At 47.5% G+C, this 144,179-nt stretch overlaps 1 protein-coding gene across 1 annotated transcript; it reads left to right on the top strand.

The window, feature by feature from the left end:
* Positions 1-26,822: 26,822 nt before the first annotated feature.
* Positions 26,823-64,657, top strand: RAB11FIP2 (RAB11 family interacting protein 2). The gene is made up of 5 exons (XM_075258323.1): positions 26,823-27,433; positions 39,371-39,792; positions 50,255-50,693; positions 57,819-57,912; positions 62,721-64,657. Exons 1-5 carry the CDS (start codon positions 27,099-27,101, stop codon positions 62,946-62,948), a joined length of 1,518 nt encoding a protein of 505 aa, XP_075114424.1. The 5' UTR covers positions 26,823-27,098; the 3' UTR covers positions 62,949-64,657.
* Positions 64,658-144,179: the final 79,522 nt, after the last annotated feature.

The raw sequence follows: 144,179 nt of genomic DNA on the forward strand, positions 1-144,179 counted from the left end.
ACCCACTTTTCACTTACAGCTTCTTCAGCTTTGATTTACTAATCAAAACCACAACTTCTACCAAAATGGATGTGGAGGCGGCCCCTATAAATAAGCGGTGACGTCACGGCCATAGAATGTCCCCAAATCACCAGCGGGGGGCGCAACAGTGTACGGAGAAATAACAGCAGCACGCCCCCTAGTGGTGACCGCAGGAGCTGCTGAACTACCCCCATCTAATCCACTCGCCCTCCTTACTCCTGACTGTTTCCCCCGGTGTGGCCGCTCTTACAGGGACCAGACGAGGTCCCCATCTTATTACCAGGAACTGGAGGAGGAAAAACTAAATAAACCAGCAACAAAAGGTATCAGGAAGGTCGAGAAGAAGGAAACAGTCAGAAGAGACCCCCAAGACTGGTATAAGACATAGGGAAAGAGAACTCAAACTAGACAGTCAAGAGGGAGCATAAAGAGCGAGAGATAGGAGAGAGAGAGAGAGAGAGAGATAGGAGAGAGAGAGAGATAAGAGAGAGAGAGAGAGAGATAGGAGAGAGAGAGATAGGAGAGAGAGAGGAGAGAGAGAGAGATAGGAGAGAGAGAGAGATAGGAGAGAGAGAGATAGGAGAGAGAGAGAGATAGGAGAGAGAGAGATAGGAGAGAGAGAGATAGGAGAGAGATAGGAGAGAGAGAGAGAGATAGGAGAGAGAGATAGGAGAGAGAGATAGGAGAGAGAGAGATAGGAGAGAGAGAGATAGGAGAGAGAGAGAGAGATAGGAGAGAGAGAGAGAGATAGGAGAGAGAGAGTTAGAGAGAGAGTTAGAGAGAGAGATAGGAGAGAGAGATAGGAGAGAGAGAGATAGGAGAGAGAGATAGGAGAGAGAGAGAGAGATAGAGAGAGATAGGAGAGAGAGAGATAGGAGAGAGAGAGATAGGAGATATCTATCTATATATATAGAGAGAGAGAGGAGAGAGAGAGAAAGAGAGCGAGAGGAGAGAGAGAAAGATAGGAGAGAGAGAGATAGGAGATATATATATATAGAGAGAGAGAGAGAAGAGAAGAGAAGAGAAGAGAAGAGAAGAGAAGAGAAGAGAGAGAGAGAGAGAGAGAGAGAGAGAGAGAGAGAAGATCTACCAGGACTAGACAGTCCAGAGTGGGGCCTATACGGCTATGTTCGCGCTGTATGGACCTGGAAACTTCCCTGTAATGAAGCTCTTGCGGTTTTCCCTCTCGCTGACACTCCGGTCTTCACCTGTAGCCTGGTTTTAACACTTTTGTCCCCTCTCGGCCCCTCTCTGTGACCTCAGTGCCGGCTCCTTGCCTTAACCCTTTCCTCCCTATATATGCGCCTATTGCACTCGCCTAGGAGGCTCTGGGGCCGTGTCAGCATTTGGATCCTGACTAGGTTTTGTTTCTGTAATGGGCCCCTCAGCAATGTCTTTGACTATGCACATTAAACTTGTAACACAAGCCACAGCAGCGTCCATGATGCCTCTAGTACCACAAGCCTCCTGGGGCTCTTTGGCGCAGGTTTTAGGATATTGCAGCCTCCCTGATACTGTGTCATTGTGAATTGTTTTGGGACCCCCCTCCCTCTGGGGCCCATGTAATGATGACTTCACCCCCCAGCATTGATGCAGCACACGAGGAGTTAATGACGCTGCCGCCGTCATCTTAGGTGATGTACACGGCAATTACTGACAGATTTAACACCTCAATAGACTGTAAAAGCTCCTTAGCAGCTGAGGACGTGCGGCCTGCATTACAGGAGGGGTCTCTGGGGGGCGCCATCCTGTGAATAACTGATTTCTCATCAATCTGTTCTTGTGACGAGTCTCTGTGGTACGCGAGTCTCAACTTGTCCCGGACACAGCGGTTACTATTCCCCCGGCGCCACCCCCGCACTCCGGACCGCCAAGGTGTAATCTACGCTCACAGGGGGCTGAATAGAAAGCAGCGGCACATCTGCTGCGACGCCTCATGTGTTAGCGAAGCCGCTGCTGCAGACAACTGCCACCTGCGGGAAATACGACGATGCTGTAACCCCTTCACCGCCAGAGAGACCTGAACATCACTAATGGCCATCGTGACCCAGGAAAAAACAAGGACCAGCAGGGGGCGATCACGAGGCCGGAGACATGAAGGCTCCTCATAGCAGTGATGACATCAGCAGACACTGTGCCAATAGCCAGGAGCTGAGTCCTGAGCTTTACAAGGATTAGCAGACAGGTGGCGCTGTGCAGACATTACAGAGGGACCTCCAGGTGACGTATAAGAAATACGCAGTCAGTCCATTATACACAGATCAGAGACGTACCTTACTGGACTGTGCAGTGCGCCGCACAAACGCATCTCTGCTGCTCCAGAAGTGACAACTCATCAGAGACCTCAGATAGTCTGTTCAGGAACGTCACCTGCAAAGAAAGCAGCGGACCCCTCAATGTCCAGTATACATGTATATATCATAACCCTATATACCTTCAGACATATAGCTTGTGTATATGGGGTAGTCACTGACCGGTCACAGCGTCCATGTTGACCCCTGACTATGATATAAGGGTCAGTATATACAGGACAGCACAGCTTGTGTATATGGAGTAGTCACTGACCGGTCACAGCGTCCATGCTGACCCCTGACTATGATATAAGGGTCAGTATATACAGGACATCACAGCTTGTGTATACGGAGTAGTCACTGACCGGTCACAGCGTCCATGCTGACCCCTGACTATGATATAAGGGTCAGTATATACAGGACAGCACAGCTTGTGTATATGGAGTAGTCACTGACCGGTCACAGCGCCCATGCTGACCCCTGACTATGATATAAGGGTCAGTATATACAGGACAGCACAGCTTGTGTATACGGAGTAGTCACTGACCGGTCACAGCCTCCATGCTGTCCCCTGACTATGATATAAGGGTCAGTATATACAGGACAGCACAGCTTGTGTATACGGGGTAGTCACTGACCGGTCACAGCGTCCATGCTGACCCCTGACTATGATATAAGGGTCAGTATATACAGGACAGCACAGCTTGTGTATATGGAGTAGTCACTGACCGGTCACAGCGTCCATGCTGACCCCTGACTATGATATAAGGGTCAGTATATACAGGACATCACAGCTTGTGTATATGGAGTAGTCACTGACCGGTCACAGCGCCCATGCTGACCCCTGACTATGATATAAGGGTCAGTATATACAGGACAGCACAGCTTGTGTATACGGAGTAGTCACTGACCGGTCACAGCCTCCATGCTGTCCCCTGACTATGATATAAGGGTCAGTATATACAGGACATCACAGCTTGTGTATACGGGGTAGTCACTGACCGGTCACAGCGCCCATGCTGACCCCTGACTATGATATAAGGGTCAGTATATACAGGACAGCACAGCTTGTGTATATGGAGTAGTCACTGACCGGTCACAGCGCCCATGCTGACCCCTGACTATGATATAAGGGTCAGGATATACAGGACAGTGCAGCTTGTGTATATGGGGTAGTCACTGACCGGTCACAGCGTCCATGCTGACCCCTGACTATGATATAAGGGTCAGTACATACAGGACAGCACAGATTGTGTATATGGAGTAGTCACTGACCGGTCACAGCGCCCATGCTGACCCCTGACTATGATATAAGGGTCAGTATATACAGGACATCACAGCTTGTGTATATGGGGTAGTCACTGACCGGTCACAGCGTCCATGCTGACCCCTGACTATGATATAAGGGTCAGTACATACAGGACAGCACAGCTTGTGTATATGGAGTAGTCACTGACCGGTCACAGCGTCCATGCTGACCCCTGACTATGATATAAGGGTCAGTATATACAGGACAGCACAGCTTGTGTATATGGGGTAGTCACTGACCGGTCACAGCGCCCATGCTGACCCCTGACTATGATATAAGGCTCAGTATATACAGGACAGCACAGCTTGTGTATATGGAGTAGTCACTGACCGGTCACAGCGTCCATGCTGACCCCTGACTATGATATAAGGGTCAGTATATACAGGACAGCACAGCTTGTGTATATGGAGTAGTCACTGACCAGTCACAGCGTCCATGCTGACCCCTGACTATGATATAAGGGTCAGTATATACAGGACATCACAGCTTGTGTATATGGAGTAGTCACTGACCGGTCACAGCGCCCATGCTGACCCCTGACTATGATATAAGGGTCAGTATATACAGGACAGCACAGCTTGTGTATATGGAGTAGTCACTGACCGGTCACAGCGTCCATGCTGACCCCTGACTATGATATAAGAGTCAGTATATACAGGACAGCACAGCTTGTGTATATGGAGTAGTCACTGACCGGTCACAGCGCCCATGCTGACCCCTGACTATGATATAAGGGTCAGTATATACAGGACATCACAGCTTGTGTATATGGAGTAGTCACTGACCGGTCACAGCGCCCATGCTGACCCCTGACTATGATATAAGGGTCAGTATATACAGGACATCACAGCTTGTGTATATGGGGTAGTCACTGACCGGTCACGGCGTCCATGCTGACCCCTGACTATGATATAAGGGTCAGTATATACAGGACAGCACAGCTTGTGTATATGGAGTAGTCACTGACCGGTCACAGCGCCCATGCTGACCCCTGACTATGATATAAGGGTCAGTATATACAGGACAGCACAGCTTGTGTATATGGGGTAGTCACTGACCGGTCACAGCGTCCATGCTGACCCCTGACTATGATATAAGGGTCAGTATATACAGGACATCACAGCTTGTGTATATGGAGTAGTCACTGACCGGTCACAGCGCCCATGCTGACCCCTGACTATGATATAAGGGTCAGTATATACAGGACAGCACAGCTTGTGTATATGGGGTAGTCACTGACCGGTCACAGCGTCCATGCTGACCCCTGACTATGATATAAGGGTCAGTATATACAGGACATCACAGCTTGTGTATATGGAGTAGTCACTGACCGGTCACAGCGTCCATGCTGACCCCTGACTATGATATAAGGGTCAGTATATACAGGACAGCACAGCTTGTGTATATGGGGTAGTCACTGACCGGTCACAGCGTCCATGCTGACCCCTGACTATGATATAAGGGTCAGTATATACAGGACAGCACAGCTTGTGTATATGGGGTAGTCACTGACCGGTCACAGCGCCCATGCTGACCCCTGACTATGATATAAGGGTCAGTATATACAGGACAGCACAGCTTGTGTATATGGGGTAGTCACTGACCGGTCACAGCGCCCATGCTGACCCCTGACTATGATATAAGGGTCAGTATATACAGGACATCACAGCTTGTGTATATGGAGTAGTCACTGACCGGTCACAGCGCCCATGCTGACCCCTGACTATGATATAAGGGTCAGTATATACAGGACAGCACAGCTTGTGTATATGGGGTAGTCACTGACCGGTCACAGCGCCCATGCTGACCCCTGACTATGATATAAGGGTCAGTATATACAGGACAGCACAGCTTGTGTATACGGAGTAGTCACTGACCGGTCACAGCCTCCATGCTGACCCCTGACTATGATATAAGGGTCAGTATATACAGGACAGCACAGCTTGTGTATACGGAGTAGTCACTGACCGGTCACAGCGTCCATGCTGACCCCTGACTATGATATAAGGGTCAGTATATACAGGACAGCACAGCTTGTGTATATGGGGTAGTCACTGACCGGTCACAGCGCCCATGCTGACCCCTGACTATGATATAAGGGTCAGTATATACAGGACATCACAGCTTGTGTATATGGAGTAGTCACTGACCGGTCACAGCACCCATGCTGACCCCTGACTATGATATAAGGGTCAGTATATACAGGACAGCACAGCTTGTGTATATGGGGTAGTCACTGACCGGTCACAGCGTCCATGCTGACCCCTGACTATGATATAAGGGTCAGTATATACAGGACAGCACAGCTTGTGTATATGGGGTAGTCAATGACCGGTCACAGCGTCCATGCTGACCCCTGACTATGATATAAGGATCAGTATATACAGGACATCACAGCTTGTGTATATGGGGTAGTCACTGACCGGTCACAGCGTCCATGTTGCCCCCTGACTATGATAGAAGGGTCAGTATATACAGGACATCACAGCTTGTGTATATGGAGTAGTCACTGACCGGTCACAGCGTCCATGCTGACCCCTGACTATGATATAAGGGTCAGTATATACAGGACAGCACAGCTTGTGTATATGGAGTAGTCACTGACCGGTCACAGCGTCCATGCTGACCCCTGACTATGATATAAGGGTCAGTATATACAGGACATCACAGCTTGTGTATATGGAGTAGTCACTGACCGGTCACAGCGCCCATGCTGACCCCTGACTATGATATAAGGGTCAGTATATACAGGACATCACAGCTTGTGTATATGGAGTAGTCACTGACCGGTCACAGCGCCCATGCTGACCCCTGACTATGATATAAGGGTCAGTATATACAGGACATCACAGCTTGTGTATATGGAGTAGTCACTGACCGGTCACAGCGCCCATGCTGACCCCTGACTATGATATAAGGGTCAGTATATACAGGACATCACAGCTTGTGTATATGGGGTAGTCACTGACCGGTCACGGCGTCCATGCTGACCCCTGACTATGATATAAGGGTCAGTATATACAGGACAGCACAGCTTGTGTATATGGGGTAGTCACTGACCGGTCACGGCGTCCATGCTGACCCCTGACTATGATATAAGGGTCAGTATATACAGGACAGCACAGCTTGTGTATATGGAGTAGTCACTGACCGGTCACAGCGTCCATGCTGACCCCTGACTATGATATAAGGGTCAGTATATACAGGACAGCACAGCTTGTGTATACGGAGTAGTCACTGACCGGTCACAGCCTCCATGCTGACCCCTGACTATGATATAAGGGTCAGTATATACAGGACATCACAGCTTGTGTATACGGGGTAGTCACTGACCGGTCACAGCGCCCATGCTGACCCCTGACTATGATATAAGGGTCAGTATATACAGGACAGCGCAGCTTGTGTATACGGGGTAGTCACTGACCGGTCACAGCGCCCATGCTGACCCCTGACTATGATATAAGGATCAGTATATACAGGACAGCACAGCTTGTGTATACGGGGTAGTCACTGACCGGTCACAGCGTCCATGCTGACCCCTGACTATGATATAAGGGTCAGTATATACAGGACATCACAGCTTGTGTATATGGGGTAGTCACTGACCGGTCACAGCGTCCATGCTGACCCCTGACTATGATATAAGGGTCAGTATATACAGGACAGCACAGCTTGTGTATATGGGGTAGTCACTGACCGGTCACAGCGTCCATGCTGACCCCTGACTATGATATAAGGGTCAGTATATACAGGACAGCACAGCTTGTTGTATATGGAGTAGTCACTGACCGGTCACAGCGTCCATGCTGACCCCTGACTATGATATAAGGGTCAGTATATACAGGACAGCACAGCTTGTGTATATGGAGTAGTCACTGACCGGTCACAGCGCCCATGCTGACTCCTGACTATGATATAAGGGTCAGTATATACAGGACAGCACAGCTTGTGTATATGGGGTAGTCACTGACCGGTCACAGCGCCCATGCTGACCCCTGACTATGATATAAGGATCAGTATATACAGGACAGCACAGCTTGTGTATACGGGGTAGTCACTGACCGGTCACAGCGTCCATGCTGACCCCTGACTATGATATAAGGGTCAGTATATACAGGACATCACAGCTTGTGTATACGGGGTAGTCACTGACCGGTCACAGCGCCCATGCTGTCCCCTGACTATGATATAAGGGTCAGTATATACAGGACAGCACAGCTTGTGTATATGGAGTAGTCACTGACCGGTCACAGCACCCATGCTGACCCCTGACTATGATATAAGGGTCAGTATATACAGGACAGCACAGCTTGTGTATATGGGGTAGTCACTGACCGGTCACAGCGTCCATGCTGACCCCTGACTATGATATAAGGGTCAGTATATACAGGACATCACAGCTTGTGTATATGGGGTAGTCACTGACCGGTCACGGCGTCCATGCTGACCCCTGACTATGATATAAGGGTCAGTATATACAGGACAGCACAGCTTGTGTATATGGGGTAGTCACTGACCGGTCACGGCGTCCATGCTGACCCCTGACTATGATATAAGGGTCAGTATATACAGGACAGCACAGCTTGTGTATATGGAGTAGTCACTGACCGGTCACAGCGTCCATGCTGACCCCTGACTATGATATAAGGGTCAGTATATACAGGACAGCACAGCTTGTGTATACGGAGTAGTCACTGACCGGTCACAGCCTCCATGCTGACCCCTGACTATGATATAAGGGTCAGTATATACAGGACAGCACAGCTTGTGTATATGGGGTAGTCACTGACCGGTCACAGCGTCCATGCTGACCCCTGACTATGATATAAGGGTCAGTATATACAGGACATCACAGCTTGTGTATACGGGGTAGTCACTGACCGGTCACAGCGCCCATGCTGACCCCTGACTATGATATAAGGGTCAGTATATACAGGACAGCGCAGCTTGTGTATATGGGGTAGTCACTGACCGGTCACAGCGCCCATGCTGACCCCTGACTATGATATAAGGGTCAGTATATACAGGACAGCACAGCTTGTGTATATGGAGTAGTCACTGACCGGTCACAGCGCCCATGCTGACCCCTGACTATGATATAAGGATCAGTATATACAGGACAGCACAGCTTGTGTATACGGGGTAGTCACTGACCGGTCACAGCGTCCATGCTGACCCCTGACTATGATATAAGGGTCAGTATATACAGGACATCACAGCTTGTGTATATGGGGTAGTCACTGACCGGTCACAGCGTCCATGCTGACCCCTGACTATGATATAAGGGTCAGTATATACAGGACAGCACAGCTTGTGTATATGGAGTAGTCACTGACCGGTCACAGCGTCCATGCTGACCCCTGACTATGATATAAGGGTCAGTATATACAGGACATCACAGCTTGTGTATATGGAGTAGTCACTGACCGGTCACAGCGCCCATGCTGACCCCTGACTATGATATAAGGGTCAGTATATACAGGACAGCACAGCTTGTGTATATGGAGTAGTCACTGACCGGTCACAGCGCCCATGCTGACCCCTGACTATGATATAAGGGTCAGTATATACAGGACATCACAGCTTGTGTATATGGGGTAGTCACTGACCGGTCACAGCGTCCATGCTGACCCCTGACTATGATATAAGGGTCAGTATATACAGGACAGCACAGCTTGTGTATATGGGGTAGTCACAGACCGGACAGAGCGTCCATGCTGACCCCTGACTATGATATAAGGGTCAGTATATACAGGACAGCACAGCTTGTGTATATGGAGTAGTCACTGACCGGTCACAGCGTCCATGCTGACCCCTGACTATGATATAAGGGTCAGTATATACAGGACAGCACAGCTTGTGTATATGGGGTAGTCACAGACCGGACAGAGCGTCCATGCTGACCCCTGACTATGATATAAGGGTCAGTATATACAGGACATCACAGCTTGTGTATATGGAGTAGTCACTGACCGGTCACAGCCTCCATGCTGACCCCTGACTATGATATAAGGGTCAGTATATACAGGACAGCACAGCTTGTGTATACGGGGTAGTCACTGACCGGTCACAGCGCCCATGCTGACCCCTGACTATGATATAAGGGTCAGTATATACAGGACAGCACAGCTTGTGTATACGGAGTAGTCACTGACCGGTCACAGCGTCCATGCTGACCCCTGACTATGATATAAGGGTCAGTATATACAGGACAGCACAGCTTGTGTATACGGAGTAGTCACTGACCGGTCACAGCGTCCATGCTGACCCCTGACTATGATATAAGGGTCAGTATATACAGGACAGCACAGCTTGTGTATACGGAGTAGTCACTGACCGGTCACAGCCTCCATGCTGACCCCTGACTATGATATAAGGGTCAGTATATACAGGACAGCACAGCTTGTGTATACGGGGTAGTCACTGACCGGTCACAGCGTCCATGCTGACCCCTGACTATGATATAAGGGTCAGTATATACAGGACATCACAGCTTGTGTATATGGAGTAGTCACTGACCGGTCACAGCGCCCATGCTGACCCCTGACTATGATATAAGGGTCAGTATATACAGGACAGCACAGCTTGTGTATATGGAGTAGTCACTGACCGGTCACAGCGTCCATGCTGACCCCTGACTATGATATAAGGGTCAGTATATACAGGACAGCACAGCTTGTGTATATGGGGTAGTCACTGACCGGTCACAGCGCCCATGCTGACCCCTGACTATGATATAAGGGTCAGTATATACAGGACAGCACAGCTTGTGTATATGGGGTAGTCACTGACCGGTCACAGCGTCCATGCTGACCCCTGACTATGATATAAGGGTCAGTATATACAGGACAGCACAGCTTGTGTATATGGGGTAGTCACTGACCGGTCACAGCGCCCATGCTGACCCCTGACTATGATATAAGGGTCAGTATATACAGGACAGCACAGCTTGTGTATATGGGGTAGTCACTGACCGGTCACAGCGCCCATGCTGACCCCTGACTATGATATAAGGGTCAGTATATACAGGACATCACAGCTTGTGTATACGGAGTAGTCACTGACCGGTCACAGCGCCCATGCTGACCCCTGACTATGATATAAGGGTCAGTATATACAGGACATCACAGCTTGTGTATACGGGGTAGTCACTGACCGGTCACAGCGCCCATGCTGACCCCTGACTATGATATAAGGGTCAGTATATACAGGACAGCACAGCTTGTGTATATGGGGTAGTCACTGACCGGTCACAGCGCCCATGCTGACCCCTGACTATGATATAAGGGTCAGTATATACAGGACAGCACAGCTTGTGTATATGGGGTAGTCACTGACCGGTCACAGCGTTAGGGGAGGGGTTAGTATCCTTGGCATGGGTTAGGGGAGGGGTTTGTATTCTTGGCATGGGTTAGGGGAGGGGTTAGTATTCTTGGCATGGGTTAGGGGAGGGGTTTGTATTCTTGGCATGGGTTAGGGGAGGGGTTAGTATTCTTGGCATGGGTTAGGGGAGGGGTTAGTATCCTTGGCATGGGTTAGGGGAGGGGTTTGTATCCTTGGCATGGGTTAGGGGAGGGGTTAGTATCCTTGGCATGGGTTAGGGGAGGGGTTTGTATCCTTGGCATAGATTAGGGGAGGGGTTAGAGCACTATAAGGTGACATCACAAGGTTCCTGATTTAGTCTTCACCATCCATGAGCTTCTTGTGGACCTGCAGCAGTTGCTCGACTCCGATGGACACCATGAGGATGGTGAGAGTTATAGTATTATAATGTGACTGACCGAGGAGACATTAGGGCCCGCCCCCACCGCGCCCCTCCCCCCTGGCAACACGGGGAAAACTAGAAGAAAAAAAAAAAAGTCATATGCAGAAATTAAAGTGTAATTAAAGTGCTGGTCCCTCACACGACACTCCCTGGCAGAGCACAGGAGGAGGCCATGTCCCTCACACGACACTGCCTGGCAGAGCACAGGAGGAGGCCATGTCCCTCACACGACACTCCCTGGCAGAGCGCAGGAGGAGGCCATGTCCCTCACACGACACTGCCTGGCAGAGCGCAGGAGGAGGCCATGTCCCTCACACGACACTGCCTGGCAGAGCACAGGAGGAGGCCATGTCCCTCACACGACACTGCCTGGCAGAGCACAGGAGGAGGCCATGTCCCTCACACGACACTGCCTGGCAGAGCGCAGGAGGAGGCCATGTCCCTCACACGACACTGCCTGGCAGAGCACAGGAGGAGGCCATGTCCCTCACACGACACTCCCTGGCAGAGCGCAGGAGGAGGCCATGTCCCTCACACGACACTGCCTGGCAGAGCGCAGGAGGAGGCCGTGTCCTAGCTTTGTGACATACATGTGATTGTACACACCTGTCTGGAGGGCCTGATAGTCCTGACTGGGCAGTCATCTCCTGCAGCTTCTTGCTGGAGGTTTCAGGCCTTCCTGCAGGGCACGGACTTCTCTCCTGTGGCTTTGTCTCGGTTTCCAGCCGTTTCGCCTGCAGGCAGAGTTCCCCTTCTAACCTGGTAACAAGAAGCAGAATGGTAGATGAGCGGCACGTCAACAATCAGGCCTCACAAGGCTCTGTGCCAAACCTAGTGGCTCCGGTCACCCCCAGATGAGGAGAGGGAGGGCTCCATGGTGACAGGTGAGGGCCCTTAGGGCCACAGACTCTGAAATCCTCTTTATGTGATTAACAAAGATCTTACGAGATGAAAACCATCACAATTCCCCCCTGTAGAACCTCAAGCTCAGGGTGAACACAGAGGTAACGGACATGCCAAGAGCCCTTCCAGGAGGAACTACCAGACTCTACACAGAGGAAAGGTAGACGTACACAGTCCTATAAGAGTCCCTGAGAGCCAGTCACCCAGCTTTATGCAGATGCTGCACGACATGCTGCTCTCCTGCTGGCACTCACTCCTGGCACTATCTCCGGTTCTCCTGGACCTCCTGTTGCACAGAGGCGATGACGTTGGGTAATGTCCGGTTTTTCTCCTAGATTTCACACATCTTCTCTTCCAGATCCTGCAGCTCCTGGTCTCTCACCGACAACCTAAAAAGATGGAGACCAATAAAAATACTGCATATTTGTAGTAAGAATATATATAATATACCTGACAACAGTCCGCAGCCAGCCCACCACCTATCATATAATGTATAGTCACCAACCTTTACTGTGCTGTAGAACCTGTGTAACCTCTGCACACAGCTGACTGTCCTGCTGTACTGGACACAGATCAGACTGCACAATGCAGGCTGTACAGCGAGTGAGAAGAGCCTCAGCAGATGGAGACGTCTGCAGGAGATCCCACCCAACGGGTGTTACTAAGAGGGAGACGTCCACAGGAGATCAAACCCAACGTGTATTACTAAGAGGGAGACGTCCACAGGAGATCCCACCCAACACTTATTACTAGAAGGGAGACGTCCACAGGAGATCCCACCCAACACTTATTACTAGAAGGGAGACGTCCACAGGAGATCCCACCCAACGTGTATTACTAGAAGGGAGACGTCCGCAGGAGATCAAACCCAACGTGTATTACTAAGAGGGAGACGTCCACAGGAGATCCCACCCAACGCGTATTACTAGGAGGGAGACGTCCACAGGAGATCCCACCCAACGTGTATTACTAGAAGGGAGGTGTCCACAGGAGATCCCACCCAACATATATTACTAAGAGGGAGACATCCACAGGAGATCCCACCCAACGTGTATTACTAAGAGGGAGACGTCCACAGGAGATCCCACCCAACACTTATTACTAGAAGGGAGACGTCCACAGGAGATCCCACCCAACGTGTATTACTAGAAGGGAGACGTCCGCAGGAGATCCCACCCAACACGTATTACTAAGAGGGAGACGTCCACAGGAGATCCCACCCAACGCGTATTACTAAGAGGGAGACGTCCACAGGAGATCCCACCCAACGCGTATTACGAAGAGGGAGACGTCCACAGGAGATCCCACCCAACGCGTATTACTAAGAGGGAGACGTCCACAGGAGATCCCACCCAACGCGTATTACTAAGAGGGAGACGTCCACAGGAGATCCCACCCAACGCGTATTACTAAGAGGGAGACGTCCACAGGAGATCCCACCCAACACTTATTACTAGAAGGGAGACGTCCACAGGAGATCCCACCCAACGTGTATTACTAGAAGGGAGACGTCCGCAGGAGATCCCACCCAACGCGTATTACTAAGACGGAGACGTCCACAGGAGATCCCACCAAACGTGTATTACGAAGAGGGAGACGTCCACAGGAGATCCCACCCAACGCGTATTACTAAGAGGGAGACGTCCACAGGAGATCAAACCCAACGTGTATTACTAAGAGGGAGACGTCCACAGGAGATCCCACCCAACGTGTATTACTAAGAGGGAGACGTCCACAGGAGATCCCACCCAACGTGTATTACTAAGAGGGAGACGTCCACAGGAGATCCCACCCAATGTGTATTACTAGAAGGGAGACGTCCACAGGAGATCAAACCCAACGTGTATTACTAGAAGGGAGACGTCCACAGGAGATCCCACCCAATGTGTATTACTAAGAGGGAGACGTCCACAGGAGATCAAACCCAACGTGTATTACTAAGAGGGAGACGTCCACAGGAGATCCCACCCAACGTGTATTACTAAGAGGGAGACGTCCACAGGAGATCAAACCCAACATGTATTACTAGAAGGGAGACGTCCACAGGAGATCAAACCCAACGTGTATTACTAGAAGGGAGACGTCCACAGGAGATCCCACCCAACGCGTATTACTAAGAGGGAGACGTCCACAGGAGATCCCACCCAACGCGTATTACTAAGAGGGAGACGTCCACAGGAGATCCCACCCAACGTGTATTACTAGAAGGGAGACGTCCACAGGAGATCAAACCCAACGTGTATTACTAGAAGGGAGACGTCCACAGGAGATCCCACCCAACGCGTATTACTAAGAGGGAGACGTCCACAGGAGATCCCACCCAACGTGTATTACTAAGAGGGAGACGTCCACAGGAGATCCCACCCAACGTGTATTACTAGGAGGGAGACGTCCACAGGAGATCCCACCCAACGCTTATTACTAGAAGGGAGACGTCCACAGGAGATCCCACCCAACGTGTATTACTAGAAGGGAGATGTCCACAGGAGATCCCACCCAACGCGTATTACTAAGAGGGAGACGTCCACAGGAGATCCCACCCAACGTGTATTACTAAGAGGGAGACGTCCACAGGAGATCCCACCCAACGCGTATTACTAGAAGGGAGACGTCCACAGGAGATCCCACCCAACGCGTATTACTAAGAGGGAGACGTCCACAGGAGATCCCACCCAACGTGTATTACTAAGAGGGAGACGTCCACAGGAGATCAAACCCAACGTGTATTACTAGAAGGGAGACGTCCACAGGAGATCAAACCCAACGTGTATTACTAAGAGGGAGACGTCCACAGGAGATCCCACCCAACGTGTATTACTAAGAGGGAGACGTCCACAGGAGATCAAACCCAACATGTATTACTAGAAGGGAGACGTCCACAGGAGATCAAACCCAACGCGTATTACTAGAAGGGAGACGTCCACAGGAGATCCCACCCAACGCGTATTACTAAGAGGGAGACGTCCACAGGAGATCCCACCCAACGTGTATTACTAAGAGGGAGACGTCCACAGGAGATCCCACCCAACGTGTATTACTAAGAGGGAGACGTCCACAGGAGATCAAACCCAACGTGTATTACTAGAAGGGAGACGTCCACAGGAGATCCCACCCAACGCGTATTACTAAGAGGGAGACGTCCACAGGAGATCCCACCCAATGTGTATTACTAGAAGGGAGACGTCCACAGGAGATCCCACCCAACGCGTATTACTAAGAGGGAGACGTCCACAGGAGATCCCACCCAACGTGTATTACTAAGAGGGAGACGTCCACAGGAGATCAAACCCAACGTGTATTACTAAGAGGGAGACGTCCACAGGAGATCAAACCCAACATGTATTACTAGAAGGGAGACGTCCACAGGAGATCAAACCCAACGTGTATTACTAGAAGGGAGACGTCCACAGGAGATCCCACCCAACGCGTATTACTAAGAGGGAGACGTCCACAGGAGATCCCACCCAACGTGTATTACTAAGAGGGAGACGTCCACAGGAGATCCCACCCAACGTGTATTACTAAGAGGGAGACGTCCACAGGAGATCCCACCCAATGTGTATTACTAAGAGGGAGACGTCCACAGGAGATCCCACCCAACGTGTATTACTAAGAGGGAGACGTCCACAGGAGATCCCACCCAACGTGTATTACTAAGAGGGAGACGTCCACAGGAGATCCCACCCAACGTGTATTACTAAGAGGGAGACGTCCACAGGAGATCAAACCCAACATGTATTACTAGAAGGGAGACGTCCACAGGAGATCAAACCCAACGTGTATTACTAGAAGGGAGACGTCCACAGGAGATCCCACCCAACGCGTATTACTAAGAGGGAGACGTCCACAGGAGATCCCACCCAACGTGTATTACTAGAAGGGAGACGTCCACAGGAGATCCCACCCAACGCGTATTACTAAGAGGGAGACGTCCACAGGAGATCCCACCCAACGTGTATTACTAAGAGGGAGACGTCCACAGGAGATCAAACCCAACGTGTATTACTAGAAGGGAGACGTCCACAGGAGATCCCACCCAACGTGTATTACTAAGAGGGAGACGTCCACAGGAGATCCCACCCAACATATATTACTAAGAGGGAGACGTCCACAGGAGATCAAACCCAACGTGTATTACTAGAAGGGAGACGTCCACAGGAGATCAAACCCAACGTGTATTACTAGAAGGGAGATGTCCACAGGAGATCCCACCCAACACGTATTACTAAGAGGGAGACGTCCACAGGAGATCCCACCCAACGTGTATTACTAAGAGGGAGACGTCCACAGGAGATCCCACCCAACGCGTATTACTAGAAGGGAGACGTCCACAGGAGATCCCACCCAACGCGTATTACTAAGAGGGAGACGTCCACAGGAGATCCCACCCAACGTGTATTACTAAGAGGGAGACGTCCACAGGAGATCAAACCCAACGTGTATTACTAGAAGGGAGACGTCCACAGGAGATCAAACCCAACGTGTATTACTAAGAGGGAGACGTCCACAGGAGATCCCACCCAACGTGTATTACTAAGAGGGAGACGTCCACAGGAGATCAAACCCAACATGTATTACTAGAAGGGAGACGTCCACAGGAGATCAAACCCAACGCGTATTACTAGAAGGGAGACGTCCACAGGAGATCCCACCCAACGCGTATTACTAAGAGGGAGACGTCCACAGGAGATCCCACCCAACGTGTATTACTAAGAGGGAGACGTCCACAGGAGATCCCACCCAACGTGTATTACTAAGAGGGAGACGTCCACAGGAGATCAAACCCAACGTGTATTACTAGAAGGGAGACGTCCACAGGAGATCCCACCCAACGCGTATTACTAAGAGGGAGACGTCCACAGGAGATCCCACCCAATGTGTATTACTAGAAGGGAGACGTCCACAGGAGATCCCACCCAACGCGTATTACTAAGAGGGAGACGTCCACAGGAGATCAAACCCAACGTGTATTACTAGAAGGGAGACGTCCACAGGAGATCCCACCCAACGCGTATTACTAAGAGGGAGACGTCCACAGGAGATCCCACCCAATGTGTATTACTAGAAGGGAGACGTCCACAGGAGATCCCACCCAACGTGTATTACTAGAAGGGAGACGTCCACAGGAGATCAAACCCAACGTGTATTACTAGAAGGGAGACGTCCACAGGAGATCCCACCCAACGCGTATTACTAAGAGGGAGACGTCCACAGGAGATCCCACCCAACGTGTATTACTAAGAGGGAGACGTCCACAGGAGATCCCACCCAACGTGTATTACTAAGAGGGAGACGTCCACAGGAGATCCCACCCAATGTGTATTACTAAGAGGGAGACGTCCACAGGAGATCCCACCCAACGTGTATTACTAAGAGGGAGACGTCCACAGGAGATCCCACCCAACGTGTATTACTAAGAGGGAGACGTCCACAGGAGATCCCACCCAACGTGTATTACTAAGAGGGAGACGTCCACAGGAGATCAAACCCAACATGTATTACTAGAAGGGAGACGTCCACAGGAGATCAAACCCAACGTGTATTACTAGAAGGGAGACGTCCACAGGAGATCCCACCCAACGCGTATTACTAAGAGGGAGACGTCCACAGGAGATCCCACCCAACGTGTATTACTAGAAGGGAGACGTCCACAGGAGATCCCACCCAACGCGTATTACTAAGAGGGAGACGTCCACAGGAGATCCCACCCAACGTGTATTACTAAGAGGGAGACGTCCACAGGAGATCAAACCCAACGTGTATTACTAGAAGGGAGACGTCCACAGGAGATCCCACCCAACGTGTATTACTAAGAGGGAGACGTCCACAGGAGATCAAACCCAACGTGTATTACTAGAAGGGAGATGTCCACAGGAGATCCCACCCAACGCGTATTACTAAGAGGGAGACGTCCACAGGAGATCCCACCCAACGTGTATTACTAGAAGGGAGACGTCCACAGGAGATCCCACCCAACGCGTATTACTAGGAGGGAGACGTCCACAGGAGATCCCACCCAACGTGTATTACTAGAAGGGAGATGTCCACAGGAGATCCTACCCAAAGTGTATTACTAGAAGGGAGATGTCCACAGGAGATCCCACCCAACGCGTATTACTAAGAGGGAGACGTCCACAGGAGATCCCACCCAACGTGTATTACTAGAAGGGAGATGTCCACAGGAGATCCTACCCAAAGTGTATTACTAGAAGGGAGATGTCCACAGGAGATCCCACCCAACGCGTATTACTAAGAGGGAGACGTCCACAGGAGATCCCACCCAACGCGTATTACTAAGAGGGAGACGTCCACAGGAGATCCCACCCAACGCTTATTACTAGAAGGGAGACGTCCACAGGAGATCCCACCCAACGTGTATTACTAAGAGGGAGACGTCCACTGGAGATCCCACCCAACATATATTACTAAGAGGGAGACGTCCACAGGAGATCCCACCCAACGCGTATTACTAAGAGGGAGACGTCCACAGGAGATCCCACCCAACGCGTATTACTAAGAGGGAGACGTCCACAGGAGATCCCACCCAACGCGTATTACTAAGAGGGAGACGTCCACAGGAGATCCCACCCAACGCGTATTACTAAGAGGGAGACGTCCACAGGAGATCCCACCCAACGCGTATTACTAAGAGGGAGACGTCCACAGGAGATCCCATCAGGCGCTTGTTTAGATATAATTTTACGCCCCCTACTGGTTGACTTACTCACACTAATTCGGATATAGCGTTGCGTTGTCGCTGACTACTTCAGAGTGTAAACAATAGCCCGCATGTGGCAGTAACCCGCCAGCTGGGATCTCCTGAGCAGGTCTGGTACCTGCACTCCAGGGTCACGTCCATGGGTGAAGCCGCCCCCTCCCGCACTGGAGGTCCTTTCCTGAACTTCAGTGCAAGTTAAGTAAACATGTGGAAACAGATTTATGGGAGAGAAGAGGGCGAGATGTCAGGAGCAGTTTATGATATGTTCCATAATAAATTACTTATAAATGGAGGCAGGTGACTGAGGAATTCACCGCCTTTAATGTTCTAATACCGCGCTGCAGAAAAGCCTATTATTAGGGTCCTAAAAGGGTAATGCCGGAATCGCAGATACAAATTGTCAAAATGTTGCAAGTGTTTGAGGCCAGCGAAGCCCATGCCTCACCCCATGGAGCGCAGCACATCCCCTTAGAGCATCGACGGCAGGAGGAGCCACGCGCAAAGAACTGCAACTGTATGAGCTGTCTGAAGAACAGGCGGGGAAGAGGGTGGCAGAGCTGAGCGGGCACTAACCAGAGGGCGGCAGAGCCGAGCGGGCACTAACCAGAGGGCGGCAGAGCCAAGTGGGCACTAACTAGAGAGCGGTGGAGCCGGCCGGGCGCTAACCAGAGGGCAGCGGAGCCAGTCAGGCGCTAACCAGAGGGCAGCGGAGCCGGCCAGGCGCTAACCAGAGAGTGGCAGAGCCGAGCAGGCACTAAGTAGAGGGCGGCGGAGCCAGCCGGGTACTAACCAGAGGACAGCGGAGCCGGGCACTAACCAGAAGACAGCGGAGCCAGCCGGGCACTAACCAGAGGGCAGCGGAGTCAGCCGTGCACTAACCAGAGGGCTGTGGAGCCTGCCGGGCGCTAACCAGAGGGTGGCAAAGCCGAACGGGCACTAGCTAGAGAGCGGTGGAACCGGCCAGGTACTAACCAGAGGACAGCGGAGCCGGCCGGGCACTAACCAGAGGGCGGCGGAGTCAGCCGCACACTAACCAGAGGGCAGCGGAGCCGGCCAGGCGCTAACCAGAGGGTGGCAGAGCCGAGTGGGCACTAACTAGAGAGCGGTGGAGCCAGCCGGGTACTAACCAGAGGACAGCGGAGTCAGCAGCGCACTAACCAGAGTGCAGCGGAACAGGCAGGGCACTAACCAGAGGGCGGCGGAACCGACTGGGCGCTAACCAGAGGGCGGCGGAGCCGAGCGGGCACTAACCAGAGGGCGACGGAGTCAGCCGCACACTAACCAGAGGGCAGCGGAGCCGGCCAGGCGCTAACCAGAGGGTGGCAGAGCCGAGTGGGCACTAACTAGAGAGCGGTGGAGCCAGCCGGGTACTAACCAGAGGACAGCGGAGTCAGCAGCGCACTAACCAGAGTGCAGCGGAACAGGCAGGGCACTAACCAGAGGGCGGCGGAACCGACTGGGCGCTAACCAGAGGGCGGCGGAGCCGAGCGGGCACTAACCAGTTTGAGTCCACTGAATGCCTGCCTCCCCAGTAGCCTGAAGGCAGGGGTTTCTCAGGGGATTCTGAAAGCAGGGAAGGGGTTAATGTGGAGGCGGCCCCTTTCCCATTACATTTGCAGGATTAGCGGAGGCATCAAAGTTCATCAAGTGAGTGGTCGGCGGCGCAGTCTGAATGGGTCAGCAGGACGCTAAGTACACCCGGCCCTCCGCCAGGTCTGCACCATCTGATAATAGATGAAAAGATCGGGGCGTCGTCCTCCTCCATATTACTGCACTCCAGTGTGTGAGGCCCCAGCGCTGGTAGCAGGACATGACTGTATAGATTCCATACGGCCCAGTCCACTGTCAGTGGTGTCCTGCACCTCCACATATATACTGGGATATCTATATCTGTACGTATAGAAGTCTCTCCTCCTGTACCATGTTATGACCAGATATATAACACATAATATATATGGGGAGGCGTATTATATATATTGTCACGGGATGGTTAGAGTCTATACTATAGGCAATGTGTAATATATATTTCATGTGGAATGTATTCTCTAACCTGTTGTATACATCAATGTGTAGTTGGCTGATTCGGGTCTAGTGTGTTAGCACATTGTATGCAAATACCTCTAACTAGTGAGGACCAGTGAGGACAATGGGTGGAGATAATCTGATCCGTGTCTCCAAGAAGATGTTGGATGGTGCATTGTCCATAGTAGACAGGGAGTCTGCTCTCCTTGGTATAGGTGAGGGGGGAAGGATCTGTGACTCAGCCCTTCCCACCCCCAGGTATAGGTGTAACAGTCTTAGTATATAGTATATAGCTAGCAGTTAGTATGTGTTAGCCGGCCTGTGCACAGCTCTGCAGAGAGCCAGGACTTAGTTACAGGACCAAGGAACCAAAGCTATCATTGGATTGTGACTTCTGTGGACTTATTGTTATTACGGTTGATGTGACCGCCGCCGGCTACTAACTTTGTGGATTACAATAAATTGCTGTTGTCTCCCGACCTCTTGCGTCCGTGTTGATTCAAGATATCCTCCGGAGGAAGACGTATACCTTCACTCCGTGACATACATATATATATATATATATATATATATATATATATATATATATATATATATATATATATATATAGTCTCTCCTCCTTCTGTGCCAAGTTATCACCAGACAGGGAACTCTAGTGGTTGTCGGCGTCACAGATGGAATAAGATGGGTGCACATTAGACCCTAATAGGTGGGGGAGGGGGGTACAGATCACGTGTGCACTCCGCTCAGTGCTCTCTGAGAGGGGGCGGGTCACTCACTTGCTGGTAACCCTATAGAGTGGGCGGGTCACTCACCTGCTGGTAACCCTATAGAGGGGGCGGGTCACTCACCTGCTGGTAACCCTATAGAGTGGGCGGGTCACTCACCTGCTGGTAACCCTATAGAGGGGGCGGGTCACTCACTTGCTGGTAACCCTATAGAGTGGGCGGGTCACTCACCTGCTGGTAACCCTATAGAGTGGGCGGGTCACTCACCTGCTGGTAACCCTATAGAGGGGGCGGGTCACTCACCTGCTGGTAACCCTATAGAGGGGGCGGGTCACTCACCTGCTGGTAACCCTATAGAGTGGGCGGGTCACTCACCTGCTGGTAACCCTATAGAGGGGGCGGGTCACTCACCTGCTGGTAACCCTATAGAGGGGGCGGGTCACTCACCTGCTGGTAACCCTATAGAGGGGGCGGGTCACTCACCTGCTGGTAACCCTATAGAGGGGGCGGGTCACTCACCTGCTGGTAACCCTATAGAGTGGGCGGGTCACTCACCTGCTGGTAACCCTATAGAGGGGGCGGGTCACTCACCTGCTGGTAACCCTATAGAGTGGGCGGGTCACTCACCTGCTGGTAACCCTATAGAGGGGGCGGGTCACTCACCTGCTGGTAACCCTATAGAGTGGGCGGGTCACTCACCTGCTGGTAACCCTATAGAGGGGGCGGGTCACTCACCTGCTGGTAACCCTATAGAGGGGGCGGGTCACTCACCTGCTGGTAACCCTATAGAGTGGGCGGGTCACTCACCTGCTGGTAACCCTTTGAAGTTCAGCTCTGGTCACTTCTTCATTCCTGGGACAGTTCAGACAATGGCAGATAATGAGAAATGTGGAAAGTGACAGAAAATCAGAGAAATATGTCAGTGATAGAGACGCACCGCAGAGTGTGCAGGCTGAAGTACAGAACAAGAGCGCCCCCTGGGAACAGGAAGCCAGGAATGGGGTGACCGTACACTGCACCTGGGGGCGAGAAGAACAAAGCTGCACCTATACAATCCGCACCATAGCTATGATGTATCCGCAGATTATCTATACCGTCTCTATGATGTATACCCCCCCTGTATATAGTGTAATATACCCCCCCGTATATAGTGTAATATACCTCCCCCTGTATATAGTGTAATATACCTCCCCTGTATATAGTGTAATATACCTCCCCTGCATATAGTGTAATATACCTCCCCCTGTATATAGTGTAATACCCCCTGTATATAGTGTAATATACCTCCCCTGTATATAGTGTAATATACCTCCCCTGCATATAGTGTAATATACCTCCCCCTGTATATAGTGTAATATACCCCCCCGTATATAGTGTAATATACCTCCCCCTGTATATAGTGTAATATACCTCCCCTGCATATAGTGTAATATACCTCCCCCTGTATATAGTGTAATACCCCCTGTATATAGTGTAATATACCTCCCCTGTATATAGTGTAATATACCTCCCCTGTATATAGTGTAATTTACCTCCCCCTGTATATAGTGTAATATACCTCCCCTGTATATAGTGTAATATACCTCCCCCTGTATATAGTGTAATATACCTCCCCCTGTATATAGTGTAATATACCTCCCCTGTATATAGTGTAATATACCTCCCCTGTATATAGTGTAATATACCTCCCCCTGTATATAGTGTAATATACCTCCCCCTGTATATAGTGTAATATACCCCCCTGTATATAGTGTAATATACCTCCCCTGTATATAGTGTAATATACCTCCCCCTGTATATAGTGTAATATACCTCCCCCTGTATATAGTGTAATATACCTCCCCCTGTATATAGTGTAATACCCCCTGTATATAGTGTAATATACCTCCCCTGTATATAGTGTAATATACCTCCCCCTGTATATAGTGTAATATACCTCCCCCTGTATATAGTGTAATATACCTCCCCTGTATATAGTGTAATATACCCCCCCTGTATATAGTGTAATATACCCCCCCTGAATATAGTGTAATATACCCCCCTGTATAGTATAATATACCTCCCTGTATATAGTGTAATATACCTCCCCCTGTATATAGTGTAATATACCTCCCCCTGTATAGTATAATATACCTCCCTGTATATAGTGTAATATACCTCCCCTGTATATAGTGTAATATACCCCCCTGTATATAGTGTAATATACCTCCCCCTGTATAGTATAATATACCTCCCTGTATATAGTGTAATATACCTCCCCTGTATATAGTGTAATATACCTCCCCCTGTATATAGTGTAATATACCCCCCTGTACATAGTGTAATATACCTCCCCTGTATATAGTGTAATATACCTCCCCTGTATATAGTGTAATATACCCCCCCGTATATAGTGTAATATACCTCCCCTGTATATAGTGTAATATACCCCCCCTGTATATAGTGTAATATACCTCCCCTGTATATAGTGTAATATACCCCCCTGTATATAGTGTAATACCCCCTGTATATAGTGTAATATACCCCCCTGTATATAGTGTAATATACCCCCCTGTATATAGTGTAATATACCTTCCCCTGTGTATAGTGTAATATACCCCCCCTGTATATAGTGTAATACCCCCTGTATATAGTGTAATATACCCCCCCTTCCATACAGGTAGTATATAGTGTAATATACCCCCCCCCCCCATACAGGTAGTATATAGTGTAATATACCCCCCCATACAGGTAGTATATAGTGTAATATACCCCCCATACAGGTAGTATATGTCCTGATCTGTCCTTATACACAGGGGGATCTGTCCTTATACACGGGGGATCTGTCCTCACTCCTTATATACAGGGATCTGTCCTTATACACAGGGATCTGTCCTCAATCCTTATACACAGGGATCTGTCCTTACTCCTTATACACAGGGGATCTGTCCTTATTCCTTATACACGGGGGATCTGTCCTCACTCCCTATACACAGGGATCTGTCCTTATACACAGGGATCTGTCCTCACTCCTTATACACAGGGATCTGTCCTTATATACAGGGATCTGTCCTTACTCCTTATACACAGGGGATCTGTCCTTATTCCTTATACACGGGGGATCTGTCCTCACTCCCTAAACACAGGGATCTGTCCTTATACACAGGGATCTGTCCTCACTCCTTATACACAGGGGATCTGTCCTTATACACAGGGATCTGTCCTTACTCCTTATACACAGGGGATCTGTCCTTATACACAGGGATCTGTCCTTATACACAGGGATCTGTCCTTACTCCTTATACACAGGGGATCTGTCCTTATACACAGGGATCTGTCCTTACTCCTTATACACAGGGGATCTGTCCTTATACACAGGGATCTGTCCTTACTCCTTATACACAGGGGATCTGTCCTTACTCCTTATACACAGGGGATCTGTCCTTATACACAGGGATCTGTCCTTACTCCTTATACACAGGGGATCTGTCCTTACTCCTTATACACAGGGGATCTGTCCTTATACACAGGGATCTGTCCTTACTCCTTATACACAGGGGATCTGTCCTTATTCCTTATACACGGGGGATCTGTCCTCACTCCCTATACACAGGGATCTGTCCTGACTCCTTATACACGGTGATCTGTCCTCACTCCTTATACACAGGGGATCTGTCCTTACTCCTTATACACAGGGGATCTGTCCTTATACACAGGGATCTGTCCTTACTCCTTATACACAGGGGATCTGTCCTTATTCCTTATACACGGGGGATCTGTCCTCACTCCCTATACACAGGGATCTGTCCTCACTCCTTATACACGGGGGATCTGTCCTCACTCCTTATACACAGGGGATCTGTCCTTATACACGGTGATCTGTCCTCACTCCTTATACACAGGGGATCTGTCCTTATACACGGTGATCTGTCCTTACTCCTTATACACGGTGATCTGTCCTTATACACAGGGATCTGTCCTCACTCCCTATACACGGGGGATCTGTCCTCACTCCCTATACACAGGGATCTGTCCTCACTCCCTATACACGGGGGATCTGTCCTCACTCCCTATACACAGGGATCTGTCCTTACTCCTTATACACAGGGGATCTGTCCTTATTCCTTATACACAGGGGATCTGTCCTTATACACGGTGATCTGTCCTCACTCCTTATACACGGGGGATCTGTCCTCACTCCTTATACACAGGGGATCTGTCCTTATACACAGGGATCTGTCCTTGTACACGGTGATCTGTCCTTATACACGGGGGATCTGTCCTCACTCCTTATACACAGGGGATCTGTCCTTATACACGGTGATCTGTCCTTATACACGGGGGATCTGTCCTCACTCCTTATACACGGGGGATCTGTCCTCACTCCTTATACACGGTGATCTGTCCTTATACACGGTGATCTGTCCTTATACACAGGGGATCTGTCCTCACTCCTTATACACGGTGATCTGTCCTTATACACAGGGGATCTGTCCTTATACACAGGGGATCTGTCCTCACTCCTTATACACGGTGATCTGTCCTTATACACAGGGGATCTGTCCTTATACACGGTGATCTGTCCTTATACACAGGGGATCTGTCCTCACTCCCTATACACGGTGATCTGTCCTTATACACAGGGGATCTGTCCTCACTCCTTATACACGGTGATCTGTCCTTATACACAGGGATCTGTCCTCACTCCCTATACACGGTGATCTGTCCTTATACACAGGGGATCTGTCCTCACTCCTTATACACGGGGGATCTGTCCTCACTCCTTATACACGGGGGATCTGTCCTCACTCCTTATACACGGGGGATCTGTCCTCACTCCCTATACACGGTGATCTGTCCTTATACACGGTGATCTGTCCTTATACACAGGGGATCTGTCCTTATACACGGTGATCTGTCCTTATACACAGGGGATCTGTCCTCACTTCCTACACACAGGTGATTCTCTGCTCTCCAATCACAGCGCTTGCTGCTGCCTGACAGCGGAGGTGACAGCCGGCTTGCTTGGTGGGCGGCCAATGACAGCGCGCTGCTCAGGACGGGGAGATGCCAATGATTCGGGGCCTCTGATGTAGTGACTGGAGGAGCAGGAAGTGGATGCAGATCAGGAGTGACCTCAGCGTCATGGCGGCGGCGGCTGCTGGTGAATGACGGAGGGCGATGGATCAGGCGGAGACGCTGCTGTCACTATTGTGTGTCCAGGCTGCATGCTGACAATACTGCCTGATCAGTGACAGCCCTGACGGGGGGAGGGGGAGGATGACGAGACCCCCCCAGGGTATCACAGAGGTCAGCTAGAGATTGGGGGCAGCTGGGGGCACACTCACAATACACGCAGCCATGTTGGAAGAGGCGGCACAGAAGTGGCATCCCACCCATGTCCAGGTCACCGTGTTACAGGCCCGAGACCTCCACCCCAAAGGCAAGCATGGCACCAACGACACCTACACCATCATCCAGCTGGGCAAGGAGAAGTACTCCACCTCGGTGGTGGAGAAAAGCCTCAGCCCCGTCTGGAAGGAAGAGGCCTCCTTCGAGCTGCCGGACACCCCCGAGCAGCACCAGCTCCTCCTGACCGCCATGCACCGCTCCCTGGTGGGCCTCGATAAGTTCCTGGGTCAGGTCTCCATCAACCTCAACCGAATCTTCCAGAATAAGGAGCGGCAGAAGACAGAGTAAGTCACCGCATGGAGGGGGGGGCTGAGCTAGAGTCACACCTTAGGATTATCCTTTGCCCCGACCATTGGCAGGCCCCAGGGTGTGTGCAGATCACCAATATGTATGCCACCGATGCCGCTTATCTCCAGAGTCTGTACTGTACACAACTCTCTTCCCCACCAATCAGATGTATGCCACCGGTGCCGCTTATCTCCAGAGTCTGTACTGTACACAACTCTCTCCCTCACCAATATGTATGCCTCCGATGCCGCTTATCTCCAGAGTCTGTACTGTACTCAACTCTCTCCCTCACCAATATGTATGCCACCGATGCCACTTATCTCCAGAGTCTGTACTGTACACAACTCTCTCCCTCACCAATCAGATGTATGCCACCGATGCCGCTTATCTCCAGAGTCTGTACTGTACACAACTCTCTCCCTCACCAATCAGATGTATGCCACCGATGCCGCTTATCTCCAGAGTCTGTACTGTACACAACTCTCTCCCTCACCAATCAGATGTATGCCACCGATGCCGCTTATCTCCAGAGTCTGTACTGTACACAACTCTCTCCCTCACCAATCAGATGTATGCCTCCGATGCCGCTTATCTCCAGAGTCTGTACTGTACACAACTCTCTCCCTCATCAATCAGATGTATGCCACCGATGCCGCTTATCTCCAGAGTCTGTACTGTACACAACTCTCTCCCTCACCAATCAGATGTATGCCACCGATGCCGCTTATCTCCAGAGTCTGTACTGTACACAACTCTCTCCCTCATCAATCAGATGTATGCCACCGATGCCGCTTATCTCCAGAGTCTGTACTGTACACAACTCTCTCCCTCACCAATATGTATGCCTCCGATGCCGCTTATCTCCAGAGTCTGTACTGTACACAACTCTCTCCCTCACCAATCAGATGTATGCCTCCGATGCCGCTTATCTCCAGAGTCTGTACTGTACACAACTCTCTCCCTCACCAATCAGATGTATGCCACCGATGCCGCTTATCTCCAGAGTCTGTACTGTACACAACTCTCTCCCTCACCAATATGTATGCCTCCGATGCCGCTTATCTCCAGAGTCTGTACTGTACACAACTCTCTCCCTCATCAATCAGATGTATGCCACCGGCGCCGCTTATCTCCAGAGTCTGTACTGTACACAACTCTCTCCCTCACCAATATGTATGCCTCCGATGCCGCTTATCTCCAGAGTCTGTACTGTACACAACTCTCTCCCTCATCAATCAGATGTATGCCACCGATGCCGCTTATCTCCAGAGTCTGTACTGTACACAACTCTCTTCCCCACCAATCAGATGCATGCCTCCGATGCCGCTTATCTCCAGAGTCTGTACTGTACACAACTCTCTCCCTCATCAATCAGATGTATGCCACCGATGCCGCTTATCTCCAGAGTCTGTACTGTACACAACTCTCTTCCCCACCAATCAGATGCATGCCTCCGATGCCGCTTATCTCCAGAGTCTGTACTGTACACAACTCTCTCCCTCATCAATCAGATGTATGCCACCGATGCCGCTTATCTCCAGAGTCTGTACTGTACACAACTCTCTCCCTCACCAATATGTATGCCTCCGATGCCGCTTATCTCCAGAGTCTGTACTGTACACAACTCTCTCCCTCACCAATCAGATGTATGCCTCCGATGCCGCTTATCTCCAGAGTCTGTACTGTACACAACTCTCTCCCTCAATCAGATGTATGCCTCCGATGCCGCTTATCTCCAGAGTCTGTACTGTACACAACTCTCTCCCTCACCAATATGTATGCCACCGATGCCGCTTATCTCCAGAGTCTGTACTGTACACAACTCTCTCCCTCACCAATATGTATGCCTCCGATGCCGCTTATCTCCAGAGTCTGTACTGTACACAACTCTCTCCCTCACCAATCAGATGTATGCCACCGATGCCGCTTATCTCCAGAGTCTGTACTGTACACAACTCTCTCCCTCACCAATCAGATGTATACCACCGATGCCGCTTATCTCCAGAGTCTGTACTGTACACAACTCTCTCCCTCACCAATCAGATGTATGCCTCCGATGCCGCTTATCTCCAGAGTCTGTACTGTACACAACTCTCTCCCTCACCAATCAGATGTATGCCTCCGATGCCGCTTATCTCCAGAGTCTACTGTACACAACTCTCTCCCTCACCAATAAGTATGCCACCGGTGCCGCTTATCTCCAGAGTCTGTACTGTACACAACTCTCTCCCTCACCAATATATATGTCTCCGATGCCGCTTATCTCCAGAGTCTGTACTGTACTCAACTCTCTCCCTCATCAATCAGATGTATGCCACCGATGCCGCTTATCTCCAGAGTCTGTACTGTACACAACTCTCTTCCCCACCAATATGTATGCCACCGGCGCCGCTTATTTCCAGAGTCTGTACTGTACACAACTCTCTCCCTCACCAATATATATGCCTCCGATGCCGCTTATCTCCAGAGTCTGTACTGTACACAACTCTCTCCCTCATCAATCAGATGTATGCCACCGATGCCGCTTATCTCCAGAGTCTGTACTGTACACAACTCTCTCCCTCACCAATATATATGTCTCCGATGCCGCTTATCTCCAGAGTCTGTACTGTACTCAACTCTCTCCCTCATCAATCAGATGTATGCCACCGATGCCGCTTATCTCCAGAGTCTGTACTGTACACAACTCTCTTCCCCACCAATATGTATGCCACCGGCGCCGCTTATTTCCAGAGTCTGTACTGTACACAACTCTCTCCCTCACCAATATATATGCCTCCGATGCCGCTTATCTCCAGAGTCTGTACTGTACACAACTCTCTCCCTCACCAATCAGATGTATGCCTCCGATGCCGCTTATCTCCAGAGTCTGTACTGTACACAACTCTCTCCCTCACCAATCAGATGTATACCACCGATGCCGCTTATCTCCAGAGTCTGTACTGTACACAACTCTCTCCCTCATCAATCAGATGTATGCCTCCGATGCCGCTTATCTCCAGAGTCTGTACTGTACACAGCTCTCTCCCTCACCAATATATATGTCTCCGATGCCGCTTATCTCCAGAGTCTGTACTGTACACAACTCTCTCCCTCATCAATCAGATGTATGCCTCTGATGCCGCTTATCTCCAGAGTCTGTACTGTACACAACTCTCTTCCCCACCAATCAGATGTATGCCTCCGGTGCCGCTTATCTCCAGAGTCTACTGTACACAACTCTCTTCCCCACCAATCAGATGTATGCCTCCGATGCCGCTTATCTTCAGAGTCTGTACTGTACACAACTCTCTCCCTCACCAATATGTATGCCTCCGATGCCGCTTATCTCCAGAGTCTGTACTGTACACAACTCTCTCCCTCACCAATCAGATGTATGCCACCGATGCCGCTTATCTCCAGAGTCTGTACTGTACACAACTCTCTCCCTCACCAATCAGATGTATACCACCGATGCCGCTTATCTCCAGAGTCTGTACTGTACACAACTCTCTCCCTCACCAATCAGATGTATGCCTCTGATGCCGCTTATCTCCAGAGTCTGTACTGTACACAACTCTCTCCCTCACCAATCAGATGTATGCCTCCGATGCCGCTTATCTCCAGAGTCTGTACTGTACACAACTCTCTCCCTCACCAATCAGATGTATGCCTCCGATGCCGCTTATCTCCAGAGTCTGTACTGTACACAACTCTCTCCCTCATCAATCAGATGTATGCCACCGATGCCGCTTATCTCCAGAGTCTGTACTGTACACAACTCTCTCCCTCACCAATCAGATGTATGCCTCCGGTGCCGCTTATCTCCAGGGTTTGTGGCTCATGGTATGGTGAACAGAATGATGAGCATGGCTGTGCTATAATAGTGTATAGTGGTATATAATTAGTGTATATTAGTGTATAGTGGTATATAATAGTGTATATTAGTGTATAGTGGTATATAATAGTGTATATTAGTGTATAGTGGTATATAATAGTGTACATTGGTGTATAGTGGTATATAATAGTGTATATTAGTGTATAGTGGTATATAATAGTGTATATTAGTGTATAGTGGTATATAATAGTGCATATTAGTGTATAGTGGTATATAATAGTGCACATTAGTGTATAGTGGTATATAATAGTGTATATTAGTGTATAAAGGTATATAATAGTGTATATTGGTGTATAGTGGTATATAATAGTGTATAATAGTGTATAGTGGTATATAATAGTGTATAATAGTGTATAGTGGTATATAATAGTGTATAATAGTGTATAGTGGTATATAATTGTATATTGGTGTATAGTGGTATATAATAGTGTATAGTGGTATATAATAGTGTATATTGGTGTATAGTGGTATATAATAGTGTATAGTGGTATATAATAGTGTATAGTGGTATATACTAGTGTATAGTGGTGTATACCACTATACACTATTATATACCACTATACACCAATATACACTATTATATACCACTATACACCAATATACAATTATATACCACTATACACTATTATATACCACTATACACTAATATACACTATTATATACCAATAATAATAGTGTATATTAGTGTATAGTGGTATATAATAGTGTATAGTGGTATATAATAGTGTATATTGGTGTATAGTGGTATATAATAGTGTATAGTGGTATATAATAGTGTATATTAGTGTATAGTGGTATATGATAGTGTATAGTGGTATATAATAGTGTATAATAGTGTATAGTGGTATATAATTGTATATTGGTGTATAGTGGTATATAATAGTGTATATTGGTGTATAGTGGTATATAATAGTGTATAGTGGTATATAATTGTATATTGGTGTATAGTGGTATATAATAGTGTATATTGGTGTATAGTGGTATATAATAGTGTATAGTGGTATATAATAGTGTATATTGGTGTATAGTGGTATATAATAGTGTATATTAGTGTATAGTGGTATATAATAGTGTATATTAGTGTATAGTGGTATAATAGTGTATAATAGTGTATAGTGGTATATAATTGTATATTGGTGTATAGTGGTATATAATAGTGTATATTGGTGTATAGTGGTATATAATATACACTATTATATACCACTATACACTAATATACACTATTATTATTGGTATATAATAGTGTATATTAGTGTATAGTGGTATATAATAGTGTATAATAGTGTATAGTGGTATATAATAGTGTATAGTGGTATATAATAGTGTATATTGGTGTATAGTGGTATATAATAGTGTATAGTGGTATATAATTGTATATTGGTGTATAGTGGTATATAATAGTGTATAGTGGTGTATAGTGGTATATAATAGTGTATAATAGTGTATAGTGGTATATAATAGTGTATATTAGTGTATAGTGGTATATAATAGTGTATAATAGTGTATAGTGGTATATAATTGTATATTGGTGTATAGTGGTATATAATAGTGTATATTGGTGTATAGTGGTATATAATAGTGTATAGTGGTATATAATTGTATATTGGTGTATAGTGGTATATAATAGTGTATAGTGGTATATAATAGTGTATATTGGTGTATAGTGGTATATAATAGTGTATATTAGTGTATAGTGGTATATAATAGTGTATATTGGTGTATAGTGGTATATAATAGTGTATAGTGGTATATACTAGTGTATAGTGGTATATAATAGTGTATATTAGTGTATAGTGGTATATAATAGTGTATATTAGTGTATAGTGGTATATAATAGTGTATATTGGTGTATAGTGGTATATAATAGTGTATATTGGTGTATAGTGGTATATAATAGTGTATATTAGTGTATAGTGGTATATAATAGTGTATATTAGTGTATAGTGGTATATAATAGTGTATAGTGGTATATAATAGTGTATATTAGTGTATAGTGGTATATAATAGTGTATATTGGTGTATAGTGGTATATAATAGTGTATAGTGGTATATAATAGTGTATATTAGTGTATAGTGGTATATAATAGTGTATATTAGTGCATAGTGGTATATAATAGTGTATATTAGTGCATAGTGGTATATAATAGTGTATATTAGTGTATAGTGGTATATAATAGTGTATATTAGTGTATAGTGGTATATAATAGTGTTTATTAGTGTATAGTGGTATATAATAGTGTATATTAGTGTATAGTGGTATATAATAGTGTATAGTGGTATATAATAGTGTATATTAGTGTATAGTGGTATATAATAGTGTATATTAGTGTATAGTGGTATATAATAGTGTATAGTGGTATATAATAGTGTATATTAGTGTATAGTGGTATATAATAGTGTATATTAGTGTATAGTGGTATATAATAGTGTATATTAGTGTATAGTGGTATATAATAGTGTATATTAGTGTATAAAGGTATATAATAGTGTATATTGGTGTATAGTGGTATATAATAGTGTATAGTGGTATATAATAGTGTATAATAGTGTATAGTGGTATATAATTGTATATTGGTGTATAGTGGTATATAATAGTGTATAGTGGTGTATAGTGGTATATAATAGTGTATATTAGTGTATAAAGGTATATAATAGTGTATATTGGTGTATAGTGGTATATAATAGTGTATAGTGGTATATAATAGTGTATAATAGTGTATAGTGGTATATAATTGTATATTGGTGTATAGTGGTATATAATAGTGTATAGTGGTGTATAGTGGTATATAATAGTGTATAGTGGTATATAATAGTGTATATTGGTGTATAGTGGTATATAATAGTGTATATTGGTGTATAGTGGTATATAATAGTGTATAGTGGTATATAATAGTGTATATTGGTGTATAGTGGTATATAATAGTGTATATTGGTGTATAGTGGTATATAATAGTGTATATTGGTGTATAGTGGTATATAATAGTGTATATTGGTGTATAGTGGTATATAATAGTGTATATTAGTGTATAGTGGTATATAATAGTGTATAATAGTGTATAGTGGTATATAATAGTGTATAATAGTGTATAGTGGTGTATAATAGTGTATATTAGTGTATACTGGTATATAATAGTGTATAATAGTGTATAGTGGTATATAATAGTGTATAATAGTGTATAAAGGTATATAATAGTGTATATTGGTGTATAGTGGTATATAATAGTGTATATTAGTGTATAGTGGTGTATAATAGTGTATATTAGTGTATAGTGGTATATAATAGTGTCTAATAGTGTATAGTGGTATATATTAGTGTATAGTGGTATATACTAGTGTATATTAGTGTATAGTGGTATATAATAGTGTATATTAGTGTATAGTGGTATATAATAGTGTATATTAGTGTATAGTGGTATATAATAGTGTATATTGGTGTATAGTGGTATATAATAGTGTATATTAGTGTATAGTGGTATATAATAGTGTATATTAGTGTATAGTGGTATATAATAGTGTATATTAGTGTATAGTGGTATATAATAGTGTATATTGGTGTATAGTGGTATATAATAGTGTATATTAGTGTATAGTGGTATATAATAGTGTATATTAGTGTATAGTGGTATATAATAGTGTATATTGGTGTATAGTGGTATATAATAGTGTATATTAGTGTATAGTGGTATATAATAGTGTATATTGGTGTATAGTGGTATATTAGTGTATAGTGGTATATAATAGTGTATATTAGTGTATAGTGGTATATAATAGTGTATAATAGTGTATAGTGGTGTATAATAGTGTATATTAGTGTATAGTGGTATATAATAGTGTATATTGGTGTATAGTGGTATATAATAGTGTATATTAGTGTATAGTGGTATATAATAGTGTATATTGGTGTATAGTGGTATATAATAGTGTATATTAGTGTATAGTGGTATATAATAGTGTATAATAGTGTATAGTGGTATATAATAGTGTATATTGGTGTATAGTGGTATATTAGTGTATAGTGGTATATAATAGTGTATATTGGTGTATAGTGGTATATTAGTGTATAGTGGTATATAATAGTGTATATTAGTGTATAGTGGTATATAATAGTGTATAATAGTGTATAGTGGTGTATAGTGTTGCACAACAAGGACCAGACCAACCACTAGTGCAAAAGTACAAGCAGATCTGGCAGTGTCTACATCAGACACAGAGGGCGCCATTATTACACTGTTGTGGTTGCAGCTCTCGTTGTGACTGGAGTATACCTATGTAGATGTGGCGGTGCTTTATGCCGGTCTCTTTGGTCTTGCTCCCCTTCCCGTCCCGCACATAATACTATAATACTTGTTTTTACGCCTTTCTGAAGCTCGAGTGGTTCTCAGGCTGAGGTTTTGGGGAGGGGGTCGGGGGCTCTCCAGCTATTTTGATGAAGTGTTTTTATGGGTAATGATTCCTGACTTCAATATATTTAATCGCTTCTTCTCGGCAGCGCCGCCGTATTCTCCGCACTACAAAGAGCGGCCCAGGAGTCACTTGTGTTCCTGACAGGAGAGTTCTGTCCGCCGTCGCCGCCTCTTACCCGCTCTTTATTCTCCATTATAATAGGCTGGAATTTAACCCTCAATTTGTTCTTCAGAGAAATAATGGGGAGCAGCGGCCGGCATTGTGTGACCCGCACTGTGATGTGGACACACACCAGGCCGCATTGTACTACACTAACTGGCGGCAGAATCCTGAGAGGTCACAACCGGACAATAGAGACTGTCTGGAGACATATCCAGACCAGGAGGACACTACATGTATGAGAAGATAACCTGACCACAATAAGGACATCATGGCTGGTTATCAGGAGGACACTACATGTATGAGAAGATAACCTGACCACAATAAGGACATCATGGCTGGTTATCAGGAGGACACTACATGTATGAGAAGATAACCCGACCACAATAAGGACATCATGGCTGGTTATCAGGAGGACACTACATGTATGAGAAGATAACCTGACCACAATAAGGACATCATGGCTGGTTATCAGGAGGACACTACATGTATGAGAAGATAACCTGACCACAATAAGGACATCATGGCTGGTTATCAGGACACTACATGTATGAGAAGATAACCTGACCACAATAAGGACATCATGGCTGGTTATCAGGAGGACACTACATGTATGAGAAGATGACCCGACCACAATAAGGACATCATGGCTGGTTATCAGGAGGACACTACATGTATGAGAAGATAACCCGACCACAATAAGGACATCATGGCTGGTTATCAGGAGGACACTACATGTATGAGAAGATGACCCGACCACAATAAGGACATCATGGCTGGTTATCAGGAGGACACTACATGTATGAGAAGATAACCCGACCACAATAAGGACATCATGGCTGGTTATCAGGAGGACACTACATGTATGAGAAGATAACCTGACCACAATAAGGACATCATGGCTGGTTATCAGGAGGGGACACTACATGTATGAGAAGATAACCTGACCACAATAAGGACATCATGGCTGGTTATCAGGAGGACACTACATGTGTGAGAAGATAACCTGACCACAATAAGGACATCATGGCTGGTTATCAGGAGGACACTACATGTGTGAGAAGATAACCTGACCACAATAAGGACATCATGGCTGGTTATCAGGAGGACACTACATGTATGAGAAGATAACCTGACCACAATAAGGACATCATGGCTGGTTATCAGGAGGACACTACATGTATGAGAAGATAACCTGACCACAATAAGGACATCATGGCTGGTTATCAGGAGGACACTACATGTGTGAGAAGATAACCTGACCACAATAAGGACATCATGGCTGGTTATCAGGAGGGGACACTACATGTATGAGAAGATAACCTGACCACAATAAGGACATCATGGCTGGTTATCAGGAGGACACTACATGTATGAGAAGATAACCTGACCACAATAAGGACATCATGGCTGGTTATCAGGAGGGGACACTACATGTATGAGAAGATGACCCGACCACAATAAGGACATCATGGCTGGTTATCAGGAGGGGACACTACATGTATGAGAAGATGACCCGACCACAATAAGGACATCATGGCTGGTTATCAGGAGGACACTACATGTATGAGAAGATAACCTGACCACAATAAGGACATCATGGCTGGTTATCAGGAGGACACTACATGTATGAGAAGATAACCTGACCACAATAAGGACATCATGGCTGGTTATCAGGAGGGGACACTACATGTATGAGAAGATGACCCGACCACAATAAGGACATCATGGCTGGTTATCAGGAGGGGACACTACATGTATGAGAAGATAACCCGACCACAATAAGGACATCATGGCTGGTTATCAGGAGGACACTACATGTATGAGAAGATAACCTGACCACAATAAGGACATCATGGCTGGTTATCAGGAGGACACTACATGTATGAGAAGATAACCCGACCACAATAAGGACATCATGGCTGGTTATCAGGAGGACACTACATGTATGAGAAGATAACCCGACCACAATAAGGACATCATGGCTGGTTATCAGGAGGACACTACATGTATGAGAAGATAACCCGACCACAATAAGGACATCATGGCTGGTTATCAGGAGGACATTACATGTATGAGAAGATAACCCGACCACAATAAGGACATCATGGCTGGTTATCAGGAGGGGACACTACATGTATGAGAAGATGACCTGACCACAATAAGGACATCATGGCTGGTTATCAGGAGGGGACACTACATGTATGAGAAGATAACCCGACCACAATAAGGACATCATGGCTGGTTATCAGGAGAGGACACTACATGTATGAGAAGATAACCCGACCACAATAAGGACATCATGGCTGGTTATCAGGAGGGGACACTACATGTATGAGAAGATAACCTGACCACAATAAGGACATCATGGCTGGTTATCAGGAGGACACTACATGTATGAGAAGATAACCTGACCACAATAAGGACATCATGGCTGGTTATCAGGAGGACACTACATGTATGAGAAGATAACCTTATTGTGCTCAGGTTATCATGGTTGACTTTCTGGCAAGTTCCAACATACAGCTGATAAAGGATCTCACAGTCAGATTAGTGAATTTTTAGTTTTTTATTCATCACACGGTAGACAAGCAGTGATATTGGTGACGGTTCGGCCTACATAACCGGCCTTCACCAGACTGTTGGTCAGATTTGCCTTCTGTCCTGAGGAGAAGGTGTCGGGGTATATGGGTATATATTGTACCTTGGTGTGTGTGTGGGGAGGGGTTCTGACTTCTGTTATTCCACCCAATAAGTATAGAAACCCTCCCGAATATAGTAAAGGACTGCGGGCAGCGCATTTGGTGGGTCGGCAGAGTCTACCATATGAAGGGTTAACATATCGGACCCCTCTCACCGTATAAACCTGCCCCACCCATCTGACATGGCTTCCTGACAACCAGCTCCTAGGCAGACGTTGTGCTGTAATGGTGGGCTGCGGTGAGTGTGGTGTAGCGCGCGCGCTCTGCTGATCAGCAGGAGTGATAGGAGTTATCCCGCCGCCCCCCAGGAGTCCTGCGCCCTCAGTCAGCCGAGTGCAAATTGTGCTAACGGTGGCGGGCGGGCTGTAGAGCGGCAGCCGCGGGGGCCACATACACAACAAACACTTCACTCCTATCATGAGAACTTGTAAAGAGCAGCGCCGCACGTGTTTCATCTCCTCCGCTCGCCGCCATGCCGGCTCGCTTTCATCCAATTTTAGCTGTGGATTAACCCTTCCACGGACCCGCTGCCGATGGCGCCCATACAGAATGACCATTTGTTGGCCGTTCATGTGAGTGGCGCCTTGGGACGTGTTCTCACAGGGCTGATTTGCCTATTGAACATCCCCCAAGGCCTTCACACCCATCCTATGTTACTGGGGCCTGCAGGTCACATGTTCCTGGTGTACTGATACCATTATGGGGTGGTCGGGGCTCTGCTGGGACCGTTAGTACCCGGGGGTCAGAGGTTATAATTGGTCTGGTAACACGTCGTCATGTATATACTGCAGGTGGTACAAGCTGGAGTCCAAGCAAGGGAAGAAGAACAAGGACAGAGGAGAGCTGAAGGTCAACGTCCAGTTCATGAGGAACAACATGACGGCCAGTATGTTCGACCTCTCCATGAAGGACAAGACTCGCTCTCCATTTGCACGTCTGAAGGACAAGATGAAAGGAAGGAAGCCGGATGGAACGGACACGTCGTCGGCCATCGTCCCCAGCAGCACCAGTGAACGGCACAACATCTGTAACCCTGAAACCTCAGAAAGCCACAATAAGAGTAAGCCCAAGAAGCCCTTCCTTCTGGGACCCCAGCGCCTGTCATCGGCTCATTCTATGTCAGACTTATATGGTCCTCCGACCTCTCGCCTCAGCTCTGGAGGACTCTCAGCTAAACAGACTCTGGACTCCATCAGCTCTGCGGAGGAGAACGGTGAGTAAGACTCAACATAGCGCCTCCCTGCAGCCATCCAAGGTATGACCTGACCATCTTCTATATGTCACCACATTCTGGACGCTTCTAGATCCATGGCTACTACCCTTAGATGTTCTAGTTCTCAGTGCTCACATATGTTCTCCATACCCCGACCCTTACTGTATCTAGATATCACCAGACGCCATGTTCTCTGCTCCTCAGTATATATGTTCTCCATACCCCGACCCTTACTGTATCTAGATATCACCAGACACCATGTTCTGTACTCCTCAGTATATATGTTCTCCATACCCCCGACCCTTACTGTATCTAGATATCACCAGACACCATGTTCTCTGCTCCTCAGTATATATGTTCTCCATACCCCGACCCTTACTGTATCTAGATATCACCAGACGCCATGTTCTGTACTCCTCAGTATATATGTTCTCCATACCCCGACCCTTACTGTATCTAGATATCACCAGACGCCATGTTCTGTACTCCTCATTATACATGTTCTCCATACCCCCGACCCTTACTGTATCTAGATATCACCAGACGCCATGTTCTGTACTCCTCAGTATATATGTTCTCCATACCCCGACCCTTACTGTATCTAGATATCACCAGACGCCATGTTCTCTGCTCCTCAGTATATATGTTCTCCATACCCCGACCCTTACTGTATCTAGATATCACCAGATGCCATGTTCTCTGCTCCTCAGTATATATGTTCTCCATAACCCGACCCTTACTGTATCTAGATATCACCAGACGCCATGTTCTCTGCTCCTCAGTATATATGTTCTCCATACCCCCGACCATTACTGTATCTAGATATCACCAGACGCCATGTTCTGTACTCCTCAGTATATATGTTCTCCATACCCCGACCCTTACTGTATCTAGATATCACCAGACGCCATGTTCTGTACTCCTCAGTATATATGTTCTCCATAACCCGACCCTTACTGTATCTAGATATCACCAGACGCCATGTTCTGTACTCCTCATTATATATGTTCTCCATACCCCCGACCCTTACTGTATCTAGATATCACCAGACGCCATGTTCTGTACTCCTCAGTATATATGTTCTCCATACCCCCGACCCTTACTGTATCTAGATATCACCAGACGCCATGTTCTGTACTCCTCAGTATATATGTTCTCCATACCCCGACCCTTACTGTATCTAGATATCACCAGACGCCATGTTCTGTACTCCTCAGTATATATGTTCTCCATACCCCCGACCCTTACTGTATCTAGATATCACCAGACGCCATGTTCTGTACTCCTCAGTATATATGTTCTCCATACCCCCGACCCTTACTGTATCTAGATATCACCAGACGCCATGTTCTGTACTCCTCAGTATATATGTTCTCCATACCCCCGACCCTTACTGTATCTAGATATCACCAGACGCCATGTTCTGTACTCCTCATTATATATGTTCTCCATACCCCCGACCCTTACTGTATCTAGATATCACCAGACGCCATGTTCTGTACTCCTCAGTATATATGTTCTCCATACCCCCGACCCTTACTGTATCTAGATATCACCAGACGCCATGTTCTGTACTCCTCATTATATATGTTCTCCATACCCCCGACCCTTACTGTATCTAGATATCACCAGACGCCATGTTCTGTACTCCTCAGTATATATGTTCTCCATAACCCGACCCTTAATGTATCTAGATATCACCAGACGCCATGTTCTGTACTCCTCAGTATATATGTTCTCCATACCCCGACCCTTACTGTATCTAGATATCACCAGACGCCATGTTCTGTACTCCTCATTATACATGTTCTCCATACCCCCGACCCTTACTGTATCTAGATATCACCAGACGCCATGTTCTGTACTCCTCAGTATATATGTTCTCCATACCCCGACCCTTACTGTATCTAGATATCACCAGACGCCATGTTCTCTGCTCCTCAGTATATATGTTCTCCATACCCCGACCCTTACTGTATCTAGATATCACCAGATGCCATGTTCTCTGCTCCTCAGTATATATGTTCTCCATAACCCGACCCTTACTGTATCTAGATATCACCAGACGCCATGTTCTGTACTCCTCAGTATATATGTTCTCCATACCCCCGACCCTTACTGTATCTAGATATCACCAGACGCCATGTTCTGTACTCCTCAGTATATATGTTCTCCATACCCCCGACCCTTACTGTATCTAGATATCACCAGACGCCATGTTCTGTACTCCTCAGTATATATGTTCTCCATACCCCCGACCCTTACTGTATCTAGATATCACCAGACGCCATGTTCTCTGCTCCTCAGTATATATGTTCTCCATACCCCCGACCCTTACTGTATCTAGATATCACCAGACGCCATGTTCTGTACTCCTCAGTATATATGTTCTCCATACCCCCGACCCTTACTGTATCTAGATATCACCAGACGCCATGTTCTGTACTCCTCAGTATATATGTTCTCCATACCCCCGACCCTTACTGTATCTAGATATCACCAGACGCCATGTTCTCTGCTCCTCAGTATATATGTTCTCCATACCCCGACCCTTACTGTATCTAGATATCACCAGACGCCATGTTCTCTGCTCCTCAGTATATATGTTCTCCATACCCCCGACCCTTACTGTATCTAGATATCACCAGACGCCATGTTCTCTGCTCCTCAGTATATATGTTCTCCATACCCCCGACCCTTACTGTATCTAGATATCACCAGACGCCATGTTCTGTACTCCTCAGTATATATGTTCTCCATACCCCGACCCTTACTGTATCTAGATATCACCAGACGCCATGTTCTCTGCTCCTCAGTATATATGTTCTCCATACCCCGACCCTTACTGTATCTAGATATCACCAGACGCCATGTTCTCTGCTCCTCAGTATATATGTTCTCCATACCCCCGACCCTTACTGTATCTAGATATCACCAGACGCCATGTTCTGTACTACTCAGTATATATGTTCTCCATACCCCCGACCCTTACTGTATCTAGATATCACCAGACGCCATGTTCTGTACTCCTCAGTATATATGTTCTCCATACCCCCGACCCTTACTGTATCTAGATATCACCAGATGCCATGTTCTCTGCTCCTCAGTATATATGTTCTCCATACCCCCGACCCTTACTGTATCTAGATATCACCAGACGCCATGTTCTGTACTCCTCAGTATATATGTTCTCCATACCCCGACCCTTACTGTATCTAGATATCACCAGACGCCATGTTCTGTACTCCTCAGTATATATGTTCTCCATACCCCCGACCCTTACTGTATCTAGATATCACCAGACGCCATGTTCTCTGCTCCTCAGTATATATGTTCTCCATAACCCGACCCTTACTGTATCTAGATATCACCAGACGCCATGTTCTGTACTCCTCAGTATATATGTTCTCCATACCCCCGACCCTTACTGTATCTAGATATCACCAGACGCCATGTTCTGTACTCCTCATTATATATGTTCTCCATACCCCCGACCCTTACTGTATCTAGATATCACCAGACGCCATGTTCTGTACTCCTCAGTATATATGTTCTCCATAACCCGACCTTTACTGTATCTAGATATCACCAGACGCCATGTTCTGTACTCCTCAGTATATATGTTCTCCATACCCCAACCCTTACTGTATCTAGATATCACCAGACGCCATGTTCTCTGCTCCTCAGTATATATGTTCTCCATACCCCGACCCTTACTGTATCTAGATATCACCAGATGCCATGTTCTCTGCTCCTCAGTATATATGTTCTCCATAACCCGACCCTTACTGTATCTAGATATCACCAGACGCCATGTTCTGTACTCCTCAGTATATATGTTCTCCATACCCCCGACCCTTACTGTATCTAGATATCACCAGACGCCATGTTCTCTGCTCCTCAGTATATATGTTCTCCATACCCCCGACCCTTACTGTATCTAGATATCACCAGACGCCATGTTCTCTGCTCCTCAGTATATATGTTTTCCATACCCCCGACCCTTACTGTATCTAGATATCACCAGACGCCATGTTCTGTACTCCTCAGTATATATGTTCTCCATACCCCGACCCTTACTGTATCTAGATATCACCAGACGCCATGTTCTGTACTCCTCATTATATATGTTCTCCATACCCCCGACCCTTACTGTATCTAGATATCAGACGCCATGTTCTGTACTCCTCAGTATATATGTTCTCCATACCCCCGACCCTTACTGTATCTAGATATCACCAGACGCCATGTTCTGTACTCCTCAGTATATATGTTCTCCATACCCCGACCCTTACTGTATCTAGATATCACCAGACGCCATGTTCTCTGCTCCTCAGTATATATGTTCTCCATAACCCGACCCTTACTGTATCTAGATATCACCAGACGCCATGTTCTGTACTCCTCAGTATATATGTTCTCCATACCCCCGACCCTTACTGTATCTAGATATCACCAGACGCCATGTTCTGTACTCCTCAGTATATATGTTCTCCATACCCCCGACCCTTACTGTATCTAGATATCACCAGACGCCATGTTCTGTACTCCTCAGTATATATGTTCTCCATACCCCCGACCCTTACTGTATCTAGATATCAGACGCCATGTTCTCTGCTCCTCAGTATATATGTTCTCCATACCCCGACCCTTACTGTATCTAGATATCACCAGACACCATGTTCTCTGCTCCTCAGTATATATGTTCTCCATACCCCCGACCCTTACTGTATCTAGATATCACCAGACGCCATGTTCTGTACTCCTCAGTATATATGTTCTCCATACCCCCGACCCTTACTGTATCTAGATATCACCAGACGCCATGTTCTGTACTCCTCAGTATATATGTTCTCCATACCCCCGACCCTTACTGTATCTAGATATCACCAGACGCCATGTTCTGTACTCCTCAGTATATATGTTCTCCATAACCCGACCCTTACTGTATCTAGATATCACCAGACGCCATGTTCTGTACTCCTCATTATACATGTTCTCCATACCCCCGACCCTTACTGTATCTAGATATCACCAGACGCCATGTTCTCTGCTCCTCAGTATATATGTTCTCCATACCCCGACCCTTACTGTATCTAGATATCACCAGACGCCATGTTCTGTACTCCTCAGTATATATGTTCTCCATAACCCGACCCTTACTGTATCTAGATATCACCAGACGCCATGTTCTCTGCTCCTCAGTATATATGTTCTCCATAACCCGACCCTTACTGTATCTAGATATCACCAGACGCCATGTTCTGTACTCCTCAGTATATATGTTCTCCATAACCCGACCCTTACTGTATCTAGATATCACCAGACGCCATGTTCTCTGCTCCTCAGTATATATGTTCTCCATACCCCGACCCTTACTGTATCTAGATATCACCAGACGCCATGTTCTGTACTCCTCAGTATATATGTTCTCCATACCCCGACCCTTACTGTATCTAGATATCACCAGACGCCATGTTCTGTACTCCTCAGTATATATGTTCTCCATACCCCCGACCCTTACTGTATCTAGATATCACCAGACGCCATGTTCTCTGCTCCTCAGTATATATGTTCTCCATACCCCGACCCTTACTGTATCTAGATATCACCAGACGCCATGTTCTGTACTCCTCAGTATATATGTTCTCCATACCCCCGACCCTTACTGTATCTAGATATCACCAGACGCCATGTTCTCTGCTCCTCAGTATATATGTTCTCCATACCCCCGACCCTTACTGTATCTAGATATCACCAGACGCCATGTTCTGTACTCCTCAGTATATATGTTCTCCATACCCCCGACCCTTACTGTATCTAGATATCACCAGACGCCATGTTCTGTACTCCTCAGTATATATGTTCTCCATACCCCCGACCCTTACTGTATCTAGATATCACCAGACGCCATGTTCTGTACTCCTCAGTATATATGTTCTCCATACCCCCGACCCTTACTGTATCTAGATATCACCAGACGCCATGTTCTGTACTCCTCAGTATATATGTTCTCCATACCCCCGACCCTTACTGTATCTAGATATCACCAGACGCCATGTTCTCTGCTCCTCAGTATATATGTTCTCCATACCCCCGACCCTTACTGTATCTAGATATCACCAGATGCCATGTTCTGTACTCCTCAGTATATATGTTCTCCATACCCCGACCCTTACTGTATCTAGATATCACCAGACGCCATGTTCTGTACTCCTCAGTATATATGTTCTCCATACCCCCGACCCTTACTGTATCTAGATATCACCAGACGCCATGTTCTGTACTCCTCAGTATATATGTTCTCCATACCCCCGACCCTTACTGTATCTAGATATCACCAGACGCCATGTTCTCTGCTCCTCAGTATATATGTTCTCCATACCCCCGACCCTTACTGTATCTAGATATCACCAGACGCCATGTTCTGTACTCCTCAGTATATATGTTCTCCATACCCCCGACCCTTACTGTATCTAGATATCACCAGACACCATGTTCTCTGCTCCTCAGTATATATGTTCTCCATACCCCCGACCCTTACTGTATCTAGATATCACCAGACGCCATGTTCTGTACTCCTCAGTATATATGTTCTCCATACCCCCGACCCTTACTGTATCTAGATATCACCAGACGCCATGTTCTGTACTCCTCAGTATATATGTTCTCCATACCCCCGACCCTTACTGTATCTAGATATCACCAGACGCCATGTTCTGTACTCCTCAGTATATATGTTCTCCATACCCCCGACCCTTACTGTATCTAGATATCACCAGACTCCATGTTCTGTACTCCTCAGTATATATGTTCTCCATACCCCCGACCCTTACTGTATCTAGATATCACCAGACGCCATGTTCTCTGCTCCTCAGTATATATGTTCTCCGCTCCTCAGTATATATGTTCTCCATACCCCCGACCCTTACTTTATCTAGATATCACCAGACGCCATGTTCTGTACTCCTCAGTATATATGTTCTCCATACCCCGACCCTTACTGTATCTAGATATCACCAGACGCCATGTTCTCTGCTCCTCAGTATATATGTTCTCCATACCCCCGACCCTTACTGTATCTAGATATCACCAGACACCATGTTCTCTGCTCCTCAGTATATATGTTCTCCATACCCCGACCCTTACTGTATCTAGATATCACCAGACGCCATGTTCTCTGCTCCTCAGTATATATGTTCTCCATACCCCCGACCCTTACTGTATCTAGATATCACCAGACGCCATGTTCTGTACTCCTCAGTATATATGTTCTCCATACCCCCGACCCTTACTGTATCTAGATATCACCAGACGCCATGTTCTGTACTCCTCAGTATATATGTTCTCCATACCCCCGACCCTTACTGTATCTAGATATCACCAGACGCCATGTTCTGTACTCCTCAGTATATATGTTCTCCATACCCCCGACCCTTACTGTATCTAGATATCACCAGACTCCATGTTCTGTACTCCTCAGTATATATGTTCTCCATACCCCCGACCCTTACTGTATCTAGATATCACCAGACGCCATGTTCTCTGCTCCTCAGTATATATGTTCTCCGCTCCTCAGTATATATGTTCTCCATACCCCCGACCCTTACTTTATCTAGATATCACCAGACGCCATGTTCTGTACTCCTCAGTATATATGTTCTCCATACCCCGACCCTTACTGTATCTAGATATCACCAGACGCCATGTTCTCTGCTCCTCAGTATATATGTTCTCCATACCCCCGACCCTTACTGTATCTAGATATCACCAGACACCATGTTCTCTGCTCCTCAGTATATATGTTCTCCATACCCCGACCCTTACTGTATCTAGATATCACCAGACGCCATGTTCTCTGCTCCTCAGTATATATGTTCTCCATAACCCGACCCTTACTGTATCTAGATATCACCAGACACCATGTTCTGTACTCCTCAGTATATATGTTCTCCATACCCCCGACCCTTACTGTATCTAGATATCACCAGACGCCATGTTCTGTACTCCTCAGTATATATGTTCTCCATACCCCCAACCCTTACTGTATCTAGATATTACCAGACGCCATGTTCTCTGCTCCTCAGTATATATGTTCTCCATACCCCCGACCCTTACTGTATCTAGATATCACCAGACGCCATGTTCTGTACTCCTCAGTATATATGTTCTCCATACCCCCGACCCTTACTGTATCTAGATATCACCAGACGCCATGTTCTCTGCTCCTCAGTATATATGTTCTCCATACCCCGACCCTTACTGTATCTAGATATCACCAGACGCCATGTTCTGTACTCCTCAGTATATATGTTCTCCATACCCCCGACCCTTACTGTATCTAGATATCACCAGACGCCATGTTCTGTACTCCTCAGTATATATGTTCTCCATACCCCCGACCTTACTGTATCTAGATATCACCAGACGCCATGTTCTGTACTCCTCAGTATATATGTTCTCCATACCCCCGACCCTTACTGTATCTAGATATCACCAGATGCCATGTTCTGTACTCCTCAGTATATATGTTCTCCATACCCCCGACCCTTACTGTATCTAGATATCACCAGACGCCATGTTCTGTACTCCTCAGTATATATGTTCTCCATACCCCGACCCTTACTGTATCTAGATATCACCAGACGCCATGTTCTGTACTCCTCAGTATATATGTTCTCCATACCCCCGACCCTTACTGTATCTAGATATCACCAGACGCCATGTTCTCTGCTCCTTAGTATATATGTTCTCCATACCCCCGACCCTTACTGTATCTAGATATCACCAGACGCCATGTTCTGTACTCCTCAGTATATATGTTCTCCATACCCCGACCCTTACTGTATCTAGATATCACCAGACGCCATGTTCTGTACTCCTCAGTATATATGTTCTCCATACCCCGACCCTTACTGTATCTAGATATCACCAGACGCCATGTTCTGTACTCCTCAGTATATATGTTCTCCATACCCCCGACCCTTACTGTATCTAGATATCACCAGACGCCATGTTCTCTGCTCCTCAGTATATATGTTCTCCATACCCCGACCCTTACTGTATCTAGATATCACCAGACGCCATGTTCTCTGCTCCTCAGTATATATGTTCTCCATACCCCCGACCCTTACTGTATCTAGATATCACCAGACGCCATGTTCTGTACTCCTCAGTATATATGTTCTCCATACCCCCGACCCTTACTGTATCTAGATATCACCAGACGCCATGTTCTGTACTCCTCAGTATATATGTTCTCCATACCCCCGACCCTTACTGTATCTAGATATCACCAGACGCCATGTTCTGTACTCCTCAGTATATATGTTCTCCATACCCCCGACCCTTACTGTATCTAGATATCACCAGACGCCGTGTTCTGTACTCCTCAGTATATATGTTCTCCATACCCCCGACCCTTACTGTATCTAGATATCACCAGACGCCATGTTCTGTACTCCTCAGTATATATGTTCTCCATACCCCCGACCCTTACTGTATCTAGATATCACCAGACGCCATGTTCTCTGCTCCTCAGTATATATGTTCTCCATACCCCCGACCCTTACTGTATCTAGATATCACCAGACGCCATGTTCTGTACTCCTCAGTATATATGTTCTCCATACCCCGACCCTTACTGTATCTAGATATCACCAGACGCCATGTTCTGTACTCCTCAGTATATATGTTCTCCATACCCCCGACCCTTACTGTATCTAGATATCACCAGACGCCATGTTCTCTGCTCCTCAGTATATATGTTCTCCATACCCCCGACCCTTACTGTATCTAGATATCACCAGACGCCATGTTCTGTACTCCTCAGTATATATGTTCTCCATACCCCGACCCTTACTGTATCTAGATATCACCAGACGCCATGTTCTGTACTCCTCAGTATATATGTTCTCCATACCCCGACCCTTACTGTATCTAGATATCACCAGACGCCATGTTCTGTACTCCTCAGTATATATGTTCTCCATACCCCGACCCTTACTGTATCTAGATATCACCAGATGCCATGTTCTGTACTCCTCAGTATATATGTTCTCCATAACCCGACCCTTACTGTATCTAGATATCACCAGACGCCATGTTCTGTACTCCTCAGTATATATGTTCTCCATACCCCCGACCCTTACTGTATCTAGATATCACCAGACGCCATGTTCTGTACTCCTCAGTATATATGTTCTCCATACCCCGACCCTTACTGTATCTAGATATCACCAGACGCCATGTTCTGTACTCCTCAGTATATATGTTCTCCATACCCCCGACCCTTACTGTATCTAGATATCACCAGACGCCATGTTCTCTGCTCCTCAGTATATATGTTCTCCATACCCCCGACCCTTACTGTATCTAGATATCACCAGACGCCATGTTCTCTGCTCCTCAGTATATATGTTCTTATCCATCCTTTCTCTGGACTCTCGTCATTGTCTTTCAGGAGGCCTTAACTCCCCTCACCGAAGAACAATGAGTGTAGACACCCCAAAAGATAATCCCCTGGAAAGCCGGGACCCTGACGTGAGCTGGCAGAGTGGTCACAAAGATCCAGTTTCCAATACTACTCTGCCCCATAAATTTGCCACACTGCCCCGACAATGGGCACCAGGAGACGAGCGCACAGAGTCCTGGGAGAGGTCCGCCACTTCTGGTATCTTCTCCAGAACAAGTGATGGGAAGAAAGATATGAAGAAGAAGGAGAAGGTCAGCTTGTTTGAGAGAGTGACTGGCAAGAAGGATGGGAAGAGGCCGGAGCGGCACAGCCAAGACACCTCTGACTGGACACTGGAGAACCGAACCCCAGAAGGTGTCACCCAGCCCACTACCACCTATGAGTCCACCAATCCATTTCGGGTGGGAAGTCGCCTTCTGGAGCAAAGGTAAATCGGCACATTTATGGCTAAAGGCTGCTCTACCCCTACACTGACCGTATACATTACCACACCCCAGCATGTACACAAATATATATACAGTCATATACAGCTCTATGATATATTACCTATACACTATATCCATACTGTATAATGTATAGATCTAAAATACATCACCTATGCACTGCTACCTCCATACTGTCATATATAGACCTATAACACGTCACCTATACACTGCTACCTCCATACTGTCATATATAGACCTATAACACGTCACCTATACACTATTACCTCCATACTGTCTGATATATAGATCTATAACACGTCACCTATACACTGCTTCCTCCATACTGTCTGATATATAGATCTATAACACGTCACCTATACACTGTCATCTCCATACTGTCTGATATATATCTATAACACGTCACCTATACACTATTACCTCCATACTGTCTGATATATAGATCTATAACACGTCATCTATACACTGTTACCTCCATACTGTATAATGTATAGATCTATAACACGTCACCTATACACTGTTACCCCCATACTGTCTGATATATAGATCTATAATGCTCATCTATACACTGCTACCTCCATACGGTCTGATATATAGATCTATAACACGTCACCTATACACTGTCTGATATATAGATCTATAATGCTCATCTATACACTGCTACCTCCATACGGTCTGATATATAGATCTATAACACGTCACCTATACACTGTTACCCCCATACTGTCTGATATATAGATCTATAACACGTCACCTATACACTGCTACCTCCATACTGTATAATGTATAGATCTATAACACGTCACCTATACACTGCTACCTCCATACTGTCTGATATATAGATCTATAATGCTCATCTATACACTGCTACCTCCATACGGTCTGATATATAGATCTATAACACGTCACCTATACACTGCTACCTCCATACTGTCTGATATATAGATCTATAACACGTCACCGATACACTGCTACCTCCATACTGTCTGATATATAGATCTAGAACACGTCACCTATACACTGCTACCTCCATACTGTCATATATATATATATATATATCTATAACACGTCACCTATACACTGCTACCTCCATACTGTCTGATATAGATCTATAACACATCACCTATACACTTCTACCTCCATACTGTCTGATATATAGATCTATAACACGTCACCTATACACTGCTACCTCCATACTGTCTGATATATAGATCTATAACACGTCACCTATACACTGCTACCTCCATACTGTCTGATATATAGATCTATAACACGTCACCTATACACTGCTACCTCCATACTGTCTGATATATAGATCTATAACACGTCATCTATACACTGCTACCTCCATACTGTCATATATATATCTATAACACGTCACCTATACACTGTTATCTCCATACTGTCTGATATATAGATCTATAACACGTCACCTATACACTGCTACCTCCATACTGTCTGATATATAGATCTATAACACGTCACCTATACACTGCTTCCTCCATACTGTCTGATATATATATATATATATAGATCTATAACACGTCACCTATACACTGCTACCTCCATACTGTCATATATAGATCTATAACACGTCACCTATACACTGCTACCTCCATACTGTCTGATATATAGATCTATAACACGTCACCTATACACTGCTTCCTCCATACTGTCTGATATATAGATCTATAACACGTCACCTATACACTGCTACCTCCATACTGTCTGATATATAGATCTATAATGCTCATCTATACACTGCTACCTCCATACTGTCTGATGTATAGATCTATAACACGTCACCTATACACTGCTACCTCCATACTGTCTGATATATAGATCTATAACACGTCATCTATACACTGCTACCTCCATACTGTCTGATATATAGACCTATAACACGTCACCTATACACTGCTTCCTCCATACTGTCTGATATATATATATATATATATATATATATATATCTATAACACGTCACCTATACACTGCTACCTCCATACTGTCTGATATATAGATCTATAACACGTCACCTATACACTGCTACCTCCATCTGTCTGATATATAGATCTATAACACGTCACCTATACACTGCTACCTCCATACTGTCATCTATAGATCTATAACATGTCACCTATACACTGCTACATCCATACTGTCTGATATATAGATCTATAACACGTCACCTATACACTGCTACCTCCATACTGTCTGATGTATAGATCTATAACATGTCACCTATACACTGCTACCTCCATACTGTCTGATATATAGATCTATAATGCTCATCTATACACTGCTACCTCCATACTGTCTGATATATAGATCTATAACACGTCACCTATACACTGCTACCTCCATACTGTCTGATGTATAGATCTATAACACGTCACCTATACACTGCTACCTCCATACTGTCTGATATATAGATCTATAACACGTCACCTATACACTGCTACCTCCATACTGTCTGATATATAGATCTATAACACGTCACCTATACACTGCTACCTCCATACTGTCTGATATATAGATCTATAACACGTCACCTATACACTGCTACCTCCATACTGTCTGATATATAGATCTATAATGCTCATCTATACACTGCTACCCCCATACTGTCTGATATATAGATCTATAACACGTCACCTATACACTGTTACCCCCATACTTTCATCTATAGATCTATAACATGTCACCTATACACTGCTACCTCCATACTGTCTGATATATAGATCTATAACACGTCACCTATACACTGCTACCTCCATACTGTCTGATGTATAGATCTATAACACGTCACCTATACACTGCTACCTCCATACTGTCTGATATATAGATCTATAACACGTCACCTATACACTGCTACCTCCATACTGTCTGATATATAGATCTATAACACGTCACCTATACACTGCTTCCTCCATACTGTCTGATATATAGATCTATAACACGTCACCTATACACTGTTATCTCCATACTGTCTGATATATAGATCAATAACACGTCACCTATACACTGCTACCTCCATACTGTCTGATATATAGATCTATAATGCTCATCTATACACTGCTACCCCCATACTGTCTGATATATAGATCTATAACACGTCACCTATACACTGTTACCCCCATACTTTCATCTATAGATCTATAACACGTCACCTATACACTGCTACCTCCATACTGTCTGATGTATAGATCTATAACTCGTCACCTATACACTGCTTCCTCCATACTGTCTGATATATAGATCTATAACACGTCACCTATACACTGCTACCTCCATACTGTCTGATGTATAGATCTATAACACGTCACCTATACACTGCTACCTCCATACTGTCTGATATATAGATCTATAACACGTCACCTATACACTGCTACCTCCATACTGTCTGATATATAGATCTATAACACGTCACCTATACACTGCTACCTCCATACTGTCTGATATATAGATCTATAACACGTCACCTATACACTGCTTCCTCCATACTGTCTGATATATAGATCTATAACACGTCACCTATACACTGCTACCTCCATACTGTCTGATATATAGATCTATAACACGTCACCTATACACTGCTACCTCCATACTGTCTGATATATAGATCTATAACACGTCACCTATACACTGCTACCTCCATACTGTCTGATATATAGATCTATAACACGTCACCTATACACTGCTACCTCCATACTGTCTGATATATAGATCTATAACACGTCACCTATACACTGCTACCTCCATACTGTCTGATATATAGATCTATAACACGTCACCTATACACTGCTACCTCCATACTGTCTGATATATAGATCTATAACACGTCACCTATACACTGCTACCTCCATACTGTCTGATATATAGATCTATAACACGTCACCTATACACTGCTACCTCCATACTGTCTGATATATAGATCTATAATGCTCATCTATACACTGCTACCTCCATACTGTCTGATATATAGATCTATAACACGTCACCTATACACTGCTACCTCCATACTGTCATATATAGATCTATAACACGTCACCTATACACTGCTACCTCCATACTGTCTGATATATAGATCTATAACACGTCACCTATACACTGCTTCCTCCATACTGTCTGATATATAGATCTATAACACGTCACCTATACACTGCTACCTCCATACTGTCTGATATATAGATCTATAATGCTCATCTATACACTGCTACCTCCATACTGTCTGATGTATAGATCTATAACACGTCACCTATACACTGCTACCTCCATACTGTCTGATATATAGATCTATAACACGTCATCTATACACTGCTACCTCCATACTGTCTGATATATAGACCTATAACACGTCACCTATACACTGCTTCCTCCATACTGTCTGATATATATATATATATATATATATCTATAACACGTCACCTATACACTGCTACCTCCATACTGTCTGATATATAGATCTATAACACGTCACCTATACACTGCTACCTCCATCTGTCTGATATATAGATCTATAACACGTCACCTATACACTGCTACCTCCATACTGTCATCTATAGATCTATAACATGTCACCTATACACTGCTACATCCATACTGTCTGATATATAGATCTATAACACGTCACCTATACACTGCTACCTCCATACTGTCTGATGTATAGATCTATAACATGTCACCTATACACTGCTACCTCCATACTGTCTGATATATAGATCTATAATGCTCATCTATACACTGCTACCTCCATACTGTCTGATATATAGATCTATAACACGTCACCTATACACTGCTACCTCCATACTGTCTGATGTATAGATCTATAACACGTCACCTATACACTGCTACCTCCATACTGTCTGATATATAGATCTATAACACGTCACCTATACACTGCTACCTCCATACTGTCTGATATATAGATCTATAACACGTCACCTATACACTGCTACCTCCATACTGTCTGATATATAGATCTATAACACGTCACCTATACACTGCTACCTCCATACTGTCTGATATATAGATCTATAATGCTCATCTATACACTGCTACCCCCATACTGTCTGATATATAGATCTATAACACGTCACCTATACACTGTTACCCCCATACTTTCATCTATAGATCTATAACATGTCACCTATACACTGCTACCTCCATACTGTCTGATATATAGATCTATAACACGTCACCTATACACTGCTACCTCCATACTGTCTGATGTATAGATCTATAACACGTCACCTATACACTGCTACCTCCATACTGTCTGATATATAGATCTATAACACGTCACCTATACACTGCTACCTCCATACTGTCTGATATATAGATCTATAACACGTCACCTATACACTGCTTCCTCCATACTGTCTGATATATAGATCTATAACACGTCACCTATACACTGTTATCTCCATACTGTCTGATATATAGATCAATAACACGTCACCTATACACTGCTACCTCCATACTGTCTGATATATAGATCTATAATGCTCATCTATACACTGCTACCCCCATACTGTCTGATATATAGATCTATAACACGTCACCTATACACTGTTACCCCCATACTTTCATCTATAGATCTATAACACGTCACCTATACACTGCTACCTCCATACTGTCTGATGTATAGATCTATAACTCGTCACCTATACACTGCTTCCTCCATACTGTCTGATATATAGATCTATAACACGTCACCTATACACTGCTACCTCCATACTGTCTGATGTATAGATCTATAACACGTCACCTATACACTGCTACCTCCATACTGTCTGATATATAGATCTATAACACGTCACCTATACACTGCTACCTCCATACTGTCTGATATATAGATCTATAACACGTCACCTATACACTGCTACCTCCATACTGTCTGATATATAGATCTATAACACGTCACCTATACACTGCTTCCTCCATACTGTCTGATATATAGATCTATAACACGTCACCTATACACTGCTACCTCCATACTGTCTGATATATAGATCTATAACACGTCACCTATACACTGCTACCTCCATACTGTCTGATATATAGATCTATAACACGTCACCTATACACTGCTACCTCCATACTGTCTGATATATAGATCTATAACACGTCACCTATACACTGCTACCTCCATACTGTCTGATATATAGATCTATAACACGTCACCTATACACTGCTACCTCCATACTGTCTGATATATAGATCTATAACACGTCACCTATACACTGCTACCTCCATACTGTCTGATATATAGATCTATAACACGTCACCTATACACTGCTACCTCCATACTGTCTGATATATAGATCTATAACACGTCACCTATACACTGCTACCTCCATACTGTCTGATATATAGATCAATAACACGTCACCTATACACTGTTACCTCCATACTGTCTGATGTATAGATCTATAACACGTCACCTATACACTGCTACCTCCATACTGTCTGATATATAGATCTATAATGCTCATCTATACACTGCTACCTCCATACTGTCTGATATATAGATCTATAACACGTCACCTATACACTGCTACCTCCATACTGTCACTCTGATTTGACATGGAGACATATAGCATGTCATGTGACTCAGGTATACGCTGAGTGTTTGGGGGTATGACTCCTCCATGTCATACAGTCTGTGTGCGCCTCCTGTCACATACAGATATAAGTATAGGATGCATAGAGCCTGTGGGTGGTGTGTATATATAATATATATCTATATATCCGCCCTCCGCCGCTCCATTATCCGCAGACAGACCATTTGCCTAATCAGCTGATGTGACAATTTCTCAATTTGCAGCTGGCGACAGGTGTGAATGTAGAAAGCGCCTTTAATTTCAACGTGTCGTCAGAACGGCGACTACGGACCCAGAAAAGTTATTAGCGAGGTCGCTGGGGACGGGGAAGGGGTAATTAGCCAGACCCTGGGAGATGGAGCTTCAGTAATTACACATACATGTGGCCCTTATTCACCACCACACCTGGGGCTCCGATGGGCGCCCTCCATAGTGACACTGCAGCTCCGCCCACTGCGCCCGCTCATGTCATCACTGCTCATTCCTCCATGCTTTATCTTTCAGCTCTTATACAAAGATTTCAGCGTCTGATGTGACAGCACAATCCGGCCGGACGAGCGGAGGGATGGAGGTCACCTACCCCCTACGTGGACCCCTGGTGAGGAACACCCCATGGTGGGGGGTCTATAGGGGAAATAGCAGGACAGCAATGAAGTCTCCTTATACGCAGGTATCCCTGTACACGGTATCACAGGTGAGGTCTCTATATACGCAGGTATCCCTGTACACGGTATCACAGGTGAGGTCTCTATATACGCAGGTATCCCTGTACACGGTATCACAGGTGAGGTCTCTATATACGCAGGTATCCCTGTACACGGTATCACAGGTGAGGTCTCTATATACGCAGGTATCCCTGTACACGGTATCACAGGTGAGGTCTCTATATACATAGGTATCCCTGTACACAGTATCACAGGTGAGGTCTCTATATACGCAGGTATCCCTGTACACGGTATCACAGGTGAGGTCTCTATATACGCAGGTATCCCTGTACACGGTATCACAGGTGAGGTCTCTATATACGCAGGTATCCCTGTACACGGTATCACAGGTGAGGTCTCTATATACATAGGTATCCCTGTACACGGTATCACAGGTGAGGTCTCTATATACGCAGGTATCCCTGTACACGGTATCACAGGTGAGGTCTCTATATACGCAGGTATCCCTGTACACGGTATCACAGGTGAGGTCTCTATATACGCAGGTATCCCTGTACACGGTATCACAGGTGAGGTCTCTATATACGCAGGTATCCCTGTACACGGTATCACAGGTGAGGTCTCTATATACGCAGGTATCCCTGTACACGGTATCACAGGTGAGGTCTCTATATACGCAGGTATCCCTGTACACGGTATCACAGGTGAGGTCTCTATATACGCAGGTATCCCTGTACACGGTATCACAGGTGAGGTCTCTATATACGCAGGTATCCCTGTACACGGTATCACAGGTGAGGTCTCTATATACGCAGGTATCCCTGTACACGGTATCACAGGTGAGGTCTCTATATACGCAGGTATCCCTGTACACGGTATCACAGGTGAGGTCTCTATATACGCAGGTATCCCTGTACACGGTATCACAGGTGAGGTCTCTATATACGCAGGTATCCCTGTACACGGTATCACAGGTGAGGTCTCTATATACGCAGGTATCCCTGTACACGGTATCACAGGTGAGGTCTCTATATACACAGGTATCCCTGTACACGGTATCACAGGTGAGGTCTCTATATACGCAGGTATCCCTGTACACGGTATCACAGGTGAGGTCTCTATATACGCAGGTATCCCTGTACACGGTATCACAGGTGAGGTCTCTATATACGCAGGTATCCCTGTACACGGTATCACAGGTGAGGTCTCTATATACATAGGTATCCCTGTACACAGTATCACAGGTGAGGTCTCTATATACACAGGTATCCCTGTACACGGTATCACAGGTGAGGTCTCTATATACGCAGGTATCCCTGTACACGGTATCACAGGTGAGGTCTCTATATACGCAGGTATCCCTGTACACGGTATCACAGGTGAGGTCTATATATACGCAGGTATCCCTGTACACAGTATCACAGGTGAGGTCTCTATATACACAGGTATCCCTGTACACGGTATCACAGGTGAGGTCTCTATATACGCAGGTATCCCTGTACACGGTATCACAGGTGAGGTCTATATATACGCAGGTATCCCTGTACACGGTATCACAGGTGAGGTCTCTATATACACAGGTATCCCTGTACACGGTATCACAGGTGAGGTCTCTATATACACAGGTATCCCTGTACACGGTATCACAGGTGAGGTCTCTATATACGCAGGTATCCCTGTACACAGTATCACAGGTGAGGTCTCTATATACGCAGGTATCCCTGTACACGGTATCACAGGTGAGGTCTCTATATACGCAGGTATCCCTGTACACGGTATCACAGGTGAGGTCTCTATATACGCAGGTATCCCTGTACACGGTATCTCAGGTGAGGTCTCTATATACACAGGTATCCCTGTACACGGTATCACAGGTGAGGTCTCTATATACATAGGTATCCCTGTACACAGTATCACAGGTGAGGTCTCTATATACACAGGTATCCCTGTACACGGTATCACAGGTGAGGTCTATATATACGCAGGTATCCCTGTACACAGTATCACAGGTGAGGTCTCTATATACGCAGGTATCCCTGTACACGGTATCACAGGTGAGGTCTATATATACGCAGGTATCCCTGTACACAGTATCACAGGTGAGGTCTCTATATACGCAGGTATCCCTGTACACGGTATCACAGGTGAGGTCTATATATACGCAGGTATCCCTGTACACAGTATCACAGGTGAGGTCTCTATATATGCAGGTATTGCTGTACACAACAGATCTTGCATTTGGGGCTTCTCCTTATCTTATGTCTTAACCCTGGGCTCCTCCTTATCTTGCAGTTCATTATCTCGCATCTTGGCGTCAGAGCTTCTCTTTTTCTTGACCCTTGGCTGTGGAGCACCTCCTTATCTCATGTCTTGGTCTTGTGGCTCCTCCTTACCTTGACCCTTGGTGTCATGGCTCCTCTTATCTTGCGCCTTGGTTTCATGGCTCCTCCTTATCTCATGTCTTGGTCTCGTGGCTCCTTACCTTGACCCTTGATCTTGTGGCTCTTCCTTATCTTGCACTTTGATCTCGCAGGTCCTCCTTATCTCATGTCTTGGTCTTGTGGCTCCTGCTTATCTTGTACCTTGATCTTGCAGCTCCTCCTTATTTCTGCTGCCTTGGTTTCGTGGCTCCTCCTTATCTCTGCCGTCTTGGTCTCATGGCTCCTCCTCATCTCTGCCGCCTTGGTCTCGTGGCTCCTCCTTATCTCTGCCGCCTTGGTCTCGTGGCTCCTTCTTATCTCTGCCGCCTTGGTCTTGTGGTTCCTTGTCTTGGGCCTTGGTCTCATGGCTCCTCCTTATCTCTGCCGCCTTGGTCTCGTGGCTCCTCCTTATCTCTGCCGCCTTGGTCTCGTGGCTCCTTCTTATCTCTGCCGCCTTGGTCTTGTGGTTCCTTGTCTTGGGCCTTGGTCTCATGGCTCCTCCTTATCTCTGCCGCCTTGGTCTCGTGGCTCCTCCTTATCTCTGCCGCCTTGGTCTCGTGGCTCCTCCATATCTCTGCCTCCTTGGTCTCGTGGCTCCTCCATATTTCTGCCTCCTTGGTCTCGTGGCTCCTCCTTATCTCTGCCGCCTTGGTCTCGTGGCTCCTCCTTATCTCTGCCGCCTTGGTCTCGTGGCTCCTCCTTATCTCTGCCGCCTTGGTCTTGTGGTTCCTTGTCTTGGGCCTTGGTCTCATGGCTCCTCCTTATCTCTGCCACCTTGGTCTCGTGGCTCCTCCTTATCTCTGCCTCCTTGGTCTTGTGGCTCCTCCTTATCTCTGCTGCCTTGGTCTCGTGGCTCCTCCTTATCTCTGCCGCCTTGGTCTCGTGGCTCCTCCTAATAACCTGTCCTCTGATGATGTGACATTGGGTAATGTGGCGGCGCCCTGATATTCTGATGCTGGATGTTGTGTCTACATAGGATGGATGTGATGTCATCTCTTCGAGGCCGTTCGGTGGTGCGGTCTGTGCCGCGTTTGTGTCCTTGTGGTGGAGTATCAGTGAGAGCCATCACTTATAATTGGGTCTCTCACACACCTGCAGCTTCTAATGATGTGCGGCGAGGAGGAGGAGGAGAGCCCGATGTGCAGGCGCTATCTGCCATCTCGGTAAGCCAGCTTTCCTCCTCTGTGCTGCTCCTACCCATCCTATGCACGGATAAACATAAATATCTTCCCTCATTAGAGCCAAAATTGCACTTCATCTGTTGTATCTGCCCCAGGAGGGGCCCTAACATGTCAGTTGTCTTCAGCACAGCTATAATTGTCCTATGTTGGGGTCATTACAGATTCCGTCATCGCCCTATCACCTACTCTAATATTAGCCATATATCACCAACACAATCTTAACCGCAATATACAGTATTATCCTTCATTGCTATCCTTCGCCATCCTCGGCCTCTTGTCCCCCGCCAGTATTGTCCGCCACTTGTCCTCTGCCTGTATTTTCTTCCACTTGTCCTTCACCATCCTTTGCCACTTGTCCTCTGCTGGTATTGTCCACCACTTGTCCTCTGCTGGTATCCTTCACCATCCTCCGCCATTTGTCATTTGCTGGTATTGTCCGCCACTTGTCCTCCACCAGTATTTTCCACTTGTCCTTCACTATCCTTCGCCACTTTGCCTCTGCTGGTATTGTCCACCACTTGTCCTCTGCTGCTATTCTCCTCCACTTGTCCTTCACCACTTGTCCTCTGCTGCTATTCTCCACCACTTGTCCTCTGCTGGTATTGTCCACCACTTGTCCTTTGCTGGTATTCTCTGCCACTTGACCTCCACCAGTATTTTCCTACACTTGTCCTTCACCACTTGTCCTCTGCTGCTATTCTCCACCACTTGTCCTTTGCCGGTATTCTCCACCACTTATCTTCTGCCAGTCTTTTCTGCCACTTGACCTCTACCGGTATTGTCCGCCACTTGTCCTCCACCACTGTTGACCAGAAAAGCCTATTTGTGCGTTCTACAACTATTCACACTACACAATGACTGGGAACATGAAAGTAAGTAGGGCACAGGAAAGACCACGGCAGAAGCACTAACCCCACGCTGTGTGCCTGAGCCGCTCCACCAGTGTCCAGGGAGGACTCTTGTCCTTGTTGCTGTGAGCTCTGCCCCTGGAGGTCGGTGGGGAGTCGTTGGGGTACACGTGGGGTACTACTGATTATTCTCCCATGGGTTGGGCACAGTAAGTTCAGCAGGCCAGGGGCTTCTGATGGGATAGGATGAGGTTGTCCCAGTAATGACTTCATATTCGTCCTTCTTTCCTAGGAGCAGAATCCATTTGAGGGTTCCTGTCCCTACAGTCATCTGACACGCCTGGAGGTGGAGCGCGAGTTAGTGAAGCACAAGGAACTACTGAAGAAAAAGGACAGTCATATCCGGGAGCTGGAGGACTACATAGACAACCTGTTGGTGCGGGTGATGGAGGAGACTCCTAGCATCCTGCGGGTGCCCTACGTGCCTTCCAGGAAAGCGGGTAAATTCCCTCAGAGTTAGCCAGGAGAGTATGCGGTACAAGTGGTGGCCATCATCATGGATGCCGTGACTGCCCCTCCATTAACTCTTCCTGTAAAGACTTAAGAATGGCTGCCAGTCCATGTGCGGACCGGATCCTGCGGTCTCTGGTGCTATGCTGTGGGATTTACTCATGGATTGGTGCCCAGGGGTAAATGCTTGCACATGACCCCCAGCCCCTGTGGTATATCTGTAAGTGTACCTGTGGAGTGGCGGTGGTACTCCAGCCTGTCCTCATGGTGCCCCGCCACTCACCTAGTATTATGTTCTGCACTTGTGTGATGATTGTTTTACTGAACTGAGCGGTCCCCGGGGCCCTTGTGTTATTATACCGCACCTAAGTTATAACCCACTACCGAGCATTCCCTGTGCAGTATTTTCCCAGCCAGGTGTCTTCCATCTATATTCTCAGTGCACCTGTCATGGCGGAGTGGCCTCCGTTATACTGTGGCCTCCCATAATGCGCCTGTCATGGCAGTGTGGCCTCCCATAATGCGCCTGTCATGGCAGAGTGGCCTCCCATAATGCGCCTGTCATGGCAGTGTGGCCTCCGTTATACTGTGGCCTCCCATAATGCGCCTGTCATGGCAGTGTGGCCTCTGTTATACTGTGGCCTCCCATAATGCGCCTGTCATGGCAGTGTGGCCTCCCATAATGCGCCTGTCATGGCAGTGTGGCCTCCGTTATACTGTGGCCTCCCATAATGCGCCTGTCATGGCAGTGTGGCCTCCCATAATGCGCCTGTCATGGCAGTGTGGCCTCCCATAATGCGCCTGTCATGGCAGTGTGGCCTCCCATAATGCGCCTGTCATGGCAGAGTGGCCTCCGTTATACTGTGGCCTTCCATAATGCGCCTGTCATGGCAGTGTGGCCTCTGTTATACTGTGGCCTCCCATAATGCGCCTGTCATGGCAGTGTGGCCTTCCATAATGCGCCTGTCATGGCAGTGTGGCCTCTGTTATACTGTGGCCTCCCATAATGCGCCTGTCATGGCAGTGTGGCCTCCGTTATACTGTGGCCTTCCATAATGCGCCTGTCATGGCGGTGTGGCCTCCCATAATGCGCCTGTCATGGCGGTGCAGCGCTCCTGCTGTATACTCTCATAATGCACTTTTCATAAACAGGATGTTCTGCGGCTCCCTCTAGAGGTGGGGCATCGTCGTGTGGGGACCCCTAATACAGTATTAATGTCCAGTGAGCCGTGGTCTTTACTGCGCCTGTGCACTAATCTTCAGCACTAGGACCCTGAAGACTCGTTTCTGTGACTTGGAGACTTGCGTTGGCCCAGTAGGGGGTGTTTGCAGGTTCCTGCACATACTATCAGGAGTCTCTAGGGGGCGCTCCTGAAGAGGTGTTGTGGTTTTCCTTCCTTTAGGGTCAGGTGACTTCAGGTGCCATTTTGTGAATAAACTATGCAAGAGCTGGTGTTTGTCATCCCGTGGTGTGCACTAGAGCCGTCTCCCGCCACGGCGGCCCCCACGAGTGCTCAGCAGATAGACGGAACATCAGGAACGTGTTATGGAAATCTTCCAGCAGAACAAGCTGATACAAGAAGTGTACGGCGTGAATAAGGAGGCGGCGATGTAGCCGTGGCGGAGTGCGAGCCTCATCCACATGCAGCGTTATCGCCTTCTCTTCCTTCCTGACGCTTTCTCCACATCATCTGACAATTTGGTTTGTGACAAGTTCGGGCTTGTAGAGCGGCCGCCTCCTCCGATCCTTCTTCAGGCTGATGGAAATGAGGCGCCGAAGACCAAAAACCTCGCACCCTCCTGATGTTCAGCTGCTGAGGATTCATGACCATCAGTAAGACTACGGCCAGCCATGATGGTGGAGTTGACCCCAGGATTCACCGGTGGCCTTATGGGTGCCAGACTGTAGGACGGTTACCAGATTAGGTCTTACCCAGTAAGAAGGGGCATTATCACTGGTGTCAAGGTAGCACCCCGAGGGAGACTCATCAGGTCACTGCTTCCCATACTTAAGACAATTCCACATCTTACCGTAGAAAACCCCTCCCTCGGCCACGGCCATTCCCCCCTGCAGCCTTCAGGTTGTGGAGATTACATGTGAGGGGGTATCAGGAGGTTAGGACATGTATGGAGAAGACAGGAGATTACATGTGAGGAGAGGACAGGAGATTAGGTCATGTATGGAGAGGACAGGTTGTGGAGATTACATGTGAGGAGAGGACAGGAGATTAGGTCATGTATGGAGAGGACAGGTTGTGGAGATTACATGTGAGGAGAGGACAGGAGATTAGGTCATGTATGGAGAGGACAGGTTGTGGAGATTACATGTGAGGGGGTATCAGGAGATTAGGACATGTATGGAGAGGACAGGAGATTAGGTCATGTATGGAGAGGACAGGTTGTGGAGATTACATGTGAGGAGAGGACAGGAGATTAGGTCATGTATGGAGAGGACAGGAGATTACATGTGAGGAGAGGACAGGAGATTAGGTCATGTATGGAGAGGACAGGCTGTGGAGATTACATGTGAGGAGAGGACAGGAGATTAGGTCATGTATGGAGAGGACAGGATGTGGAGATTACATGTGAGGAGAGGACAGGAGATTAGGTCATGTATGGAGAGGACAGGTTGTGGAGATTACATGTGAGGGGAGGACAGGAGATTAGGTCATGTATGGAGAGGACAGGATGTGGAGATTACATGTGAGGAGAGGACAGGAGATTAGGTCATGTATGGAGAGGACAGGAGATTACATGTGAGGAGAGGACAGGAGATTAGGTCATGTATGGAGAGGACAGGTTGTGGAGATTACATGTGAGGAGGTATCAGGAGATTAGGTCATGTATGGAGAGGACAGGATGTGGAGATTACATGTGAGGAGAGGACAGGAGATTAGGTCATGTATGGAGAGGACAGGTTGTGGAGATTACATGTGAGGAGAGGACAGGAGATTAGGTCATGTATGGAGAGGACAGGTTGTGGAGATTACATGTGAGGAGAGGACAGGAGATTAGGTCATGTATGGAGAGGACAGGTTGTGGAGATTACATGTGAGGAGAGGACAGGAGATTAGGACATGTATGGAGAGGTCAGGTGATCAGGAGATTAGGTGATGTCATAGCAGTGAGAGGATCAGCTTTCAGAGGGTAGTAAGTGGTTATGGGACATTTAGGGGTCAGCAGAGGGTAGTCAGGGGGCAGTCTGGGGTCAATAGAGAGTAGTCAGGTGACAGTCTGGGGTCAATAGAGAGTAGTCAGGTGACAGTCTGGGGTCAATAGAGAGTAGTCAGGGGGCAGCCTGGGGTCAGCAGAGGGTAGTCGGGGGGCAGTCTGGGGTCAGCAGAGGGTAGTCGGGGGGCAGTCTGGGGTCAATAGAGAGTAGTCAGGGGGCAGCCTGGGGTCAGCAGAGGGTAGTCGGGGGGCAGTCTGGGGTCAGCAGAGGGTAGTCGGGGCGCAGTCTGGGGTCAGCAGAGGGTAGTCGGGGCGCAGTCTGGGGTCAGCAGAGGGTAGTCGGGGGGCAGCCTGGGGTCAGCAGAGGGTAGTCGGGGGGCAGCCTGGGGTCAGCAGAGGGTAGTCGGGGGGCAGCCTGGGGTCAGCAGAGGGTAGTCAGGGGGCAGTCTGGGGTCAATAGAGAGTAGTCAGGTGACAGTCTGGGGTCAATAGAGAGTAGTCGGGGGGCAGCCTGGGGTCAGCAGAGGGTAGTCGGGGGGCAGTCTGGGGTCAGCAGAGGGTAGTCGGGGGGCAGTCTGGGGTCAGCAGAGGGCAGTCTGGGGTCAGCAGAGGGTAGTCAGGGCGCAGTCTGGGGTCAGCAGAGGGTAGTCAGGGGGCAGTCTGGGGTCAGCAGAGGGTAGTCAGGGGGCAGTCTGGGGTCAGCAGAGGGTAGTCAGGGGGCAGTCTGGGGTCAGCAGAGGGTAGTCAGGGCGCAGTCAGGGGGCAGCAGAGGGTAGTCAGGGGGCAGTCTGGGGTCAGCAGAGGGTAGTCGGGGGGCAGTCTGGGGTCAGCAGAGGGTAGTCGGGGGGCAGTCTGGGGTCAGCAGAGGGTAGTCGGGGGGCAGTCTGGGGTCAGCAGAGGGTAGTTAGGGCACAGTCTGGGGTCAGCAGAGGGTAGTCAGGGGGCAGCAGAGGGTAGTCAGGGGGCAGCAGAGGGTAGTCAGGGGGCAGTCTGGGGTCAGCAGAGGGTAGTTAGGGGGCAGTCTGGGGTCAGCAGAGGGTAGTCAGGGGGCAGTCTGGGGTCAGCAGAGGGTAGTCAGGGGGCAGCAGAGGGTAGTCAGGGGGCAGCAGAGGGTAGTCAGGGGGCAGTCTGGGGTCAGCAGAGGGTAGTCAGGGGTCAGCAGAGGGTAGTCAGGGGTCAGCAGAGGGTAGTCAGGGGGCAGCAGAGGGTAGTCAGGGGGCAGCAGAGGGTAGTCAGGGGGCAGCAGAGGGTAGTCAGGGGGCAGCAGAGGGTAGTCAGGGGGCAGCAGAGGGTAGTCAGGGGGCAGTCTGGGTTGTGGCAGGGGTCAGCAGAGGGTAGTCAGGGGGCAGCAGAGGGTAGTCAGGGGGCAGCAGAGGGTAGTCAGGGGGCAGCAGAGGGTAGTCAGGGGTCAGCAGAGGGTAGTCAGGGGGCAGCAGAGGGTAGTCAGGGGGCAGCAGAGGGTAGTCAGGGGGCAGCAGAGGGTAGTCAGGGGGCAGCAGAGGGTAGTCAGGGGGCAGTCTGGGTTGTGGCAGGGGTCAGCAGAGGGTAGTCAGGGGGCAGCAGAGGGTAGTCAGGGGGCAGCAGAGGGTAGTCAGGGGTCAGCAGAGGGTAGTCAGGGGGCAGCAGAGGGTAGTCAGGGGGCAGCAGAGGGTAGTCAGGGGGCAGCAGAGGGTAGTCAGGGGGCAGTCTGGGTTGTGGCAGGGCAGTTTCAGTACAAGGAGAAGGTAATCTGTAGCCATGACTGCTGGGAGTGGTAGTCCATCAGGAAGCCTTACACGTGCCATCTGCTCAGAGCAGTTTCATTGGTGGTCACGTACTAAGTGAGTAAAGCGGGGACACGGGTTGAGCATACAAGGGCCATGCAGAAGCTGCACCTGCAGGTTATCACCACCTCGAGACATTGGTTTCACAAATATTCAGGGTTTTTGAAGTCTGACCTCTGAATCCCCCAATGACCAGAAGATCGAGGACACACAAGATCTGTCAGCTACATGTATGACCAGAGTGACACTACTCATGTAAGCAGAAACAAAAAAAGAGAGAGCCACAGCGAGTCGATCCTCGTGTATTAAATTAAAAGTAATGGGCCAATTACAGGTGGGACGAATGCCCCCTGACAGCACTCGAGACACTTGTAATGCCCTATGGGTGAGGGCCACCGGCAGCAGCTCTAAGCGTCAGACGGGCGCAGGGAAAACAGGAGCAATCGCCTCGCAGGGATCGGCCAAATGAAAACCGGGCTCACCAGGATATGATGATAGATATTGTCACACAACGCGTCTCTGGCCAAGAAGAACTTTCTCAAGTGTGTACTATACTTCAATAAAACACACAAAACAATCCCAATCAGAATGATGATCGGTCAAATCACATAAAGACAGAGAGGCAAAGCTCAGAAAGAGCGGAAACGCTGCAGATATCCCGGAGCAGAGATATCAGTCCTGCAGATCACACGGATATAATGAGTTTCAGCCATGAAAACTCCAGCCGTAGATTGTATAGAGAAGCGCGCAGAACACAAAGGGGTTAGAAGGAATTCTTCTCTCTATATAAGCATGTGTGGTGGAAACACGATGAGCCCAGGGGGGGCGCTATTCTTGGTAAATATCTATAGCTCCCTCCCTCTTATAGGACTGTTGCTCATTGGCTATACATGATGTCTATATGGACGTGCCCGCCCTGTGGGTTTCCGCTTGGGTTGGTCTGGGCCTCATTGGTCATCACTTCTGATTCCGCAGATTACAATCAGGATTAGCAGATTTAGGAATCCAATCTTTATATTGGTTGGGATTTCTTTATACGTATTCATCTGCCTATATACATCATATTTTACATTATAATTATTTCTCTCTCCCTATTTTACCCCCAGTTCCTCCGCGGACTTTGATCACTTTCCTATATATTCTATGACGCTCATGAATCTTTATACGAGTGGCCTAGTATCCGCCATGCCTAGCTGGGTCTATGTCCGTCCACCTCTGCATATGGATCTAGTCCAGGTGTTCTCATCATCTTGCTGATACAATTCTCTGTATTCCGCCCTCCAGTCCGGTGTCACAATACCCTGATAGATAGCTAGAGAGCAATGGCTGGAAACAGGGATATAACAATAGCAATGCACAGATAGACTTACAGTCCCTTCTATGGCAGGCGGGGAGCAGCGGTCCTATAATCTGCGGGAGGGATTGCTGGGGCCAGTGGTTCCACGGCTCCTATGGACCAGGTGGATGGCAAGTCTTTGGTAGCAGGAGGACTTGCTGGGGCCAGTAGTTCCAGGTAAGAACCCACTTGGAGCAGTCAGTCAGAGCTTGAGGGCAGAGGACAGACTTCTGAGACCAAAACTGAGGCAGCGGAGTAATCACAGCACACATGCCAAATAATCAGGAATCAGGAGAGCAGGGCAAGTCACAGGCGGCAGGAAACACAAAGAACTCCATCTTGTCTGCTGGCAAAGAAGGTCTCAGGCAACCCAATAAGAGTGAAGACAGAAGTGGCCAAGCATGAAGACATCTGCACATGGCCCCTGTTCTCCTAATCTCGGGAGGTCTCATCAACCCAAAGCCGAAAGATCCAAAAATTATCCCAAATAATTTCTATTTCAGGAAACAGAACAGAAATTGTGAAACCACCATCAAAAAAAGCCATTACATGACAATACCTGTCCTCTCCATACATGACCTAATCTGATACCCCTCACATGTAATCTCCACCACCTGTCCTCTCCATACATGTCCTAATCTCCTGATACCTCCTCACATGTAATCTCCACCACCTGTCCTCTCCATACATGACCTAATCTCCTGTCCTCTCCTCACATGTAATCTCCACAACCTGTCCTCTCCATACATGACCTAATCTCCTGTCCTCTCCTCACATGTAATCTCCACAACCTGTCCTCTCCATACATGACCTAATCTCCTGATACCTGTTCACATGTAATCTCCACAACCTGTCCTCTCCATACATGACCTAATCTCCTGTCCTCTCCTCACATGTAATCTCCACAACCTGTCCTCTCCATACATGTCCTAATCTCCTGTCCTCTCCTCACATGTAATCTCCACAACCTGTCCTCTCCATACATGTCCTAATCTCCTGTCCTCTCCTCACATGTAATCTCCACAACCTGTCCTCTCCATACATGTCCTAATCTCCTGTCCTCTCCTCACATGTAATCTCCACAACCTGTCCTCTCCATACATGACCTAATTTCCTGATACCTCCTCACATGTAATCTCCACCACCTGTCCTCTCCATACATGACCTAATCTGATATCTCCTCACATGTAATCTCCACAACCTGTCCTCTCCATACATGACCTAATCTCCTGTCCTCTCCTCACATGAAATCTCAACAACCTGTCCTCTCCATACATGTCCTAATCTCCTGATACCGCCTCACATGTAATCTCCACAACCTGTCCTCTCCATACATGACCTAATCTCCTGTCCTCTCCTCACATGTAATCTCCACAACCTGTCCTCTCCATACATGACCTAACCTCCTGATACCCCCTCACATGTAATCTCCACAACCTGTCCTCTCCATACATGTCCTAATCTCCTGTCCTCTCCTCACATGTAATCTCCACAACCTGTCCTCTCCATACATGACCTAATCTCCTGATATCTCCTCACATGTAATCTCCACAGCCTGTCCTCTCCATACATGACCTAACCTCCTGATACCCCTCACATGTAATCTCCACAACCTGTCCTCTCCATACATGACCTAATCTCCTGTCCTCTCCTCACATGTAATCTCCACAACCTGTCCTCTCCATACATGACCTAATCTCCTGATACCCCCTCACATGTAATCTCCACAACCTGTCCTCTCCATACATGACCTAATCTCCTGTCCTCTCCTCACATGTAATCTCCACAACCTGTCCTCTCCATACATGACCTAACCTCCTGATACCTGTTCACATGTAATCTCCACAACCTGTCCTCTCCATACATGACCTAATCTCCTGATACCTCCTCACATGTAATCTCCACCACCTGTCCAATCCATACATGTGCTAATCTCCTGATACCCCCTCACATGTAATCTCCACAACCTGTCCTCTCCATACATGACCTAATCTCCTGTCCTCTCCTCACATGTAATCTCCACCACCTGTCCTCTCCATACATGACCTAATCTCCTGTCCTCTCCTCACATGTAATCTCCACAACCTGTCCTCTCCATACATGACCTAACCTCCTGATACCCCTCACATGTAATCTCCACCACCTGTCCTCTCCATACATGACCTAATCTCCTGTCCTCTCCTCACATGTAATCTCCACAACCTGTCCTCTCCATACATGACCTAATCTCCTGTCCTCTCCATACATGTCCTAATCTCCTGATACCCCCTCACATGTAATCTCCACAACCTGTCCTCTCCATACATGACCTAATCTCCTGTCCTCTCCTCACATGTAATCTCCACAACCTGTCCTCTCCATACATGACCTAATCTCCTGTCCTCTCCTCACATGTAATCTCCACCACCTGTCCTCTCCATACATGACCTAACCTCCTGATACCCCTCACATGTAATCTCCAGTCCACAACCAGTGATGATGATGATGATGTCGTCGTCTTCTTCTGCCTCTCGTCTGCCGCCTTTCATTCTCGGATCCTGTAATCTATCTCTGTGCTGTGAAATATTTATCCTTGAAGTTGGACATATGTTGGGAGTTGCGGAGTGGGATTTGCCCCAGGACAGGACACGTTCTCACATAAAGCTACCACTTACTTCATTCACAGTTTGTCACCTTTCCCTTTAATAGGGTCAGACATGTAATGTGACCCTGACACTTCTAGAGGGCGGCAGCAGATTGAATGTTTGCCCCATTGTGTGGTGAGTGAGACGCGTGTCAGGAGAAACCTGCTCACACCCTGGAGCGGGGCAGATGGGGCCTGGGGCAGACACACGTCCCACCACCAGCCCATTGTCTGCTTTATTATCCACGTGTCCTAGCAGTTAATAATTGTGTACTGGCCCTTTAATGATTCATGTCACCTGCTCATTGTCCTAGGTGTATGGCGATGGATGTAGGTGATGTGTGACGGACACGTCAGGGGGCAGCAGAGATCTGAGGATGTAAGTGTATACTGTATATATGTGACTGCTCATGTGCTGTGTCCTACTGCTATACCGCACTAATACAGTACACTACAGTATACAACACTATATTATATACTGAGATATATTACTGTATCCTACTACTATACCGCAATAATACAGTACACTACAGTATACAACACTATATTATATACTGAGATATATTACTGTATCCTACTACTATACCGCACTAATACAGTACACTACAGTATACGACACTATATTATATACTGAGATATTACTGTATCCTACTACTATACCGCACTAATACAGTACACTACAGTATACAACACTATATTATATACTGAGATATTACTGTATCCTACTACTATACCGCACTAATACAGTACACTACAGTATACAACACTATATTATATACTGAGATATTACTGTATCCTACTACTATACCGCACTAATACAGTACACTACAGTATACAACACTATATTATATACTGAGATATTACTGTATCCTACTACTATACCGCACTAATACAGTACACTACAGTATACGACACTATATTATATACTGAGATATTACTGTATCCTACTACTATACCGCACTAATACAGTACACTACAGTATACAACACTATATTATATACTGAGATATTACTGTATCCTACTACTATACCGCACTAATACAGTACACTACAGTATACAACACTATATTATATACTGAGATATTACTGTATCCTACTACTATACCGCACTAATACAGTACACTACAGTATACGACACTATATTATATACTGAGATATTACTGTATCCTACTGCTATACCGCACTAATACAGTACACTACAGTATACAACACTATATTATATACTGAGATATATTACTGTATCCTACTACTATACCGCACTAATACAGTACACTACAGTATACGACACTATATTATATACTGAGATATTACTGTATCCTACTACTATACCGCACTAATACAGTACACTACAGTATACGACACTATATTATATACTGTGAGATATTACTGTATCCTACTACTATACCGCACTAATACAGTACACTACAGTATACGACACTATATTATATACTGAGATATTACTGTATCCTACTACTATACCGCACTAATACAGTACACTACAGTATACGACACTATATTATATACTGAGATATTACTGTATCCTACTGCTATACCGCACTAATACAGTACACTACAGTATACAACACTATATTATATACTGAGATATTACTGTATCCTACTGCTATACCGCACTAATACAGTACACTACAGTATACAACACTATATTATATACTGAGATATTACTGTATCCTACTACTATACCGCACTAATACAGTACACTACAGTATACAACACTATATTATATACTGAGATATTACTGTATCCTACTACTATACCGCAATAATACAGTACACTACAGTATACGACACTATATTATATACTGAGATATTACTGTATCCTACTACTATACCGCACTAATACAGTACACTACAGTATACAACACTATATTATATACTGTGAGATATTACTGTATCCTACTACTATACCGCACTAATACAGTACACTACAGTATACAACACTATATTATATACTGAGATATTACTGTATCCTACTGCTATACCGCACTAATACAGTACACTACAGTATACAACACTATATTATATACTGAGATATTACTGTATACTACTACTATACCGCACTAATACAGTACACTACAGTATACAACACTATATTATATACTGAGATATTACTGTATACTACTACTATACCGCACTAATACAGTACACTACAGTATACAACACTATATTATATACTGAGATATTACTGTATCCTACTACTATACCGCACTAATACAGTACACTACAGTATACGACACTATATTATATACTGAGATATTACTGTATACTACTGCTATACCGCACTAATACAGTACACTAAAGTATACGACACTATATTATATACTGAGATATTACTGTATCCTACTACTATACCGCACTAATACAGTACACTACAGTATACGACACTATATTATATACTGAGATATTACTGTATCCTACTACTATACCGCACTAATACAGTACACTACAGTATACAACACTATATTATATACTGAGATATTACTGTATCCTACTGCTATACCGCACTAATACAGTACACTACAGTATACAACACTATATTATATACTGAGATATTACTGTATACTACTGCTATACCGCACTAATACAGTACACTACAGTATACAACACTATATTATATACTGAGATATTACTGTATCCTACTACTATACCGCACTAATACAGTACACTACAGTATACAACACTATATTATATACTGAGATATTACTGTATCCTACTACTATACCGCACTAATACAGTACACTACAGTATACAACACTATATTATATACTGAGATATTACTGTATCCTACTACTATACCGCACTAATACAGTACACTACAGTATACAACACTATATTATATACTGAGATATTACTGTATACTACTGCTATACCGCACTAATACAGTACACTACAGTATACAACACTATATTATATACTGTGAGATATTACTGTATCCTACTACTATACCGCACTAATACAGTACACTACAGTATACGACACTATATTATATACTGAGATATTACTGTATCCTACTACTATACCGCACTAATACAGTACACTACAGTATACAACACTATATTATATACTGAGATATTACTGTATCCTACTGCTATACCGCACTAATACAGTACACTACAGTATACGACACTATATTATATACTGAGATATTACTGTATCCTACTACTATACCGCACTAATACAGTACACTACAGTATACAACACTATATTATATACTGTGAGATATTACTGTATCCTACTACTATACCGCACTAATACAGTACACTACAGTATACAACACTATATTATATACTGTGAGATATTACTGTATCCTACTACTATACCGCACTAATACAGTACACTACAGTATACGACACTATATTATATACTGTGAGATATTACTGTATCCTACTACTATACCGCACTAATACAGTACACTACAGTATACAACACTATATTATATACTGAGATATTACTGTATCCTACTACTATACCGCACTAATACAGTACACTACAGTATACGACACTATATTATATACTGAGATATTACTGTATCCTACTACTATACCGCACTAATACAGTACACTACAGTATACGACACTATATTATATACTGAGATATTACTGTATCCTACTACTATACCGCACTAATACAGTACACTACAGTATACGACGCTATATTATATACTGAGATATTACTGTATCCTACTGCTATACCGCACTAATACAGTACACTACAGTATACGACACTATATTATATACTGTGAGATATTACTGTATCCTACTGCTATACCGCACTAATACAGTACACTACAGTATACGACACTATATTATATACTGAGATATTACTGTATCCTACTGCTATACCGCACTAATACAGTACACTACAGTATACAACACTATATTATATACTGAGATATTACTGTATCCTACTACTATACCGCACTAATACAGTACACTACAGTATACAACACTATATTATATACTGAGATATTACTGTATCCTACTGCTATACCGCACTAATACAGTACACTACAGTATACGACACTATATTATATACTGAGATATTACTGTATCCTACTACTATACCGCACTAATACAGTACACTACAGTATACGACACTATATTATATACTGAGATATTACTGTATCCTACTACTATACCGCACTAATACAGTACACTACAGTATACGACACTATATTATATACTGAGATATTACTGTATCCTACTACTATACCGCACTAATACAGTACACTACAGTATACGACACTATATTATATACTGAGATATTACTGTATCCTACTACTATACCGCACTAATACAGTACACTACAGTATACGACACTATATTATATACTGAGATATTACTGTATCCTACTGCTATACCGCACTAATACAGTACACTACAGTATACAACACTATATTATATACTGAGATATTACTGTATACTACTGCTATACCGCACTAATACAGTACACTACAGTATACAACACTATATTATATACTGTGAGATATTACTGTATCCTACTACTATACCGCACTAATACAGTACACTACAGTATACAACACTATATTATATACTGAGATATTACTGTATCCTACTACTATACCGCACTAATACAGTACACTACAGTATACGACACTATATTATATACTGAGATATTACTGTATCCTACTACTATACCGCACTAATACAGTACACTACAGTATACGACACTATATTATATACTGAGATATTACTGTATACTACTGCTATACCGCACTAATACAGTACACTACAGTATACAACACTATATTATATACTGAGATATTACTGTATCCTACTACTATACCGCACTAATACAGTACACTACAGTATACAACACTATATTATATACTGAGATATTACTGTATCCTACTGCTATACCGCAATAATACAGTACACTACAGTATACAACACTATATTATATACTGAGATATTACTGTATACTACTGCTATACCGCACTAATACAGTACACTACAGTATACAACACTATATTATATACTGAGATATTACTGTATCCTACTGCTATACCGCACTAATACAGTACACTACAGTATACAACACTATATTATATACTGAGATATTACTGTATACTACTACTATACCGCACTAATACAGTACACTACAGTATACAACACTATATTATATACTGAGATATTACTGTATCCTACTACTATACCGCACTAATACAGTACACTACAGTATACGACACTATATTATATACTGTGAGATATTACTGTATCCTACTACTATACCGCACTAATACAGTACACTACAGTATACGACACTATATTATATACTGAGATATTACTGTATACTACTGCTATACCGCACTAATACAGTACACTACAGTATACGACACTATATTATATACTGAGATATTACTGTATCCTACTACTATACCGCACTAATACAGTACACTACAGTATACAACACTATATTATATACTGAGATATTACTGTATCCTACTACTATACCGCACTAATACAGTACACTACAGTATACGACACTATATTATATACTGAGATATTACTGTATACTACTGCTATACCGCACTAATACAGTACACTACAGTATACGACACTATATTATATACTGAGATATTACTGTATACTACTGCTATACCGCACTAATACAGTACACTACAGTATACAACACTATATTATATACTGAGATATTACTGTATCCTACTACTATACCGCACTAATACAGTACACTACAGTATACGACACTATATTATATACTGTGAGATATTACTGTATCCTACTGCTATACCGCACTAATACAGTACACTACAGTATACGACACTATATTATATACTGAGATATTACTGTATCCTACTACTATACCGCACTAATACAGTACACTACAATATACAACACTATATTATATACTGAGATATTACTGTATACTACTGCTATACCGCACTAATACAGTACACTACAGTATACGACACTATATTATATACTGAGATATTACTGTATCCTACTACTATACCGCACTAATACAGTACACTACAGTATACAACACTATATTATATACTGAGATATTACTGTATCCTACTACTATACCGCACTAATACAGTACACTACAGTATACGACACTATATTATATACTGTGAGATATTACTGTATCCTACTACTATACCGCACTAATACAGTACACTACAGTATACAACACTATATTATATACTGAGATATTACTGTATCCTACTGCTATACCGCACTAATACAGTACACTACAGTATACAACACTATATTATATACTGAGATATTACTGTATACTACTACTATACCGCACTAATACAGTACACTACAGTATACAACACTATATTATATACTGAGATATTACTGTATCCTACTACTATACCGCACTAATACAGTACACTACAGTATACAACACTATATTATATACTGAGATATTACTGTATCCTACTACTATACCGCACTAATACAGTACACTACAGTATACGACACTATATTATATACTGAGATATTACTGTATCCTACTGCTATACCGCACTAATACAGTACACTACAGTATACGACACTATATTATATACTGAGATATTACTGTATCCTACTACTATACCGCACTAATATATTACACTACAGTATACGACACTATATTATATACTGTGAGATATTACTGTATCCTACTACTATACCGCACTAATACAGTACACTACAGTATACAACACTATATTATATACTGAGATATTACTGTATCCTACTACTATACCGCACTAATACAGTACACTACAGTATACAACACTATATTATATACTGAGATATTACTGTATCCTACTACTATACCGCACTAATACAGTACACTACAGTATACGACACTATATTATATACTGAGATATTACTGTATCCTACTGCTATACCGCACTAATACAGTACACTACAGTATACGACACTATATTATATACTGAGATATTACTGTATCCTACTACTATACCGCACTAATATATTACACTACAGTATACGACACTATATTATATACTGTGAGATATTACTGTATCCTACTACTATACCGCACTAATACAGTACACTACAGTATACAACACTATATTATATACTGAGATATTACTGTATCCTACTACTATACCGCACTAATACAGTACACTACAGTATACTACCTTATATACACTATTACACAGGATACAGGTTATCACTCTACAGTGTTGGCCAAAAGTATCGCCCCCCTGCAGTCCTGTCAGATAATCCTCTGTGTCCCCCAGATAATGATTACAGGCACAGACTCTTATATAGTATATAAGTGACACAGGGTATATACAGTATAAGTATCGCCCCCTGCAGTCCTGTCAGATAATCCTCGCTGTCCCCAGATAATGATTACACAGCACAGACTCTTATATAGTATATAAGTGACACAGGGTATATACAGTATAAGTATCGCCCCCTGCAGTCCTGTCAGATAATCCTCGCTGTGTCCCAGATAATGATTACACAGCACAGACTCTTATATAGTATATAAGTGACACAGGGTATATACAGTATAAGTATTGCCCCCTGCAGTCCTGTCAGATAATCCTCGCTGTCCCCCAGATAATGATTACACAGCACAGACTCTTATATAGTATATAAGTGACACAGGGTATATACAGTATAAGTATCGCCCCCTGCAGTCCTGTCAGATAATCCTCGCTGTCCCCCAGATAATGATTACACAGCACAGACTCTTATATAGTATATAAGTGACACAGGGTATATACAGTATAAGTATCGCCCCCTGCAGTCCTGTCAGATAATCCTCGGTGTCCCCAAGATAATGATTACACAGCACAGACTCTTATATAGTATATAAGTGACACAGGGTATATACAGTATAAGTATCGCCCCCTGTAGTCCTGTCAGATAATCCTCGGTGTCCCCCAGATAATGATTACACAGCACAGACTCTTATATAGTATATAAGTGACACAGGGTATATATAGTATAAGTATCGCCCCCTGCAGTCCTGTCAGATAATCCTCGCTGTCCCCCAGATAATGATTACAAGCACAGACTCTTATATAGTATATAAGTGACACAGGGTATATACAGTATAAGTATCGCCCCCTGTAGTCCTGTCAGATAATCCTCGGTGTCCCCCAGATAATGATTACACAGCACAGACTCTTATATAGTATATAAGTGACACAGGGTATATATAGTATAAGTATCGCCCCCTGCAGTCCTGTCAGATAATCCTCGCTGTCCCCAGATAATGATTACAAGCACAAACTCTTTGGTAATATCTTCATTTATTTTGTTTGCAATGAAAAAACACAAAAGAGAATGAAAAAAAAGTCACATCATTGATCATTTTACAGAAAACTCCAGAACTGGTGCGGACAGAAGTATTGGCGCCCTCAGCCTAATACTTGGTAGCACAACCTTTAGACACAATAACTGCGCACAACCGCTTCCGCTAACCAGCAATGAGTTTCTTACAAGGCTCTGCTGGAATCTTAGACCCTTCTTCTTTGGCTCCTGCTCGCGGTCCCCCCTGAGATGTGAAGGGGGCCTTCTCCAAACTGCCACCAAGAGACCTCTCCCCCTCCCCCACAGGTGTTCTATGGGATTCAGGGCTGGACTCATTGCTGCCACTTTACAAGTCTCCAGGGCTTTCTCTCACCACCATTTTCTAGTGCTGACCTGAAGTGTGTTTTGGGTCCTTGTCCTGCTGGAAGAGCCCTGACCTCTGAGGGAGACCCCGCTTTCTCACACTGGGCCCTACATGATGCTGCACAATGTGTTGGTCGTCTTCAGACTTCATAATGCCATGCACACGGTCAAGCAGTCCAGTGCCAGAGGCAGCAAAGCCACCCCAAACCATCAGGGACCTCCGCCATGTCTGACTGTAGGGGGCGTCTTCTTCTCTTTTTTCCCTGTAATCTCTATGTTGAGGCCTTCTCCTACTTTTGTCTCCTCTGACCAGAGAACATTCTTCCAGAACGGTTTTGGCTTTCTCAGGTAAGTTTTGGCAAACTCCAGCCTGGCTTCTGTCTGTGGGTAAGAAGTGGGGTCTTCCTGGGTCTCCTACCATACAGTCCCTTCTCATTCAGACGCTGACGCTGGATAGTACGGGGTGACACTGTTGTTCCCTCGGACTGCAGGGCAGCTTGGACTTGTTTGGATGTTAGTCGAGGTTCCTTATCCGCCATCCGCACAATCTTGCGGTGAAATCTCTGGTCAATGTTTCTTTTGCGTCCACATCTCGGGAGGTTAGCCACAGGGCCATGGGCTTTACACTTCTTACTGACACTGCGCACGGTAGACACAGGAACATTCAGGGCTTTGGAGATGGACTTGTAGCCTTGAGATTGCTCAGGCTTCCTCACAATTTTGCTTCTCAAGTCCTCAGACAGTTCTTTGGTCTTCTTTCTTTCCTCCATGCTCAATGTGGTCACACAAGGACACAGGACAGAGGTGGAGTCAACTTTAATCCATTTCAACTGGCTGCAAGTGGGATTTAGTTATTGCCACCACCTGTTAGGTGCCTCAGGTAAGTAACAGGTGCTGGTAATTACACAAATTACAGAAGCATCACATGATTTCTCAGACAGTGCCAATACTTTTGTCCACCCCCTTTTTATGTTTGCTGTGGAATTATATCCAATTTGGCTTTTTGACAGTTCTTTTTGTAGTTGTCCATTGAAGACAAATTAAATGAAGAAAATACCAAAGAATTTGTGATTGTAATCATTATCTGGAAGAACACGAGTATTATCTGACAGAACTGCAGGGGGACCAATACTTTTGGCCAACACTGTATACTCTATACACTATTACATAGGATACAGGTTATCAGTCTCTCTATACAATATTACATAGGATACAGGTTATCAGTCTCTCTATATACACTATTACATAGGATACAGGTTATCTCTCTATATTCTACACAATATTACATAGGATACAGGTTATCAGTCTCTCTATACACTATTACATAGGATACAGGTTATCTCTCTCTCTATATACACTATTACATAGGATACAGGTTATCTCTCTATATTCTACACAATATTACATAGGATACAGGTTATCATTCTCTCTATATACACTATTACATAGGATACATGTTATCACTCTATATACACTATTACATAGGATACAGGTTATCATTCTCTCTATATACACTATTACATAGGATACAGGTTATCATTCTCTCTATATACACTATTACATAGGATACAGGTTATCTCTCTATACACTATTACATAGGATACATGTTATCACTCTATATACACTATTACATAGGATACAGGTTATCTCTCTATACACTATTACATAGGATACATGTTATCACTCTATATACACTATTACATAGGATACAGGTTATTTCTCTCTATTTGTTACTATTACTGGGCCTTATATATAAATATATACTGGTCTGTCCTCCTTCCGCTGATCTATTAGTTGGGGCAGTTGCTATGTAATAAGTTCCTGTGCAGTAATATAATGGTGCCCTGTACGTTCCGGCGCTGCGCTCGGGGCAGGTGTCTCATCTCCAGGTTTTAATCAGTTCTAGGTAATGGGGTTTTATCTTCTAACAATGGGGACACTTGAGGAACGTTTGTTATAGAATAGATCAGAGGAGCGAGACCACCTGGGCTTCAGACGGGATCAGATGTCCCCACAGGGAACCTGTTACCATCCTCGTCCCAGACATTAACCCTCAGCACAGTGACCTTCTAGATGTGGAGTCTGGTAGGGGCATCTGTACACAGAGGACAGAGACCGAGGCCCCCTCCTAATCATCATGGCGGGGTGTATGGAGGAGGCTGCTGTACACAGAGGACAGAGGCTGTCCCCTATACATGGGGGGGTCTATACATAACACACCCGGTGTCCCCTATACATGGGGGGTCTATACATAACACACCCGGTGTCCCCTATACATGGGGGGGTCTATACATAACACACCCGGTGTCCCCTATACATGGGGGGGTCTATACATAACACACCTGGTGTCCCTTATACATGGGGGGGTCTATACATAACACACCTGGTGTCCCTTATACATGGGGGGGGTCTATACATAACACACCCGGTGTCCCCTATACATGGGGGGTCTATACATAACACACCCGGTGTCCCCTATACATGGGGGGGTCTATACATAACACACCCGGTGTCCCCTATACATGGGGGGTCTATACATAACACACCCGGTGTCCCCTATACATGGGGGGTCTATACATAACACACCCGGTGTCCCCTATACATGGGGGGTCTATACATAACACACCCGGTGTCCCCTATACATGGGGGGGTCTATACATAACACACCTGGTGTCCCTTATACATGGGGGGGGTCTATACATAACACACCCGGTGTCCCCTATACATGGGGGGGTCTATACATAACACACCTGGTGTCCCTTATACATGGGGGGGTCTATACATAACACACCCGGTGTCCCCTATACATGGGGGGGTCTATACATAACACACCCGGTGTCCCCTATACATGGGGGGTCTATACATAACACACCCGGTGTCCCCTATACATGGGGGGGGTCTATACATAACACACCTGGTGTCCCCTATACATGGGGGGGTCTATACATAACACACCTGGTGTCCCTTATACATGGGGGGTCTATACATAACACACCCGGTGTCCCCTATACATGGGGGGTCTATACATAACACACCCGGTGTCCCCTATACATGGGGGGGTCTATACATAACACACCCGGTGTCCCCTATACATGGGGGGGTCTATACATAACACACCTGGTGTCCCTTATACATGGGGGGGGTCTATACATAACACACCCGGTGTCCCCTATACATGGGGGGGTCTATACATAACACACCCGGTGTCCCCTATACATGGGGGGTCTATACATAACACACCCGGTGTCCCCTATACATGGGGGGGGTCTATACATAACACACCCGGTGTCCCCTATACATGGGGGGGTCTATACATAACACACCTGGTGTCCCTTATACATGGGGGGGGTCTATACATAACACACCCGGTGTCCCCTATACATGGGGGGTCTATACATAACACACCCGGTGTCCCCTATACATGGGGGGGGTCTATACATAACACACCTGGTGTCCCTTATACATGGGGGGGGGTCTATACATAACACACCCGGTGTCCCCTATACATGGGGGGTCTATACATAACACACCCGGTGTCCCTTATACATGGGGGGTCTATACATAACATACCTGGTGTCCCCTATACATGGGGAGGGTCTATACATATCATACCTGGTGCCCCCTAGATTGTACAGGTGTTACTACAGAAGTATATATAGGGTGGGGAAGCTTGTGCTGCTGTTAGGACTAGGAGACAACAGATTATCTATAATATACTGTATATAATGAACGATTCCCTTTCTTCCTGCAGCAGCACAATACGGGGAGATGGAAGTATGGAAGTATTCCCCTAGGGAGGGTTTCCTCGCCTTACAGAATCTAATACCGCCCGACCATAGGCGATAGCTTCTGAAGTACGGGAGCCCAACCTATAGCGCTGCACAACGGTAAGACCCGGAGGCCACAGAGCAAAACTGGTGGAAGGGCAGAGCCCCATTCTCCGAATATCATGGCGTTCGGGGTATTCGATTTCAATCTAATACCACGCGACAAACGCAGTAAAAATTCGTATCCCCTCCCACCTACAACAGAGGCATTGAAAAAAAATGGAAAAAACCCATTGGCTACCGAAAACATGTGACCTCCCATTCATAAGAATAGCCAGCGCCATCTTTGTTTCATTTTGCGGCTTGGAGACATAGAGACAGAGATCTGCTGAGGGCGAGAGAGGGATTAGCTGCTGCTAGGCGGGAAAACTAAAGAAGAACAACAACAGCTCTTCTCAGAGCTACTGTATATACTGCAGGGAGAGGAGTCCACGGGGTGTCCCCCCTGATCAGGGATACAGAAAAATCCAGTCCGGCTATATACGCTCTACCCAGCTGTGCAGGCAGTGTCCCCACAAACACCTAACAGGGAGACAGAGCAATTCAGTCCAGTGATATACGCTCAATCCAGATATACAGGGTGTGTACCCCCAAAACCTAGGTGGGAGAGACAAAAATTCAGTCCGGCTATGTCCGGTCAATCCAATTTTTAAGGGTCTCCCCCCTAACGCTAAGTGTGATACACAGAAATTAAGTCAGGCTATGTCCGGTCAATCCAATTTTTTGTTCAATCCAGTATTGTTTGCTCTCCATGATGTGAACTATGCCTTTGTCTCTTGAGAAGTAACCCAACATGAAGTCAGCCATGTGTGCCAGTGTGTTACTTGGCATGCCTTTGCTGGCCCCAACTGTAAGGGTCACTCTCCATTTCCTCCATTTTCCACTCCCCTTCACACCATCTGTGGTGAAGCAATGTCATGCACTGAAGTGCACCCTCTAGCCTCGTGTGGGACAGGGACATCAGATGCCACTCCATCCTTCCTCCACCAGCCAACCCTGCCAAAACTTACAAGGGCATCAGTAGCAGCACTTAAGTAAGAACTAGGAGAGGTCAGAGCCAGTATAATGTCGTCAGCGTATAGACCGATCTTGTGCTGCTGGCGGCCCACAGTAATACCTCCAATATTCTCAGCTACCCGAATGGACTCCGCCAGGGGTTCCATCACTAAAGCAAAAATGATGGGAGACAGAGGGCAGCCCTGACGGGTTCCATTCAAGATCCCAAAAGCATCGGACAGAAAACCCGAGGAGAGCACACAAGCCGACGGGTGGGAGTAAAGAGCTAGTATAGCAGACTTACAGACAGGGCCCATTCCAAACTTATCTAGAAGACTGTCAAGGTAACTCCAGTGGACCCTGTCGAAAGCCTTTTCAGCGTCTAGGGCCGAGAGCAAAGAAGGCGTACCATCCTTTCCAGCTTTGTGTATGAGGCCTATAAACCTCCGTGTGCCGTCCGGGGCCTGCCTTCCAAACACAAATCCCACCTGATCAGGTTTCATCAGCTGGGGAAGAAGGTGGAGGAGACGTTCAGCAAGGATTATAGCATATCATTTAGCATCAATGTGTAAGAGCGAAATAGGTCTAAAGTTAGCCGGGACGGTGGGAGACTTGCCTGGTTTCGGGAGGGTTACTATGGTAGCGGACAATATCTCCTCCGGGAAACATTGTTCCTCCCCCGCCCTTCTAAACACAACCAAAAGATGAGGGGACGAAAGGTCTGTAAACGTTATGTAATAAATCCCTGAGAAGCCACCAGGGGACTTTAATGAAGATACAGCCTCCTTAACCTCTAGCAGGGTGATAGGGAGGCCGGGGATACAGATTGTGCAGGAGAAAGGCGGGAAGGGACACCGAGTCCAGAAACTTATCGATTCCATCTTTAGTAGGCTGATACACGTTTAGCATCACAAGAAGCCTGAACAGAACAGCACAGTGTCATAAAACACCGAATAACCAAATTCCATCAACTGGGGGGGGGGGGGAAATAGGTCAGAAACACTGAGAATGTAGATGAGAAATGCCCTCAGGTCGCCTATAAACAGTTATAATTGCAGGGCATAGTGGATCAGCATGTGGCTGATCCCCGCTTCAGAGGTCCATAAGCCAGTCCCAGCTTGTGGGGGGCGCTCTCTACTCCAGCCTGTGGGGGGCGCTCTCTACTCCAGCCTGTGGGGGGCGCTCTCTACTCCAGCCTGTGGGGTGCGCTCTCTACTCCAGCCTGTGGGGGGCGCTCTCTACTCCAGCCTGTGGGGTGCGCTCTCTACTCCAGCCTGTGGGGGGCGCTCTCTACTCCAGCCTGTGGGGGGCGCTCTTTACTCCAGCCTGTGGGGTGCGCTCTCTACTCCAGGCTGTGGGGGGCGCTCTCTACTCCAGCCTGTGGGGTGCGCTCTCTACTCCAGCCTGTGGGGTGCGCTCTCTACCCCAGCCTGTGGGGGGCGCTCTCTACCCCAGTCATTCTACAGCAGGGCAGAGTTTGGCCGTGGTACTGCTGAACCAATTATACAGAATAGTAACCTGGTCATCCATTGCTCCGCTTATCTAATCTCTGCAGGTGGGACATAATGGCCTCGGAGGGGTTGCCTTTCGGTCAGGTAGTATTTAGGGAAGCAACACATTTTCCCACCTGAGTAGTATTGCTGTGTAAGTTCCCATGTGTGCACTGCCGACGGATGAACAGGAAAGATGACATTTACCTGATGAAATTTCCATTTCCTGGAGTCCGGAGGCAGCACAGCAAGCCCGCCATATTGGTTACTTATTGCTTGGGTAACATAGTGAGGCTGAGTAGGGCGGTGCTCCTCTTATAGGGCGGTGCTCCTCTTATAGGGCGGGGCACCTCTTATAGGGTGGGGCACCTCTTATAGGGTGGGGCACCTCTTATAGGGCGGTGCACCTCTTATAGGGTGGGGCTCCTCTTATAGGGCGGTGCACCTCTTATAGGGTAGGGCTCCTCTTATAGGGCGGGGCTCCTCTTAGAGGGCGGGGCTCCTCTTAGAGGGCAGGGCTCCTCTTATAGGGGGGGGCTCCTCTTATAGGGCGGGGCACCTCTTATAGGGCGGGGCACCTCTTATAGGGCGGGGCACCTCTTATAGGGCGGTGCACCTCTTATAGGGTGGGGCACCTCTTATAGGGCGGTGCACCTCTTATAGGGGGGGCTCCTCTTATAGGGCGGGGCACCTCTTATAGGGCGGGGCACCTCTTATAGGGTGGGGCACCTCTTATAGGGCGGTGCACCTCTTATAGGGGGGGTTCCTCTTATAGGGCGGGGCACCTCTTATAGGGCGGGGCACCTCTTATAGGGTGGGGCACCTCTTATAGGGCGGTGCACCTCTTATAGGGGGGGGGCACCTCTTATAGGGTGGGGCACCTCTTATAGGGTGGGGCACCTCTTATAGGGCGGTGCACCTCTTATAGGGTGGGGCTCCTCTTATAGGGCGGGGCTCCTCTTAGAGGGCGGGGCTCCTCTTAGAGGGCAGGGCTCCTCTTATAGGGGGGGCTCCTCTTATAGGGCGGGGCACCTCTTATAGGGTGGGGCACCTCTTATAGGGCGGGGCACCTCTTATAGGGCGGTGCACCTCTTATAGGGTGGGGCACCTCTTATAGGGCGGTGCACCTCTTATAGGGGGGGCTCCTCTTATAGGGCGGGGCACCTCTTATAGGGCGGGGCACCTCTTATAGGGTGGGGCACCTCTTATAGGGCGGTGCACCTCTTATAGGGGGGGTTCCTCTTATAGGGCGGGGCACCTCTTATAGGGCGGGGCACCTCTTATAGGGTGGGGCACCTCTTATAGGGCGGTGCACCTCTTATAGGGGGGGGGCACCTCTTATAGGGTGGGGCACCTCTTATAGGGTGGGGCACCTCTTATAGGGCGGTGCACCTCTTATAGGGTGGGGCTCCTCTTATAGGGCGGTGCACCTCTTATAGGGTGGGGCTCCTCTTATAGGGCGGGGCTCCTCTTAGAGGGCAGGGCTCCTCTTATAGGGGGGGGCTCCTCTTATAGGGCGGGGCACCTCTTATAAGGTGGGGCACCTCTTATAGGGTGGGGCACCTCTTATAGGGCGGTGCACCTCTTATAGGGGGGGGGCACCTCTTATAGGGTGGGGCACCTCTTATAGGGTGGGGCACCTCTTATAGGGCGGTGCACCTCTTATAGGGTGGGGCTCCTCTTATAGGGCGGGGCTCCTCTTAGAGGGCGGGGCTCCTCTTAGAGGGCGGGGCTCCTCTTATAGGGGGGGGCTCCTCTTATAGGGCGGGGCACCTCTTATAGGGTGGGGCACCTCTTATAGGGCGGGGCACCTCTTATAGGGCGGTGCACCTCTTATAGGGTGGGGCACCTCTTATAGGGCGGTGCACCTCTTATAGGGGGGGCTCCTCTTATAGGGCGGGGCACCTCTTATAGGGCGGGGCACCTCTTATAGGGTGGGGCACCTCTTATAGGGCGGTGCACCTCTTATAGGGGGGGTTCCTCTTATAGGGCGGGGCACCTCTTATAGGGCGGGGCACCTCTTATAGGGTGGGGCACCTCTTATAGGGCGGTGCACCTCTTATAGGGGGGGGGCACCTCTTATAGGGTGGGGCACCTCTTATAGGGTGGGGCACCTCTTATAGGGCGGTGCACCTCTTATAGGGTGGGGCTCCTCTTATAGGGCGGTGCACCTCTTATAGGGTGGGGCTCCTCTTATAGGGCGGGGCTCCTCTTAGAGGGCAGGGCTCCTCTTATAGGGGGGGGCTCCTCTTATAGGGCGGGGCACCTCTTATAAGGTGGGGCACCTCTTATAGGGTGGGGCACCTCTTATAGGGCGGTGCACCTCTTATAGGGTGGGGCACCTCTTATAGGGCGGTGCACCTCTTATAGGGGGGGGCTCCTCTTATAGGGCGGGGCACCTCTTATAGGGGGGGGCTCCTCTTATAGGGTGGGGCACCTCTTATAGGGCGGTGCACCTCTTATAGGGTGGGGCACCTCTTATAGGGCGGTGCACCTCTTATAGGGTGGGGCTCCTCTTATAGGGCGGGGAACCTCTTATAGGGCGGGGCTCCTCTTATAGGGCGGGGCTCCTCTTAGAGGGCAGGGCTCCTCTTATAGGGGGGGGCTCCTCTTATAGGGCGGGGCTCCTCTTATAGGGCGGGGCTCCTCTTAGAGGGCAGGGCTCCTCTTATAGGGGGGGGGCTCCTCTTATAGGGCGGGGCTCCTCTTATAGGGCGGGGCTCCTCTTATAGGGCGGGGCTCCTCTTATAGGGCAGGGCTCCTCTTATAGGGGGGGCTCCTCTTATAGGGCGGGGCTCCTCTTATAGGGCAGGGCTCCTCTTATAGGGGGGGGCTCCTCTTATAGGGCGGGGCACCTCTTATAGGGTGGGGCTCCTCTTATAGGGCAGGGCTCCTCTTATAGGGGGGGGCTCCTCTTATAGGGCGCGGCTCCTCTTATAGGGCGGGGCACCTCTTATAGGGTGGGGCTCCTCTTATAGGGCGGGGCACCTCTTATAGGGTGGGGCTCCTCTTATAGGGCGGGGCTCCTCTTATAGGTCGGGGCTCCTCTTATAGGGCGGGGCTCCTCTTATAGGGTGGGGCTTCTCTTATAGGGCGGGGCACCTCTTATAGGGCTGGGCTCCTCTTATAGATCGGGGCTCCTCTTATAGGGTGGGGCTCCTCTTATAGGGTGGGGCTTCTCTTATAGGGCTGGGCTCCTCTTATAGGGCAGGGCTCCTCTTATAGGGTGGGGCACCTCTTATAGAGAGAGGCTCCTCTTATAGGGCGGGGCTCCTCTTATAGGGCGGGGCTCCTCTTATAGGGCGAGGCTCCTCTTATAGGGCGAGGCTCCTCTTATAGGGTGGGGCTCCTCTTATAGGTCGGGGCACCTCTAATAGGGCGGGGCACCTCTTATAGGGCGGGGCTCCTCTTATAGGAGCGCCTTAATTGTTTAATTATTGACTATTGCTTGTTTACCTGTCTCTTCTAATGGTATCCAGGGGACTAATATCCCATCTGTGTGCGCTGCCTCCGGACTCCAGGAAATGAAAATTCCATCTATTGTGCTGCTGTAGGATGAATATGTTTTCTATAGGTGAATTTCTGAATGGTCACTATGAGCTGTAGGTGATATATGAGGGGGGGGATTCTATAGGCTCTGGTAAAACACATAGTACAGAAAATGTTCAAAAACCCCACAGGACAATGTATCTAATGTATCCAATGTAATGTATCTAATCTAGTGTATCTTATTGCTTACAAACCTCTCCTATGTTCACACGATGGTGACATTTCTCGCTTTAATCTTGTGCTCTTGTGCACCCCCAGAACCGGGACACGTGTCGCCACCCCCCCACAATCAGCACAAGCAATGTGCGCCGCCACCCCCAGAACACGTGTCGCCACCCCCCCACAATCAGCACAAGCAATGTGCGCCGCCACCCCCAGGACCGGGCCATGCACTCTCTAAGTCTATTCCATTTCCCCTGGTATTGCTTTCTGTCCTGGAGGGTCTCTCCGCTGTAAGTCATAGACAGGTTGTCAGCAGGACTTTGCAGGTGTTAGCGCGGCGCTCGTGCAACAACAATCAGATAATGGAACAGTTTCTGGGAGACGATTGTTGTTTCTCTTTAATGATTTCCACGTACAAATGCGGAGAAACTAAATTTAGACTGAACCGGCGGCCGCTGAACTGAGACCAAGTGATCGCAGCAACACAACAGAGGCTTTGTCTCTTCATTAATCGGAGTCATTCAGCCACGGAAATATCTGCAGCGCCACGGAACATTCTGATTAGTCAAGTTATAGTCACATTAACCATTTCTACTCCAAGCAGCAGAAAAGGAAGAGCAAAATATCATCATATAACAGCAACCCCAGACAACCACACATCAATACTGGATAAAGAGACGGTATTATACTCCAGAGCTGCGCTCACTATTCTGCTGGTCACTGTGTACATACATTACATTACTTATCCTGTATTATACTCCAGAGCTACACTCACTATTCTGCTGGTACAGTCACTGTGTACATACATTACATTACTTATCCTGTATTATACTCCAGAGCTGCGCTCACTATTCTGCTGGTACAGTCACTGTGTACATACATTACATTACTTATCCTGTATTATACTCCAGAGCTGCGCTCACTATTCTGCTGGTACAGTCACTGTGTACATACATTACATTACTTATCCTGTATTATACTCCAGAGCTACACTCACTATTCTGCTGGTACAGTCACTGTGTACATACATTACATTACTTATCCTGTATTATACTCCAGAGCTGCGCTCACTATTCTGCTGGTACAGTCACTGTGTACATACATTACATTACTTATCCTGTATTATACTCCAGAGCTGTGCTCACTATTCTGCTGGTACAGTCACTGTGTACATACATTACATTACTTATCCTGTATTATACTCCAGAGCTGCGCTCACTATTCTGCTGGTACAGTCACTATGTACATACATTACATTACTTATCCCGTATTATACCCCAGAGCTGCGCTCACTATTCTGCTGGTACAGTCACTGTGTACATACATTACATTACTTATCCTGTATTATACCCCAGAGCTGCGCTCACTATTCTGCTGGTACAGTCACTGTGTACATACATTACATTACTTATCCTGTATTACACTCCAGAGCTGCGCTCACTATTCTGCTGGTGCAGTCACTGTGTACATACATTACTTATCCTGTATTATACTCCAGAGCTGCGCTCACTATTCTGCTGGTGCAGTCACTGTGTACATACATTACATTACTTATCCTGTATTACACTCCAGAGCTGCGCTCACTATTCTGCTGGTACAGTCACTGTGTACATACATTACATTACTTATCCTGTATTATACCCCAGAGCTGCGCTCACTATTCTGCTGGTACAGTCACTGTGTACACACATTACATTACTTATCCTGTATTATACTCCAGAGCTGCGCTCACTATTCTGCTGGTACAGTCACTGTGTACATACATTACATTACTTCTCCTGTATTATACTCCAGAGCTGCGCTCACTATTCTGCTGGTACAGTCACTGTGTACATACATTACATTACTTATCCTGTATTATACTCCAGAGCTGCGCTCACTATTCTGCTGGTGCAGTCACTGTGTACATACATTACATTACTTATCCTGTATTACACTCCAGAGCTGCGCTCACTATTCTGCTGGTACAGTCACTGTGTACATACATTACATTACTTATCCTGTATTATACCCCAGAGCTGCGCTCACTATTCTGCTGGTACAGTCACTGTGTACACACATTACATTACTTATCCTGTATTATACTCCAGAGCTGCGCTCACTATTCTGCTGGTGCAGTCACTGTGTACATACATTACATTACTTATCCTGTATTATACTCCAGAGCTGCGCTCACTATTCTGCTGGTACTGTCACTGTGTACATACATTACATTACTTATCCTGTATTATACTCCAGAGCTGCGCTCACTATTCTGCTGGTGCAGTCACTGTGTACATACATTACATTACTTATCCTGTATTATACTCCAGAGCTGCGCTCACTATTCTGCTGGTGCAGTCACTGTGTACATACATTACATTACTTATCCTGTATTATACTCCAGAGCTGCGCTCACTATTCTGCTGGTACAGTCACTGTGTACATACATTACATTACTTATCCTGTATTATACTCCAGAGCTACACTCACTATTCTGCTGGTACAGTCACTGTGTACATACATTACATTACTTATCCTGTATTATACTCCAGAGCTGCGCTCACTATTCTGCTGGTACAGTCACTGTGTACATACATTACATTACTTATCCTGTATTATACTCCAGAGCTGTGCTCACTATTCTGCTGGTACAGTCACTGTGTACATACATTACATTACTTATCCTGTATTATACTCCAGAGCTGCGCTCACTATTCTGCTGGTACAGTCACTATGTACATACATTACATTACTTATCCCGTATTATACCCCAGAGCTGCGCTCACTATTCTGCTGGTACAGTCACTGTGTACATACATTACATTACTTATCCTGTATTATACCCCAGAGCTGCGCTCACTATTCTGCTGGTACAGTCACTGTGTACATACATTACATTACTTATCCTGTATTACACTCCAGAGCTGCGCTCACTATTCTGCTGGTGCAGTCACTGTGTACATACATTACTTATCCTGTATTATACTCCAGAGCTGCGCTCACTATTCTGCTGGTGCAGTCACTGTGTACATACATTACTTATCCTGTATTATACTCCAGAGCTGCGCTCACTATTCTGCTGGTGCAGTCACTGTGTACATACATTACATTACTTATCCTGTATTACACTCCAGAGCTGCGCTCACTATTCTGCTGGTACAGTCACTGTGTACATACATTACATTACTTATCCTGTATTATACCCCAGAGCTGCGCTCACTATTCTGCTGGTACAGTCACTGTGTACACACATTACATTACTTATCCTGTATTATACTCCAGAGCTGCGCTCACTATTCTGCTGGTACAGTCACTGTGTACATACATTACATTACTTCTCCTGTATTATACTCCAGAGCTGCGCTCACTATTCTGCTGGTACAGTCACTGTGTACATACATTACATTACTTATCCTGTATTATACTCCAGAGCTGCGCTCACTATTCTGCTGGTGCAGTCACTGTGTACATACATTACATTACTTATCCTGTATTACACTCCAGAGCTGCGCTCACTATTCTGCTGGTACAGTCACTGTGTACATACATTACATTACTTATCCTGTATTATACCCCAGAGCTGCGCTCACTATTCTGCTGGTACAGTCACTGTGTACACACATTACATTACTTATCCTGTATTATACTCCAGAGCTGCGCTCACTATTCTGCTGGTGCAGTCACTGTGTACATACATTACATTACTTATCCTGTATTATACTCCAGAGCTGCGCTCACTATTCTGCTGGTACTGTCACTGTGTACATACATTACATTACTTATCCTGTATTATACTCCAGAGCTGCGCTCACTATTCTGCTGGTGCAGTCACTGTGTACATACATTACATTACTTATCCTGTATTATACTCCAGAGCTGCGCTCACTATTCTGCTGGTGCAGTCACTGTGTACATACATTACATTACTTATCCTGTATTATACTCCAGAGCTGCGCTCACTATTCTGCTGGTACAGTCACTGTGTACATACATTACATTACTTATCCTGTATTATACCCCAGAGCTGCGCTCACTATTCTGCTGGTGCAGTCACTGTGTATATACATTACATTACTTATCCTGTATTATACTCCAGAGCTGCGCTCACTATTCTGCTGGTACAGTCACTGTGTACATACATTACATTACTTATCCTGTATTATACCCCAGAGCTGCGCTCACTATTCTGCTGGTACAGTAACTGTGTACATACATTACATTACTTATCCTGTATTATACTCCAGAGCTGCGCTCACTATTCTGCTGGTACAGTCACTGTGTACATACATTACATTACTTATCCTGTATTATACCCCAGAGCTGCGCTCACTATTCTGCTGGTACAGTAACTGTGTACATACATTACATTACTTATCCTGTATTATACTCCAGAGCTGCGCTCACTATTCTGCTGGTACAGTCACTGTGTACACACATTACATTACTTATCCTGTATTATACTCCAGAGCTGCGCTCACTATTCTGCTGGTGCAGTCACTGTGTACATACATTACATTACTTATCCTGTATTATACTCCAGAGCTGCGCTCACTATTCTGCTGGTACAGTCACTGTGTATATACATTACATTACTTATCCTGTATTATACTCCAGAGCTGCGCTCACTATTCTGCTGGTACAGTCACTGTGTACATACATTACATTACTTATACTGTATTATACTCCAGAGCTGCGCTCACTATTCTGCTGGTACAGTCACTGTGTACATACATTACATTACTTATCCTGTATTATACTCCAGAGCTGCGCTCACTATTCTGCTGGTGCAGTCACTGTGTACCTACATTACATTACTTATCCTGTATTATACTCCAGAGCTGCACTCACTATTCTGCTGGTAGTGTCACTGTGTACATACGTTACATTACTTATCCTGTATTATACTCCAGAGCTGCGCTCACTATTCTGCTGGTGCAGTCACTGTGTACATACATTACTTATCCTGTATTATACCCCAGAGCTGCGCTCACTATTCTGCTGGTACAGTCACTGTGTACATACATTACATTACTTATCCTGTATTATACCCCAGAGCTGCGCTCACTATTCTGCTGGTGCAGTCACTGTGTATATACATTACATTACTTATCCTGTATTATACTCCAGAGCTGCACTCACTATTCTGCTGGTGCAGTCACTGTGTACATACATTACATTACTTATCCTGTATTATACTCCAGAGCTGCGCTCACTATTCTGCTGGTACAGTCACTGTGTACATACATTGCATTACTTATCCTGTATTATACTCCAGAGCTGCGCTCACTATTCTGCTGGTGCAGTAACTGTGTACATACATTACATTACTTATCCTGTATTATACTCCAGAGCTGCGCTCACTATTCTGCTGGTGCAGTCACTGTGTACATACATTACATTACTTATCCTGTATTATACTCCAGAGCTGCACTCACTATTCTGCTGGTGCAGTCACTGTGTATATACATTACATTACGTATCCTGTATTATACCCCAGAGCTGCGCTCACTATTCTGCTGGTACAGTCACTGTGTACATACATTACATTACTTATCCTGTATTATACTCCAGAGCTGCGCTCACTATTCTGCTGGTACAGTCACTGTGTATATACATTACATTACTTATCCTGTATTATACTCCAGAGCTGCGCTCACTATTCTGCTGGTGCAGTCACTGTGTACATACATTACATTACTTATCCTGTATTAGACTCCAGAGCTGCGCTCACTATTCTGCTGGTGCAGTCACTGTGTACATACATTACATTTCTTATCCTGTATTATACTCCAGAGCTGCGCTCACTATTCTGCTGGTGCAGTCACTGTGTATATACATTACATTACTTATCCTGTATTATACTCCAGAGCTGCACTCACTATTCTGCTGGTGCAGTCACTGTGTACATACATTACATTACTTATCCTGTATTATACTCCAGAGCTGCGCTCACTATTCTGCTGGTACAGTCACTGTGTATATACATTACATTACTTATCCTGTATTATACCCCAGAGCTGCGCTCACTATTCTGCTGGTACAGTCACCGTGTACATACATTACATTACTTATCCTGTATTATACTCCAGAGCTGCGCTCACTATTCTGCTGGTGCAGTCACTGTGTACATACATTACATTACTTATCCTGTATTATACTCCAGAGCTGCGCTCACTATTCTGCTGGTACAGTCACTGTGTATATACATTACATTACTTATCCTGTATTATACCCCAGAGCTGCGCTCACTATTCTGCTGGTGCAGTCACTGTGTACATACATTACATTACTTATCCTGTATTATACTCCAGAGCTGCGCTCACTATTCTGCTGGTACAGTCACTGTGTATATACATTACATTACTTATCCTGTATTATACTCCAGAGCTGCGCTCACTATTCTGCTGGTACAGTCACTGTGTATATACATTACATTACTTATCCTGTATTATACTCCAGAGCTGCGCTCACTATTCTGCTGGTACAGTCACCGTGTACATACATTACATTACTTATCCTGTATTATACTCCAGAGCTGCGCTCACTATTCTGCTGGTGCAGTCACTGTGTACATACATTACATTACTTATCCTGTATTATACTCCAGAGCTGCGCTCACTATTCTGCTGGTACAGTCACTGTGTATATACATTACATTACTTATCCTGTATTATACTCCAGAGCTGCGCTCACTATTTTACATCGTCCTTTTGGTTATTGCATGCATGTGGATATAGGTGTGCTGGATAGAGGGTCACATACTTTGTCCTGTACATGTATATAGATGCCCCTGTGGTATACTCCTATTCTTCATTACAGGAGCGCTGCTGCCGAGGTCTTGGTACAAGTTAATTAAGTGGATTTGGCGTTGTGGAAGTTGATCTGTATAATGGGATTAGTGTGGGGCTCATGTCCTGGGTGAACACGACACTGTCTCAGGCCTCTGCCATGTGAATCGGTCAGTTCTTCTGATGTAATTGAGCCTCTTCCTATGAGGTCCGGCACACGTCTGCGTTCTGCTCCTACGGTCCAGCAGGGCGGCGGTATAGTGCACAGATGATGGTATAGTGGACAGGAGGCGGGCAGACACAGGCGATGGTGTCACATGGTGGCAGAATATGTAGTATAATATATAGGCGCCTGTATAATGAATAGATGGTGGTTTAATATAGAAGTGCAGGTATAATATAAGGTTGGTGGTGCGATATATATAGGCATCGGTATAATATATAGTCAGTAGTATAATACATAGGAGTGGGTTTAGTATATAGGTGCAGGTATAATATGTAATTGGTGATGTCATATAGTTGGTACTATACAGTATACGTACAGGTCTAATATATGAATATATGAGATATAGGTGCATTATACAAATATATAGATGCAGCAACCTACAGTATGTACGCAGCAGTATATATATATGTCTGTAGATATAATATATAGGCAGTAGTATAATATATAGGTACAGTAACCTACGGTATGTACGCAGCAGTATATATATATATATATATATATATATATATATATATATATTACAGTCCTATGAAAAAGTTTGGGCACCCCTATTAATCTTAATCATTTTTAGTTCTAAATATTTTGGTGTTTGCAGCAGCCATTTCAGTTTGATATATCTAATAACTGATGGACACAGTAATATTTCAGGATTGAAATGAGGTTTATTGTACTAACAGAAAATGTGTAATATGCATTAAACCAAAATTTGACCGTTGCAAAAGTATGGGCACCCTTATCATTTTATTGATTTGAATTCCCCTAACTACTTTTTACTGACTTACTGAAGCACAAAATTGGTTTTGTAACCTCAGTGAGCTTTGAACTTCATAGCCAGATGTATCCAATCATAAGAAAAGGTATTTAAGGTGGCCAATTGCAAGTTGATCTCCTATTTGAATCTCCTCTGAAGAGTGGCATCATGGGCTACTCAAAACAACTCTCAAATGATCTGAAAACAAAGATTGTTCAACATAGTTGTTCAGGGGAAGGATACAAAACGTTGTCTCAGAGATTTAACCTGTCAGTTTCCACTGTGAGGAACATAGTAAGGAAATGGAAGAGCACAGGGACAGTTCTTGTTAAGCCCAGAAGTGGCAGGCCAAGAAAAATATCAGAAAGGCAGAGAAGAAGAATGGTGAGAAGAGTCAAGGACAATCCACAGACACCTCCAAAGAGCTGCAGCATCATCTTGCTGCAGATGGTGTCACTGTGCATCGGTAACTATACAGCGCACTTTGTACAAGGAGAAGCTGTATGGGAGAGTGATGAGAAAGAAGCCGTTTCTGCACGTACGCCACAAATAGAGTTGCCTGAGGTATGAAAAAGCACATTTGGACAAGCCAGCTTCATTTTGGAAACAAAAATTGAGTTGTTTGGTTATAAAAAAAGGCGTTATGCATGGCGTCCAAAAAGAAACAGCATTCCAAGAAAAACACATGCTACCCACTGTAAGATTTGGTGGAGGTTCCATCATGCTTTGGGGCTGTGTGGCCAATGCCGGCACCGGGAATCTTGTTAAAGTTGAGGGTCGCATGGATTCCACTCAGTATCAGCAATAATGTTCAAGAATCAGTGACGAAGTTGAAGTTACGCCGGGGATGGATATTTCAGCAAGACAATGATCCAAAACACCGCTCCAAATCCTCAGGCATTCATGCAGAGGAACAATTACAATGTTCTGGAATGGCCATCCCAGTCCCCAGACCTGAATATCATTGAACATCTGTGGGATGATTTGGGCTGTCCATGCTCGGCGACCATCTAACTTAACTGAACTTGAATTGTTTGTCCAAAATACCTTCATCCAGGATCCAGGAACTGATTAAAAGCTACAGGAAGCGACTAGAGGCTGTTATCTTTGCAAAAGGAGGATCTACTAAATATTAATGTCACTTTTCTGTTGAGGTGCCCATACTTTTGCACCGGTCAAATTTTGGTTTAATGCATCTTGCACATTTTCTGTTAGTACAATAAACCTCATTTCAATCCTGAAATATTACTGTGTCCATCAGTTATTAGATATATCAAACTGAAATGGCTGCTGCAAACACCAAAATATTTAGAACTAAAAATGATTAAGATTAATAGGGGTGCCCAAACTTTTTCATAGGACTGTATATAGGCAGTAGTATAATATATAGGTGCAGTAACCTACGGTATCTACGCAGCAGTATATATATGTGTGTGTGTAGATATAATATATAGGCAGTAGTATAATATATAGGTGCAGTAACCTACGGTATGTACGCAGCAGTATATATATATGTCTGTAGATATAATATATAGGCAGTAGTATAATATATAGGTGCAGTAACCTACGGTATGTACGCAGCAGTATATATATATATATGTGTGTGTGTAGATATAATATATAGGCAGTAGTATAATATATAGGTGCAGTAACCTACGGTATGTACGCAGCAGTATATATATGTGTGTGGATATAATATATAGGTGCAGATATAATATATAGGCAGTAGTATAATAGATAGATGCAGATATAATATATAGGTGGTGCTCAGGGGTGTAACTACCGGGGTAGCGGCTGCCATAGGGCCCGGGACATTAGTGGACCCGGTGACAGACACGACTGCTGCGTTAGGCTGTGTTCACACTGCAGTTGAGATTTCGGGTAATGGATTTTGTGATGACGTTTGGGGCAATTTGAAAGAACGCAACCCCCGGCGCCGGCCTGCGCTCGCCCTACGGTCGTGTCTACATCGCCAGGTGATTACAAGATGATTCTGCAGCCTAAACCTATACTGGAGGGATTGGGCGCCGCTCTCGTCTGTCCCCGGGCCCCCTGACCCTGCCGGCGGGCCCACTGCACCATCTCACAGGTTATTGTGGGGTTAAGAGAGAAAGATTCCTCATTAGTAGTCATTAGCGTGTGAGCGGCCGCCATGCCAGAGCCGTCCAGGTCGCCGGGCGCGGCGGGGATGGTGGGCGCGGCACACGCTCGCTCAGTAATCTGCAGACAAGTCGCCATTGTCCTCGGGAGGATCACTTACATTACCGACAATTTGGAGCAGAGATAGAGGGCGAGTGTGTGGCCCCGCTCAGGTTACTGCACCTAATCTCCGCTCCGCTCTCCGGTTACCCCATCATCAGACACGACATTTCCACTTCCCCCTGTAATCTCTACACTTAACCCCTTAGCTGCTGCAGCCTCAGGCCGACCTCCAGGGTGTCCCCATTATTAACCTCTCATTACCGCGCCCGACGGGGTGACATCTCATCAGACGCTGTTCACAAGGTGCTGAAAACTCATCAATGCAATTTACCAGGCAAATTAATCCCCGGGGACAGGAAGGGGGAGGGGAGGCACCTTAACCCTTCCTCTGCTGGACACAAACATCCAACCCACAGGGTGAAGGCCTGAGAGGTCCAAGGCTGAGAGACCCAATAGGAACGGAGACCGCAACACCAAAGAGCAAGACACGAGAGAGAGGACGACAGACGAGAACAAGGTCACTATATACTGGGAGATGAGCGGTGCCCTGTCCTATATACTAGGAGATGAGTGGTGCCCTGTCCTATATACTATATACTAGGAGATGAGCGGTGCCCTGTCCTATATACTATATACTAGGAGATGAGCGGTGCCCTGTCCTATATACTATATACTAGGAGATGAGTGGTGCCCTGTCCTATATACTATATACTGGGAGATGAGCGGTGCCCTGTCCTATATACTAGGAGATGAGCGGTGCCCTGTCCTATATACTATATACTAGGAGATGAGCGGTGCCCTGTCCTATATACTATATACTAGGAGATGAGCGGTGCCCTGTCCTATATACTATATACTAGGAGATGAGCGGTGCCCTGTCCTATATACTAGGAGATGAGCGGTGCCCTGTCCTATATACTAGGAGATGAGCGGTGCCCTGTCCTATATACTATATACTATGAGATGAGCGGTGCCATGTCCTATATACTAGGAGATGAGCGGTGCCCTGTCCTATATACTATATACTAGGAGATGAGCGGTGCCCTGTCCTATATACTATATACTGGGAGATGAGCGGTGCCCTGTCCTATATACTAGGAGATGAGCGGTGCCCTGTCCTATATACTAGGAGATGAGCGGTGCCCTGTCCTATATACTATATACTAGGAGATGAGCGGTGCCCTGTCCTATATACTATATACTAGGAGATGAGCGGTGCCCTGTCCTATATACTATATACTGGGAGATGAGCGGTGCCCTGTCCTATATACTAGGAGATGAGCGGTGCGCTGTCCTATATACTATATACTGGGAGATGAGTGGTGCCCTGTCCTATATACTATATACTGGGAGATGAGCGGTGCCCTGTCCTATATACTATATACTGGGAGATGAGTGGTGCGCTGTCCTATATACTATATACTGGGAGATGAGTGGTGCCCTGTCCTATATACTATATACTGGGAGATGAGCGGTGCCCTGTCCTATATACTATATACTGGGAGATGAGTGGTGCCCTGTCCTATATACTATATACTGGGAGATGAGCGGTGCCCTGTCCTATATACTATATACTGGGAGATGAGTGGTGCCCTGTCCTATATACTATATACTGGGAGATGAGCGGTGCCCTGTCCTATATACTAGGAGATGAGCGGTGCCCTGTTCTATATACTATATACTGGGAGATGAGTGGTGCGCTGTCCTATATACTATATACTAGGAGATGAGTGGTGCCCTGTCCTATATACTATATACTAGGAGATGAGCGGTGCCCTGTCCTATATACTAGGAGATGAGTGGTGCGCTGTCCTATATACTATATACTAGGAGATGAGTGGTGCGCTGTCCTATATACTATATACTATGAGATGAGCGGTGCGCTGTCCTATATACTATATACTATGAGATGAGCGGTGCGCTGTCCTATATACTATGAGATGAGCGGTGCCCTGTCCTATATACTATATACTAGGAGATGAGCGGTGCCCTGTCCTATATACTATATACTATGAGATGAGCGGTGCGCTGTCCTATATACTATATACTAGGAGATGAGCGGTGCCCTGTCCTATATACTATATACTAGGAGATGAGCGGTGCCCTGTCCTATATACTATATACTATGAGATGAGCGGTGCGCTGTCCTATATACTATATACTGGGAGATGAGTGGTGCGCTGTCCTATATACTATATACTAGGAGATGAGCGGTGCCCTGTCCTATATACTATATACTAGGAGATGAGCGGTGCCCTGTCCTATATACTATATACTAGGAGATGAGTGGTGCCCTGTCCTATATACTATATACTAGGAGATGAGCGGTGCCCTGTCCTATATACTATATACTAGGAGATGAGCGGTGCCCTGTCCTATATACTAGGAGATGAGCGGTGCCCTGTCCTATATACTATATACTAGGAGATGAGCGGTGCCCTGTCCTATATACTATATACTATGAGATGAGCGGTGCGCTGTCCTATATACTATATACTAGGAGATGAGCGGTGCCCTGTCCTATATACTATATACTAGGAGATGAGCGGTGCCCTGTCCTATATACTATATACTAGGAGATGAGCGGTGCCCTGTCCTATATACTATATACTAGGAGATGAGCGGTGCCCTGTCCTATATACTAGGAGATGAGCGGTGCGCTGTCCTATATACTATATACTAGGAGATGAGCGGTGCCCTGTCCTATATACTATATACTGGGAGATGAGCGGTGCCCTGTCCTATATACTAGGAGATGAGCGGTGCCCTGTCCTATATACTATATACTAGGAGATGAGCGGTGCCCTGTCCTATATACTAGGAGATGAGCGGTGCCCTGTCCTATATACTAGGAGATGAGCGGTGCGCTGTCCTATATACTATATACTAGGAGATGAGCGGTGCCCTGTCCTATATACTAGGAGATGAGCGGTGCCCTGTCCTATATACTATATACTGGGAGATGAGCGGTGCCCTGTCCTATATACTATATACTAGGAGATGAGCGGTGTCCTGTCCTATATACTATATACTATGAGATGAGCGGTGCCATGTCCTATATACTATATACTAGGAGATGAGCGGTGCCCTGTCCTATATACTATATACTAGGAGATGAGCGGTGCCCTGTCCTATATACTAGGAGATGAGCGGTGCCCTGTCCTATATACTAGGAGATGAGCGGTGCCCTGTCCTATATACTAGGAGATGAGCGGTGCGCTGTCCTATATACTAGGAGATGAGCGGTGCGCTGTCCTATATACTGGGAGATGAGCGGTGCCCTGTCCTATATACTATATACTAGGAGATGAGCGGTGCCCTGTCCTATATACTATGAGATGAGCGGTGCGCTGTCCTATATACTGGGAGATGAGCGGTGCCCTGTCCTATATACTATATACTAGGAGATGAGCGGTGCCCTGTCCTATATACTAGGAGATGAGCGGTGCGCTGTCCTATATACTATATACTAGGAGATGAGCGGTGCCCTGTCCTATATACTATGAGATGAGCGGTGCGCTGTCCTATATACTGGGAGATGAGCGGTGCCCTGTCCTATATACTATATACTAGGAGATGAGCGGTGCCCTGTCCTATATACTAGGAGATGAGCGGTGCGCTGTCCTATATACTATATACTGGGAGATGAGCGGTGCCCTGTCCTATATACTAGGAGATGAGCGGTGCGCTGTCCTATATACTATATACTGGGAGATGAGCGGTGCGCTGTCCTATATACTAGGAGATGAGCGGTGCCCTGTCCTATATACTATATACTAGGAGATGAGCGGTGCCCTGTCCTATATACTAGGAGATGAGCGGTGCCCTGTCCTATATACTAGGAGATGAGCGGTGCGCTGTCCTATATACTATATACTGGGAGATGAGCGGTGCCCTGTCCTATATACTATATACTGGGAGATGAGCGGTGCCCTGTCCTATATACTATATACTGGGAGATGAGCGGTGCCCTGTCCTATATACTATATACTGGGAGATGAGCGGTGCCCTGTCCTATATACTATATACTAGGAGATGAGCGGTGCCCTGTCCTATATACTATATACTAGGAGATGAGCAGTGCGCTGTCCTATATACTAGGAGATGAGCGGTGCCCTGTCCTATATACTATATACTAGGAGATGAGCGGTGCGCTGTCCTATATACTATATACTGGGAGATGAGCGGTGCGCTGTCCTATATACTATATACTAGGAGATGAGTGGTGCGCTGTCCTATATACTAGGAGATGAGCGGTGCCCTGTCCTATATACTAGGAGATGAGCGGTGCCCTGTCCTATATACTGGGAGATGAGCGGTACGCTGTCCTATATACTATATACTATGAGATGAGTGGTGCGCTGTCCTATATACTATGAGATGAGCGGTGCCCTGTCCTATATACTAGGAGATGAGCGGTGCCCTGTCCTATATACTAGGAGATGAGCGGTGCGCTGTCCTATATACTATATACTGGGAGATGAGCGGTGCCCTGTCCTATATACTATATACTAGGAGATGAGCGGTGCCCTGTCCTATATACTATATACTAGGAGATGAGTGGTGCCCTGTCCTATATACTAGGAGATGAGTGGTGCCCTGTCCTATATACTATATACTAGGAGATGAGCGGTGCCCTGTCCTATATACTATATACTAGGAGATGAGCGGTGCCCTGTCCTATATACTATATACTAGGAGATGAGTGGTGCCCTGTCCTATATACTATATACTGGGAGATGAGCGGTGCCCTGTCCTATATACTAGGAGATGAGCGGTGCCCTGTCCTATATACTATATACTAGGAGATGAGCGGTGCCCTGTCCTATATACTATATACTAGGAGATGAGCGGTGCCCTGTCCTATATACTATATACTAGGAGATGAGCGGTGCCCTGTCCTATATACTAGGAGATGAGCGGTGCCCTGTCCTATATACTAGGAGATGAGCGGTGCCCTGTCCTATATACTATATACTATGAGATGAGCGGTGCCATGTCCTATATACTAGGAGATGAGCGGTGCCCTGTCCTATATACTATATACTAGGAGATGAGCGGTGCCCTGTCCTATATACTATATACTGGGAGATGAGCGGTGCCCTGTCCTATATACTAGGAGATGAGCGGTGCCCTGTCCTATATACTAGGAGATGAGCGGTGCCCTGTCCTATATACTATATACTAGGAGATGAGCGGTGCCCTGTCCTATATACTATATACTAGGAGATGAGCGGTGCCCTGTCCTATATACTATATACTGGGAGATGAGCGGTGCCCTGTCCTATATACTAGGAGATGAGCGGTGCGCTGTCCTATATACTATATACTAGGAGATGAGCGGTGCGTTGTCCTATATACTATATACTGGGAGATGAGTGGTGCCCTGTCCTATATACTATATACTGGGAGATGAGCGGTGCCCTGTCCTATATACTATATACTGGGAGATGAGTGGTGCGCTGTCCTATATACTATATACTGGGAGATGAGTGGTGCCCTGTCCTATATACTATATACTGGGAGATGAGCGGTGCCCTGTCCTATATACTATATACTGGGAGATGAGTGGTGCCCTGTCCTATATACTATATACTGGGAGATGAGCGGTGCCCTGTCCTATATACTATATACTGGGAGATGAGTGGTGCCCTGTCCTATATACTATATACTGGGAGATGAGCGGTGCCCTGTCCTATATACTAGGAGATGAGCGGTGCCCTGTTCTATATACTATATACTGGGAGATGAGTGGTGCGCTGTCCTATATACTATATACTAGGAGATGAGTGGTGCCCTGTCCTATATACTATATACTAGGAGATGAGCGGTGCCCTGTCCTATATACTAGGAGATGAGTGGTGCGCTGTCCTATATACTATATACTAGGAGATGAGTGGTGCGCTGTCCTATATACTATATACTATGAGATGAGCGGTGCGCTGTCCTATATACTATATACTATGAGATGAGCGGTGCCCTGTCCTATATACTATATACTAGGAGATGAGCGGTGCCCTGTCCTATATACTATATACTATGAGATGAGCGGTGCGCTGTCCTATATACTATATACTAGGAGATGAGCGGTGCCCTGTCCTATATACTATATACTAGGAGATGAGCGGTGCCCTGTCCTATATACTATATACTAGGAGATGAGCAGTGCGCTGTCCTATATACTAGGAGATGAGCGGTGCCCTGTCCTATATACTATATACTATGAGATGAGCGGTGCGCTGTCCTATATACTATATACTGGGAGATGAGTGGTGCGCTGTCCTATATACTATATACTAGGAGATGAGCGGTGCCCTGTCCTATATACTATATACTAGGAGATGAGCGGTGCCCTGTCCTATATACTATATACTAGGAGATGAGTGGTGCCCTGTCCTATATACTATATACTAGGAGATGAGCGGTGCCCTGTCCTATATACTATATACTAGGAGATGAGCGGTGCCCTGTCCTATATACTAGGAGATGAGCGGTGCCCTGTCCTATATACTATATACTAGGAGATGAGCGGTGCCCTGTCCTATATACTATATACTATGAGATGAGCGGTGCGCTGTCCTATATACTATATACTAGGAGATGAGCGGTGCCCTGTCCTATATACTATATACTAGGAGATGAGCGGTGCCCTGTCCTATATACTATATACTAGGAGATGAGCGGTGCCCTGTCCTATATACTATATACTAGGAGATGAGCGGTGCCCTGTCCTATATACTATATACTAGGAGATGAGCGGTGCGCTGTCCTATATACTAGGAGATGAGCGGTGCGCTGTCCTATATACTATATACTAGGAGATGAGCGGTGCCCTGTCCTATATACTATATACTAGGAGATGAGCGGTGCCCTGTCCTATATACTATATACTAGGAGATGAGCGGTGCCCTGTCCTATATACTATATACTAGGAGATGAGCGGTGCCCTGTCCTATATACTAGGAGATGAGCGGTGCGCTGTCCTATATACTATATACTAGGAGATGAGCGGTGCCCTGTCCTATATACTATATACTGGGAGATGAGCGGTGCCCTGTCCTATATACTAGGAGATGAGCGGTGCCCTGTCCTATATACTATATACTAGGAGATGAGCGGTGCCCTGTCCTATATACTAGGAGATGAGCGGTGCCCTGTCCTATATACTAGGAGATGAGCGGTGCGCTGTCCTATATACTATATACTAGGAGATGAGCGGTGCCCTGTCCTATATACTAGGAGATGAGCGGTGCCCTGTCCTATATACTATATACTGGGAGATGAGCGGTGCCCTGTCCTATATACTAGGAGATGAGCGGTGCCCTGTCCTATATACTATATACTAGGAGATGAGCGGTGCCCTGTCCTATATACTATATACTAGGAGATGAGCGGTGTCCTGTCCTATATACTATATACTATGAGATGAGCGGTGCCATGTCCTATATACTATATACTAGGAGATGAGCGGTGCCCTGTCCTATATACTATATACTAGGAGATGAGCGGTGCCCTGTCCTATATACTAGGAGATGAGCGGTGCCCTGTCCTATATACTAGGAGATGAGCGGTGCCCTGTCCTATATACTAGGAGATGAGCGGTGCGCTGTCCTATATACTAGGAGATGAGCGGTGCGCTGTCCTATATACTGGGAGATGAGCGGTGCCCTGTCCTATATACTATATACTAGGAGATGAGCGGTGCCCTGTCCTATATACTATGAGATGAGCGGTGCGCTGTCCTATATACTGGGAGATGAGCGGTGCCCTGTCCTATATACTATATACTAGGAGATGAGCGGTGCCCTGTCCTATATACTAGGAGATGAGCGGTGCGCTGTCCTATATACTATATACTAGGAGATGAGCGGTGCCCTGTCCTATATACTATGAGATGAGCGGTGCGCTGTCCTATATACTGGGAGATGAGCGGTGCCCTGTCCTATATACTATATACTAGGAGATGAGCGGTGCCCTGTCCTATATACTAGGAGATGAGCGGTGCGCTGTCCTATATACTATATACTGGGAGATGAGCGGTGCCCTGTCCTATATACTAGGAGATGAGCGGTGCGCTGTCCTATATACTATATACTGGGAGATGAGCGGTGCGCTGTCCTATATACTAGGAGATGAGCGGTGCCCTGTCCTATATACTATATACTAGGAGATGAGCGGTGCCCTGTCCTATATACTAGGAGATGAGCGGTGCCCTGTCCTATATACTAGGAGATGAGCGGTGCGCTGTCCTATATACTATATACTGGGAGATGAGCGGTGCCCTGTCCTATATACTATATACTGGGAGATGAGCGGTGCCCTGTCCTATATACTATATACTGGGAGATGAGCGGTGCCCTGTCCTATATACTATATACTAGGAGATGAGCGGTGCCCTGTCCTATATACTATATACTAGGAGATGAGCAGTGCGCTGTCCTATATACTAGGAGATGAGCGGTGCCCTGTCCTATATACTATATACTAGGAGATGAGCGGTGCGCTGTCCTATATACTATATACTGGGAGATGAGCGGTGCGCTGTCCTATATACTATATACTATGAGATGAGTGGTGCGCTGTCCTATATACTATGAGATGAGCGGTGCCCTGTCCTATATACTAGGAGATGAGTGGTGCCCTGTCCTATATACTGGGAGATGAGCGGTGCGCTGTCCTATATACTATATACTGGGAGATGAGTGGTGCCCTGTCCTATATACTATATACTGGGAGATGAGTGGTGCGCTGTCCTATATCTTAATGTGCCGTCACTCGGTCAAGGAGTTTGGTGCCAGGAAAAGGCTTCTCATAGCCATAGCAAAATAGAAATAAATTTCCTGCACTCAAATTAATGCTTCCAAAATATTGTGAACTTTTATTAACATCCGACAAAAACGTTTCGGTCTTATATAGACCTTCTTCAGTTTGTCGGTGGGGTATAGTGGAAAGTGGAAGCTTCTGAAATGGTCCAGGTCAGAGGGTGCACCATTTCAGAAGCTTCCACTTTCCACTATACCCCACCGACAAACTGAAGAAGGTCTATATAAGACCGAAACGTTTTTGTCGGATGTTAATAAAAGTTCACAATATTTTGGAAGCATTAATTTGAGTGCAGGAAATTTATTTCTATTTTGCGCTGTCCTATATACTATGAGATGAGCGGTGCGCTGTCCTATATACTATATACTATGAGATGAGTGGTGCGCTGTCCTATATACTATATACTATGAGATGAGCGGTGCGCTGTCCCATATACTGGGTGTTCCATTGTCACTGGGCTATGCAGGGTTACAGCGGGTACACATGTGCGGCTCAGGCCGGGCGGTGGTCGGGGCAGACAATGTTCCTTCGTTAGGAGGTCGGGCCGGATCCACCTGGGCGAGCGCAGGATTAACTAATCGTACAAGGAGCAGCACAAAGAGCCCATTGACAGGCGGCCGTCACAGCCCCGCAGGATCGCGTTTCCTCCCAACATCTTGCCCCAGAATTGGCTGTTTAAGATAAGACCCCGCCATGATCCGGCTCCTTCTCTTCTTCCTTCCAATTAAATGTAAGAGCAGCCGAATGTGAGGTGGAAATAGACGATTAGGAGACGAATTACACAATGGAGGGGAAGGGGAGACGCCGAGGGCACAAAGGTCACAGCCGCCCAGCAACAGAGCCGGCCCCCAGCCAAGCACCAGGCAGGGGCCCGCACTCAGGGGAGCAAGTGTCCCCAAGCTAGGACCTGACCCCTGAAGACTGTATTTAATCCCCTGAGGACTGTAACTAACCCCCGAGGACTGGATCTGACCCCCCAAGGACTGAATCTCACCCTCCAAGGACAATATCTAACCCCGCAAGGACTGTAACTAATCCCCCGAGGACTGGATCTGACCCCCCGAGGACTGGATCTGACCCCCCGAGGACTGGATCTGACCCCCCGAGGACTGAATCTGACCCCCCGAGGACAATATCTAACCCCCCAAGCAGGGGTGAACCTACCCCTTTCGCCGCCCGAGGCGAACTAGAGAGAGCCGCCCCCCCCCCCCCCGGAGGAGGGGGCGGAGTGAAGGGGGCGTGACGGAGCTAAGGGGCGGGGCTTAGCGCCGTTCGCAGGCAGAGAGCAGGCACGGAGGGGACCTGCTCTCTGCCTGAGCGTGAGGGGAGGCTCCTGCAGCAGCGCTGCTTCAGCGACCTCGCCAATCCACCGCTCGGTGCTAAGCCAGTCCAGGACAGCTTGTCCTGGACTGGCTTAGGTAAGAAAAAATGCCGCCCTCCCCGGGGCCCTGGCATAGCGCCGCCTGAAGCACTCGCTTCAGGTCACCTCATGGGAGGTGCGGCGCTGCCCCCAAGGACTGTAACTAACCCCCTGAGGACTGTAAGTAACCCCCGGAGGACTGTATGTAACCCTACCCCCCCCGAGGACTGTAACTGACCCCCCCAAGGACTGTAACTAACCCCCCCGAGAACTGTAACTAACCCCCCGAGGACTGTAACTAACCCCCCCGAGAACTGTAACTAACCCCCCGAGGACTGTAACTAACCCCCCAAGGACTGTAACTAACCCCCTGAGGACTGTAAGTAACCCCCGGAGGACTGTATGTAACCCTACCCCCCCCCCCCCCCAAGGACTGTAACTAACCCCCAAGGACTGTAACTAACCCCCTGAGGACTGTAAGTAACCCCCGGAGGACTGTATGTAACCCTACCCCCCCAAGGACTGTAACTAACCCCCAAGGACTGTAACTAACCCCCTGAGGACTGTAAGTAACCCCCGGAGGACTGTATGTAACCCTACCCCCCCCCCCCCCCCCCCAAGGACTGTAACTAACCCCCCCGAGGAATGTAACGAACCCCCCGAGGACTGTAACTAACCCCCTGAGGACTGGATCTAACCCCCCGAGGACTGGATCTAACCCCCTGAGGACTGTAAGTAACCCCCGGAGGACTGTATGTAACCCTACCCCCCCCCCCCCCCCCCCGAGGACTGTAACTGACCCCCCCAAGGACTGTAACTAACCCCCCAGAGAACTATAACTAACCCCCCGAGGACTGTAACTGACCCCCCCGAGGACTGTAACTGACCCCCCAAGGACTGTAACGAACCCCCCGAGGACTGTAACTAACCCCCTGAGGACTGGATCTAACCCCCCGAGGACTGGATCTAACCCCCCGAGGACTGTAACTGACCCCCCGAGGACTGTAACTGACCCCCCAAGGACTGTAACTAACCCCCCCGAGGACTGTAACTAACCCCCCCGAGAACTGTAACGAACCCCCCGAGGACTGTAACTAACCCCCTGAGGACTGGATCTAACCCCCCGAGGACTGGATCTAACCCCCCGAGGACTGTAACTGACCCCCCGAGGACTGTAACTGACCCCCCCAAGGACTGTAACTAACCCCCCGAGGACTGTAACTAACCCCCCCGAGAACTGTAACTAACCCCCCGAGGACTGTAACTAACCCCCTGAGGACTGTGTCTAACTCTTATACTCATGTATTAACACGAAACAGTGGAATAATGTGAATATTTCAATGTGATTTTGTTGCTCAGTGTCATATAGCCTATGTGAGGGGGAAAAGCACTGTGCAGTATATTATACAGTGTGGGGGCCTCTGTGCAGTATATTATACTGTGTGCGGGCCTCTGTGCAGTATATTATTACTGTGTAGGGGCTGTTGTGCAGTATATTATACTGTTTGGGGCTGCTGTGCAGTATATTATACTGTGTGGGGGCTGCTCTGCAGTATATTATACTGTGTTGGGGCCGCTGTGCAGTATATTATACTGTGTGGGGGCCGCTGTGCAGTATATTATACTGTGTGGGGGCTGCTGTGCAGTACATTATACAGTGTGGGGGCTGCTGTGCAGTATATTATACTGTGTGAGGGGTGCTGTGCAGTATATTATACTGTGTGGGGGCTGCTGTGCAGTATATTATACTGTGTGGGGCCACTGTGCAGTATATTATACTGTGTGGGGCCGCTGTGCAGTATATTATACTGTGTGGGGGCTGCTGTGCAGTATATTTTTCTGTGTGGGGGCCACTGGGGGGAATATTATACTGTGTGGGGGCCACTGTGGAGTATATTATACTGTTTGGGGCCACTGTGGAGCATATTATACTGTGTGGGGGCTGCTGTGCAGTATATTATACTGTGTGGGGGCCTCTGTGCAGTATATTATACTGTGTGGGGCCACTGTGGAGCATATTATACTGTGTGGGGCCATTGTGGAGTATATTATACTGTGTGGGGTTACTGGGGAGTATATTATACTGTGTGGGGGCTGATGTGCAGTATATTATACTGTGTGGGGCTACTGGGGGGAATATTATACTGTGTGGGGGCTGATGTGCAGTATATTATACTGTGTGGGGGGCCTCTGTGCAGTATATTATACTGTGTGGGGGCCTCTGTGCAGTATATTATACTGTGTGGGGGCCTCTGTGCAGTATATTATACTGTGTGGGGGCCTCTGTGCAGTATATTATACTGTGTGGGGGCCTCTGTGCAGTATATTATACTGTGTGGGGGCCTCTGTGCAGTATATTATACTGTGTGGGGGCCTCTGTGCAGTATATTATACTGTGTGCAGGCCTCTGTGCAGTATATTATACTGTGTGGGGGCCTCTGTGCAGTATATTATACTGTGTGCGGGCCTCTGTGCAGTATATTATACTGTGTGGGGGCCTCTGTGCAGTATATTATACTATGTGGGGGCTGTTATGATGCATGGGGACACTGGAGTATATGACATCACTATGCCATGTGTTGTGGCTACCACTAGTGAGTCTGACATATTGCAGGTGGCTGTTGATGGACAGGAGGACAACAGTGATATCAGATATATATTTGTCAGGAGCTTAGCTCACTGGGTCTTCACCCCTTGACTTCCCGCCATGTTCTGCAGTCTGTCTGCTCTTTGCTTAGTCTGGTCCTTTCTATTGTAGTGATTGTCTTATGGATCTCACCTGAGGCCAATCACAGTATAGCGACCCCTATAGAAACCCACCGCTGACTCCATCTTGTGCCTCATTATTCTGGCTGCCTCTACCTTGTTTATCCAGAGATTCACCAGTAGCTCACTGCTCCTGTGTCCCGAATCCTTCACATGTCTGACCACGGCTGATCCATTGTTCCTGTGTACTGAATCCTGCACACGTCTGACCACGGCTGATCCACTGCTCCTGTGTACTGAATCCTGCACATGTCTGACCACGGCTGATCCACTGCTCCTGTGTACATAACCCTGCACACGTCTGACCACGGATGATCCACTGCTCCTGTGTACTGAATCCTGCACATGTCTGACCACGGCTGATCCACTGCTCCTGTGTACTGAATCCTGCACACGTCTGACCACGGCTGATCCACGACTCCTGTGTACATAACCCTGCACACGTCTGACCACGGATGATCCACGGCTCCTGTGTACATAACCCTGCACACGTCTGACCACGGATGATCCACTGCTCCTGTGTACTGAATCCTGCAAACGTCTGACCACGGCTGATTCACTGCTCCTGTGTACATAACCCTGCACACATCTGACCACGGATGATCCACTGCTCCTGTGTACTGAATCCTGCACACGTCTGACCACGGCTGATCCACTGCTCCTGTGTCCCGAATCCTTCACATGTCTGACCATGGTTGATCCACTGCTCCTGTGTACATAACCCTGCACACGTCTGACCATGGATGATCCACTGCTCCTGTATACCGAATCCTTCACATGTCTGACCACGGCTGATCCACTGCTCCTGTGTACATAACCCTGCACACGTCTGACCATGGATGATCCACTGCTCCTGTATACCGAATACTGCATACGTCTGACTGGAGTATGAGACTCTAATTCCTTGCAGAGATGTGGTTACAGCTCTGGAGGTGGCTGGAGTATGAGACATTGTTTCCTTGCAGGAATGTGGTTGCAGCTCTGGTGGTGGCTGGAGTATGAGACACTATGTCCTTGCTAGGATGTGGTTGCAGCTCTGGAAGTGACTGGAGCATGGTGGTACACTTCTCATCTCCAGGGTGAGATTCCTGGTGCAATGCAGCAGTTTTGGCGCTGGCTCCTCGCTCTGTAGTGCATTTGGGGGGGGGGGGGGGGTCTTATAAATAATGTATTGAGGAGTCCGCCTTTCTGTAAGATTAGCCATCAGCAGCCCCGGGAGCCGCGGCCCGCGTCACCTCATTCCAGGTAGAGCGGCTACTTGCTGTTGACTTTGGGCCGCTGCTTTCGAGTGGAGATATTTACATTCTGCAATCTATTATGCTGAGAAAAATGAGAGATTATGTGGTGACCCCGGGGCGAGCGATGGCAGGCGGGCGAGGCCGAGTAATGAAGTCCTTGATCTGCTCCATCAGCTGCGGCTGCATTAAGCACTTTATTGTAGATGCTTTATGTGGCCCCGTAGAGAACTAGGGTAATAAATGGCCCTTCTGAGGACCCCCCATGGTACTGCTTTCTTAGAGACCCCCCCCTGTCTACGGCCAGAAACACAGCAAGTCATGGGACATATATTGCTATCATCTACAGGTATCAGGGGACCCGGGGTGCACCAAGAAAACCTCGCCCCACATCAGGGGACCCGGGCTGCACCAAGAAAACTTCCCCTCATATCACAAGAGCCGGGGTGTACCAAGGAAATGTTCCCCCACATCAGGGGACCTGGGGTGCACCAAGAAAACCTCCCCCCCACGTCAGGGGACCCGGGGTGCACCAAGAAAACTTCCCCTCATATCACAGGAGCCGGGGTGTACCAAGGAAACGTTCCCCCACATCAGGGGACCTGGGGTGCACCAAGAAAACCTCCACACACATCAGCGGACCCGGGGTGCACCAAGAAAACCTCGCCCCACATCAGGGGACCCGGGCTGCACCAAGAAAACTTCCCCTCATATCACAAGAGCCGGGGTGTACCAAGGAAATGTTCCCCCACATCAGGGGACCTGGGGTGCACCAAGAAAACCTCCCCCCCACGTCAGGGGACCCGGGGTGCACCAAGAAAACTTCCCCTCATATCACAGGAGCCGGGGTGTACCAAGGAAACGTTCCCCCACATCAGGGGACCTGGGGTGCACCAAGAAAACCTCCACACACATCAGCGGACCTGGGGTGCACCAAGAAAACCTCCCCCCCACATCAGGGGACCTGGGGTGCACCAAGAAAACCTGCCCCCACATCACAGGAGCCAGGGTGTAAAAAGAAAACCTCCCCCCCACGTCAGGGGACCCGGGGTGCACCAAGAAAACCTGCCCCCACATCACAGGAGCCAGGGTGTACCAAGGAAACCTCCCCCCACATCAGGGGACCCGGGGTGCACCAAGAAATCCTCCCCCCACATCAGGTGACCCAGTGTGCACCAAGAAAACGTTTCGCCACATTACATTACCATCTTTTCTGGGAGTGCCCGTTTGCTCAGGGACTGTTGGATGCTCTGAACCATGAACTTGTGCTCTCTGTCCCCAGGAATAACCTTTCTTACCATTCGTTTTTTTATGGACTGTTCCAGGGAACTCACAGAGAGCAAGATCCGGGAGTCCTGGCGCCTTATCAACTGCTTTAAGGATGCTATCTGCTTCGCCAGAAACGGGCTTGTTCTGCAGAGAGAACAGGCCACCACTCAGGACTGTTGCAGACTGATCCACCATCTGCTGGTATACTGTTCCACCCTGGACAGCCCGAGAGGCAAAGAAGACTAAAGCTCTATTCACACAGAGTAACGCCAGGCGTCATTTGTGTGTAATTTGTGTGTCTTTTACGGCCGTTATAAAACATTTACATAGAGTTCTATAGGAAAAGACCTCCCGTCATTTACGGCCGTAATTTACGTCTTTTCCTATAGAACTCTATGTAAACGTTTTATGACGGCCGTAAAAGACACACAAATTACACACAAATGACGCCTGGCGTTACTCTGTGTGAATAGAGCCTAAAGGAGTCTTTTTCTACCTGTTGTCTCAGTGTTATTTTGTGGTAATGCATTTATTGCGCTCCCCTAGTGTGTGTTGTTGTCTTCAATAAAGCTTCGGGCCTGTGACTCCTCCCCACACTTATACAACCCCTGCCAAAAATTCTGGACTCACCGGTCCCTGAGGAGGTCCCTTCACTTGTTTAATTTTGTAGAAAAAAAAAAAAAATCAGATCGCAGCCACGGAAAAAAACTAAAGGCCTTTCATAAGGCAACTGTCTGTCTGTATTTGTGGTCGCCGGTAACAGATCTGTAGAACAATCACAGGGAATACATTCTGGAGTTATGAAACACAAACAATCCATTACCCCTCCAGCAGATGACTAGGACTTTGCTGCACCTCCTCTGGCTTTTCTAGCTGCTTGCAGTCTCTGAGACAGCGACTACATGAGTGATACACCGGACTCTGCAAAGATGGGATTTACATACAGAAAAGTTACAGAAAGCGTCACTAAGACCTAAACCGAAAAACACAAGGTTACACGGGGCTAAGGAGAGGCAATGGTGGACTGAGGAGGAAAGTCATGGCCAGTGATGGATCTGGAATCTGCATTAGGCCAGGTGATGATGCCGGAACGTTTGTTTGGTTCTTCCAATGAGATTTATGCAGACGACTGTCTGAAGGAAACCTGTAAATGTCCCCAGTCATTGCTGATCTGGGGCTGCCTGTCTGGTACCGGCCCCGGGGAGACAGCTGTCAGTAAATCTACAATAAATTCTCAGGGTTACAGTGACATGGTGGACACTTCTCTTACCCCATCTATGGAAAGGATGTTTGGGGACGATGACATCATCTTTCAGGATGATAATACATCTTACCATAGAGCATAAAATGAAAACATTCCTTGAAGAAAGACACATCAGGTCAATGTCATGGCCTGCAAACAGTCCGGAGCTCAATCCAATGGGAAATCTGTGGTGGAAGTGACAGAAAATGGTCCCTGACAAGGCTCCGACCAGAAAAGTGGATCTGGCAACAGCAATGAGAGAAGGCGGAGCCAGACTGATGGAGAGACTGTGTATCACTCATGTAGCAACTGCCTCAGAGACTGTGAGCAGCTAGAAAAGCCAGAGGAGGTGCAGCAAAGTCCTAGTCATGTGTTGGAGGGGTACTAGGCCAGAAAGTTTCCATATGAAATGTCTTTAGATGTTTTCCATGGCTGTGATCTGCTTTTTGTCTCTGGTATCTGTAGTACATGCGCTGTCCCTGTTATCTGTAGTACATGCGGTGTCCCTGGTATCTGTAGTACATGCGGTGTCCCTGGTATCTGTAGTACATGCGCTGTCCCTGGTATCTGTAGTACATGCGGTGTCCCTGGTATCTGTAGTACATGCGCTGTCCCTGGTATCTGTAGTACATGCGCTGTCTCTGGTATCTGTAGTACATGCGCTGTCTCTGGTATCTGTAGTACATGCGCTGTCTCTGGTATCTGTAGTACATGCGCTGTCTCTGGTATCTGTAGTACATGCGCTGTCTCTGGTGTCTAGTACATGCGCTGTCTCTGGTATCTGTAGTACATGCGCTGTCCCTGGTATCTGTAGTACATGCGCTGTCCCTGGTATCTGTAGTACATGCGCTGTCTCTGGTATCTGTAGTACATGCGCTGTCTCTGGTATCTGTAGTATATGCGCTGTCTCTGGTATCTGTAGTACATGCGCTGTCCCTGGTATCTGTAGTACACGCGGTGTCTGTAGTACACGCAGTGTCTCTGGTATCTGTAGTACATGCGGTGTCTCTGGTATCTGTAGTACATGCGCTGTCTCTGGTATCTGTAGTACATGCGCTGTCTCTGGTATCTGTAGTACATGCACTGTCCCTGGTATCTGTAGTACATGCGCTGTCTCTGGTATCTGTAGTACATGCGCTGTCTCTGGTATCTGTAGTACATGCGGTGTCTCTGGTATCTGTAGTACATGCGCTGTCTCTGGTATCTGTAGTACATGCGCTGTCCCTGGTATCTGTAGTACATGCGCTGTCTCTGGTATCTGTAGTACATGCACTGTCCCTGGTATCTGTAGTACATGCGCTGTCTCTGGTATCTGTAGTACATGCGCTGTCTCTGGTATCTGTAGTACATGCGCTGTCTCTAGTATCTGTAGTACATGCGCTGTCTCTGGTATCTGTAGTACATGCGCTGTCTCTGGTGTCTGTAGTACATGCGCTGTCTCTGGTATCTGTAGTACATGCGCTGTCCCTGGTATCTGTAGTACATGCGCTGTCCCTGGTATCTGTAGTACATGCGCTGTCTCTGGTATCTGTAGTACATGCGCTGTCTCTGGTATCTGTAGTACATGCGCTGTCCCTGGTATCTGTAGTACATGCGCTGTCCCTGGTATCTGTAGTACATGCGCTGTCCCTGGTATCTGTAGTACACGCGCTGTCCCTGGTATCTGTAGTACATGCGCTGTCTCTGGTATCTGTAGTACATGCGCTGTCCCTGGTACCTGTAGTACATGCGCTGTCTCTGGTATCTGTAGTACATGCGCTGTCTCTGGTATCTGTAGTACATGCGCTGTCTCTAGTATCTGTAGTACATGCGCTGTCTCTGGTATCTGTAGTACATGCGCTGTCTCTGGTATCTGTAGTACATGCGCTGTCCCTGGTATCTGTAGTACATGCGCTGTCTCTGGTGTCTGCAGTACATGCGGTGTCCCTGGTATCTGTAGTACATGTAGTGTCCCTGGTATCTGTAGTACACGCGCTGTCCCTGGTATCTGTAGTACATGCGCTGTCTCTGGTATCTGTAGTACATGCGCTGTCCCTGGTATCTGTAGTACATGCGCTGTCTCTGGTATCTGTAGTACATGCGGTGTCCCTGGTATCTGTAGTACATGCGGTGTCTCTGGTGTCTGTAGTACATGCACTGTCCCTGGTATCTGTAGTACATGCGCTGTCTCTGGTATCTGTAGTACATGCGGTGTCCCTGGTATCTGTAGTACATGCGCTGTCTCTGGTATCTGTAGTACATGCGGTGTCCCTGGTATCTGTAGTACATGCGGTGTCTCTGGTGTCTGTAGTACATGCGCTGTCCCTGGTATCTGTAGTACATGCGCTGTCTGTAGTACACGCGGTGTCTCTGGTGTCTGTAGTACATGCGCTGTCTGTAGTACACGCGGTGTCTCTGGTGTCTGTAGTACATGCGCTGTCCCTGGTATCTGTAGTACATGTAGTGTCCCTGGTATCTGTAGTACACGCGCTGTCCCTGGTATCTGTAGTACACGCGCTGTCTCTGGTATCTGTAGTACATGCGCTGTCTCTGGTATCTGTAGTACATGCGGTGTCCCTGGTATCTGTAGTACATGCGCTGTCTCTGGTGTCTGCAGTACATGCGGTGTCCCTGGTATCTGTAGTACATGTAGTGTCCCTGGTATCTGTAGTACACGCGCTGTCCCTGGTATCTGTAGTACACGCGCTGTCTCTGGTATCTGTAGTACATGCGCTGTCCCTGGTATCTGTAGTACATGCGCTGTCTCTGGTATCTGTAGTACATGCGCTGTCTCTGGTGTCTGTAGTACATGCGCTGTCTCTGGTATCTGTAGTACATGCGGTGTCCCTGGTATCTGTAGTACATGCGCTGTCCCTGGTATCTGTAGTACATGCGCTGTCTCTGGTATCTGTAGTACATGCGCTGTCTCTGGTATCTGTAGTACATGCGCTGTCTCTGGTATCTGTAGTACATGCGCTGTCTCTGGTATCTGTAGTACATGCGCTGTCTCTGGTATCTGTAGTACATGCGCTGTCTCTGGTATCTGTAGTACATGCGCTGTCTCTGGTGTCTGTAGTACATGCGCTGTCCCTGGTATCTGTAGTACATGCGCTGTCTGTAGTACACGCGGTTTCTCTGGTGTCTGTAGTACATGCGCTGTCTGTAGTACACGCGGTGTCTCTGGTGTCTGTAGTACATGCGCTGTCCCTGGTATCTGTAGTACATGCGCTGTCTCTGGTGTCTGCAGTACATGCGGTGTCCCTGGTATCTGTAGTACATGTAGTGTCCCTGGTATCTGTAGTACACGCGCTGTCCCTGGTATCTGTAGTACACGCGCTGTCTCTGGTATCTGTAGTACACGCGCTGTCCCTGGTATCTGTAGTACATGCGCTGTCTCTGGTATCTGTAGTACATGCGCTGTCTCTGGTATCTGTAGTACATGCGCTGTCTCTGGTATCTGTAGTACATGCGGTGTCTCTGGTATCTGTAGTACATGTGCTGTCTCTGGTATCTGTAGTACATGCGATGTCTCTGGGATCTGTAGTACATGCGCTGTCTCTGGTATCTGTAGTACATGCGCTGTCTCTGGTATCTGTAGTACATGCGATGTCTCTGGGATCTGTAGTACATGCGCTGTCTCTGGTATCTGTAGTACATGCGCTGTCTCTGGTATCTGTAGTACATGCGCTGTCTCTGGTATCTGTAGTACACGCGCTGTCCCTGGTATCTGTAGTACATGCGCTGTCTCTGGTATCTGTAGTACATGCGCTGTCTCTGGTATCTGTAGTACATGCGCTGTCTCTGGTATCTGTAGTACATGCGGTGTCTCTGGTATCTGTAGTACATGTGCTGTCTCTGGTATCTGTAGTACATGCGATGTCTCTGGGATCTGTAGTACATGCGCTGTCTCTGGTATCTGTAGTACATGCGCTGTCTCTGGTATCTGTAGTACATGCGATGTCTCTGGGATCTGTAGTACATGCGCTGTCTCTGGTATCTGTAGTACATGCGCTGTCTCTGGTATCTGTAGTACATGCGCTGTCTCTGGTATCTGTAGTACATGCGCTGTCTCTGGTATCTGTAGTACATGCGCTGTCTCTAGTATCTGTAGTACATGCGCTGTCTCTGGTATCTGTAGTACATGCGCTGTCTCTGGTGTCTGTAGTACATGCGCTGTCTCTGGTATCTGTAGTACATACGCTGTCCCTGGTATCTGTAGTACATGCGCTGTCCCTGGTATCTGTAGTACACGCGGTGTCTGTAGTACACGCGGTGTCTCTGGTATCTGTAGTACATGCGCTGTCTCTGGTATCTGTAGTACATGCGGTGTCTCTGGTATCTGTAGTACATGCGATGTCTCTGGTATCTGTAGTACATGCGCTGTCTCTGGTATCTGTAGTACATGCGCTGTCTCTGGTATCTGTAGTACATGCGCTGTCTCTGGTGTCTGTAGTACATGCGCTGTCTCTGGTATCTGTAGTACATGCGCTGTCCCTGGTATCTGTAGTACATGCGCTGTCCCTGGTATCTGTAGTACATGCGCTGTCTCTGGTATCTGTAGTACATGCGCTGTCTCTGGTATCTGTAGTACATGCGCTGTCTCTGGTATCTGTAGTACATGCGCTGTCTCTGGTATCTGTAGTACATGCGCTGTCTCTGGTATCTGTAGTACATGCGCTGTCTCTGGTATCTGTAGTACATGCGCTGTCTCTGGTATCTGTAGTACATGCAGTGTCTCTGGTATCTGTAGTACATGCGGTGTCTCTGGTATCTGTAGTACATGCGCTGTCTCTGGTATCTGTAGTACATGCGCTGTCCCTGTTATCTGTAGTACATGCACTTTCTCTGGTATCTGTAGTACATGCACTGTCCCTGGTATCTGTAGTACATGCGGTGTCTCTGGTGTCTGTAGTACACGCACTGTCCCTGGTATCTGTAGTACATGCGCTGTCCCTGGTATCTGTAGTACATGCGCTGTCTGTAGTACACGCGGTGTCTCTGGTATCTGTAGTACATGCAGTGTCTCTGGTATCTGTAGTACATGCGCTGTCTCTGGTATCTGTAGTACATGCAGTGTCTCTGGTATCTGTAGTACATGCGCTGTCCCTGGTATCTGTAGTACATGCACTGTCTCTGGTATCTGTAGTACATGCACTGTCCCTGGTATCTGTAGTACATGCGGTGTCTCTGGTGTCTGTAGTACACGCACTGTCCCTGGTATCTGTAGTACATGCGCTGTCCCTGGTATCTGTAGTACATGCGCTGTCTGTAGTACACGCGGTGTCTCTGGTGTCTGTAGTACATGCGCTGTCTGTAGTACATGCGCTGTCTCTGGTATCTGTAGTACATGCGCTGTCCCTCGTATCTGTAGTACATGCGGTGTCCCTGGTATCTGTAGTACATGCGCTGTCCCTCGTATCTGTAGTACATGCGCTGTCTGTAGTACACGCGGTGTCTCTGGTGTCTGTAGTACATGCGCTGTCTGTAGTACACGCGGTGTCTCTGGTGTCTGTAGTACATGCGCTGTCCCTGGTATCTGTAGTACATGCGCTGTCCCTGGTATCTCTAGTACATGCGCTGTCTGTAGTACATGCGGTGTCTCTGGTGTCTGTAGTACATGCGCTGTCTGTAGTACACGCGGTGTCTCTGGTGTCTGTAGTACATGCGCTGTCCCTGGTATCTGTAGTACATGCGCTGTCCCTGGTATCTGTAGTACATGCGCTGTCCCTGGTATCTCTAGTACATGCGCTGTCTGTAGTACATGCGGTGTCTCTGGTGTCTGTAGTACATGCGCTGTCTGTAGTACACGCGGTGTCTCTGGTGTCTGTAGTACATGCGCTGTCCCTGGTATCTGTAGTACATGCGCTGTCCCTGGTATCTCTAGTACATGCGCTGTCTGTAGTACATGCGGTGTCTCTGGTATCTGTAGTACATGCACTGTCCCTGGTATCTGTAGTACATGCACTGTCCCTGGTATCTGTAGTACATGCGGTGTCTCTGGTGTCTGTAGTACATGCGCTGTCCCTGGTATCTGTAGTACATGCACTGTCTCTGGTATCTGTAGTACATGCGCTGTCTCTGGTATCTGTAGTACATGCGCTGTCCCTGGTATCTGTAGTACATGCACTGTCCCTGGTATCTGTAGTACATGCGGTGTCTCTGGTGTCTGTAGTACATGCGCTGTCCCTGGTATCTGTAGTACATGCGCTGTCCCTGGTATCTCTAGTACATGCGCTGTCTGTAGTACATGCGGTGTCTCTGGTATCTGTAGTACATGCGCTGTCCCTGGTATCTCTAGTACATGCGCTGTCTGTAGTACATGCGGTGTCTCTGGTATCTCTAGTACATGCGCTGTCTGTAGTACATGCGGTGTCTCTGGTATCTCTAGTACATGCGCTGTCTGTAGTACATGCGGTGTCTCTGGTATCTGTAGTACATGCGCTGTCCCTGGTATCTCTAGTACATGCGCTGTCTGTAGTACATGCGGTGTCTCTGGTATCTCTAGTACATGCGCTGTCTGTAGTACACACGGTGTCCCTGGTATTTGTTGTTCGTGTCCTATTCTCCTCCTCAGTATTCGGCTTTTGCACCTGTTCGCACTATCTCCTCCTTATTGCGCCTGATGTTTCTATTAACCCTTGCAGTCCTTGCGGTTTTGGATTCTTATCCTATTCCTTGATGCCCCGGGTTGTGCCCTGTGCGGGGTATTATTCTGCCCCAGATTGGTCTTTGCAGGTAATTACTGGTATAATAAAGAGTTAATGATGATCCCGAGCTGAGGAGCTGACACTCCATCAAATGGGGAGGCGGAATGGAGAAGCCCTTTAAAGGCGCGGTCCCCGGAGACCTCCCGGTGGTGGCTGAAGATTAGACGGATTTAATTGCTTCAAGATTGCTGGCAGATTAAGTTACAAGGTCTGGCGGACGGGCGGGGGAGGGGGCGACAAATCCTTCACAATCATGTATTAATGAGTGCAAGGATCCTGGGAAAGATGGGTGCTGTAAGATAGGAGGAGGGGCCTGGGAAAGATGGGTGCTGTAACATAGGAGGAGGAGGGGCCTGGGAAAGATGGGTGCTGTAACATAGGAAGAGGAGCCTGGGAAAGATGGGTGCTGTAACATAGGAGGAGGGGCCTGGGAAAGATGGGTGCTGTAACATAGGAGGAGGGGTCTGGGAAAGAAGGGTGCTGTAACATAGGAGGAGGAGGGGCCTGGGAAAGATGGGTGCTGTAACATAGGAGGAGGAGCCTGGGAAAGATGGGTGCTGTAACATAGGAGGAGGAGGGGCCTGGGAAAGATGGGTGCTGTAACATAGGAGGAGGGGCCTGGGAAAGATGGGTGCTGTAACATAGGAGGAGGGGCCTGGGAAAGATGGGTGCTGTAACATAGGAGGAGGAGCCTGGGAAAGATGGGTGCTGTAACATAGGAGGAGGAGGGGCCTGGGAAAGATGGGTGCTGTAACATAGGAGGAGGGGCCTGGGAAAGATGGGTGCTGTAACATAGGAGGAGGGGCCTGGGAAAGATGGGTGCTGTAACATAGGAGGAGGAGCCTGGGAAAGATGGGTGCTGTAACATAGGAGGAGGAGCCTGGGAAAGATGGGTGCTGTAACATAGGAGGAGGGGCCTGGGAAAGATGGGTGCTGTAACATAGGAGGAGGGGCCTGGGAAAGATGGGTGCTGTAACATAGGAGGAGGAGCCTGGGAAAGATGGGTGCTGTAACATAGGAGGAGGGGCCTGGGAAAGATGGGTGCTGTAACATAGGAGGAGGGGCCTGGGAAAGAAGGGTGCTGTAACATAGGAGGAGGGGCCTGGGAAAGATGGGTGCTGTAAGATAGGAGGAGGAGGGGCCTGGGAAAGATAGGTGCTGTAACATAGGAGGAGGGGTCTGGGAAAGATGGGTGCTGTAAGATAGGAGGAGGAGCCTGGGAAAGATGGGTGCTGTAACATAGGAGGAGGAGCCTGGGAAAGATGGGTGCTGTAACATAGGAGGAGGAGGGGCCTGGGAAAGATGGGTGCTGTAACATAGGAGGAGGGGCCTGGGAAAGATGGGTGCTGTAGCATAGGAGGAGGAGCCTGGGAAAGATGGGGCGCTGTAATATAGGAGGAGGAGCCTGGGAAAGATGGGTGCTGTAATATAGGAGGAGGGGCCTGGGAAAGATGGGTGCTGTAAGATAGAGGGAGGAGCCTGGGAAAGATGGGTGCTGTAACATAGGAGGAGGGGCCTGGGAAAGATGGGTGCTGTAACATAGGAAGAGGGGTCTGGGAAAGAAGGGTGCTGTAACATAGGAGGAGGGGCATGGGAAAGATGGGTGCTGTAATATAGGAGGATGAGCCTGGGAAAGATGGGTGCTGTAAGATAGAGGGAGGAGCCTGGGAAAGATGGGTGCTGTAACATAGGAGGAGGGGCCTGGGAAAGATGGGTGCTGTAACATAGGAGGAGGAGCCTGGGAAAGATGGGTGCTGTAACATAGGAGGAGGGGCCTGGGAAAGATGGGTGCTGTAACATAGGAGGAGGGGCATGGGAAAGATGGGTGCTGTAATATATAGAGGAGGAGGGGCCTGGGAAAGATGGGTGCTGTAACATAGGAGGAGGAGCCTGGGAAAGATGGGTGCTGTAACATAGGAGGAGGGGCCTGGGAAAGATGGGTGCTGTAACATAGGAGGAGGAGCCTGGGAAAGATGGGTGCTGTAACATAGGAGGAGGGGCCTGGGAAAGATGGGTGCTGTAACATAGGAGGAGGAGCCTGGGAAAGATGGGTGCTGTAACATAGGAGGAGGGGCCTGGGAAAGATGGGTGCTGTAATATATAGAGGAGGAGGGGCCTGGGAAAGATGGGTGCTGTAACATAGGAGGAGGGGCCTGGGAAAGATGGGTGCTGTAACATAGGAGGAGGGGCCTGGGAAAGATGGGTGCTGTAACATAGGAGGAGGAGCCTGGGAAAGATGGGTGCTGTAAGATAGGAGGAGGGGCCTGGGAAAGATGGGTGCTGTAACATAGGAGGAGGAGCCTGGGAAAGATGGGTGCTGTAACATAGGAGGAGGGGCCTGGGAAAGATGGGTGCTGTAACATAGGAGGAGGGGCCTGGGAAAGATGGGTGCTGTAACATAGGAGGAGGAGGGGCCTGGGAAAGATGGGTGCTGTAACATAGGAGTTGGAGGGGCCTGGGAAAGATGGGTGCTGTAACATAGGAGGAGGAGCCTGGGAAAGATGGGTGCTGTAATATAGGAGGAGGAGCCTGGGAAAGATGGGTGCTGTAACATAGGAGGAGGAGCCTGGGAAAGATGGGTGCTGTAAGATAGGAGGAGGGGCCTGGGAAAGATGGGTGCTGTAACATAGGAGGAGGGGTCTGGGAAAGATGGGTGCTGTAATATAGGAGGAGGAGCCTGGGAAAGATGGGTGCTGTAACATAGGAGGAGGAGCCTGGGAAAGATGGGTGCTGTAACATAGGAGGAGGGGCCTGGGAAAGATGGGTGCTGTAACATAGGAGGAGGGGCCTGGGAAAGATGGGTGCTGTAACATAGGAGGAGGGGCCTGGGAAAGATGGGTGCTGTAAGATAGGAGGAGGGGCATGGGAAAGATGGGTGCTGTAAGATAGGAGGAGGGGCATGGGAAAGATGGGTGCTGTAACATAGGAGGAGGAGGAGCCTGGGAAAGATGGGTGCTGTAACATAGGAGGAGGAGGGGCCTGGGAAAGATGGGTGCTGTAACATATAGAGGAGGAGCCTGGGAAAGATGGGGCGCTGTAACATAGGAGGAGGGGCCTGGGAAAGATGGGTGCTGTAACATAGGAGGAGGAGCCTGGGAAAGATGGGTGCTGTAACATAGGAGGAGGAGGAGCCTGGGAAAGATGGGGCGCTGTAACATAGGAGGAGGGGCCTGGGAAAGATGGGTGCTGTAAGATAGGAGGAGGGGCCTGGGAAAGATGGGTGCTGTAACATAGGAGGAGGAGCCTGGGAAAGATGGGGCGCTGTAACATAGGAGGAGGGGCCTGGGAAAGATGGGTGCTGTAACATAGGAGGAGGGGCCTGGGAAAGATGGGTGCTGTAACATAGGAGGAGGAGGAGCCTGGGAAAGATGGGGCGCTGTAACATATAGAGGAGCCTGGGAAAGATGGGGCGCTGTAACATAGGAGGAGGGACCTGGGAAAGATGGGTGCTGTAACATAGGAGGAGGGGCCTGGGAAAGATGGGTGCTGTAACATAGGAGGAGGAGCCTGGGAAAGATGGGTGCTGTAAGATAGGAGGAGGGGCCTGGGAAAGATGGGGCGCTGTAACATAGGAGGAGGGGCCTGGGAAAGATGGGTGCTGTAAGATAGGAGGAGGGGCCTGGGAAAGATGGGGCGCTGTAACATAGGAGGAGGGGCCTGGGAAAGATGGGTGCTGTAACATAGGAGGAGGAGGGGCCTGGGAAAGATGGGGCGCTGTAACATAGGAGGAGGAGGGGCCTGGGAAAGATGGGTGCTGTAACATATAGAGGAGGAGGAGCCTGGGAAAGATAGGTGCTGTAACATAGCAGGAGGAGGGGCCTGGGAAAGATGGGTGCTGTAACATAGGAGGAGGAGCCTGGGAAAGATGGGGCGCTGTAACATAGGAGGAGGAGGAGCCTGGGAAAGATGGGGCGCTGTAACATATAGAGGAGGAGGAGCCTGGGAAAGATGGGGCGCTGTAACATATAGAGGAGGAGGAGCCTGGGAAAGATGGGTGCTGTAACATAGGAGGAGGAGGAGCCTGGGAAAGATGGGGCGCTGTAACATATAGAGGAGGAGGAGCCTGGGAAAGATGGGTGCTGTAACATAGGAGGAGGAGGAGCCTGGGAAAGATGGGGCGCTGTAACATAGGAGGAGGAGGAGCCTGGGAAAGATGGGTGCTGTAACATATAGAGGAGGAGGAGCCTGGGAAAGATGGGGCGCTGTAACATATAGAGGAGGAGGAGCCTGGGAAAGATGGGGCGCTGTAACATAGGAGGAGGAGGAGCCTGGGAAAGATGGGGCGCTGTAACATATAGAGGAGGAGGAGCCTGGGAAAGATGGGGCGCTGTAACATATAGAGGAGGAGGAGCCTGGGAAAGATGGGGCGCTGTAACATATAGAGGAGGAGGAGCCTGGGAAAGATGGGGCGCTGTAACATATAGAGGAGGAGGAGCCTGGGAAAGATGGGGCGCTGTAATATAGGAGGAGGAGGAGCCTGGGAAAGATGGGGCGCTGTAGCATGTAGAGGAGGAGGAGCCTGGGAAAGATGGGGCGCTGTAACATAGGAGGAGGAGGAGCCTGGGAAAGATGGGGCGCTGTAACATAGGAGGAGGAGGAGCCTGGGAAAGATGGGGCGCTGTAACATAGGAGGAGGAGGAGCTGGGAAAGATGGGGCGCTGTAACATAGGAGGAGTTGCTGGTGCTGCACGTCACTGCCTATTGTAGCCACCCTTAATCTGCCCCCTTGTACAAGTTACCCCAGTGTCCCCCCCCCCCCCCCTTATAATTTGCCCCCATTGTCCGGGCTGCCGGTTTGGCCTCCTATAATCTGCTCTACTTGCTCCAGCACAGGAGGGTTTTATTATTATTGCAGCTCCTCATCCATCTAATAAGTATGAAACTCTGGGGGGGAAGATTGGAGGGGTGTACAGCACAGTGAGGGGGGGTCTGGTACAGCACAGTGAGGGGGGTCTGGTACAGCACAGTGAGGGGGGGTCTGGTACAGCACATTGAGGGGGGTCTGGTACAGCACAGTGAGGGGGGTCTGGTACAGCACAGTGAGGGGGGGTCTGGTACAGCACAGTGAGGGGGGTCTGGTACAGCACAGTGAGGGGGGGTCTGGTACAGCACAGTGAGGGGGGGTCTGGTACAGCACAGTGAGGGGGGTCTGGTACAGCACAGTGAGGGGGGGTCTGGTACAGCACAGTGAGGGGGGTCTGGTACAGCACAGTGAGGGGGGGTCTGGTACAGCACAGTGAGGGGGGGTCTGGTACAGCACAGTGAGGGGGGGTCTGGTACAGCACAGTGAGGGGGGGGTCTGGTACAGCACAGTGAGGGGGGGTCTGGTACAGCACAGTGAGGGGGGTCTGGTACAGCACAGTGAGGGGGGGTCTGGTACAGCACAGTGAGGGGGGGTCTGGTACAGCACAGTGAGGGGGGTCTGGTACAGCACAGTGAGGGGGGTCTGGTACAGCACAGTGAGGGGGAGTCTGGTACAGCACAGTGAGGGGGGTCTGGTACAGCACAGTGAGGGGGGGTCTGGTACAGCACAGTGAGGGGGGGTCTGGTACAGCACAGTGAGGGGGGTCTGGTACAGCACAGTGAGGGGGGTCTGGTACAGCACAGTGAGGGGGGTCTGGTACAGCACAGTGAGGGGGGGGGGGGGGGTCTGGTACGGCACAGTGAGGGGGGGTCCGGTACAGCACAGTGAGGGGGGGTCCGGTACAGCACAGTGAGGGGGGTCTGGTACGGCACAGTGAGGGGGGGGGGGGGGGGGGTCTGGTACGGCACAGTGAGGGGGGGTCCGGTACAGCACAGTGAGGGGGGTCTGGTACGGCACAGTGTATTGGGGGGGTCTCTGGGACAGTACAGTGAGGGGGGGGTCTCTGGGACAGCACAGTGAGGGGGGGGGTCTCTGGGACAGCACAGTGAGGGGGGTCTGGTACAGCACAGTGAGGGGGGGGTCTGGTACAGCACAGTGAGGGGGGGGTCTGGTACGGCACAGTGTATTGGGGGGGTCTCTGGGACAGTACAGTGAGGGGGGGGTCTCTGGGACAGCACAGTGAGGGGGGTCTGGTACAGCACAGTGAGGGGGGGTCTGGTACAGCACAGTGAGGGGGGGGTCTGGTACAGCACAGTGAGGGGGAGTCTGGTACAGCACAGTGTATTGGGGGGGTCTCTGGTACAGCACAGTGAGGGGGGTCTGGTACAGCACAGTGAGGGGGGGTCTGGTACAGCACAGTGAGGGGAGGGTCTGGTACAGCACAGTGAGGGGAGGGTCTGGTACAGCACAGTGAGGGGGGGGTCTGGTACAGCACAGTGAGGGGAGGGTCTGGTACAGCACAGTGAGGGGGAGTCTGGTACAGCACAGTGTATTGGGGGGGTCTCTGGTACAGCACAGTGAGGGGGGTCTGGTACAGCACAGTGAGGGGGGGTCTGGTACAGCACAGTGAGGGGGGTCTGGTACAGCACAGTGAGGGGGGTCTGGTACAGCACAGTGAGGGGGGTCTGGTACAGCACAGTGTATTGGGGGGTCTCTGGTACAGCACAGTGAGGGGGGTCTGGTACAGCACAGTGAGGGGGGTCTGGTACAGCACAGTGAGGGGGGTCTGGTACGGCACAGTGTATTGGGGGGGGTCTCTGGGACAGCACAGTGAGGGGGGGAGGGGGGCAGATAATTTATTCCTCACTCTGCCGGATAGTCTCCCGCTATTTGTTTATAACACTGGTTAAATTTTCATTAGTCAGATTAATGGAATCTCAAGTTCTGTCAATACTGAGCGAAGCGTCGTCGTCCTTGTATCAGACAAACGGGCAAACACCGTCAAATACAATCAGACCGCTGCCGCCAAATACAATCAGACCACCGCCGCCAAATACAATCAGACCACTGCCGCCAAATACAATCAAACAGCCGCCGCCAAATACAATCAGACAGCCGCCAAATACGATCAGACCACCGCCACCAAATACAATCGGACAGCCGCCAAATACAATCAGACAGCCGCCGCCAAATACAATCAGACAGCCGCCAAATACGATCAGACCGCCGCCACCAAATACAATCGGACAGCCGCTAAATACAATCAGACCACCGCCACCAAATACAATCAGACCGCTGCCGCCACATACAAACAGCTGCCAAATACAATCAGACCACCGCCGCCAAATACAATCAAACAGCCGCCAAATACAATAAGACCACTGCCGCCAAATACAATCAAACAACCGCCAAATACAATCAGACCACCGCCGCCAAATACAATCAGACCACCGCCGCCAAATACAATCAGACCACCGCCGCCAAATACAATCAAACAGCCGCCAAATACAATAAGACCACTGCTGCCAAATACAATAAGACCACTGCCGCCAAATAGAATCAAACAGCCACCAAATACAATCAGACCACCACCGCCAAACACAATCAAACAGCCACCAAATACAATCAGACCGCCGCCGCCAAATACAATCAAACAGCCGCCAAATACATTCAGACCACCGCCGCCAAATACAATCAGACCACTGCCGCCAAATACAATCAAACAGCCGCCAAATACAATAAGACCACTGCCGCCAAATACAATCAGACCACCGCCACCAAATACAATCAGACCGCCGCCGCCAAATACAATCAAACAGCTGCCAAATACAATCAGACCACCGCCGCCAAATACAATCAAACAGCCGCCAAATACAATCAGACCACTGCCGCCAAATACAATCAGACCTCCACTGCCAAATGTAGTCAGACTGCGACCACTGCTAAATATTCAGACCGCCACCACAGCCAAATACAATCAGACCTCGGCCACCACTGAGGCTACAAATACAGTGTCTGGATGTATTCACGCCCCAGGAGATGCCTGTTTGTTTTTCTTCTCTGAGTTCAGTACTGAAGTATAAAGGGAGATAATGAATGTGCATATTTATTCACACCCTGGTAGCTCACAATCCCAGACTGCGACTTATAAGTATGTGTGCATATGTATTCACAACCCACAAAATCACAATCCCTGCTATTGTGCACAGCATTAAGTACTTCAATCATTGATGCAAATAGCACCAACCTATACCAAGCTGCTGTCCTGCCTGTGCATATATATTCACACCCCTGGCTATTGCCCTTTGGGAGAGTTCACACAGAGTAACGTGCCGCGTGATGTGGCACATATACGCCGTGTGAGACTTTGCGGGCTGTATACGCTCCCATTGATTTCAATGGGAGCGTGGATCCTAAGCGCTGCGTATACGATCCCGGCTCCCATTGAAATCAATGGGAGCGTATACGGCCCGCAAAATCTCACGCGGCGTGTACGTGCCACATCACGCGGCACTTTACTCCGTGTGAACTCACCCTTAGTCCAGACTACAAGTATAATGGGGCTGATTCCTACAGACTACCAGGCTGCTACATGTGCAAATATATTCACTCCCCTGCTATCTGCTTTACTGCTCAGTCCAGAAGTTGTTAGCAGTCACTGCAGCCTGCAGGGGTGAGGTTGCAGAAATATTGACACCCTGAATACACAGACTTCAGTTCATGTGATTTCATTCTACATGTATTTGTTTAGGGCCCCTCGTCCAAGGAGCTGACATTCTACCTGCTTGGAGATGCAGAGGAGTTACCCGGCCAGAATTCTATGGCTTTATTGTTCTCCTTGGGCACAAGATTAAGAAACCTCGAGACAAAGGAACCTGTAATCGCCTCCGAGATGTAAATAACAGGTTGGCTGAGAGGTCATTATGGGGGGGCCCTGCACTGTCCCGAAGCTGCTCCTGTCATACAGTATAGACTGCGCTATAGATACAGGCCCTGCACTAGAAGGCTATGTATTAGAGCTCTGTATCTCCAGGCTGGAGGACCTGCACTAGAAGGCTATGTATTGGAGCTCTGTATCTCCAGGCTGGAGGACCTGCACTAGAAGGCTATGTATTAGAGCTCTGTATCTCCAGGCTGGAGGACCTGCACTAGAAGGCTATGTATTGGAGCTCTGTATCTCCAGGCTGGAGGACCTGCACTAGAAGGCTATGTATTAGAGCTCTGTATCTCCAGGCTGGAGGACCTGCACTAGAAGGCTATGTATTAGAGCCCTGTATCTCCAGGCTGGAGGACCTGCACCTGAAGGCTATGTATTGGAGTTCTGTATCTCCAGGCTGGAGGACCTGCACCTGAAGGCTATGTATTGGAGCTCTGTATCTCCAGGCTGGAGGACCTGCACTAGAAGGCTATGTATTGGAGCTCTGTATCTCCAGGCTGGAGGACCTGCACTAGAAGGCTATGTATTGGAGCTCTGTATCTCCAGGTTGGAGGACCTGCACTAGAAGGCTATGTATTGGAGCTCTGTACCTCCAGGCTGGAGGACCTGCACTAGAAGGCTATGTATTGGAGCTCTGTATCTCCAGGCTGGAGGACCTGCACTAGAAGGCTATGTATTACAGCTCTGTACCTCCAGGCTGGAGGACCTGCACTAGAAGGCTATGTATTGGAGCTCTGTATCTCCAGGTTGGAGGACCTGCACTAGAAGGCTATGTATTACAGCTCTGTATCTCCAGGCTGGAGGACCTGCACTAGAAGGCTATGTATTAGAGCTCTGTATCTCCAGGCTGGAGGACCTGCACTAGAAGGCTATGTATTGGAGCTCTGTATCTCCAGGCTGGAGGACCTGCACTAGAAGGCTATGTATTAGAGCTCTGTATCTCCAGGCTGGAGGACCTGCACTAGAAGGCTATGTATTGGAGCTCTGTATCTCCAGGCTGGAAGACCTGCACTAGAAGGCTATGTATTGGAGCTCTGTATCTCCAGGCTGGAGGACCTGCACTAGAAGGCTATGTATTGGAGCTCTGTATCTCCAGGCTGGAGGACCTGCACTAGAAGGCTATGTATTAGAGCTCTGTATCTCCAGGCTGGAGGACCTGCACTAGAAGGCTATGTATTAGAGCTCTGTATCTCCAGGCTGGAGGACCTGCACTAGAAGGCTATGTATTAGAGCTCTGTATCTCCAGGCTGGAGGACCTGCACTAGAAGGCTATGTATTAGAGCTCTGTATCTCCAGGTTGGAGGACCTGCACTAGAAGGCTATGTATTGGAGCTCTGTATCTCCAGGCTGGAGGACCTGCACTAGAAGGCTATGTATTGGAGCTCTGTATCTCCAGGCTGGAGGACCTGCACTAGAAGGCTATGTATTGGAGCTCTGTATCTCCAGGCTGGAGGACCTGCACTAGAAGGCTATGTATTGGAGCTCTGTATCTCCAGGCTGGAGGACCTGCACTAGAAGGCTATGTATTACAGCTCTGTATCTCCAGGCTGGAGGACCTGCACTAGAAGGCTATGTATTGGAGCTCTGTATCTCCAGGTTGGAGGACCTGTACTAGAAGGCTATGTATTGGAGCTCTGTATCTCCAGGCTGGAGGACCTGCACTAGAAGGCTATGTATTGGAGCTCTGTATCTCCAGGCTGGAGGACCTGCACTAGAAGGCTATGTATTAGAGCTCCGTATCTCCAGGCTGGAGGACCTGCACTAGAAGGCTATGTATTACAGCTCTGTATCTCCAGGCTGGAGGACCTGCACTAGAAGGCTATGTATTAGAGCCCTGTATCTCCAGGCTGGAGGACCTGCACTAGAAGGCTATGTATTAGAGCTCTGTATCTCCAGGCTGGAGGACCTGCACTAGAAGGCTATGTATTAGAGCTCCGTATCTCCAGGCTGGAGGCCCTGCACTAGAAGGCTATGTATTGGAGCTCTGTATCTCCAGGCTGGAGGACCTGCACTAGAAGGCTGTGTATTGGAGCTCCGTATCTCCAGGCTGGAGGACCTGCACTAGAAGGCTATGTATTAGAGCTCTGTATCTCCAGGCTGGAGGACCTGCACTAGAAGGCTATGTATTGGAGTTCTGTATCTCCAGGTTGGAGGACCTGCACTAGAAGGCTATGTGTTGGAGCTCTGTATCTCCAGGCTGGAGGACCTGCACTAGAAGGCTATGTATTGGAGCTCTGTATCTCCAGGCTGGAGGACCTGCACCTGAAGGCTATGTATTAGAGCCCTGTATCTCCAGGCTGGAGGACCTGCACTAGAAGGCTATGTACTGGAGCTCTGTATCTCCAGGCTGGAGGACCTGCACTAGAAGGCTATGTATTAGAGCCCCGTATCTCCAGGCTGGAGGACCTGCACTAGAAGGCTATGTATTGGAGCTCTGTATCTCCAGGCTGGAGGACCTGCACTAGAAGGCTATGTATTGGAGCTCTGTATCTCCAGGCTGGAGGACCTGCACCTGAAGGCTATGTATTGGAGTTCTGTATCTCCAGGCTGGAGGACCTGCACTAGAAGGCTATGTATTGGAGCTCTGTATCTCCAGGCTGGAGGACCTGCACTAGAAGGCTATGTATTGGAGCTCTGTATCTCCAGGCTGGAGGACCTGCACCTGAAGGCTATGTATTGGAGCTCTGTATCTCCAGGTTGGAGGACCTGTACTAGAAGGCTATGTGTTGGAGCTCTGTATCTCCAGGCTGGAGGACCTGCACTAGAAGGCTATGTATTGGAGCTCTGTATCTCCAGGCTGGAGGACCTGCACTAGAAGGCTATGTATTAGAGCCCTGTATCTCCAGGCTGGAGGACCTGCACTAGAAGGCTATGTATTAGAGCTCTGTATCTCCAGGCTGGAGGACCTGCACTAGAAGGCTATGTATTGGAGTTCTGTATCTCCAGGCTGGAGGACCTGCACTAGAAGGCTATGTATTGGAGCTCTGTATCTCCAGGTTGGAGGACCTGCACTAGAAGGCTATGTATTGGAGCTCTGTATCTCCAGGCTGGAGGACCTGCACTAGAAGGCTATGTGTTGGAGCTCTGTATCTCCAGGCTGGAGGACCTGCACTAGAAGGCTATGTATTGGAGCTCTGTATCTCCAGGCTGGAGGACCTGCACTAGAAGGCTATGTATTGGAGCTCCGTATCTCCAGGCTGGAGGACCTGCACTAGAAGGCTATGTATTAGAGCCCCGTATCTCCAGGCTGGAGGACCTGCACCTGAAGGCTATGTATTGGAGTTCTGTATCTCCAGGCTGGAGGACCTGCACTAGAAGGCTATGTATTGGAGCTCTGTATCTCCAGGCTGGAGGACCTGCACTAGAAGGCTATGTATTGGAGCTCTGTATCTCCAGGCTGGAAGACCTGCACTAGAAGGCTATGTATTGGAGCTCTGTATCTCCAGGTTGGAGGACCTGCACTAGAAGGCTATGTATTAGAGCCCTGTATCTCCAGGCTGGAGGACCTGCACTAGAAGGCTATGTATTGGAGCTCTGTATCTCCAGGCTGGAGGACCTGCACTAGAAGGCTATGTATTAGAGCCCTGTATCTCCAGGCTGGAGGACCTGCACTAGAAGGCTATGTATTACAGCTCTGTATCTCCAGGCTGGAGGACCTGCACTAGAAGGCTATGTATTGGAGTTCTGTATCTCCAGGCTGGAGGACCTGCACCTGAAGGCTATGTATTGGAGTTCTGTATCTCCAGGCTGGAGGACCTGCACTAGAAGGCTATGTATTGGAGCCCTGTATCTCCAGGCTGGAGGACCTGCACTAGAAGGCTATGTATTGGAGCTCTGTATCTCCAGGCTGGAGGACCTGCACTAGAAGGCTATGTATTAGAGCCCTGTATCTCCAGGCTGGAGGACCTGCACTAGAAGGCTATGTATTGGAGCTCTGTATCTCCAGGCTGGAGGACCTGCACTAGAAGGCTATGTATTGGAGCTCTGTATCTCCAGGCTGGAAGACCTGCACTAGAAGGCTATGTATTAGAGCCCTGTATCTCCAGGCTGGAGGACCTGCACTAGAAGGCTATGTATTGGAGCTCTGTATCTCCAGGCTGGAGGACCTGCACTAGAAGGCTATGTATTACAGCTCTGTATCTCCAGGCTGGAGGACCTGCACTAGAAGGCTATGTATTAGAGCCCTGTATCTCCAGGCTGGAGGACCTGCACTAGAAGGCTATGTATTGGAGCTCTGTATCTCCAGGCTGGAGGACCTGCACTAGAAGGCTATGTATTGGAGCTCTGTATCTCCAGGCTGGAGGACCTGCACCTGAAGGCTATGTATTGGAGTTCTGTATCTCCAGGCTGGAGGACCTGCACTAGAAGGCTATGTATTGGAGCCCTGTATCTCCAGGCTGGAGGACCTGCACTAGAAGGCTATGTATTGGAGCTCTGTATCTCCAGGCTGGAGGACCTGCACTAGAAGGCTATGTATTAGAGCCCTGTATCTCCAGGCTGGAGGACCTGCACTAGAAGGCTATGTATTGGAGCTCTGTATCTCCAGGCTGGAGGACCTGCACTAGAAGGCTATGTATTGGAGCTCTGTATCTCCAGGCTGGAAGACCTGCACTAGAAGGCTATGTATTAGAGCCCTGTATCTCCAGGCTGGAGGACCTGCACTAGAAGGCTATGTATTGGAGCTCTGTATCTCCAGGCTGGAGGACCTGCACTAGAAGGCTATGTATTACAGCTCTGTATCTCCAGGCTGGAGGACCTGCACTAGAAGGCTATGTATTAGAGCCCTGTATCTCCAGGCTGGAGGACCTGCACTAGAAGGCTATGTATTGGAGCTCTGTATCTCCAGGCTGGAGGACCTGCACTAGAAGGCTATGTATTGGAGCTCTGTATCTCCAGGCTGGAGGACCTGCACTAGAAGGCTATGTATTGGAGCTCTGTATCTCCAGGCTGGAGGACCTGCACTAGAAGGCTATGTATTAGAGATCTGTATCTCCAGGCTGGAGGACCTGCACTAGAAGGCTATGTATTAGAGCTCCGTATCTCCAGGCTGGAGGACCTGCACTAGAAGGCTATGTATTGGAGCTCTGTATCTCCAGGCTGGAGGACCTGCACCTGAAGGCTATGTATTGGAGTTCTGTATCTCCAGGCTGGAGGACCTGCACTAGAAGGCTATGTATTGGAGTTCTGTATCTCCAGGCTGGAGGACCTGCACTAGAAGGCTATGTATTGGAGCTCTGTATCTCCAGGCTGGAGGACCTGCACTAGAAGGCTATGTATTGGAGCTCTGTATCTCCAGGCTGGAGGACCTGCACTAGAAGGCTATGTATTGGAGCTCTGTATCTCCAGGTTGGAGGACCTGCACTAGAAGGCTATGTATTGGAGCTCTGTATCTCCAGGTTGGAAGACCTGCACTAGAAGGCTATGTATTGGAGCTCTGTATCTCCAGGTTGGAGGACCTGCACTAGAAGGCTATGTATTAGAGCCCTGTATCTCCAGGCTGGAAGACCTGCACTAGAAGGCTATGTATTGGAGCTCTGTATCTCCAGGCTGGAGGACCTGCACTAGAAGGCTATGTATTGGAGTTCTGTATCTCCAGGCTGGAGGACCTGCACTAGAAGGCTATGTATTGGAGCTCTGTATCTCCAGGCTGGAGGACCTGCACTAGAAGGCTATGTATTGGAGCTCTGTATCTCCAGGCTGGAGGACCTGCACTAGAAGGCTATGTATTGGAGCTCTGTATCTCCAGGTTGGAAGACCTGCACTAGAAGGCTATGTATTGGAGCCCTGTATCTCCAGGTTGGAAGACCTGTACTAGAAGGCTATGTATTGGAGCTCTGTATCTCCAGGTTGGAGGACCTGCACTAGAAGGCTATGTATTGGAGCTCTGTATCTCCAGGTTGGAGGACCTGTACTAGAAGGCTATGTATTGGAGCTCTGTATCTCCAGGCTGGAGGACCTGCACTAGAAGGCTATGTATTAGAGCCCTGTATCTCCAGGCTGGAGGACCTGCACTAGAAGGCTATGTATTAGAGCCCTGTATCTCCAGGCTGGAGGACCTGCACTAGAAGGCTATGTATTGGAGCTCTGTATCTCCAGGTTGGAGGACCTGTACTAGAAGGCTATGTATTGGAGCTCTGTATCTCCAGGCTGGAGGACCTGCACTAGAAGGCTATGTATTGGAGCTCTGTATCTCCAGGCTGGAGGACCTGCACTAGAAGGCTATGTACTGGAGCTCTGTATCTCCAGGCTGGAGGACCTGCACTAGAAGGCTATGTACTGGAGCTCTGTATCTCCAGGCTGGAGGACCTGCACTAGAAGGCTATGTACTGGAGCTCTGTATCTCCAGGCTACTTATATCTTTGAGGTAGAAAACTTTGGACTATATGGACTCTATTAATGAACTGTATTTTATTACAATCATAGTCCATCTGGGTTCTGTGAGGATTGCCACAGCAGCAGCAGCAGGGCAGAGAAGCTGTGACAGCGCCCCCATCACTATCAGTAAGAGGACAGGATTACATCAGGCTAAGCAGAGCTATAACCCTGGCAGCCTGCACCGACCTCTACAAGGTAACTGAACCCCTGCAGGAGATCAGACGCTGGACCTGGAGACATCTCAGACTCTCTGCTAATACATGGGAAGGTGTCAGCCAGCTACAAGCCCCTGTACCACGCCTCACTGCTACAGGACAAGTGACCAGCAGACGCCTGTTACAATAAAGCAGTGAGCACTTCTACTGATCCTGGCCCGGACATTGCCTTCCTTGCAGCTAAGCCCTGGGCAAAAGCTCCTTGTTGGAGGGGAGCACTGACACCCACATCACCATCTCCAGCCCAGGGACCAGCGGGTGTCTCAATACTCCAACGGGCGTCACATGTGACTCTGCCTATTACCCTGTGCACCTCTCCTGGGAGGTCACCGTGACACTCCAGCCTCCTGCACGGTTCTCCTGGGGTGGTCGCATATGTCCCTTTATGTATATTACTAATAGAGATGAGCGAACAGGAGAATATTTGTTATTCGTTCCGAATAGCCCCTCAATATTCGACTAATCGAACGAACATCAAACCCCCATTATAGTTTATGGGAGAAAATGTTTCATTTCAGGGGATCCCACCATTCACCTCAGGAGAGTCACCAAGTCCACTATGACACCCCAGCTAGTGATGCCAACACCTCTGCAATGTAACTGGGCCAGCAGGGGGTGCATGTCTGGGGGCATCTAACACACCAAAGACCCTCTATTACCCCACTATCACAGCCTAACAACTACACACTATACACACTCACTACAACCTCTATCAAAGTGGGGGGAAATACCGGGAAACCTTCTTTACTCCCCAAATGGAGGGACACAAACCCCAATGTAAGCTCCACAAACATTACCGAGCCCCCCTTTATGTCACATTACCCATGACAAGCACAGATGGAATAGACAATGGGAAATCCTTCAGTCCCCCCTGACCTGTCATTGTGGATGTGTGTGATGTGTATATATGTATATATCTATATATGTATATGTGTGTGTGTGATGTGGGGAGACCTTCCAAAATTCACTTTTATGGCCCTTAACGTGAGCCCTAACAAATGAAGTTCCAGTCCCTTAAGCTGAGCCCCAGCAGAGATTGGGGCCCTTCAGGTGACTTCAGCCTTCAACAGCAGAGATTTAGGCCCTTGGGGTGAGTTGAGCCTTTAACAGCAGAGATTTAGTTTTTGGCCCTTGGGGTGACCCCTAAAAAATTGATTTGCAGGCCCTTGGGGGGGGGGGGGGGGTATACATGAAAAATTAATTGTAATAAAAAAAAACTCCAAGCTCTCCCTATCACTCCAAAACGAAAATGAGCCGAAGATGGCCGACACTATTCTTATGAATGGGAGGTCACATGTTTTCGGCAGCCAATGGGTTTTTTCAATTTTTTTCTCTGCCTCCGTTGTCGTAGTTCCCGTCCCACCTGCCCTATACAGTTATTGGTGGAAAAAAAGCGCCAGGGAAGGTGGGAGGGGACACGAATTTTTACTGCGTTTGCGGCCTTGTATTCGATTGGAATCGACCACCTCGAAGGGCCTGATATTCGATGGAACGGCGTTCGCTCATCTCTAATTACTAATCATGTTGATATACTAAATAAATGATTTTTCGGTAGACTTCTACTGCAGTCCAGTGTCCACTCTTCTTGTCAGTAAGTGTCATACTTACCTTCTGTTTGTTTGCTAGAGTCCAGGAGACACATGACATGCTGGCATGTTAGATATTTCTGGGTACAGTAGTGCGCCCCCTGAATGAGGCCTGTGGTATGACACAACATGTGGCCTACGTTCATCATTGTGGGGTGAGATCATAAGATCTGCAGATCCTCTCTGAGGCCACACCACGAGGTCCAGCCCAGAAGCTGATGGGGGCAGAGCCTTGTCTGCGAGGGTCCATTCCTCCAGGACTCTGTTTATTGTGCTGGTTCCGGGGTTCCCCATCTAATGGAGCTGTTACCTCTGGATAACTCTGCAGGGTTATTGTCCTTATTGTCAATGGGTGGAAGACAATCTGCCAAGACCAAGACCGTAGGGCTGGCGGCTGCAGAACTACAAACTGGAGCTTCACAATAGAACGCAAATCCAGGAGTGGAGAGATCTCAAAGAGCAGAGGCCGACACCAAAGTCCTATTAACATTCATGGGGCGTAGAGGCCCGGACAGGGAACATCTCCATTCAGATTCAGAGGGGCCTGGGAACCAAAATCCCAGACAAGTCTCCATCCACTCAAGAGCCTTGCCAGACGGCTCAATCTCCCCCAAAGAGAAGCCTGGAGCTCAGACCTTCTAATGGAGGAAGACAATGAGCAGAGGCCAAGGAGATCCAGAGGACAACAAGTGGAGAGGAGGCTGAGAAGAGTCTGAGGAGGCCCAGAGGAGAGCATGTGAGAAGAGGCCTTGATAGGATGCCCAGAGGACCGTATGCAAAGAGAGGCCATGAGTGGAGACTGAGAAGGCCCAGAGGAGAACATGAGAAAAGAGGCCACGATCAGAGGTCAAGGAAGCTCAGAGGACAGAATAAGAGGAGGCTGAGAGGAGATCATGTGAGGAGAGGCCATGAAAGGAGCCTGCGTGGAGGCAGTGAGGAGATCATGTGAGGAGAAGCCATAGGAGGAGGCTGAGAAGGCCGAAAGGAGATCATGTGAGGAGAGGCCATAGGAGGAGGCTGAGAAGGCCGAGAGGAGATCATGTGAGGAGAGGCCATAGGAGGAGGCTGAGAAGGCCGAGAGGAGATCATGTGAGGAGAGGCCATGAGGAGAGCCTGCGTGGAGGCAGTGAGGAGATCATGTGAGGAGAGGCCATAGGAGGAGGCTGAGAAGGCCGAAAGGAGATCATGTGAGGAGAGGCCATAGGAGGAGGCTGAGAAGGCCAAAAGGAGATCATGTGAGGAGAGGCCATAGGAGGAGGCTGAGAAGGCCGAAAGGAGATCATGTGAGAAGAGGCCATAGGAGGAGGCTGAGAAGGCCGAAAGGAGATCATGTGAGGAGAGGCCATGAGAAGAGCCTGCGTGGAGGCAGTGAGGACATGGTGCTGGATCTACTCTACTGCTACGGCCTCCTCCTGCGGTTTATCGCCACTTACCCAATAAAGGCCGTCGTTTTCCCCAGCTCAGTCTTCTTAATGGCGGTGTGTGGAGTGAGAGGACATGAATAGAAGGAGTTAATTATCCTGAGCTGGGATTATGTGGCGGCGGTATAATGAGCCTCCTCGGCTCAGCTGCCTTCTCGTTGACCAATGCTTGCCGGGCTGCGGCGCAGCGTGGGCCTCTGGAGGCTCATACTCCACGATAAGCTCTTCTGAAGCATCTGTTCCTTTGGCAGAGACTTGCGGCACTTCAAAGAAAACAATGGCGTGTGAGCGCCGGGAATTTATGGGAACGACCACGACCGCGCCATCAGGATAGAAACAACCAAATATTTGTCCGACAACTTGGTTAAGTCAATCACTGAAAGTAAATGCCCCCCCCCCCCCATAGTCTGTGATCACAGGCCTCCCTGAGGATCTCAACCGCAAGCAGCGGCCAAGGCAGGCGACCATTAACCCTATCATGGTTGGGCTCCTGCAGGTGGACCGATTTTTAGTACAAGAAAACTGCATACAAAAATAGAGGCGGGGTCTATATACAGTACATTCCCTAAATCTACACCCCTGACCTCTACACCCAATATATCTACAGCTCTGACCTCTGCACCTCCTATATCTACCCCCCTGACCTCTACACCTCCTATATCTACACCCCTGACCTCTACACCTCCTATATCTACCCCCCTGACCTCTGCACCTCCTATAGCTACCCCCCTGACCTCTACACCTCCTATATCTACCCCCTGACCTCTACACCTCCTATATCTACACCCCTGACCTCTACACCTCCTATATCTACCCCCCTGACCTCTGCACCTCCTATATCTACACCCCTGACCTCTACACCTCCTATATCTACATCCCTGACCTCTACACCTCCTATATCTACACCCCTGACCTCTGCACCTCTTATATCTACCCCCCTGACCTCTACACCTCCTATATCTACCCCCTGACCTCTACACCTCCTATATCTACATCCCTGACCTCTACACCTCCTATATCTACAGCTCTGACCTCTGCACCTCCTATATCTACATCCCTGACCTCTACACCTCCTATATCTACCCCCCTGACCTCTACACCTCCTATATCTACCCCCCTGACCTCTGCACCTCCTATAGCTACCCCCCTGACCTCTACACCTCCTATATCTACCCCCTGACCTCTGCACCTCCTATATCTACATCCCTGACCTCTACACCTCCTATATCTACCCCCCGACCTCTGCACCTCCTATATCTACCCCCCTGACCTCTACGCCTCCTATATCTACCCCCTGACCTCTGCACCTCCTATATCTACATCCCTGACCTCTGCACCTCCTATATCTACCCCCCTGACCTCTAAACCTCCTAGATCTACACCCCTGACCTCTGCACCTCCTAGATCTACCCCCCTGACCTCTACACCTCCTATATCTACCCCCTGACCTCTACACCTCCTAGATCTACCCCCTGACCTCTACACCTCCTATATCTACCCCCTGACCTCTGCACCTCCTATATCTAACGCCCTGACCTCTGCACCTCCTATATCTACCCCCCTGACCTCTACACCTCCTATATCTACCCCCCTGACCTCTGCACCTCCTATAGCTACCCCCCTGACCTCTACGCCTCCTATATCTACCCCCTGACCTCTGCACCTCCTATATCTACATCCCTGACCTCTGCACCTCCTATATCTACCCCCCTGACCTCTACACCTCCTAGATCTACCCCCCCTGACCTCTACACCTCCTATATCTACCCCCTGACCTCTACACCTCCTATATCTACCCCCTGACCTCTGCACCTCCTATATCTAACGCCCTGACCTCTGCACCTCCTATATCTACCCCCTAACCTCTACACCTCCTATATCTACCCCCTAACCTCTACACCTCCTATATCTACCCCCTAACCTCTACACCTCCTATATCTACCCCCTGACCTCTGCACCTCCTATATCTACACCCCTGACCTCTACACCTCCTATATCTACCCCCT

This window comes from Leptodactylus fuscus, chromosome 10 (genome assembly GCF_031893055.1).
Source record: "Leptodactylus fuscus isolate aLepFus1 chromosome 10, aLepFus1.hap2, whole genome shotgun sequence".
NCBI lineage: Eukaryota > Metazoa > Chordata > Amphibia > Anura > Leptodactylidae > Leptodactylus > Leptodactylus fuscus.

Bases quoted from the DNA above. Each gene is read 5' to 3' on its own strand.
- RAB11FIP2 (XM_075258323.1), top strand. From the start codon at position 27,099: ATGTTGGAAGAGGCGGCACAGAAGTGGCATCCCACCCATGTCCAGGTC. The intron at 39,793-50,254 runs GTGAGTAAGACT...ATTGTCTTTCAG, and splicing joins CAGCTCTGCGGAGGAGAACG to GAGGCCTTAACTCCCCTCAC. The intron at 50,694-57,818 runs GTAAATCGGCAC...TTTATCTTTCAG, and splicing joins AGTCGCCTTCTGGAGCAAAG to CTCTTATACAAAGATTTCAG.